At 39.9% G+C, this 132,732-nt stretch overlaps 3 protein-coding genes and 1 long non-coding RNA gene across 11 annotated transcripts; 3 read left to right on the plus strand and 1 right to left on the minus strand.

Moving 5' to 3' along the window:
• Positions 1 to 39,022: 39,022 nt before the first annotated feature.
• On the plus strand, positions 39,023 to 41,250 carry LOC110903116 (glycine-rich domain-containing protein 1-like). The gene is made up of 4 exons (XM_022149279.2): positions 39,023 to 39,199; positions 39,284 to 39,404; positions 39,494 to 39,751; positions 40,090 to 41,250. Exons 1-4 carry the CDS (start codon positions 39,042 to 39,044, stop codon positions 41,119 to 41,121), a joined length of 1,569 nt encoding a protein of 522 aa, XP_022004971.1. The 5' UTR covers positions 39,023 to 39,041; the 3' UTR covers positions 41,122 to 41,250.
• Positions 41,251 to 63,241: 21,991 nt separating this feature from the next.
• Positions 63,242 to 81,212, plus strand: LOC110899002 (E3 ubiquitin-protein ligase UPL1). Its single transcript, XM_022145863.2, has 17 exons — positions 63,242 to 63,626; positions 65,297 to 65,392; positions 65,473 to 65,679; positions 67,229 to 74,155; positions 74,263 to 74,775; positions 75,377 to 75,694; positions 76,426 to 76,627; positions 76,699 to 76,982; positions 77,069 to 77,364; positions 77,436 to 78,540; positions 78,627 to 78,773; positions 79,207 to 79,287; positions 79,380 to 79,605; positions 79,689 to 79,828; positions 80,376 to 80,482; positions 80,576 to 80,746; positions 80,866 to 81,212. Exons 1-16 carry the CDS (start codon positions 63,594 to 63,596, stop codon positions 80,676 to 80,678), a joined length of 10,785 nt encoding a protein of 3,594 aa, XP_022001555.1. The 5' UTR covers positions 63,242 to 63,593; the 3' UTR covers positions 80,679 to 80,746; positions 80,866 to 81,212.
• A 1,015-nt stretch (positions 81,213 to 82,227) lies between these two features.
• Positions 82,228 to 84,744, minus strand: LOC110899001. Its single transcript, XM_022145862.2, has 2 exons — positions 83,001 to 84,744; positions 82,228 to 82,329 (listed from the first exon to the last, which is right to left on the minus strand). The coding sequence occupies exons 1-2, from the start codon at positions 84,669 to 84,671 to the stop codon at positions 82,228 to 82,230; spliced, it is 1,773 nt and encodes a 590-aa protein (XP_022001554.2). The 5' UTR covers positions 84,672 to 84,744.
• A 22,928-nt stretch (positions 84,745 to 107,672) lies between these two features.
• LOC110903115 lies at positions 107,673 to 110,786 on the plus strand. 8 transcript variants are annotated; one of them, XR_004875902.1, is made up of 7 exons: positions 107,673 to 108,013; positions 108,116 to 108,151; positions 108,248 to 108,334; positions 108,434 to 108,778; positions 108,970 to 109,053; positions 109,659 to 109,971; positions 110,628 to 110,786. It is a non-coding gene; the product is annotated as an uncharacterized LOC110903115 (long non-coding RNA). The 8 variants fall into 8 exon arrangements; XR_004875899.1 differs by having other exon boundaries at positions 107,674 to 108,013; positions 109,659 to 110,105; XR_004875897.1 differs by lacking the exon at positions 110,628 to 110,786 and having other exon boundaries at positions 107,675 to 108,013; positions 109,659 to 109,797; positions 109,874 to 110,586.
• The last annotated feature ends 21,946 nt before the right edge of the window (positions 110,787 to 132,732 follow it).

The following is a 132,732-nucleotide window of genomic DNA, read 5'->3' on the forward strand; positions in this document are numbered from 1 at the left end:
TTAACCATACATATCTATCATCGATTTTCAAATGTTTTATAAAAGCAAACACTTAAACTGGATTCATGACAAGTTTTTGGTTAAACATTTTCTTAAACCTAAGTCATGGATCCTATTTTTCATAAAACCTATGTACTCGTCGGCATTTTTATGCTGACGTATTTTCACATGTGTTTCAGGTACAATAGTTGATGATATTTGATGATGATATTGATGCATGCTCACATAGGATTGGACGAGACTTTAGTGACATTAAAAGATGCAAGACTAGTTAATTTTTGTTATGTTTCTTTATTGTTAAGACATTGTAACTCATTTAATTCAATAAAACGAAATTTGTTTAATCCATGGTTGTGAAACAATGATTCTGTTACAACACTCCCCGACGTTTCCGCCACGTTTTGTTGTTTTACGTGGTCGGGGTGTGACAAAAAGTTAGTGTTTGTGTGTGATTTTGATGGAGAAGATGATATAGAAGTGATTAGAGACAAAGGTTGTATAAGGTTTGAGGAGAAATACTTACGAAATAGCCTTGAATCATGAGTAAAAGTGACTGAGAGCGACTTGAGTGTGTGTGATCAGATGGAGGTGTCAAATCGGTGAAAGGGAGGTGTACGTGTAGTATTTATAGGGTGAGAGGGGGAGTTAAGTCGGTGCGCGATGTGGAGTTCGGTCAGATGATGTCCGGTCGGATGGCCATCTGATCGGATGGTCATCCGGACGGATGTCCATCCGATCGGATGTCCATTCCAACAGCCGCGTTGTGCGAGCTAGTTTTCCAACTTTTGTTTCGTGTGTTAAGCATTACGTTGCGTTTAATCGAGTTGTGAGTGAGCGTTGAGCGTGTAAGTGTTGCGTTGACCACATAACATTAAACAGGTAATCACACAAATAGCACACATAAATGCATAAAGTAAATCTGCGTTTCGAGTTTGCGTTGAGTTTGCGTTGCGATAGCGTTTAGTCTAAACAAGTGATGTAACATGTGATAAAATGCGTTTAAATAGTAAGCGTTATAATAGTGTTTTAAATGCGATAACTGTGTTGTAATATGCGTCGTAATAAGCGTTTAAAATGCGTTTGAAAACATAGTTTAAAATAGTTAACCCACAGCGATAATCGAAATATCAGGAGTAAAAGCGATTACGAAAGAAGGACGTCGACAAGTAACGATCCGAAAAGTCGGGTTGTTATAGCCTCCCCTACTTTAAGGAATTTCGTCCCGAAATTAAGGCGCAGGCATAACAAAGAGTTGCGGATATTTAGCTTTCATATCACTTTCGAGTTCCCAAGTGAACTCGGCACTGCATTTGTCTTCCCAGCGAACCTTCACTATAGGAATGCGAGAGCGTCGAAGTTTCTTGGTCTCTCTATCCATGATTTCTACTGGCTTTTCCACAAAGTGCAGAGTCTCGTTTACTTGTAAATCTTCAAGTGGAACATGAAGATTTTCTTCAGCTAGACACTTCTTGAGGTTCGAGACGTGGAAAGTCGGATGTACATTGTTGAGTTCCTCCGGTAATTCGAGTCGGTAGGCCACTTTACCAATTCTTTGCAGAATCTTAAAGGGTCCCATGTATGGTGATGCTAGCTTTCCTTTCTTGCCGAATCGGATCACCCCCTTCCAAGGTGAAACATCACCAACTTCAAACTCAATGGGCTTGCGGCGTTTATCGGCGTAACTCTTTTGACGACTCCGAGCTTTCAGGAGATTGTCTCGTATTTGGAGGATCTTTTCAGTCATTTCTTGTAATAACTCAGACAAGTGATTTGAGTCTCTCCGATCTCGTGCCATACAATAGGCGATCGACGTTTTCTACCATATAATGCCTCAAAGGGTGCCATTTGTATACTAGTGTGATAACTGTTGTTGTACGAGAATTCTACTAAAGGTAAATGCGAGTCCCAATTACCACCAAAATCTATAACGCACGAACGAAGCATGTCTTCAAGGGTGCGAATCGTGCATTCAGTCTGACCGTCGGTCTGGGGATGGAATGTGGTACTGAGATTAAGAGTAGTACCGAGAGCGGATTGGAATGTCTCCCAGAGATGTGAGGTCAATCGACCATCGCGGCCAGAGATGATATCACGCGGTGTCCCATGTCGACAAATGACTTCGTCGGTATAGATTCATGCTAATCGTTTAACTTTAAAGTCTTCTCGTATCGGTAAGAAGTGAGCGGATTTCATAAGACGATTAACGATAACCCAAATGCTATCGTGACCTGATGGGGTGCGAGGGAGTTTTGTAATGAAATCCATAGCTATACTCTCCCATTTCCACATCGGGATCTCGAGTTGTTCGAGTAAGCCAGAGGGTCGTTGATGTTCAGCCTTAACTTTCGAGAAAGTTAGGCATTTTGAAACATAGAGAGTGATATCCTTCTTCATTCCTGGCCACCAGTACCTGGAACGAAAGTCCTGGTACATTTTGTCGGCACCGGGATGATTGGAATATCGGGATTTGTGGCCTTCAGTCAACAAAATCTCTCAGAGATTATTGCGACTGGGTATCCAAATTCGATCGAGATAGTGAAAAATACCATTAGGTTTATTCACTAGTTGATTTTCGGTTCCAAGTATTATTTCTTCCTTCAAAGTGTTCTCGAGAAAACAGGCATGTTGAGCGTCGCAAATAAGGGCTTCGAGGTCGTGTTGGGCTTGAACGTTACGAACACTATGTAAATAACTTCGTCGGCTAAGAGCATCAGCGACGACGTTTGCTTTGCCCGGGTGGTAGCGTATTTCACAGTCATAGTCATTGAGAAGTTCAACCCATCTGTGTTGGCGCATGTTCAGTTCTTTCTGGTTCAAGATGTGTTGTAGGCTCTTATGGTCGGTGAAGATCGTACACTTGGTACCATAAAGGTAGTGTCGCCAAATCTTAAACGCGAAAACAACTGCACCGAGTTCAAGATCGTGGGTTGTGTAGTTCTTCTCGTGGACTTTGAGCCGACGAGACGCGTACGCGATAACCTTGTCTCGTTGCATAAGAACACAACCAAGACCTAGGTTAGAGGCATCGCAATAAACAACAAAGTCATCGTTTCCATCGGGTAGCGCGAGTATGGGAGCGTTGCAAAGCATACGCTTGAGAGTTTGAAAGGCTTCCTCTTGTTCGGTTCCCCAAACAAAAGGCTTGTCTTTACGCGTTAGAGAGGTGAGAGGAACGACAATTGTAGAGAAATCGGCGATAAGTTGACGGTAATAACCCGCCAATCCGAGAAAGGAACGAACTTCGGACGGGGTTTTTGGTGTAATCCAACTCTTAACTTCTTCAATCTTCGCGGGATTGACGTGAATACCTTGACTATTGACGATGTGACCGAGGAATTGAACCTCCTCGAGCTAAAATTCACACTTGGAGAACTTGGCGTAGAGGCGATTCCATTGGAGAAGCTCGAGAACTAAACGGAGATGTTGCGCGTATTCGGCTCTCCACTTCGAATAGATAAGGATATCATCGATAAACACGATTATGAAGCAATCAAGAAAGGGTTTACACACATGGTTCATCAAATCCATGAAGAACGTGGGTGCGTTTGTAAGACCAAAAGGCATGACCACGAATTCATAATGGCCGTAGTTGGTACGAAAAGCGGTTTTAGGGATATCTGCTCCTGAATTCGCAGTTGATGATAACCAGAACATAAATCGATCTTAGAAAAACAAGTAGCGCCTTGAAGTTGATCAAATAAATCGTCGATTTGTGGTAGAGGGTAGCGATTCTTGATAGTAAGCTTAGTGAGTTCCCTATAATCGATGCACATTCGGAACGATCCATCCTTCTTTTTCACGAAAAGGACAGGTGCGCCCCAAGGCGATGCGCTAGGGCGTATGAAGCCTTTATCAAGTAATTCCTGGAGTTGGCTGGAAAGTTCACGCATTTCGGACGGTGCAAGGCGATAAGGGGCTTTAGCGACAGGGTTAGCTCCAGGAATAAGGTCGATACGAAAGTCAATATCACGAGTCGGGGGTAGACTGGGTAAATCATCAGGAAAGACATTAGGAAAATCACGAACCACAAGTACCTTTTCCATCGGCTTCTTTTCATTCTCTGCTACTACGATGTGAGCTAAGAAAGCCAAGTATTCCTTGCAGAGATACTTGCTTGCTTGAATGCACGACATAAGTTTTAGTTCTTTCGAGGATACTTCTCCATAAACATAGAGTTGGTCGCCATTAGAAAGAGAGAACCGAATCATCTTTTCGAAACAAACAACTTCACCACGATTTTCATGAAGAAAATCCATGCGTACTATGACATCGAAACTACCAAGTTGCATCGGAATGAGATCGATCGGGAAGACATGATTGTTGAGTTCGAGAGTACAATCACGGAGAACAGAACTAACGGTGACGGTTCTTCCGGTGGCAACTTCTACGTCGAAGGTCGTTGGGAGGTTAGCACATTTATGTTTTAGGAGATTTTCGAATTCAAACGACACAAAACAGTTATCGGCTCCAGTATCAAACAAACACGAAGCATAAATACCGTTAACAAGGAACGTACCATTGACAATGTTGTTGTCAGTCTGAGCCTGGCGGACGTTGTTATTGAAGGTTCTTCCGCGGGCTGCTTGTTGTGGTTGTTGTTGATGCTGCTACGGCTGCTGCTGTTGTTGCGTTTGCTGCTGCGGTGGTTGCTGCGGTTCTTGTTTCACCACACGCAGTGGGCAGACATTGGCAAAATGATTCGGGTCTCCATAAGAGTAGCAGGCTCGTGCATGAACAGCGGGTGTAGGAGTTGCTGGTTGACCTGAGGGGAGGGGAGTGGAGCTGGCGGTGCGGTAGCTGGAGCAGCTTGTTGACCTGGGCCTGAATGGCAGTGGGCGGTAAAGTGCCCGTAGATATTGCAGTTCACACAGAAATGACAATTCACCCCTCCAGGGTGATGGTAGGTGCAAGTTGGGAACTGAGGATGAACACCAGTATACGCACGCTTAGCATGCGATGCGTTGGTGACAGGTGCTTGGCGGTTCTGGTTGTTGGGTTGTACGGGGACAGCGTTGAGAGGAGCGATGGTAGTAGTGTAGTTCTTGTTGTTTTGTTACCCTTTCGCTTGCGTCCTTGGCGTGAAGACTTTGAAACTTGTGATGCTGCAGTTTCGGTAGCGGGAGTAGCGGTTGCTTGATTGAGGCTCTTGGTTGAGGTTTTGAAATACCCAGCTAAGGCTCGCTTGTTGTTGATCTCAGCTACGAGTTGGTAAATCTCCTCAATAGTAGTAGGTTTAGCTGCCTGAACAAAGTCAGCTACACAGTCGGGGAGAGTGCGGATGTACTTCTTGATTGTCATATCAGGCGTTGCCACCTAACTAGGACAAATGATACTGAGCTGCTTGAAGCGAGCGATGAGACCAGCGTTGTCACCTCCATCTTGTTTGATATGCCAGAATTCATTCTCCAACTTTTGAACTTCATGAGGAGGACAGAACTCCTTCATCATAAGCTCTCTGAGTTCCTCCCAAGATAGGCTATAAGCTAAATTATTCACACGCCTGTTGCACTCAGCAGTCCACCAGTCCAGAGCCCTGGACTGAAAAACTCTAGTAGCATTAACAATACGCAGATTTTCTGGGCATCCACTTTGCCTGAAGGTGACTTCGATAGAGTCAAACCACTGGAACATAGCACTGGGTCCATCTTCACCAGTGAAGTTTGCGGGACCGCAGGCCTTGAATTGCTTAAAGCTGAATGGCGTTCTAGGTGCATCGCTCTTTGACTCGACGACGATTTATTGCTGACCTCATTGATCTCGCTGACGATGAGGTATGACTTTAGCCATTTCCTTGGCTACCAGTGAAGCGATGCGCTTGTCAGCATGGTTGCGTCGAGCGGCGGTTTGAGTGTGGAAACCAAATGACGACATTGTCTGCAGCAGGCAGCGTCATATGATTTAGACGAGATTCGATTATATCGCGTTTCGAAAAGTTTAGCGTTCGTAAAACATCCTTTATTATTATTATTATTATGTAAAGCACAGGAACACGTCGGCACATAAACACGTAGGCACATAGTCACGTAAACCACATAAGCACGTATACACGTAAGCACATAAGCACGTAGGAGCACATAATCCACGTATTCACCTACATAGTTTGCATGTATTCACCTATCTTTCAAGTCCACGGATCGCGTTCGAGAGGCGCGAGAGGTAGCGACTAGCGTAGCGTGTGAGAGTTGCCTAAGATAGCGAGTAGCGTACCAGAGTGCTTAGTTTGTTCGCGATTGGTTATGTTTTAGATTAAGAGGCGGTGCGTGTTGTGCGCGTTATTGAAGCGATGAGCGGAAAAATTGAGAGTGGTATAAAAATTGTAGCGTGCATGGTCTAGAGACTTTACGCTTTCCGCTAAATGAATGAAATCACAATCGTAAAATGTAGTCACAATAAAATCAATGACGCGTGAAATCAGCGAATGTGGGCACATAATCAAATTGGTCTAATAGATTGTGCTCTCGCCGAAACACGGCGAATAACACGCAACCTTCCAGTTACTTCGTGACTCGAATCGTTAGAACAATCGAGACTTTAGTGAGAGTTTTGTAAAATCAAAGTAGAGGGTGGAATAGGTCATTAAGATGCGGGTTTCACCCCTAACTTAGCAACTTGCCCCAAGACGCTCCTTTACCAAAGGGATGTGAGAGTTCCAATAGATAGAGGGAGAGGGAGATTTCTGTTGAGATGCGGATGTCACTCCTAACTCAACGAAAGTTCTCGTGTTGATAGTAAAATATGCGTAGAGTGAGTGATCTTATCGAGAGTTCCTGGTTTTCACACCTAATCTCGACACAATCACTCATTTGTGTTATGCGAGTGTTTTCGAAAATGTATGCATTGTGTTAGCCTTAGGAAAGGCAAGTAATGTTGAAACCTTAGGAAAGGTTTCCTTCGTGCGAAGCTGTAGTATGCGGTATTCGCACAAAGATGTTTTCGCGAGTTCGAACGAGAGTATCAAAAGTGGGCTCGTGCAAAACCCCTACTGGATTCGCACAGAGCTGGTCTGTTGGTACTTAGACTATAGACTAGGTCAATCCTAAGACCTGACCTAATTCCCTATAGTTATGGCTCTAATACCAATATGTCACACCACAACCGATGGCGGAATCATCGGGGCGTGGCACTGAGTGAAACAGATTGTTCATGAGAATCCACAACAACTATTAAATGACAATATATTTAACGTTAATATCCCATACTACTAACATATAAAGCAATAAAATTCGTTACAGATATCAAGTCTCATAAACAAATCCATTCCGACAACTCAGATTTATTTAGCGGGTTTCTAGACTTCCTAGCTTGTTTCATCATAGCATAGCATCCTATCAACCTGTCGCATACGTTAAAATAAAGTCAATACATAAAATGTAAAGGTGAGTACACAAGTTTGTATATCGTATAGTATAAAAAGCGTTTACGCATAACCAGCATGTATCACATAACGGGCGAAGCAAGTAACTACCACACAATGATTACAGCTTAACCACGAGACTGCGTTGTAGAGTATGCGCGACACATGTTCAGCGAACACGTGAAGTAAAGTGATGTGATCCCTAGCAACCCATGTCCACAACAGGTGCTGAGTCCAAACTATAGTACTATCGTTGCTAGAGGCGATATAGTGTAACACTGTATAAGCATAGTACAAGCATTCATATATCACGTATAGCATGTGGGGGCGGTTAGCGTTGTAAAGTGTTTATTTTGGGTGTTGTGTTTTAATATAGAATGTATGTAACACCCAAAAGTGCATTAAAAGAAAATGGGTTCGAGTGTACTCACAATGAGTTCATAGCTACTAAACACACACTGTATTGGATTGAAGGGAGCACTTTTGAGTTAGCCTGTGAACAGTAGCGTAAGTCATTGAACAGTACGTAAACAGAAAGTCGAATGGCAAAGTGTTCAAATGGTGATCCGAACAGATGAGTATAGTCCATTCGAGCGGATGGTTATCCGGACGGATGGTCATCCGAGCAAATGGCCATTCGAATGAGTGTGCTTGTTTGGAAAATCATTAAAGTTTAAAGTTTTGTCAAATCGTTTAATCATTGGAAATTATAAAGGGACAGATCACTTGGTCGGATGGTCATCCAATCGGATGGCCTTTTGAGTGCGTGATCTGTTATTTGAAAATTTGTAAAACTTTCTAAGTAAAAGTTTTGAGTTTAGCGGAGACAACGTGACGACGTGTCAAACAACGGGAGTACACCAAGTCTAGCTCATTCGATCGAGTGGTCTCAGCCCATTCAATCAAACTTACTGATCTTGATAAAGTTCCGTGTTCAACCCGTTAATTGGTCATCTCTCCGGTGGAAATCCGTTTTCAAGCCGGCTCCCAACTGCAGAATGAGTAGAGAGTCTGAATGAGCCTAGATACCAGCGGTTTTGTGTGAAAGTTGAAGAGAAATTGAAGAAAAGTTGAAAACATTCGAAGAGTGTTGAAATCTTGTTGGGATTAAGTTAAAAAGTGTGGAAATCCTTTCGATCTAGGCCAATCCCGATTGAATGGAGCTCCATAACAGCTTGCCTAAGCAAACCAGGAGGAAAACCATCTTCAAGAGGTCCAAATCAGTGATTACAGGGAAAAAGTTAGTGTCTGTGTGTGATTTTGATTGAGAAAATGATGTAGAAGTGATTAGAGACGAAGGTTGTACAAGATTTGAGGAGAAATAGTTACGAAATAGCCTTGAATCGCGAGTAAAAGTGACTGAGAGTGACTTGAGTGCGTGTGGTCGGATGGAGGTGTCAAATCAGTGAAAGGGAGGTGTACGGGTAGTATTTATAGGGTGAGAGAGGGAGTTAAGTCGGTGCGCGATGTGGCGTTCGATCGGATGGCGTCCGGTTGGATGGTCATCCGGACGGATGTCCATTCGATCGGATGTCCATTCGGACAGCCGCGTTGTGCGAGCTAGTTTTCCAACTTTCGTTTCGTGTGTTAAGCGTTGCATTGCGTTTAACCGAGTTGTGAGTGAGCGTTGAGCGTGTAAGCGTTACGTTGAGATAACCACATAACATTAAACAAGTAATCACACAAATAGCACACATAAATGCATAAAGTAAATCCGCGTTTCGAGTTTGCGTTGCGATAGTGTTTAGTCTAAATAAGCGAATGCGATAAAATGCGTTTAAATAGTAAGCGTTATAATAGTGTTTTAAATGCGATAATTGCGTTGTAATATGAATCGTAAGAAGCGTTTAAATGCGTTTGAAAACATAGTTTAAAATAGTTAACCCACAGCAATAATCGAAATCTCGGGAGTACAAGCGATTACGAAAGAAGGGCATCGACAAGTAACGATCCAAAAAGTCGGGTAGTTACATATGTGTTCGGGGTTTTGATTACGTGTTTATTCGGGACATTTGAATTTTATTAACCTGAAGACTAGGGATGTTACACAAGTAATAGTTGATTCTCCCTTTTTCTTTACTTGAATTTAGTCTTTTGAAAAAAGACAAGTAGTGCAAACAAAATAAGCATGATGTCACACCCCGATTTCCACGTGTTTCACCGGTGGGGGATTACCGTGACGTAGTTGGCAACAATATAGTCAAACCACAATATTTAAATGCACAGCGGAAGCATAAAGATAGATATATTCCAACCATTAAATGTAATATCCAGGTATCACAAATAGTTGAATATAATCCACAGGGGATCAAAATAAAAATATAAATATTGTTCAACAGATATGGCATCCCAAGCTTGCGAGACTCTAACGATGCTTAAGCAGTGGCAAGCCTATTTTGTAGAGAACCTGCATTTAATCTTTTGGGGAAAATACGTCAGTTTACACTGGTAAATACATTCAACCGACACTTTGTAAAATGTTTAATAAAAATTGATTTGAATGCACAAGGCACAAACTCTTTATAACTTGGGATAATTTATCAATCAAATCTTGTAAAAGAATTACATGTTCACTATGCGTTCGGACGACCGGGTCGTGCCGGGTTTAAGGTTAATAGACACGCCACAAAGCATAAAGCCGTGGCGGGAAAACCAACGGTTACACCTTTATAATTATAGACACATTGTCGGGTGTACGCCTACACCCGCGTGTCGGGGTCGTGGCCATTTCGTAAAATGATGCCAAGGATATCCGGGACATGGTCATTAAGCTCCCAAAGGCGTAAAGCCAACAAAACCAATTTTTAAACGGGTCACATTGATAATACCCAACTACTAATGAGTTGGGGTCAATTGCCCGACCAAGCGGTATTTAAATACCGTAACCCAAGCTCGTATAACGGAAAATAAGTTAAAAGTATTTACCTGAGCAAGTATTAAACCTCAATCAAACAAATGCGAGTATCTTTTACTGGTCTCCTATTCTGGAACGAAGGTTTATAACAACCTATTAGAATCCTAACGGGTCTTTAATCTAGCCTTAGCTTAGACTGGTCAGTTTCAAAGGATAATTACGGTTAAATCGCGTGAAAGGCGAAAACCGGGAATGGAATGTGGTTTGGACCCAATAAGTTTGAAGACTTGTTTTATATGGGTATAATAACCACACTCTGGATTTTGAGGTATAAACGATAAGGTTTGACCCGTTTCGGCTAGTTTATGTAAACAAGTTACATAAACCGAATCGTGCGCGCAAAAAGGCGTAACGGGTAACCGTAAGAGTCCTACACAGGTTTCCTAAGTTAATATGCTCTAAAGAGGTTGTGGTATCAGTAGGATACCTTCCATAATGCCCGTAATGAGTTTAAATCCAATAAATGCCCCGTAGGGGTATTTCGGTCACTTTAAAGATTATAAAAGAGGTTTCTGAGTTCTACAGGAAATCTGAGTTTTCCGAATAGTTTATAAATTCCAAAATACTCTATTTAATATTTAAAATCAGTAGCCACTGGAATCGGGTCAAAATACCTTGTAGAACTCAAGTTATGTCCCAAAAGGGTATATTCGGTATTTAACGAACCGATGCCATAACCACAGGTTATGAGCAGGTTAAAAATGATTAAAAATCTTTAAAAATCTCAAAATATTATTTTACATCAGTGTGTAGAAGGTTTGGTGTTGAAATTTGGGTTTAGATAGGCTTTATGCTAAATGCGCCATTTAATTACTAAAGTTTCCGTAATTGCGCTATTTAGCATAACTCCTATTCTAGACCTCGGATTGACGTGAAATTTTAGGGACATGCTTAGAAATCAATAACTAAGGTTATTGTCCCTTCACATGTCCAAAATTCTCGTTTTAAAGTTAAAAGGGTGTTATGATCAACTTTTAGGCGTTTAACGGAAATGTGCTAAAGACTCGGACAAACAATGTACCGGTCACAGAGGGTTATACCATCATGTAACCTGGTCCTAAGAGAGTCCTAAGGCATATCTAAATCATACCATAACGGGTCAGAACTGAAGTCAAAGCAAAAGTCAAAGTTTTGCGACTTTCGGTTCCGAACCGGGTCAAAACAGTAAATGGTCGGATCAAACAAGCTTAGACTAGTTAATATACTTATTATCATGTTATATGAGTGTTAAAATAGGTTACACGCCATCTACATTACTGATTATGCATAAAATCGCAAAATAGCATTCTGTTGACTTTTTCTAAGCAAGTTTGACTCGACATTCGGACTAGTTAGAGTGGGAATCAGAGGGTGCCCTTTTAGGGGTTTAATGCCCACATGATTACCAACATGTAACTATCTTTGATTCGGCAAATCACTGGACCATTTGTGATTTATCGTAAAGTCAATCGTTAATTACGACGGATTGACTTTTGGGCTAAAACTAAGCAAAACTTAACCAAGAAAGGGTGGAGCATACTTACAAGAGTCCTATGCACGACCAGGGATGAGCAAAGAAGGAACTTGAGCTCCAGAAATGATCAGAAGAGTTGATTGAAGGTGTGAAGAACTTGTGGTTTCAAGGTGGCCTTTTATAGTGTTCATTAGCCTTTAGATCCTTGACAACAAGTGCTATAAGTGCTCTTGGATCATCAACATGTGTCCCTGAGTGCTAGGGGACGTTTAGGGGGCGCCCATGCTCTCATAATGGCATTCTAAGTCGGTTAAAACACCCAACAGTGAACCTGTCCGCATTATTTGCAACTGGGGGGCTGACGCGGCCCGCGTTAGAGATACATCAACTCTTACGCGGGTCGCCTGAATCCTAATGTCAGAGCCCGCATCTACACTACCCACGCGGCCCGCGTAAGCTCATTAGTTTCTTCGACGCGGCCCGCCTGAGGCCTGTTTTTCAAGATTTTCAAATCTTTTGTAATTATTGCCTTGCCCTTTCGGTTTCGAAGGGGTAACTTTGCGTTTTGGGCCTCGTTTATTTACGAATAAGGGCCTCAGAACTTTTACCCAACTTATTAACCCTTGGTTAATTTATTAATACCCGAAAAAGTCTTAACCTTCAAAGTTTGACGCTTTTAACCCTTATTAACGAATTCGATCATAACTTTCTCGTTTTGAATCGGAACTTCGCGAAATTTATATCGCGCATTCTAGTGAGTATAGTTTACCATTACAAAGCCTCGGGTATGCCCAAAGGTCACTCAGAGGTATAACTTAAACATGTTGACACATTTGGCCCCTGAAGTTTGTAATTCCTCACTTTCTTCCACAATTCGTTCCGTACGATCCATGATTCATTCTTTTGAAGGTACGAGCATCATTTAGGGTTACTGTACAGTATATTTACCCCTTGTTGACATTGTTAACCCTCGAATTTACATACTTCCAATGTTTGTCAACTTTAGTCCTTTAATTAGTATTTAATACCACGTGTAAACTCATGACACATGTCAATACATTATTGGACACAAAATTTCGAGGTGTTACATCCTCACCCCCTTAAAAGAAATCTCGACCTCGAGATTTATTGAAATAAATGAGGGTACTTCTCCTTCATCGTGGACTCTACCTCCCACGTGTACTCGGGACCTCTACGGGCATCCCATTTTACCTTCACTATTGGTATATACTTCCTGCGAAGCTTCTTAACCTGTCGATCCTTGATCGACACAGGTTTTTCAATGAACTTTAAGCTCTCGTCGATGTGTACATCTGTATGCGGTATAACCAGTGATTCGTCAGCGAAACACTTCTTCAGGTTACAGATGTGGAACACATTATGGATACCACTGAGCTCTTCCGGTAAGTTTAATTTGTAGGCAACCGATCCGACAAGTTCGATTACCTCGAAAGGTCCAATATATCTCGGGCTTAACTTGCCTTTCTTACCGAATCGCATCACCCCCTTCCAGGGTGATACCTTAAGTAATACCTTGTCGCCTACTTCGAAATTGAAAGGCTTACGCTTCAAATCTGAGTAGCTCTTCTGCCTGTCTCGGGCAGCTTTCAATCGATCGCGAATTTGGACAATCTTGTCCGTTGTTTCAAATATTATATCAGGTCCTGTCATCTGGACATCTCCAACTTCTGCCCAACAAACGTGCGTTCTACACTTTCTACCATTTAAGGCTTCAAAAGGTACAGCCTTAATGCTGGTATGGTAGCTGTTGTTATAGGAGAACTCGACCAACGGTAGGTGGTTATCCCAGCTACCACCTAAGTCGATCGCACATGCACGGAGCATGTCTTCCAACATTTGGATTGTACGCTCACTCTGTCCATCTGTCTGAGGGTGGTAAGCCGTACTGAAGTTCAAACGTGTACCCAAAGATTGCTGGAAGCTTTTCCAAAAGTGTGACATGTACCTGGTATCTCTATCAGAGATAATAGACACAGCCACGCCATGAAGGGCTACAATCTTGTCTACAAACAACTAGGCTAATATATCGGAGCTATGAGTCTCCTTTATGGGTAGGAAATGTGCTGACTTAGTCAGTCTATCAACTGTTACCCATATTGTATCGTTTCCCTTCTTTGTCTTTGGTAACTTGGTGATGAAATCCATCGTCACCATTTTCCATTTCCACTCGGGAAGTTCAGGCTGTTGTAGCAAGCCTGACGGTTTTTGATGTTCAGCCTTTACTTGCGCACAAGTCAAGCACTTTGCTACATAGGTGGCTATAGAATTCTTCAAGCCTATCCACCAGAAATTTGCCTTCAAGTCCTGGTACATCTTATCAGCACCAGGATGAATGGAATATCGGGAACTGTGGGCTTCCTGAAGGATAACGTCACGAAGACCTCCATAAACAGGAACCCATATCCTTCCATTCAATCTCAGAATTCCGTCTTTGCCATAGGATAATTGTTCTTCAGTTACTCCTAGCTTCTCGTGAGGATAGTTAGCTTCTGTCACAGCTTCCTTTTGTGCAGCTAACAATCTCTCATTCAGACTGTTCTTGATTTCAATGCTCTTGGCATTGATCCTAATTGGTTTCACTCTCTCTTTTCTGCTCAAGGCATCTGCGACTACGTTGGCCTTTCCTAGATGGTATCTTATTTCACAATCATAGTCGTTCAGAGTTTCCATCCAACGTCGCTGTCTCATATTCAAATCTTTCTGATTGAACAGATGCTGAAGGCTTTTGTGATCAGAATAGATCACAAATTTAATGCCATAAAGGTAATGCCTCCAAAGCTTTAGTGCAAATACAATGGCACCCAACTCCAAGTCATGGGTGGTGTAGTTCTTTTCGTGCACTTTCAATTGTCGCGAAGCATAGGCAATCACCTTGCCCCTCTGCATAAGCACACAACCCATACTGGTGTGCGATGCATCACAATATACGACAAATTCTTCCATTCCTTCCGGCAATGTCAACACTGGAGCATTTCTCAGCTTTTGTTTGAGGATATCAAAAGCTTCTTGCTGCTTAGGGCCCCAATTGAACTTTATACTCTTTCTAGTTAAAGAAGTTAGGGGTGCAGAAATTCTTGAGAAATTTTCGATGAAGCGTCTGTAGTATCCTGCTAGACCTAGGAAACTGCGAATCTCTGTAGGTGTCTTCGGCTCCTGCCAATTCATGACGGCTTCAACTTTAGCGGGATCCACTTGGATACCACGCTCGCTGACTACATGTCCAAGGAATTGGACTTCTCGTAGCCAAAATTCACATTTAGAGAATTTTGCATAAAGCTTTTCTTGATGGAGCAATTTAAGAATACATCGAAGATGTTTCTCGTGGTCAGCTTGACTCTTGGAGTAGATGAGGATGTCATCGATGAAGACAATGACAAATTTATCCAAATAGGGCTTACAAACGCGATTCATGAGATCCATGAATGCGGCAGGTGCATTTGTGAGCCCAAAAGGCATCACTAGGAACTCGAAATGACCATAACGAGTCCTAAACGCAGTTTTATGCACATCTTCGTCCTTGACCTTCAATTGATGGTACCCTGACCTTAGGTCAATCTTGGAAAAGTAGCTCGCTCCTTGCAACTGGTCGAACAGGTCGTCGATCCTGGGCAAAGGATACCTATTCTTGATTGTAACTTAATTCAGCTCACGGTAATCGATGCATAGACGCATCGAACCATCTTTCTTCTTGACGAACAGGATTGGTGCTCCCCAAGGAGATGAACTTGGTCTAACAAAACCCTTAGCTAGCAGATCATCTAGCTGCGTCCTCAATTCTTTCATTTCCGTTGGCGCCAATCTATAAGGTGCTCTCGCAATAGGCGCGGCTCCTGGAATGATGTCGATACTGAATTCCACTTGCCTATCTGGTGGCAAACCAGGCAGTTCTTCCGGGAAAACTACAGGATAGTCAGAGATGACTGGGATGTCTTCAATTTTGGGTTTCTCCTCACCGATAGTCACCTGTGCCATATAAATGACACATCCTTTCTTCAAACATCTGGATGCCTTTAGCATAGATACATGTGCAGGCAATCCATGTCGAGTATCTCCCTGGATGGTAAGTGGTTCTCCAGACGGAGTTTTGATTACCACTTGTTTCTGGTTTCACACGATTTGGGCTTGGTTATGCGATAACCAATCCATACCCAACACTACGTCGAAACCAGCGAGTTTAAAGGGTAACAGGGATAAAGGAAATGAGTGATTCCTAATGGATATAACACATCCATCTAAAACAGTTGAGACTGTCCCCATAGTCCCATCAGCTAGTTCTACTTCATATTTCACATTCAAGGTTTTAACAGGCAATTTCAACAATTCACAGAACTTATCATCCACAAAGGATTTATCTGCTCCAGAATCAAACAAGACTCTTGCGAATACATCATTGATAAGGAACGTACCGGTTATGACATTGTCGTTCTGGATAGCCTCTTTAACACCCATCTGAAAGACCCTCGCATTGGTCTTTTTCCCTTCATCAGTCTTCTTCACTATCTTCGGGCAGTTAGTCTTGATGTGCCCTTTCTCGTTGCAACTATAGCAAGTTGCATCCTTGAGTTTCTTGCACTCAAGGGTCCTATGCTCAGAGGACTTGCATATCCCACACGCCTTCGGCTGGGATTTCTTTTCAAACCTGCACCTTCCGAAATGGTGCTTCTGACAGACCTTGCACATGGGCTTATCGCCCGACTGTCGATCATTCTTCTTGTTCTCTGACCCCTTCTTGTGGTCACGATTGCCCCGGTGCTTCTTGTTAGATCTACGTGAATCATCATCTTCACGTTTCCTCTTCTCACTATCCGCATTCCTCAACGATCTCTGTCTCACTGCATCCAGTGTGAGAGACAGAGATATATCTGCCACGGATCTGAAGGTAGCAGGCCTAGAAGCCTTCACGCTAGCTTTTATCTCTGGGGCTAAACCCCCAATGAAACGCGCGATCCGTTTGGGTTCCGGTGTAACAAGGTACAGAACCAATCTCGACAGAGTGTTGAAAGTTGTGAGATAAGCCTGGCAATCCAGGTTCTTCATGACCAACGATAGGAAATCAGATTCTATCTTCTCAACCTCGTGCTGAGGGCAGTAGTTTTCTTTGATGAGAGCAATAAATTCCTCCCATGTCATGCTATACAAAACAGCCTTCCTAGAGGCTTGAACCAAAGATCTCCACCATGCTAGGGCTTCACCCTTAAACGACTGGGATACAAACTTCACCACGTCTCTCTCAGCACAACCACTGATGTCCACGACAGTGTCCATTTCGTCTAACCAGGTCATACAATCCACCGCGCCCTTCTCCCCAGTAAAATCTCTGGGCTTGCAGGAGACAAAGTACTTATACGTGCAACCCTTGGCGCGAGGTGCGTCATCGACCACTTTCTTCTTAGGGTGGACGCTATTCTCATTGGATGAGTGCCTATCGTCGTCCTTCTTAGGCTTAGACGGAGTCGAGGGTGGTTTGCTGTGAGATTTAGAGTGGGTTTTTGGCTTTGAGTGTGGTGTAGATAAGGTCCTGCTTCGAGACTCGCTGTACTCTTCATATTGACGATCTAAGGCCGTCTTCACAGCGTTGTCTACCAAAGCTTTCAATTTAGCGCCCGTTATATGAATTTGGGTGTTATCATTTTCATCTTCCTTTGATTGACTATTAACTCCACTTGGGTCAGCCATCGAGATCTTGATCTGCTACAAGGAACATGACAGAATTTTATTTAGGAGTTTATTAAGGAATTGTCTTTTATGGAAATTCATTAACCATGGTAAACATAGACCATATTTGGTTAATTTGTTACTCACGTTTATTTAGAATTTGGATATAGCTTATCCTATTTACAAATAATATTGTTAGTGGCACAAAAGCCTAGTCACAAGGACGTTTTTATAATATAAGCCGGGATCACAGAGAATCAAGGCATGAAGGTTTGAACCGTAGTCCTTTTACCTTTTCTGACAGGGAGTCATAGACTACAACTGCCTTTTGTCTTATATGACAATAAGTATGGCCCGTAAGCACTACATCTCTGATGGATGTTTAATAATTGATCATCTTTATTGACGATTTAACCCTTGATTTACAAATCATTAATTTAGGTTTTGGAATCCTTTGAAGGATTCTTATATAAGAATGACGCATGCGATTTTAACGAATCACATCTGCCAAGAACGTTAACATGTTTACAGAGGTTAACAGGAATCTGAATCTTTTAATCAGGTCTTACCATCTTGGCCGGGTCTTATAATGACACCAGGCTAGGTTTCACCATTAAGATTCTTTATTTAGTAGGCAGATTAATTTAAAAGGAATGATTTTTTTTTTATTTATTTCATATAAGAATGTATCTAATCACAAAAATGAAATTTATAACTTAACATTCCATTAATCATAATAATGATTACACACTGCCCTAAACGAGACTTTTAAATAGACAAAATACCTACGCAGAGGTTTACAGAAAACAAGTCCACGCAGGGACCAAATATAAGGATAGATGTCCACACAGGGACTAAAAGACAAGCCCACGCAGGAACTGAAAGCAATTGTCCACGCAGGGACTAAACACGATAAATGTCCACGCAGGGACTAAAATACTCAAAACAAATGTCCTCGCAGGGACTTGATTGTAATAGTAAATACTATAGTACATAAAGAGACTAATGATCTCGTTTCTTCCTCCCTTTTAGTAGGTTTGCTAGGCCTTTGAGGAATCCACGATTACTTTTACGTTCTTGCTCAAAGTCTCGTTCCACTCGGTTTAGACGGTGGAGGATTTCTTCTTGCTCCGGTGGAGGAAAACGTGGCTGCTGCGACGGCTGCTGAACCGGAGGTCTAGGAGGTGCTGGATACCCATGAGCTGAGTATCCTAGTCCCCAAGGATTTCCGTAAGGCCCTTCAGGATGAAGAGCATTGTAATTAGCCGCTACCACGTATGGGTCGACATCATAATTATAGTTGTAGTGCGTGTGAGTCGGCTGCTCAAACGGGTTGTACGCGGTGGAACCGGCGTACGCTGGTATCGGATTGTCATAGCCGAATGGTGGCGGAGGTGGTGCAACTGGTGCAGAATTCACCTCTGCAGGGTGACCTGAAGGTTCCCCTAACTGTGGTTCTTCAGGCACTGGCGGAAAGTGACTTGCACTCGAGTGGCGAGGGGTACTAAAGTGGAATTCCCTTCCTCGGGTAGACATCCGCGCGCCTGATCTCCTATGCCTTGGCGGATCAGGAGGTGCTGGTTGAACTGGTGGCGGTGGAGGCGGTGGCGTAACTGCCACGAAGCGCGAATCCTCGGAGGGATCCTGCTGCTGCTGCTGCTCATGAGGCGAGAAGTGGTGAGAAGGTGTGAAGTACCAATCACACTGGTTAAACCTCGCCTGGTAACTGTCGGGACTTTGATAGGGTGTTCCATGAAAGGATGACCCATCAGAGATCTCGATAGGGTGGTTGGGAGTACCTCGTGCAGGTTCTATGGGATCCGTGTCTTCATCCATATCTACCGCATTATCTTCGGAGAAATGGTCTTCTGGTCCTAGCGGGTTAAAACCTATTGGTTCTTGGACATAATCAGCCGGGTTGAACTGGCCTTGGAAGAAAGGAGTAGGATCGCCATAGGAACGGTGCGAAGCAGATCACTGGAGAGGTATAAACGAAGGTTGAGGGTTACTGGGATCGTTCTCTGAATTTGGTCCAAAAGAGTGATGGTATGAAGGTGTCGAACTGTGTGAGGTAGACCGTCTTGCTGGCTCAAAGAGGTTTCTTCTACGTCTCTGAGGTTCTTCACTCCTCGTGTTGGAAGGAGCTCGCATGTTCGAAGGTCCGGCCTCGTGATCATTATGAGTAGTGATCGGCCCTTTGCCTCTTCCTCCTCTTCTAATTGCTGGTGGCATAATTCCTGCTTAACAGATCTTTAAATCACAATAAACAATAAAAGACAAACTAGAATGACAATTCGAATTTGTCCTATGTTCTTGTCTAGACTCAAGTATGTGCAATTATGTCATTGAGATTAAACACATAACGATAGTGTTTAATTCACTCAACGTTGGCTCTGATACCAACCTGTTACACCCCGATTTCCACGTGTTTCACCGGTGGGCCCGGTGGGGGATTACCATGACGTAGTTGGCAACAATATAGTCAAACCACAATATTTAAATGCACAGCGGAAGCATAAAGATAGATATATTCCAACCATTAAATGTAATATCCAGGTATCACAAATAGTTGAATATAATCCACAGGGGATCAAAATAAAAATATAAATATTGTTCAACAGATATGGCATCCCAAGCTTGCGAGACTCTAACGATGCTTAAGGAGTGGCCAGCCTATTTTGTAGAGAACCTGCATTTAATCTTTTGGGGAAAATACGTCAGTTTACACTGGTAAATACATTCAACTGACACTTTGTAAAATGTTTAATAAAAATTGATTTGAATGCACAAGGCACAAACTCTTTATAACTTGGGATAATTTATCAATCAAATCTTGTAAAAGAATTACATGTTCACTATGCGTTCGGTCGCCCGGGTCGTGTCGGGTTTAAGGTTAATAGACATGCCACAAAGCATAAAGCCATGGCGGGAAAACCAACGGTTACACCTTTATAATTATAGACACATTGTCGGGTGTACGCCTACACCCGCGTGTCGGGGTCGTGGCCATTTCGTAAAATGATGCCAAGGATATCCGGGACATGGCCATTAAGCTCCCAAAGGCGTAAAGCCAACAAAACCAATTTTTAAACGGGTCACATTGATAATACCCAACTACTAATGAGTTGGGGTCAATTGCCCGACCAAGCGGTATTTAAATACCGTAACCCAAGCTCGTATAACGGAAAATAAGTTAAAAGTATTTACCTGAGCAAGTATTAAACCTCAATCAAACAAATGCGAGTATCTTTTACTGGTCTCCTATTCTGGAACGAAGGTTTATAACAACCTATTAGAATCCTAACGGGTCTTTAATTTAGCCTTAGCTTAGACCGGTCAGTTTCAAAGGATAATTACGGTTAAATCGCGTGAAAGGCGAAAACCGGGAATGGAATGTGGTTTGGACCCAATAAGTTTGAAGACTTGTTTTATATGGGTATAATAACCACACTCTGGATTTTGAGGTATAAACGATAAGGTTTGACCCGTTTCGGCTAGTTTATGTAAACTAGTTACATAAACCGAATCGTGCGCGCAAAAAGGCGTAACGGGTAACCGTAAGAGTCCTACACAGGTTTCCTAAGTTAATATGCTCTAAAGAGGTTGTGGTATCAGTAGGATACCTTCCATAGGGGAAGGTTCATTTGAGAAGAAAATTTAATTGAGAAGAAAAAGAACAAAGGGTAATTTTGTAAAACATTAAATAGTTTTTCAATTATCTCATTTATTATCATTTTTGAGTAACTAATTAGTCATAAAGACTATTATCCTCCACACTAACTTTTTTTTGCCTACACACATCAAAAAGTTGTCCTACATATTTCGAAATTCATCTTACACGTTGAAATTTATCTTGCACAACTCGTAATTTATCCTACACAACTTCTAATTTATCCTACACTTTAAATTATTTTATTTTATTTTTTTGAAAAAATATATATTTTGAAGATAAGTTACAAAAAATTTAATGTATTAGCTATTAAAGAGGAAGACTACAAATTAATGACCTATGTAGATTTACCAATGTACCCTTATAGTAACATTAAATACTTATATTAAATGAAGTAAAATAAAGCATTCTTATTGGTTGAAATTTGTTCTTTTTTCTTCTTACAAAAAAATTCTTCTCATTTGAACTCTCCACACCTTCCATAATGCCCGTAATGAGTTTAAATCCAATAAATGCCCCGTAGGGGTATTTCGGTCACTTTAAAGATTATAAAAGAGGTTTCTGAGTTCTACAAGAAATCTGAGTTTTCCGAACAGTTTATAAATTCCAAAATACTCTATTTAATATTTAAAATCAGTAGCAACTGGAATCGGGTCAAAATACCTTGTAGAACTCAAGTTATGTCCAAAAAGGGTATATTCGGTATTTACCGAACCGATGCCATAACCGCAGGTTATGAGCAGGTTAAAAATGATTAAAAATCATTAAAAATCTCAAAATATTATTTTACATCAGTGTGTAGAAGGTTTGGTGTTGAAATTTGGGTTTAGATAGGCTTTATGCTAAATGCGCCGTTTAATTACTAAAGTTTCCGTAATTACGCTATTTAGCATAACTCCTATTCTAGACCTCGGATTGACGTGAAATTTTAGGGACATGCTTAGAAATCAGTAACTAAGGTTATTGTACCTTCACATGTCGAAAATTCTCGTTTTAAAGTTAAAAGGGCGTTATGGTCAACTTTTAGTCGTTTAACGGAAATGTGCTAAAGACTCGGACAAACAATGAACCGGTCACAGAGGGTTATACCATCATGTAACCTGGTCCTAAGAGAGTCCTAAGGCATATCTAAATCATACCATAACGGGTCAGAATTGAAGTCAAAGCAAAAGTCAATGTTTTGCGACTTTCGGTTCCGAACCGGGACAAAACAGTAAATGGTCGGATCAAACAGGCTTAGACTAGTTAATATACTTATTATCATGTTATATGAGTGTTAAAACAGGTTACACGCCATCTACATTACTGATTATGCATAAAATCGCAAAATAGCATTCTGTTGACTTTTTCTAAGCAAGTTTGACTCGACATTCGGACTAGTTAGAGTGGGAATCAGAGGGTGCCCTTTTAGGGGTTTAATGCCCACATGATTACCAACATGTAACTATCTTTGATTCGGCAAATCACTGGACCATTTGTGATTTATCGTAAAGTCAATCGTTAATTACGACGGATTGACTTTTGGGCTAAACTAAGCAAAACTTAACCAAGAAAGGGTGGAGCATACTTACAAGAGTCCTATGCACGACTAGGGATGACCAAAGAAGGAACTTGAGCTCCAGAAATGATCAGAAGAGTTGATTGAAGGTGTGAAGAACTTGTGGTTACAAGGTGGCCTTTTATAGTGTTCATTAGCCTTTAGATCCTTGACAACAAGTGCTATAAGTGCTCTTGGATCATCAACATGTGTCCCTGAGTGCTAGGGGACGTTTAGGGGGCGCCCATGCTCTCATAATGGCATTCTAAGTCGGTTAAAACAGCCAACAGCGAACCTGTCCGCATTATTTGCAACTGGGGGGCTGACGCGGCCCGCGTTAGAGATACATCAAATCTTACGCGGGTCGCCTAAATCCTAATGTCAGAGCCCGCATCTGCACTGCCTGCGCGGCCCGCATAAGCTCATTAGTTTCTTCTACGCGGCCCGCCTGAGGCCTGTTTTTCAAGATTTTCAAATCTTTTGTAATTATTGCCCTGCCCTTTTGGTTTCGAAGGGGTAACTTTGCGTTTGGGCCTCGTTTATTTACGAATAAGGGCCTCGGAACTTTTACCCAACTTATTAACCCTTGGTTAATTTATTAATACCCGAAAAAGTCTTAACCTTCAAAGTTTGACGCTTTTAACCCTTATTAACGAATTCGATCATAACTTTCTCGTTTTGAATCGGAACTTCGCGAAATTTATATCGCCCATTCTAGTGAGTATAATTTACCATTACAAAGCCTCGGGTATGCCCAAAGGTCACTCAGAGGTATAACTTAAACATGTTGACACATTTGGCCCCTGAAGTTTGCAATTCCTCACTTTCTTCCACAATTCGTTCCATACGATCCATGATTCATTCGTTTGAAGGTACGAGAATCATTTAGGGTTACTTGTCACACCCCGATTTCCACGTGTCTCACCGGTGGGCCCGGTGGGGGATTACCGTGACGATGTTGGCAACAATATAGTCAAACCACACAATTATATAATGCACAGCGGAAGCATGATTTAAATATATAATTTCAACCTCTGATTATAATATCAATGTATTACAGAGTTGAATATCCACAGTGGATCGTAAATAAAGGTAAAGTATTGTTCCATTAGATACTGCAATCAAGCTTGCGAGGCTTATCCTGACGCTAGGGAGCTAATACCAGCCAATTACGTTTAGGTACCTGCACTTAATCTTTTTGGGGAAAATACGTCAGTTTACACTGGTAAATACATTCAACTGACACATTTGAAAATGTTTATCAAAATTGATTTGAATGCACAAGGCACAAACTCTTTTATAACTTGGGAAAATTCATAATGATCTTGTGAACGTTTTACATGTTCTTTTATGCGTTCAGTAGCCCGGGTCGTGCCGGGTTAAAGATTTATAGACACACCACGTTTGCGTAAAACCGTAGTACAGAAACCAACGGCTACGTCTTTTAGTTTTTAATGTCGACACTTTATACCGGGTGTACGCCTACACCGGGATGTCGATGGTCGTGGCCATTTCGTAAAATGATGCCGAGGATATCCGGGACAACGGTCATTAAACCCCCCAAAGGCTTATAAGCAACAAAACTGTTTAAATAAGCCAATCATATTTAATCAATTAACCATCTAAGCGATGGAAGTATATAATGCTCAATCAAGCGGTATTAATATACCGTAACCCAAGCCCATATAGGGGAAATAAGTCAAAAGTATTTACCTTTGCAAGTATTAATCCTTAATTTAGATCAAGTCACCGATAGCTTTTACTGGGGCTCCTAATCTGGAACGAAGGTTTTAATTAACCTCTTAGAATCCTAACGGTCCTTGTATTAGCCGTAGCTTAAACCGGTTGATTCCGATATATAGATATGGTTAATTCGCACGGAAAGGCGAAAACCGAGAATGGAGTATGATTTGGACCCAACAAGTTCAGAGACTTGTTTCATATGGGTTTATAGTTCATACTCTGGATTTTGGGGTTCAAATAATATATTTTGACCCGTATCGGCTAATGTATGAAAACTAGTTTCATAGGCCGAACCGCGCGCGCAATAGGCGAAACGGTTAACCATGAGAGTCGTACGCTTATTTCCTAAGTCAATATGCCTTAAAAGTATTTTGGTATCAGTAGGATACCTTCCGTAATGCCCGTAACGAGTTTAAGTTTATATTATGCCCCGTAGGGGCTTTTCGGTCATTTTAAAGACTTAAAAAGGGTTTGTCGGGTTCTACAGGGAATCTGAGTTTCCCAAACAGCTTATAAAGCTTAAAATACTTTATTTATTATTTAAAACCAGTGGCAATTGGAATCGGGTCAAAAGACCTTGTAGAACTCCCGTTTTGGCCAAAAAGGGCATATTCGGTATTTACCGAACCGTAGCCATAACCGCAGGTTATGAGCAAGGTAATAATTATTAAAAATCTTTAAAATTCCCAAAATATTATTTTACCACAGTGGGTAAAAGTTTTGGTGCCGAAAACTTGGGTTAGATGAGCGTTATGCTAATTGCGCCGTTAATTACAAAACTTTCTTAAAAGTGCGCCTTTTAGCATAACTCTCATTCTAGACCTCGGATTGACGTGAAACTTTTAGGGACATGCTTATAATTTAACAAGCAAGGTTTTGGTCCGTTCACGTGTCCGAAATACTTGTTTTAATTTTAAAAGGCCGTTACGGTCAATTTTTAGGCGAATGACGGAAATGCGCTAAAGACTCGGATAACTCATGAACCGACCACAGAGGCTTATACCAACATGTGACCTGGTCCTAAGAGAGTCCTAAGGTATATTTATACCTCACTAAAACGGGTCAGAACTGAAGTCAAAGCAAAAGTCAAACTTTTGCGACTTTCGGCTCCGAACCGGTTCTATATAGTAAATGATCGATTCAAACGAGCGCAAACAAGTTTATATGCTTATTATCATATTTTATGATTGTCAAAACAGGTTCCATAACGTATACATTACAGATTATGCTTGAATCGCTAAAATAGCTTTCTGTTGACTTTTTAACCGCACGTTTGACTCGATAATTGACATAGTTAGAGTGGTGATCAGGGGGAACCATTTTAGAGGTTTAATACCCACATAAATACCAACTCATAACCATTTTTGATTCGTCATAAGACTGAACCATTTGCAAGATATTGCAATGACAACCGTTAGTTACGACGGTTGCGTTTATGAGCTATAACCATGGAAATGTGAAACCAAAATGGTTATGAACGACTTACAGAAGTGTGTTCTTGATTATAGAGCAGAAGAGAATGCTTGGGAGTACTTAGAATGATCAGTAGTTGTGTGTTTTGATGTTGTGAATGATATGAGCCAATGTAGCTTATTTATAGTGCTTAAGAGCCTTCAAGATCATTACACAACAAGCTACAATTGATCATGGATCATGGGCAGGTGTCCCTAAGTGGTATGGGTCGTGTAGGGGGCACCCATGCTCAATTAAATGGTTGTTTGATCGTTCAAAAGCTCCAAAAGCCAAGTAGTTACAACCATTCTGCATCTGGGCACTTTACGCGACCCGCATGGACATTCCATGCAACTTTTACGCGGGTCGCTTGGGTTTAGAAGTTCAGACGCGTTATTGAGGAGGCTCGCGGCCCGCCTCAACTTATCCTTAAACTTCACGCGGGTCGCCTAAGGTTAAGATTTCAGGATTTTTAAATCTTTTTGTAATTATTACAGAATCTGGCCATTAATAACGAAATCTTTCGTAATGATTCGCCTGACCTTTCGGTTTTGAAGGGGTAACTTTGCGGTTTGGCCCTCGGTTATTTACCGATAGGGGCCTCGTGTTAATCACCCGCATTATTAAGTCCCCGGTTTATTTATTAATTATATTGGAAAGCCTTAACTTTCACTGTTGACGCTTTTAACCCTTCTTCTACGAATTCGATCGTAACTTTCTTGTTTCATATCGAAACTTCGCGAAATTCATATATATTATTTTAGTGAGGGTATAATACCGTTACAAAGTCTTTGGAACGTTAAAGGGTCACTCAGAGGTATTATTAAACATGTTGACACAGTTAACCCCTGTAGTTTGTAATCTCTCACTTTCTTCCGCGTTTTAGTTTTGTACGATCTATAATTTATTCGTTTGAAGGTTTACGCATTATTTAGGGATACTATACAGTATATTTACCCTTGTTGACATTTATAACCCTCGAATTTATATACTTTCAAGGTTTGTCAAAATTAGTCCTTTATTTATTATAGATGCCACGTGTAAACAAATGACACGTGTTAACACATCATTGGACACAAAAATTCGAGGTGTTACATCCTCACCCCCTTAAAATAAATCTCGACCCGAGATTTACTCAAATAAATAGGGGTATTTTTCTTTCATTGTAGCTTCGACTTCCCACGTATATTCAGGACCTCTACGAGCATCCCATTTGACTTTAACAATCGGTACGTGCTTTCTGCGAAGCTTCTTCACCTGTCGATCTTCAATCGACAAAGGTTTTTCTATGAATTTTAAGCTCTCATCTATAAGCACATCTGTGTGTGGTATCACCAGCGATTCGTCGGCGAAGCACTTTTTGAGATTGCAGATGTGGAACACATTGTGAATTCCATTGAGCTCTTCAGGCAAGTTTAGTTTATAGGCAACTGATCCGACTCGTTCAATGACCTCAAAAGGTCCTATGTATCTCGGACTCAGCTTGCCCTTCTTGCCGAAACGCATCACCCCCTTCCAGGGTGACACCTTAAGTAATACCTTTTCACCCACTTCGAAGTGAAAATCCTTACGCTTTGGATCAGCGTAGCTCTTCTGCCTATCGCGGGCAGCCTTGAGACGTTCCCGGATCTGGACAATCTTGTCCGTTGTCTGGAAAACAATCTCTGGTCCCGACAATTGGACCTCTCCTACTTCCGCCCAACAAACAGGCGATCTGCATTTCCTACCATATAATGCCTCGAAAGGCGCAGCCTTTATGCTGGTGTGGTAGCTATTATTGTAGGAGAATTCGATCAGGGGTAGGTTTTTATCCCAATTACCACCTAGATCGATCGCACATGCACGAAGCATGTCTTCTAGCGTTTGGATAGTACGCTCACTTTGACCGTCCGTCTGTGGATGGTAAGCCGTACTAAAGTTTAAACGCGTGCCCAAAGATTGCTGGAAACTTTTCCAGAAGTGAGATGTGTATCTAGTATCCCTGTCGGAGATAATAGACACAGGTATGCCGTGTAAGGCTACAATCTTATCAACATAAAGTTGGGCTAACATATCGGAGCTGTATGTCTCCTTGATGGGTAGAAAATGAGCTGATTTAGTCAGCCTATCGACTATGACCCATATTGTATCGTTTCCTTTCCTGGTTTTGGGTAACTTGGTTATGAAGTCCATAGTTACGCATTCCCACTTCCACTCGGGAAGCTCAGGCTGTTGTAGCAAGCCAGACGGCTTTTGGTGCTCGGCTTTGACTTGAGCACAAGTCAAGCACTTTGCTACATGGGCGGCAACAGACTTTTTCAAGCCTATCCACCAATAATTTGCCTTTAAGTCTTGGTACATTTTATCAGCACCAGGATGGACTGAGTATTTGGAACTATGGGCTTCCTGGAGAACAACATCTCGTAGTCCCCCATAAATCGGAACCCATATACGTCCATTCAGCCTAAGAATTCCATCCTTGCTAAGAGTCAACTGCTCCTCAGTTACTCCCAGCTTTTCATTAGGATAATTAGCTTCCAACACAGCCTCTCGCTGTGCAGCCAAAATCCTTTCAATCAAATTATTTTTAACCTCAATGCTCTTGGCATTGATTCGAATGGGTTTTACCCTTTCTTTCCTGCTCAAGGCATCGGCGACTACATTCGCCTTGCCGGGATGGTACCTGATTTCACAGTCATAATCATTCAGGGTTTCCATCCAACGGCGCTGTCTCATGTTCAACTCCTTCTGGTTGAACAGGTGCTGAAGGCTTTTGTGATCTGAATAAATCACAAATTTAATACCATAAAGGTAGTGCCTCCACAGCTTAAGTGCAAATACAACGGCACCCAACTCCAAATCATGGGTGGTGTAATTCTTTTCATGCACCTTTAATTGTCTTGAAGCATAGGCAATCACCTTGCCCTTCTGCATAAGAACACACCCCATGCCTGTGTGTGATGCATCGCAGTAAACTACGAATTCATCTGTACCCTCAGGTAAGGTCAACACAGGTGCGTTGCTTAGCTTCTGCTTCAGTATTTCAAAGGACTCTTGCTGCTTCGGGCCCCAAATGTACTTTTCTTTCTTCTTGGTCAAGGAAGTCAAGGGCGCAGCAATCCTTGAAAAATTTTCAATAAATCTCCGGTAGTATCCTGCTAATCCCAGGAAGCTACGGATTTCGGTAGGCGTCTTTGGCTCTTGCCAGTTCATGACTGCCTCTACCTTAGCGGGATCCACTTGGATACCACGCTCACTCACAACGTGTCCTAAAAATTGAACTTCTCGTAGCCAGAATTCACATTTCGAGAATTTGGCGTAGAGTTTCTCACGCTGTAGTAATTCGAGAATGCAACGGAGATGCTTCTCGTGGTCATCTTGGCTTTTAGAATAGATCAGGATATCGTCAATGAAGACTATGACGAATTTGTCCAAGTACGGCTTGCAAACGCGATTCATGAGATCCATGAACGCAGCCGGTGCATTCGTGAGCCCAAAAGGCATCACTAGGAACTCGTAATGACCATAGCGAGTCCTAAATGCAGTCTTGTGTACATCTTCATCTCTGACCCTTAGTTGATGATATCCCGACCTTAAGTCGATCTTTGAGAAGTAGCTTGCTCCTTGCAGCTGATCGAACAGATCATCGATCCTTGGTAAAGGATATCTGTTCTTTATGGTAACTTTATTCAGCTCTCTATAGTCGATGCACAACCGCATCGATCCGTCCTTCTTTTTTACAAATAGGACAGGAGCTCCCCAGGGAGATGAACTAGGTCTGATAAAACCTTTCGCCAACAGTTCATCCAACTGGGTCCTCAGTTCTTTCATTTCCGTTGGCGCTAATCTGTAAGGTGCTCTTGCTATCGGAGCTGCTCCAGGAATGATGTCAATTCTGAACTCCACTTGTCTATCCGGTGGCAAACCAGGTAGTTCTTCAGGAAAAACCTCGGGGTATTCAGAAATGACAGGAAGATCCTCGATCTTCGGCCTTGGTTCTTCTATTATCACTTGAGCCATGTAAATTACACAGCCTCTATTCAAACACCTTGAAGCTTTTAGCATAGATACGTCTTCGGGCAATCCGTAGTGCGTATCTCCTCGAATGGTAAGAGATTCACCACTCGGAGTCTTTAAAACTATCTGCCTCTTGCCGCAGATGATCTGGGCCTGATTATGAGATAACCAGTCCATGCCTAGAACGATGTCAAAACCCGCAAGTTTGAAAGGAAGTAGAGATAAAGGAAAAGAATGGTTCCTAATGGATATTTCACATCCTTCTAGAACGGTAGAGACGGTTTCTATCGTGCCGTCTGCCAACTCTACTTCGTATTTTACGTCTAGGGTTTTGATTGGCATATTTAGTAGTTGGCAAAATTTCTGGTCTACAAAGGACTTGTCAGCGCCAGAATCGAACAGTACTCTTGCAAATATATTATTTACGAGAAAAGTACCTGTAAGCACATTGTCGTCCTTGACCGCTTCCTTTGCATCCAAGCGAAAAACTCTCGCATTTGTCTTTTTAGTCTCTTCTGCCTTCTTGGCGTACTTCGGGCAATTACTCTTTATGTGCCCCTTTTCATTGCAATTAAAGCAGGTTGCGTCCTTTATCTTTTTGCACTCCACTGTCTTATGATCCTTGGACTTGCATAGCCCACAGGGTGGAGTCCTTTGTTGCGACTGCGAACCAGACGCAAACCTACACTTCCCGGAGTGAGGTTTCTTGCAGACCTTGCAGTAAGGTCTTCCATCAGCTTGCCCCTCCTTCTTTGCCTCCGACCCTCTCTTGCCCTCACCGTTTCCACGGTGCTTTTTCCCAGATTTTCGTGAGGTATCATCCTCACGCTTTCGCTTTTCAGCCTCCTTGCTCCTTTGTGCTCTCAGACGGACAGCATCAAGTGTAAGAGACAAGGAGAGGTCAGTAACTGACCTGAAGGTCGTTGGCCTAGAGGCTTTTACGCTGGCCTTGATCGCCGGCTCTAAGCCCCCAATGAATCGGGCAATCCTTCTAGGTTCTGGTGTCACAAGATATGGCACCAGGCGTGACATAGTGTTAAAGCTTGTCAGATAAGCTTGACAATCCAGGTTTGTCATCACCAGTGAGACAAAATCTGCCTCAATCTTTTCAACCTCGTGCTGAGGGCAGTAGTTTTCTTTTATGAGGGTAATAAACTCCCCCCATGACATTTTGTACAAGGCAGACTTACCTGAAGCCTGCACCAGAGCTCTCCACCACGCCAGGGCCTCGCCCTTGAAAGACTGGGACACAAACTTAACCACGTCCCTCTCAGCGCACCCGCTGATGTCCACAATTGTGTCCATCTCGTCCAGCCAGGTGATACAATCAACCGCACCTTTTTCCCCTGTAAATTCACGGGGCTTGCATGATACAAAGTATTTATAGGTGCAACCCTTAGCACTGGACGCATCAGTATATTCTCTATCGCGGTGAACGCTGTGCTCAGTAGACGAATGCTTGTCGTCATCTTTCTTGGGTTCAGAGGGTGGTTTGGAGTGTGTCTTTGGTTTAGAGGGTGGTTTTGACACAGTTCTGCCTTGAGACTCGGTATGTTGACGATCAATAGCTGCCTGGACAGCATTGTTGATCAGAGCCTTCAGTTGCGCGCCTGTCAAATGTACCGACGCATTGTCATAGTCATCTTCATTCGCGTGGCTGTTCTCTCCATTGGGATCCGCCATTGTAACTTGAATCTGTTACAGAAGATAACAAAATTTTACTTTAGGAGATTATTATATAATTGTCTTTTATGACAATTTGTCAACCATGGTGCAGAGACCATATTTGGTTAACTTTTTATTTCATTAAATATTAGGATTTGAATATATCCTATTTTAACTATATAAGTAGTATTGGCGGCATAAAGCCTAATCACGATGATGTTTTATAATATTAGCCGATATTCCAGAGAATCAAAGGCATAGAGAGTTGAACCATAGTTCTTTTATCTCTTTCTGACAGAGAGTCATAGACTACCACTGCCTTTTGTCTTATAAGACAATTATTATGGCCCATAGGCACTACACCTCTAATGGATGTTTTGATAATATTGGCCCGTAGGCACTACATCACAAATGGATGTTTTAATAATTCTGGCCCGTAGGCACTGCATCACTAATGGATGTTTTAATAATACTGGCCCGTAGGCACTGCATCACTAATGGATGTTTTTATAATATTGACCCGTAGGCACTGCATCACTAATGGATGTCTTTATAATACTGGCCCGTAGGCATTGCATCACTAAATGGATGTCTTTATAATACTGGCCCGTAGGCATTGCATCACTAAATGGATGTCTTTATAGTACTGGCCCGTAGGCATTGCATCACTAAATGGATGTCTTTATAATATTGATCACCTTCATTGGTGATTTAACCCACGATCTATATATCATTTAGTTGGGTTTTGAAATCCTCAAAGGATTATTGTATAAGAATGACGTGCGTGATTATAACGAATCACATCTGCCATGAATGTTAACATGCGTACAGAGGTTAACAGGGAATCAGAATCTTTTCAGCTAGGTCGTACCATCTTGACTGATCTTAAAAGACCCCAAGCTAGGTTTCACCCCCTTAAGATTCTTTGTTAGGCAGATCAATATAAAAGGAATAGTTTTGATTTATTTTTATATATATTAAAACAAAACTCATAACATACATTCCAAAATCTCAAATACAATTACATATTGCCCTAAACGGGTCTTTCAAATAGTACATACCTCCAGAGAGGTTTAAAATAAGTGACAAGTCCACGCAGGGACTAATATAAGATAGGTGTCCATGCAAGGACTAAAGATAAGTCCACGTAGGGACTGAAATACGATAAGTTGTCCATGCAGGGACTTATTTCAAAGTAGAAATTACAGTAGTACTACTATTAAGGGCTAATGGTCACGTTTCTTCTTTTTGCCCTTTAGTAGGTTCGCCAAGCCTTTGAGAAATCCTCGGTGGCTTTTCTTTTCTTCCTCGAACTCTCTCTCCACACGATCTAGTCGATGGAGTATTTCTTCCTGTTCAGGAGGAGAAAAACGTGGTTGTTGCGCTTGATGCGGAACGGGAGGTCTGGGAGGTATTGGATACCCATGAGCTGAGTAATCCGGTGGTCCCATGTTTCCATGTGCTCCGTCAGGGTAGCGCGCATTATATCTAGCCGACACCACATATGGGTCGCGCTCATAGCCGTAGTTGTATTGTGCTTGCGACGGTTCAAACGGGTTGTAAGCCGTTGGACCTGTGTAAGCTGGTATGGGTTGGTCATACCCAAATGGTGGCGAATTTCGTGCGGTAGGTGCGGAGTTCGCCTCCTGTATAGGACTTGAAGGTCCTTCTTCATGTAGTGGCGGATAGTGGCTACTACTAGAATGTCGAGGAGTGCTGAAGTGGTTACCCCCTCCTCCTCGTGTAGACATACGAGCATTGGTCCTCCTACGCCTCGGCGGATCAGGTATTACTGGTTGTGCCGGTGGCGGAGGTGGTGGCGTAACTGCCTCAAAGCGTGAATCCTCAGATGGATCCTGTGGATGTCTTGGTTGCGATGTCTGATGAGATGGTGTGTTGTACCACTCATGTCGGTCAAACAAGGCCATAAAGCTGTCTGGGCCTTGATACTGCGGTCCATGATATGAAGATCCATCAGATACTTCTATCGGATGCGTGGGCGTACCACGAGCTGGTTCAGTTGGATCCTCATCTTCCTCCATAGGATCTTCAGAAAAATGGTCGTGTGGCCCTAGTGGAACAAAACCTGAAGGTTCCTGTATGTAGTCAGCCGGATTAAACTGAGCTACGTAGTATGGACTAGGGTCGTCGTAGTTTCGGTGCGATACCGAACGTTGTAGAGGTATGAAGGAAGGTTGTGGGTTATTGGGATCATTTTCTGAATTTGGCCCAAAGGAGTGCCGGTAGGATGGCGTCGAGCTGTGCGAAGTGGAATGCCTCGCTGGTTCGTAAAGATCTCTTCGTCTCTGTGGCTCTTCGCTTCTTGTCATCGAAGGATGTCTTGTACCAGATGGTCCAGCTTCTTGGTCGTGATGTGTCACGATTTCTCCTCGGCCTCTACGTCCCCTTCCTCTTCCTCGGAATATAACGGGTGGCATTTTCCTGCTCCAAAACTTATTAAAAATCAATCGAAATAAAGACAAAAAGGAGTAATAATCCGAATTTGTCCTAAGTTCTTGTCTAGACTCAAGTATGTGCAATTGTGTCACTGAGATTAAACACAATAGGATAGTGTTTAATTCACTCAATGTTGGCTCTGATACCAACCTGTCACACCCCGATTTCCACGTGTCTCACCGGTGGGCCCGGTGGGGGATTACCGTGACGATGTTGGCAACAATATAGTCAAACCACACAATTATATAATGCACAGCGGAAGCATGATTTAAATATATAATTTCAACCTCTGATTATAATATCAATGTATTACAGAGTTGAATATCCACAGTGGATCGTAAATAAAGGTAAAGTATTGTTCCATTAGATACTGCAATCAAGCTTGCGAGGCTTATCCTGACGCTAGGGAGCTAATACCAGCCAATTACGTTTAGGTACCTGCACTTAATCTTTTTGGGGAAAATACGTCAGTTTACACTGGTAAATACATTCAACTGACACATTTGAAAATGTTTATCAAAATTGATTTGAATGCACAAGGCACAAACTCTTTTATAACTTGGGAAAATTCATAATGATCTTGTGAACGTTTTACATGTTCTTTTATGCGTTCAGTAGCCCGGGTCGTGCCGGGTTAAAGATTTATAGACACACCACGTTTGCGTAAAACCGTAGTACAGAAACCAACGGCTACGTCTTTTAGTTTTTAATGTCGACACTTTATACCGGGTGTACGCCTACACCGGGATGTCGATGGTCGTGGCCATTTCGTAAAATGATGCCGAGGATATCCGGGACAACGGTCATTAAACCCCCCAAAGGCTTATAAGCAACAAAACTGTTTAAATGAGCCAATCATATTTAATCAATTAACCATCTAAGCGATGGAAGTATATAATGCTCAATCAAGCGGTATTAATATACCGTAACCCAAGCCCATATAGGGGAAATAAGTCAAAAGTATTTACCTTTGCAAGTATTAATCCTTAATTTAGATCAAGTCACCGATAGCTTTTACTGGGGCTCCTAATCTGGAACGAAGGTTTTAATTAACCTCTTAGAATCCTAACGGTCCTTGTATTAGCCGTAGCTTAAACCGGTTGATTCCGATATATAGATATGGTTAATTCGCACGGAAAGGCAAAAACCGAGAATGGAGTATGATTTGGACCCAACAAGTTCAGAGACTTGTTTCATATGGGTTTATAGTTCATACTCTGGATTTTGGGGTTCAAATAATATATTTTGACCCGTATCGGCTAATGTATGAAAACTAGTTTCATAGGCCGAACCGCGCGCGCAATAGGCGAAACGGTTAACCATGAGAGTCGTACGCTTATTTCCTAAGTCAATATGCCTTAAAAGTATTTTGGTATCAGTAGGATACCTTCCGTAATGCCCGTAACGAGTTTAAGTTTATATTATGCCCCGTAGGGGCTTTTCGGTCATTTTAAAGACTTAAAAAGGGTTTGTCGGGTTCTACAGGGAATCTGAGTTTCCCGAACAGCTTATAAAGCTTAAAATACTTTATTTATTATTTAAAACCAGTGGCAATTGGAATCGGGTCAAAAGACCTTGTAGAACTCCCGTTTTGGCCAAAAAGGGCATATTCGGTATTTACCGAACCGTAGCCATAACCGCAGGTTATGAGCAAGGTAATAATTATTAAAAATCTTTAAAATTCCCAAAATATTATTTTACCACAGTGGGTAAAAGTTTTGGTGCCGAAAACTTGGGTTAGATGAGCGTTATGCTAATTGCGCCGTTAATTACAAAACTTTCTTAAAAGTGCGCCTTTTAGCATAACTCTCATTCTAGACCTCGGATTGACGTGAAACTTTTAGGGACATGCTTATAATTTAACAAGCAAGGTTTTGGTCCGTTCACGTGTCCGAAATACTTGTTTTAATTTTAAAAGGCCGTTACGGTCAATTTTTAGGCGAATGACGGAAATGCGCTAAAGACTCGGATAACTCATGAACCGACCACAGAGGCTTATACCAACATGTGACCTGGTCCTAAGAGAGTCCTAAGGTATATTTATACCTCACTAAAACGGGTCAGAACTGAAGTCAAAGCAAAAGTCAAACTTTTGCGACTTTCGGCTCCGAACCGGTTCTATATAGTAAATGATCGATTCAAACGAGCGCAAACAAGTTTATATGCTTATTATCATATTTTATGATTGTCAAAACAGGTTCCATAACGTATACATTACAGATTATGCTTGAATCGCTAAAATAGCTTTCTGTTGACTTTTTAACCGCACGTTTGACTCGATAATTGACATAGTTAGAGTGGTGATCAGGGGGAACCATTTTAGAGGTTTAATACCCACATAAATACCAACTCATAACCATTTTTGATTCGTCATAAGACTGAACCATTTGCAAGATATTGCAATGACAACCGTTAGTTACGACGGTTGCGTTTATGAGCTATAACCATGGAAATGTGAAACCAAAATGGTTATGAACGACTTACAGAAGTGTGTTCTTGATTATAGAGCAGAAGAGAATGCTTGGGAGTACTTAGAATGATCAGTAGTTGTGTGTTTTGATGTTGTGAATGATATGAGCCAATGTAGCTTATTTATAGTGCTTAAGAGCCTTCAAGATCATTACACAACAAGCTACAATTGATCATGGATCATGGGCAGGTGTCCCTAAGTGGTATGGGTCGTGTAGGGGGCACCCATGCTCAATTAAATGGTTGTTTGATCGTTCAAAAGCTCCAAAAGCCAAGTAGTTACAACCATTCTGCATCTGGGCACTTTACGCGACCCGCATGGACATTCCATGCAACTTTTACGCGGGTCGCTTGGGTTTAGAAGTTCAGACGCGTTATTGAGGAGGCTCGCGGCCCGCCTCAACTTATCCTTAAACTTCACGCGGGTCGCCTAAGGTTAAGATTTCAGGATTTTTAAATCTTTTTGTAATTATTACAGAATCTGGCCATTAATAACGAAATCTTTCGTAATGATTCGCCTGACCTTTCGGTTTTGAAGGGGTAACTTTGCGGTTTGGCCCTCGGTTATTTACCGATAGGGGCCTCGTGTTAATCACCCGCATTATTAAGTCCCCGGTTTATTTATTAATTATATTGGAAAGCCTTAACTTTCACTGTTGACGCTTTTAACCCTTCTTCTACGAATTCGATCGTAACTTTCTTGTTTCATATCGAAACTTCGCGAAATTCATATATATTATTTTAGTGAGGGTATAATACCGTTACAAAGTCTTTGGAACGTTAAAGGGTCACTCAGAGGTATTATTAAACATGTTGACACAGTTAACCCCTGTAGTTTGTAATCTCTCACTTTCTTCCGCGTTTTAGTTTTGTACGATCTATAATTTATTCGTTTGAAGGTTTACGCATTATTTAGGGATACTATACAGTATATTTACCCTTGTTGACATTTATAACCCTCGAATTTATATACTTTCAAGGTTTGTCAAAATTAGTCCTTTATTTATTATAGATGCCACGTGTAAACAAATGACACGTGTTAACACATCATTGGACACAAAAATTCGAGGTGTTACATTACTGTACAGTATATTTACCCCTTGTTGACATTTTTAACCCTCGAATTTACATACTTCCAATGGTTGTCAACTTTAGTCTTTTAATTAGTATTTAGTACCACGTGTAAACTTATGACACGTGTCAATACATTTTTGGACGCAAAATTTCGAGGTGTTACACATGAGTAATGGAGCATGATCATGAAACACTTAAGCATTAGAGAGAATAAAACTCTCTAGTTCTAGTTATCTTTTTTTTCTTTACATGAAATTAGACTTTTGGTAAAAAGACAAGTCGTGTAAATAAATAAGCATGAAGTATGCATGGTAACTAGAGGGTCATGAATAACCTAAGCCATAGATAAAAAAAATCTTTACCATAGTTATTATATATTTTCCTTGAATTTAGTAATTTAGGAAGACATTTGTGAAAAAAAAAGAGAAGTTTAGAGGGTGGACCATGACTAGAGGGGTCATGAAAAATATTAAGTAGTATTCAAATCTTTAGTCATGGACTCATAATATATATTCTCTTTTTCTTTACTTATATTTAGTTTCTTGTGAAGAAGACAAATGGTTCAAACAAAATAAGCATGTGATGAGGGTGGAGTTATGAAAAACATAAGCCTTATTTTTTGAGGATAAAAATCTTTGTTATAGTTTATTCTATTTATTTAATTTGGTATTTTAAGAAGAAGACAAGTGGTGCAAACAAAATAAGCATGAGAGGTGAGGCAAAAGTTGATAGTCAAAAAGAACGCAAGCCTTTGTAGAGGATAAAACTTTTTATTTATGATTGATTCTTATTTTTTGTTACATAAATTTAGTCTTTTGGGAAGAAGACAAATAGTAGAAACAAAATACATATGAGGGATAGAGCATCACTGATGAGTCATCATAAAAAACCTTACCGCTACACCATTTTTTACTTAGAATGACTACGATAGATGATGTGCGCACACTAAATAAAATTAAACCTGTAAATGCGTAAAATACATTTACATCCACAAACATAAATATTAAATTAAATTTATAATATACTCTTCACTTATATATAGTTAAAAAATATTTGCATGGATAAGAATCTTCTCAGCTAAAAGTATAGAAATAAATTTGTTATACTTGCTTTCTATTAATTTCTTACAATTGTTCGTGCTTATAAATGTGTGTATATAAATTTATATACGTTTGTATTTATGAGCTGTAATTTAGCAATTAATTCCCACCTATAAATGTTATATTATAAAATCTCCAACTATGAGCAAAGCAATAAAACTTTAAACAGTCTTTTAAAATAATACATAGATAACTAATTTCAAAATGATATATTGGTTGTAATGAGTTTAGTCTTATCTAGAAGGTAAGATTCATCTAAGATGACAAAAGAACCTTTGTCATTCCTAACACATGACTTAACACATGGAATCTTATCATATATTCATGGATGCAACTAAAGCATGAGAAGCAGTGGTACATGTACAAACTCTTATATCATGCATGCATCTATGTTTGTACATTATTCACCTATATAAAGAGTGTTTCAATCCAACTTCAAACAGTAAGGAAAAGAAGCTTAAGGAAGCCTGAAACATTTGCAATGCCTAACCAACAAGATCAAGAGTGGGATGAAGCACAAAAGATTGTCATAAGCACAGACCTCACTACAGCAGCTAAGAAGCACCTACAGTTCCTTGAAGTTGTTGACAAGAATGGACATCTTTATGATGGTCCAGCTCTTGAAAAGGCTATTTTTAGGTACACTAATTACCTTCACATTTCCATTTTAAGTTGGCAGTAATTAAATGACCTTACAATGTATTGATGAATATTTAAATGCAGGTATAAGTATTATTGGCTTCCTTTGCTTGCTGAATATACCAACTTTTCGCAGCTTCCAGAATGCCAGTTTGTTGTGCCACTCGATTGCGAGTGGATTTGGCATTGCCACAGGCTTAATCCAGTACGGTTCAAATGCTAAATATGATCATTTTGCGGTTGTATAACTTAAAATTCAAAGCTTCTAACACTTAATTTACTTTTGCTTTGAAGGTTCGCTACATGGTAGATTGTATAGAACTCTTTGGGAAAGTCCTTGACCCTAGCTGTGTGGTAGTCTCTTCTGTTGAAGGAGCGTGCAAAAAACAAAGTGAAGAGATATGGAGAAAAAAGTATCCACAAGAACCCTATGAACTCAATTTTGGAGATCATAGCATTAAGAATGATACTCATAGCAGACTGCCGAACGTACCTAGCACCAACTATGATCTAATTTCAGCCGTCGAAAGGCAGAGTTCATTCTATCACAAGGTAAAATGGTTTCAAGTTCATTCTTTCGTTTTTTTTTTTTTTTTTTTGTGGGAAAAGGGACTTTACCCAAATAATTTAATTAAGAACTTAAAATATAAAAGGTTACAAACTAAGCACATTCTAATATAACAGTAAGGAAACAAGATAAACTAGCCATCTAAACATCACATATAAACTAATTAAGAAAGCACAGCTACATATACTCAAAACACTAGAGAAGAATCAAATCAAGTGGTACCAGTGTCTTTAGAAAAACCTCCTTTTATCACATAATCACATTGTTTTTACTATGTTTAGAGTTATTGGTTTGAGCTTTTTTATGTTTAATTGTGAAACAGGTTTCCGGGGCTATTTATAGGGAGGATCTCTATCTTGAAGAAGCAGTTAAGAGATACAAAGGGTTTTTGCATCTAGTGAGTAGAAACATAAAGAAGAAGTTGAACAACCCTTGTGTTCCAACCTACGATATAGACTTAATGTGGCACACTCATCAGCTATATCCTCGCTCTTATTGTAAGGATACCATGGCTTTAGTAGGTCTGATGTTGCACCATGATGACACTGACACTGATCAATCAAAAGGTGGAAAGTTGGATGTTAGCATTAAAACAACCACACAACAGTGGAGTGAAATGTTTGGTTCCTTGTACTGGAGGGTAGGGTCGAGATCAAGTGACACATCTATGGACACCGAGGGAGAACATTCGACTGCGATAGCGGCAAGATGTTGGTGCCTCGCTGAGCACATGGTGAACGAGAAGTCGGCTACTAGATGCAAGTTTATCCCTGCTGAGAACTTGGTGAACGAGAAGTCGGCTGCTAGATGCAAGTGTATCCCTGCTAAGCACATGGTGAACGTGAAGTCAGCTGCTAGATGCAAGTGTGTCCCTGCTGAGCACAGGGTGAACGAGAAGGCGGCTGCTAGATGCAAGTGTATCCCTGCTGAGCACATGGTGAACGAGAAGTCGGCTGCTAGATGCTTGTGTATCCCTGCTGAGCAAATGGTGAATGAGAAGTCGGCTGCTAGATGCAAGTGTGTCCCTGCTGAGCACATAGTGAATGAGAAGTCGGTTGCTAGATGCAAGTGTGTCCCTGCTGAGCACATGGTGAATGAGAAGTCGGCTGCTAGATGCTTGTGTATCCCTGCTGAGCACATGGTGAATGAGAAGTCGGCTACTAGATGCAAGTGTATCCCTGCTGAGCACATGGTGAACGAGAAGTCGACTGCTAGATGCAAGTGTATCCCTGCCGATATGGAGGGCAAAGGGGAGTCGTCTGCTTGGACCGTAAGATGTTGGTGCCTCACTGAGCACATGGATGGGCAGAAGTTGATCATAGAATCAATTGCTTCAGGCGCCATTGAAGTATAAGAACGCTATTATTATTGATGTTGCAAATTTAAAATAAAGCATCTCGTAAGTTTAGTTGCAAGTATGTATGTTTGCTCTAAGCTTCATTGATATTGATATCCATAAATAAAACAGCACCATCATCACTTATCTTTTAAGCTTATTATGTTTTAATTTTATCATTTCGTTTTGTGATGAATTATAAACAAATAAATTAAATTGCAACGTTATAATGAAAATGACAACAAAATAATTATATTTAAAAAGTAAATAATAGTCCATAAGAAAGAGAACATAAATTCTTTTAGCTTAATATGCATTACGTATATTTAAATACAATATTACACATGTATAATGTGGATTACATTTACGTAGTACCATACTACGTATCTGTAACGTATTATAATTCATGTTTGATTATATATATTTAGTCATTTTTCGTTTACACATTGTAAATTTTTGAAGCTGTTATTTTTTTTGTGTTCATAGTTGTTGGCTCTTTTTTGTCCGAATATGTAACACCCCAAATTTTATGTGCTAATTTATAAAGTTAAATTATGAATAAGTAAGAATAGAACTTTTAGCCATGAAAATATAAACACCATTCTTGAGGGGCCAAATATGGATAAGTAGAAATCCATATGATCATTTAAAAATTTAATAAAAAAAAAACAAAGACAAAATCCATATAATCATTAAAAATAAATTTTAAAAAATGAACGTAAAGATAAATTGGGATAGTGTATAACAATCATTTATATTTATATACTGTTAGATATATTACATTATATATTAGTAATAGTAATATTAGAGATTAATCTAATATATTAATAATTTAATTTAATATATAAATGAGTTAAAAAAAGAGAATGACACATGACATTAGATGAAAATAAATGAATGAGAGAATGCCACATGACATTAGATGTATATCTTTATTAGTATTTGATGATTAGATTAGATGTATACAAGGCAATCTCTCAGAATTAAAATGTCTCGTGGCAGTAGAAAAAAGTAGGTCCCTAATCTAACACTCTGTATGTTTCTTTTTATAAAAATCACGTTAGTTAATTAGTTATTTTTATTAGTTATCAGATACAACGCTTTATATTGGGCCATATTAGTAGTTTAAATGATATATGACAATTGGGTTTAGATGTGACATAACCCAAACTAAAAATGTTAAGCTTATTGGGTTATGAAACTTTGATTAGTTTGATTAGTGTTGGCAAAAAAAAGTTAATAGGTTTAAACTTTACAATTTTTTTTTATTTAGATGTGTTTCAATTTTTTAAAATAATGATAAATTAGTCTTAATTTTGTTACTAAAATAGAAAACCTTAAAGTTTAGCATGAAAAAAATCATAAAAGATTAAAAAAGGTTACTATTCCTCACCATGCGGTTGAACTAATACCAGGAAAAAAGGTAAATTCATAATACTTGTTTATAACACCAAGTGACTCTCGCGATGTAAAGCGTAGACAATGTCGAACTTATCCCGATACGTATTACAAAGTTGGGTGGCCAAAGTCAACATTCAAAGAAGTGTGTATAATGCATTACATGTTCCGCCTAGCAACCTTCGACACAACTAATACCCATATAAGGTTTTTTTAACCTGTTACGCGACTAAGCTATTTGCCTCGGACATGTATTTTAGACCTCATGGCTAACAATCAACAAACTAATAGAATACATCATCATAGCACAAATTCATATAAAGAAACCTCAATTATATTCTTTTAGAAATTTTGTAGAACTGAGTTTGTTATTGTAAACAAATATTGATTAATAACAATAGAATTCACAAGTAGAAAGTCATCATCAATGACTGTTTTTTAATTATAACTCAAGGATTAAAATATGTTTGACAAAAGTGATTCTACAGACTCCCCCCATTGTCTAGACTATCCTTTGTTGTTGTTATCCAAATACTTGTTTGGCTAGACAGATGTTTGTTCTTCTTCACCAGAACTTTGGCTTCAACAAACTTTAAACAGATGTAGTTTTTTCTTGAACAACGGTTCCAAGGCTTGAACTAATGTTTGCTTTGTCATCAACATATTTTCTGATTTGGTGTTCAAGATTCACTATCTTTCGGGAGAGACTGGTACAATCGTTTTTTTTATTTCTTGGTCAATTGTTCATGTTTTGGCTTTTGAATATCATCTATTCTTTTGTTGGTCCAACAATCCCCCCTAGAACATATGATGCCAAAACAGATGTTTATTAGATCAATTTTTATTCCTCTTCATCATGCTTCTGATTTGGGCTTTAAATTGTTTCTCAAATCTTTTAGTAAGCATGTCATCAGTATCCCTTTCGAGTGGGAGATTCAGTAGATCTTGCAGATCTTCAATTTTTAAGCTCATCACACTGTTCATTGAAGTGTTTTTACTTCCCCATTTTCCCTGACTATTGTTAATTCATGGCTGGCTTTGTCTAAGGACCACTTTTGAATTTTAGAGGCAGATAAGGTTACCGGGAGTGATGTTATTGAAAGAGGTAATGGAATGTGCATTCCCAACACTTGCCCTAACAGTTATGTTGGGTTGGCATCAGGATGCCTAAACATTATCACATTTTTTATCCCTTCCTTTATAATACCATATTCATATCTTTTTGAATCTTTTGCTGATATATCTTTTTGTCTTTTGAAATGGCTTCTTACCATTGAAGAGACATGTTGTGCAGATGGAAGTTCAGATGTGTTGGCCTTAGAACTGATAGGTAGGTCTTCATAGTTAGGGGTTTTTGGGACTGAGTGATCTTTAGCTCTTAAAGATTCTAATTTCTTGTAGGTCTCGCTGATTGTTGCCTCATCCCACCTAGCCATCGATTTCATTGCCCATACTTTGTAGCAACCATCTCCTCCGTCATGCTTCTTAACTCAACTGCCTTTGACTAACAGGTTTACCTGCAGCTCAGCTGGGAAGAGTGGGCTTTATATTTGGATTGAGCTTTAGCATCTCAATCCTTGTTATTTCTTCTAGAAGGGCTTCTGTAGTCCTACTAGAGAATTGAGCTTTTGAAGCTCTATAAGGCTTATAGGTCAAGGTTGCTAACTGGTCCTTGAGAAGCCTTTTGGCTGACATCTTTTGCAAAGTCTTCACGTCTGTTCACTTTGGTAAGTTCTGCAGACATGATTTGCTGAGCCTCCTTATCATTTTCCCTTTGTTTTGTAAGAAGTTATCTTTTCAGCCTGTTTGACTTCTAGTTCCCGGTACTCTTGTACATTTTTACGATTTTGATATCTTTTAAGGAATGGAAAGGTAAGTTGGCTGATGTTAGTTGTGGAGTAGAAAGATTTTATCTCTTGTGATACATTTTCTAATTCCAAGGGCCGACTGAAGCTTTTCTAATAAGGGGATGATGTGGCATCCGACATTTTCAGGTTAAATCCATTAACACAATTCCATTATCTTTAACGTTATCATAAACGTTCATTCATACAGTACACTTGATTAGGGTTAAATAAGTGTGTCTATTATTACACAAACACTCATGTAACGGTAATTCGGGAACTTAAGGAATCACACAGAGTCTATACCCGAACGTTGGTGAAAATCGGAATAATATTCTTGGATAATTAAATAAATATAAATTATGTGAATTTATATGTTATGTGATTTGCATGTTTATTTTGTGAACTTTCGTGAAACCGCGTATATTTACGCGTAATAATGTATTAGTGATTTTGTAGCAAATCTGTTATAAAACGCATCTTAAGACTTATTTATTGTTATTCTAAAAAATAACGACCAACGATGAGTAAAACGTCGTCTTTGATTTAACAAGTATATAATATTTGTTTAATATATATATATATATATATATATATATATATATATATATATATATATATATATATATAGTCCGGTTAACGTACAATATTCTTTAACGTACGAGCATACACTATGAAATTACGCACGTTATAAAACTCAAAACCCTAATCACGCATGTTGAAAAGACATAATCAAGCATGTTGGAAACCATAACATGCTTCATTACATAATTATAACATGCTTCATTACCTAAGTATAACATGCGTGATTATGGTTTTTTAACATTCTGATTAGGGTTTTGAATTTTACAACGTGCGTAATGTAACAGCGTACGCTCGTACGTTAAGCAATGTTGTATTCTACACTTTCACTATATATATATTCTGAATACCCGTTTTAATAAGATTTATATAACTAGCATACTCGGTATATTTATTTTATTATTTGAGCCAACATTTTTTTAGCAAGACACGTGACATTTAAGCAGGTTCAGATATACGGTTTGCACCTAACCCATATATATAAACCCTAGCTTTATAATCATCTCTTTCCCTTTTCCCCTTCATTTCTCCAAACCCTAGCCCCCAAGCTTCCATTTCTCTCTACAACACACATCGTGCTGGTAGTCGGATGTGAAATATTGACTTAACTCAAGTACCACGTTTGTGATAGATGTGGTGGAAGGCACCAAAACACAACAGTCAGCTCCGGTTCAATTGCTTAGTAACTTGTAATAGGCAAGCTACCTAAGATATAATTAGAATGTACAGAATCTGTTACGCTTTTATTACTACTGAAATGTAACACCCTCAAATCCCAATGCGGAGTAATACCGCGAGGCGTGTTACTGCCTAGAATCCAACCACTAATTATTTCGAACCGATTAGTTATATTTACAAATAATAGTATAATTAGTGACCTAATTTAAATTTCTGAAAACATAGTTTAAGTTTTGCAGCAAAAAACATAAGTTAAAACGTTTCATAGTTTTGAAACCATAAATTAAATAATATACAAAATATGTAAAGTCTTTCAAACCACACACACTCCATCCAGTTGCAACATTCGACTGCAGCTGTACCTGTAAATCTGCAAGCATGTAGTAGTATGTCAACATAAAGTTGGTGAGTTCACAAGTTTGTCTAGTTTTAAATTCATAAACTTGTTCAAGTAGTTAAGTTACTCATTCATATCATGCCATGGGGAGCTACCCCATATGTAAGCTACTAAACTGCGTTATACCGAATCCTTGCGATCATACGTTTATGTAGTGTGCCCTGTTTGTCAATGTCTATCATCATTACGGTTTACCAGAGTCCATTAGTTCATGCCTGTCCTCAAAAGGCATGGTGTGAGGTTGGTGAGATCTAAATAGCGCTATCAACTAATAACCCGTTCGCCATGACCCGGCAACTAATCTGTATATGTAAGTGGGGACTTTCGTGATAGAGTTTCGTTTAGTACACTTGTTGCATCTAATATAAATAGTAATTAACTGTGCGTCCCACACAAGGGGAGAAAAGTATGTTTGTATCCCACACATGGAGATAACGTTGTTTATTCCGTTTACCAACCACCGGGAACGCATACTTTTAGTAAAAGTTGTGAACTCACATTTGCTTTGCTTGGTGGATAAAGCATTTGTCCTAAGTTGGTCAACCATATCCTATTATGGTTATCACTTATTAGGACTTTATACAAGTAATCACGCATAAGCTACACGTATCTAACACATATTCGTCAAGTAGTTGAACAGGTAACAATTATCGTATAACGCTTAACCATAAATAATCCATTTATAGACAATTAATCATGAAATAATAATATGGATCAGTGAGTGTGCGTCCCTTTAAAAGGTTTGGGCTTTTCTAGTGTGTGGCCCACTAGAATAAGGCCCAACGTATGTTTAATGTGCGGCCCACTTGTCAAGTGTGCAACCCACACGGGAGTGTGCGGTCCATTGACAAGTGTGTGATCATACAAGTGAGTGTGGTCAGGTCTAAGTGTGTGGTCCTAAGGTGTGCGGCCCACCTAGAGTGTGCGACTCTTTAGTGTGCGACCTATATAAGTGTGTGGTCAGACAATTTGTGCAACTTTAATTAAGTGCGCGATGAGAGTAGTGTGTGGCCCATTAAGAGTGTACGGCCCAACACCCCTTTCCGGCCTAATCGAAACTATGTAGCCCACTACCCAGTGTGCGGTCCACACAGGAGTATGTGACCGCTGGGTAGTGTGCGGTCATGCTAAAGCAGGTTATTCATTGTGCAACAAAAGTTGTATAGCAGTGAGTGTGCGATCAATTGAATTCATCAAAAATCTTGCTAATTTTAAAGCACAATACAAATATTTCAAACACCTATCTAATCAAATATTATTATTTCTTGCTAATCACTCCATTATCGGCTGATAATTCAAGTGGCAGATTTCTAATCAATATAAACTCACATTCCTAATATGGCATCCACAAAACCCCAAATCGACAAACACAAGTGTAAGTCTAATCTAGCAGTTTACCATTAATCATATGCACACTTTTATGTATACCAATTCAATATACAATCCTAGAGTCCTGATCATCAGCACAATATACAAAGAAGTTCAAGGGTAACTTTCAATAGTAGGCTTTTGCATTCTTTTAAACCACCAAGTAATTTCAATAACAATGATCATACAAACAAATTTTGTCACCATTCACATTTTACATAAACATGGCAACCCTTTACAACACACTCTTGTATGAAACCCCTGATCATCATCCTAATTTCCATGCTTATTCTCTAAAAATTATATCAACAATTAACAATAGATAAATTAATCCCAAAGGCAACAACATGTAAGAAACACAAGGATATATAGGTATACTGTAACAACAAACTTATGCATATCACCATGTTCATCAGGTTGTTTACGGTTACATAAGTCGAATACTACTGAAATCAAGAAATGAAACGGAATTACAATTCAAACCAACACAAACCTTAAGGTATGCAGAAACAACTCACCAGTTCCCTCTCGGACCCAACACCGTCGTATTGTCACCAACTCAGCTTCAATCACTGCCATTGCCTGAGCCAAACCACCGTTGCCATCGTCTTCCACCGCCATAGAAGGCGGCAATGCAGCCGCCAGCGCCACCACCAGCATCCTTCATTGTCACCAGTATTCTCGTCGTCATTCCATCATCATCAGAACAGAAAGAAGATAAATTCCAGGTCGGTTAACACTTAGAATCTGAGACAAAAATCTTAAAAGAAACGAGAGAAGTGAGATGGCTTTACCAGGATCTGTCGCCGTCGATTCTCATTACCTCATCGTTAGTAATGACAGGTCGTCATCGCTATTTCAATGGCAGCATCATCATCTTGTGTCCTTGACCACTTCAGCCCACCGCCACCACCGGCGTGAGCGGCGGCGGCGACGCCGTCAACATTAGAGAGGGACAGACGGATCGGATCGGAGAAGAGAACGATCGAAAGAAAGAGGGAAAAGGTGGGTGAGGATTTGAGAAACTCCGGTCATCGGAGCTCTGATCAAACGGGAGAGATAAGGAAAAGGGTGAGCGAATGTTTACAGGTGGTTGTGTGCGTGGCCGGAGAGTAAAGAACGCCGGAGGTCGCCGGAATCTGGCTCTGGTCGGCGGTCGGAAATGAGAGAGGGAAAAAGGGGGAGGGTAGTGTGCGGCCGAGGATGTTATTAGGGTTTTATTGTTTTAGATAAATGAAAGGGGGTGAGTGTTAAGTGTGTATAAATAGGTAGGGTTTAGGTTTAGGTTGGTTGGGTTGGTCTTGGGCTTAGCCCAAGTGTTTCAAATTAAGTGTCTAGCTAACACAAATAGGCCCAATTATTTTAACTAGATGCTTAAATAATTAGGCTGATAAATCTTTCGTCGCGTTCTATTATTATTTCAATAATAATAATAATGATAATAATAATAAATGTACGTATTACTAAAATACCCTTCTCTCGGCAACGAGAGTACGGGTTGTTACATAAAACTTGTGAACTCGCCAGCTTGTGTTGACACTTTAAGCATGTTTGTTCTCAGGTCACTAAGGTACACATTAAGAGTAGGGCGCATCATGAAGTCGCATTGGTTTCATCAAACATTTAGACTCGGCTTTAACTACATTAGTAATATTCGATTTTATAATTATTTACGCTTCCACAACTTAAATGTGTAAACAGTATTTTCTCATGAATGAGCAAACAAGGAATTTATAAACTCATATAGTGGTCGCTCAATATGACTAATGACTGTGACCCTGTGTGTCACCGCCTCGCGGTAGAACTCTTGAGGTGGAATTTGATGGTGTGACACTCTTTAACAAGGTCTTTTAGCAAGATGAAAGTGGTGCAAAAAATAAATAAGCATGAGCAGTGGGGTATGACAAGAGAGTCATGAAACACTTAAGCATTAAAGAGAATAAAACCCTCTAGTCATAGTTATTTTTTTTCTTTTCATGAATTTAAAGATAAGTAGTGTAAATAGACTAAGCATGAAAGGTGCGGAATGACTAAGGGTCATCAATAACTTAAGTTATAGATAACAAAAACTATATACTACATTTTCCTTTAATTTGCTAATTTTAGAAGACATGTGTGCAAAGAAAATAAGCTTGAAGGGTGGGCCATGACTAGAGGGCTCATGAAAAATATTAAAGAGTGTTAAAACCTTTAGTCATAGACTCATAGTATATATTCTGTTTTTCTTTACTTTTATTTAGCCTCTTGAGAAGAAGATAAATAGTTCAAACAAAATAAGCATGGGGTGAGGGTGGAGTTATGAAAAACTTAAGCCTTATTTTGAGAGGATAGTAATCTTTGTTACAGTTTATTCTATTTTTTTTATTTGGTATTTTAAGAAGAAGACAAGTGGTGCAAACAAAATAAGTATGAGAGGTGAGGTGAACCATTTAAACATATATTTCACTCTTTTGAATAGAGTTTTGTTTTTTGTGATTTTCGAACAATCTTTTAATAATTTTTGAACATTTCAAAACAACATTTTAATGTTTTATTAAGAAAAGATCTTTTTGATGAATTTTCAAAAAAATATTTTCATGCTTTTATTCATGTGATGATATGTGCTAATGAAACCTCTATTTGCAGTTTTAAATTGTCTACAGATGTTCCCTGCAGACAATGGAAATGGGTCAATTTTGTAGAGAATCCAAAGCATTTTTTGCTTTGGATTTTCTACTTTCTTCCACTGTGTCATCCTTTTGGAAATGGTCCTCTGTGATGAGTAGTTTTTTAAACCATCTCAGACAGTTGTTCCTCTGCAGGTGATTTTACACTTGGGTCAATAGTTGTATGACCATTTACAACGATCAGATCATATCCATGAGGATGCCTGTTTATTCTTGGCCTTTAGGGCATGTACACAGACTCATTATACTTATAAGGTACTCTATGACATGGTGGTTGTCCATAGCCTCTAGGATACATGTTTGATGATGGGGCATCAGTGTTTTAAACATCCATGTGAACAAGGTTTTGGTTTAATGCCTTTGTGACAGGTGTTTGAATAGACTCAAATATTTTAGGAACCGGTTGTAGTTCCCTTATGATAGGACCAGATTCCTTTTTGATATGCATGTTCCCATTGACCTAATTTTGTTAATGTTATCAAGTTTTAGGAATAAGCACTATTGAGTCACATGATTGTTTTTACAACAGATAGTGCACTCAGATTTTGATTCACAAATATTGTTTCCTCTATTGATATCAAATGTTTTTATCTAAAACAATTTTTAGTCATATGATTTGTTTTTTCACAAAATTCACAAAACATATTTGCAACCGCATCTTCCTTATCACCTTACGCTTCCTTTTTGACAATAGATGTTTGATCATTTGTTTCAGATTTAATGACAGGAATGATTTTTATCTTTGGTGCTTTGAACCATCTGGGTTTGTGAAGTCAGTGGGTTTTAAGTTTTCAAGCACATCACATTCATCAGACCTTGTTGGTTTAAACTCATATTTTTCCTTTTTAGTCTTCAGTCTGAATTGAAGTTTGTGGTTTTTCAATAGTGATCTTTTTACCACTTGGTTTTGTGATCTTAATTTCTTCACTATTTGAGTTGGTTGGTTTCACTTCAACCATTTGAGGTTCAATGTGAGTGTTTTCTGTTGAGGATGGCTCATTATCATAAACCCAACTCCAAACTTCACTTTGTTTTTTATTTGTTTTTCAAGAAGCATCTCATAACCATTACATAACTCCACCCATTTTTCACAGGTCATTGGGCAGATTACAACTCCTTATTTATGGTTGCTTCATGTTTAAGACTGTTGATTTCTTGGTCCTTTTTAGTTAATCGTGTTTTAAAATCTCTTTTTAATTAAATCAAGAATAATCTTACTAACTTGTTTTATATTTTTTTAATTATTCAACACAATATTTAAAAAAACTTTAATTTGTTAAAGTATTGTACGTAATGCTATTAAAATTATAAAAAATTAATATTAAAACACGATAAAACTTTGTTAAAACTGCAAATATTGTTAAAAATGTTAAAAAAAACATTAATACGCTGCCTATATAGCTATACGTAGCGTATAACTCCAGTCATCAAACAAGATTAGACAATATCTGATATTCTTGGATTTTTAAAAAGCTATACGATGCGTATAGAGGGTGTCAAAATAAGATTTAGGGTGTTAAAATATCAAGACCCTTAAAAAAAGGTGTGAAAGACTAACCATATGTCACATAAATATATCAGTCTTAAGCATAAGATTTCTTATTGTAACAACCTCACAAATTTCAATTTCCTATTCCTAAAAGGCACACCACGGAACCCTAATTGGAACCCCCAACTTGTACAGCGCGACTCGAAACGGAAAAACGGACGAAACCAGCAACAGGGGCCCTCGGAGAGTCATGGGGGATCCCCTAAACTTTCTGCGACTCGCAACAGGAGTTGGAGACACGTATCAATCGAACTTGACACATTTCCAGGCTATACTCGACACAAGGCTAGCCTAGGCTAGATGGACCTGCCCCACGACACGCGACAGGATCAGGAGGACCTGTCGCGACACGCGGGAGTGTTCAATTTTGGCTATAAAGCCAACGGCTTGGGACTTGATCAGATTGCATGCTTCAACGGAAAAATTCGTTTGTTCTACCACTTGTTCTTCTGTTTCTTTCAAATTACAATCAAAGTCTCGAAACTTTGCTGCGATATTAGGTAATAACTCGATCACTACTACGGTACTATATCCGATCGATTAAAACCGATCCAACGGATGTTTAAGAGCTGCCGATGCTCGGCTATACTTTTTCATTCGTTGTGAGGTTTTGAACTCATGATTATCGTAAATGCTGTATTAAGATAATACACTAATTCGTTTGCATTGTATATTTAATTAGGTTCACTAGCTATAAACGAGTAGGCGAGCTCTGTCAATCTAAACCTACAATGTGAGTCATTCTCTTTTTATCAAATTGCTCTACAAAACCCTAAATGTTTTCCAATTATACTTACGTTGATTAAGTCTTTGTAATCTAAAGTATGTGGGGTTTTGTATACACTACTTGTCAAGCGTCACTTTTGGGTGAATGGACCCAATAGTGATATGACCACAATCACAGGTCTTGCCGAGTCACAACTTGGTCAAATAATTATAAGATATAAACAAATGTGAAAACTCTTAATGCTGTAAATTATAACAATATGTCTTTTGTATAAATGGAATGCACTCGCCAGTATTTTTCGTTGATCAAATGTTTTAAAACACGTTTCAGGTGATTTATTGTGAAGAAAGGAAAAGTGCCTTGAAGCACTACAGCTTAAATAAGCGACTCAGTAAATTAGAAATGAAACGTGTTTTCTGTAATTAAAGGATTTCCCCAGTGAAATTCCTTTCCTTTAAATACGGGGTTTACCGCACGGTTGTGAAATAAAATAATTCGGTGTTTTGAAACTCTGATAATTTTTTCCTGACATCCGGTCCTGATGAAATTTCCGCTGCCAATTAATGAACACCGGTACCACTGCTGTCTGCCTCGCGGCGCCCGAACCAGGATACAGGTCGAGGGTCGTGACAGAAGGTGGTATCAGAGCCACTGGTTTAAGCTAATTAAGTATTTTGAAAATACTTAAATTGATAGTCAGGAATTTGATGCCTCTGTGAGAATTATTTGTAATACTAACATTATATTTGATTCTTGGAATTTGTGTTTCTATTATTTGTGACTAACAGTATGAGTGAGTTCGTGGAAGCCCTTCAGAACTTCTCAATAAGTCCCACCGATATAGAAACCACTGAAAATCAGGTGGGGTACCAAGCCGAACCCGATGAACCAATAGTATTCCAATCCCAGGAGAAACCAAAACCAAAGAAAAGGAGAAGAATTTTGGACTGGAAAAGGAGAAGGAAGAAGAAGCCCGTGGCCTAGAAGATCAAGAAAACTATTGAAGCTAAGGGGAAAGAGGTTTTGGGAGAGAGTTCCAACCAGGCCCCAACATTACCACCATAGGAGGAGTTAGATAGAAAGTTAGCAAATTGTGATATGTTTGGCCCAGTAGATGAAAACCTCTTGGATGCACCCATCCCATCTGAAATACCCATAAACCTGGAAACCGCCATTCCCGCACATGTCATTACACAACAACCACTCCCCAATCAAGCTGAAGAGTGGTGGACGAATGATTGAGCTTTTCAGAACTTAATGAATAACCCAAACCCATATTACCCACAATTTGAACATGCTCCTACTACCTTTCCAACCATGAATCCCGACAACGTTGATGAGCTACGCCATTATGGCGAAGAGTTGGTGGATGCAGGGAATCAGATCAAGTTAGTGGGTGAGAGCCTCGTCTGGAAATATGACGAGTGGGAGTTCCACTTCTGAAGGCGATCTAACAAAAGAATGGGTGTTTGTATAATATTTAATATGTTGTAAAACAATATCAGTAATATATATATATATATATATATCACCTAATAATAAATAAAACAATATATGTAATATGTGGTTGTATATCGAAGCATAATATATATAAAAATCTAAATGTCGCAATGATCGACAATTTTGGCTATATGTGTTGACTTAGTTATATTTGTGATTACAATGCTTTGTTTGTTTGTTATCTATGTTGTGATATTAATCTAAATATTATGTTTGCAATTCAGATGGCAAATGAAGTGAACCAATCAGGCCAGAATAATCAGGAAAATCCTTTGAATAAAGAAGATATATAAAATATAATCTCTCAGGGCATAGCTAATGTTATCCCTTTAATCATAGCAGCTGTTAAGAACCCAGTCGAACATTCCAAAGCTAAGAATAGCAAACGCACCCGTAATAACAGTTGTAGTCATAGCGTAAATGGAGGCAATGATAATATTATCAAAGCCCCATTTCCTAAATGGATGAAAGTAATGACAACTGGTTGTACTTATAAAGAATTTCTAGCTTGTAAACCAACAAAATTCGCAGGCAGTGAAGGAGCCACTGCTGCACTACGATGGCTAGAAAAGACAGAAGCCGTTATTAAAATAAGTAAATGTGCAGAAGAAGACAAAGTAATGTATGCTTCCAACCTCTTTAAAGAAGAAGCATAGAATGGTGGAACATTGTTCTACAAGCTAAAGGAAGCGACATGGCTTATGCCATGAGTTAGTAAGAGTTTAAGGAAATGATAGAAAGGAAATTATGTCCTTCCTATGAAAAGGAACAAATGGCAAATCAATTCCTAAACTATAAAATGGTGGATGTTAAGTGTCGTGAGTACACGTCAAAATTCTTCGAGTATACAAGAATAGTACCGGTTCTGGCTTCGCCAGAACCTGTACTCATTTCTCGCTATATTTGGGGATTGATTAGGGAAATCCGCGATATAGTCAAGGCTGCTAGACCTCAGACTATCGATGATGCAGTGGAATTGCCCAATACCTTGACTGACGGATTAATTCGTACGAGGGATGAAAATAGGAAGAAGGAGTTGGCTCAAAAGATTACCCAAGGTTTTTGCTCGGGTAATAACTTCAAGAAAGGAGTTGGGCAGTCTTCTGCACCACCTCTTTGCAAATTATGCAAAAGAAGGTACCCAGGAAAATGTAATAGGTACTGTAACTTCTGTAAGATACCTGGGCACAGAGAAGAAAAGTGTAGAAAGAAGTCTACTATCTGCTTTAATTGCGGGGAAGCCGGGCATTTTAAACCAAATAGCCCTTAATTAGCAAAGGCACCTGACAAAAAGGCAAAAGCGGCAGACGGAGCCAACAAGAAGAACGCGCGAGCTTTTCAGCTGACGACGCAAGAGGTAGCCATGATCCCCGACGTAATCGCCGGTACGTTCCTTATCCATGACGTTTATGTAAAAGTATTATTTGACTCTGGTGCAAACCAAAGTTTTATAAATATTGTATTTTGCTGAGCTCTTAATCAACCTTAACTAAGCTTAGTCAAGCTTGTATGGTAGAAACGGCCGAAGGAAACCCTATCGACATATGCGAAGTACTTCAAGAAGGAGAAATAGAACTATTAGGACATAAATTCTCTGCAAACCTTCAACCTATGAATCTAGCAGGATTTGACGTAGTATTAGGAATGAATTTGTTAATAGCCAACCATGCGCGAATCCTATGCGACCAAAATTCTGTGGAAATTCGTGCGCCAACAGCAGAAAGGATCCTTATCAAAGGAGATAAGTCGAGCAAGCCAATGAAGTTCATCTCAGTGATGAAAACTTTTAGCTATGTACGGAAGCAAGGCGTAGTGTATATGATTTCAGTAATCATTAACACTAAGGGCAAGGAACTTAAGGAAATTCCGGTAGTATCAGAATACCCTGATGTATTCCCAGAAGATCTACATGGATTACCACCAGATAGAGAAGTAGAATTCAGAATTCATCTGGTACCTGGAACCGCTCCAATTGTTAAAGCACCATACCGTTTAGCACCAACGGAGATGATAGAGGTAAAGAAGCAATTAGATGAATTGCTAGAAAAAGGATTCATACAACCAAGTTCATCCCCTTGGGGAGCACCTATGTTGTTTTCGAAAAAGAAGGATGGATCAATACGAATGTGTATCGATTGTAGAGAATTAAATAAGGTTATTATTAAGAATCAATACCCATTACCTAGAATTGATGATCTTTTTGATCAACTTCAAGGAGCTAGATATTTCTCTAAGATCGATTTACGCTCCGGATACCATCAACTGAAAGTACAGGAAAAGGATATTCCTAAAACTGCTTTCAGAACTAGGTATGGTCACTACGAGTTTACAATCATGCTATTTGGATTAACAAATGCTCCTACAGCGTTTATGGACATGATGAATAGGATATGTAAACCATATCTGGATAAATTTGTAATTGTCTTCATAGATGATATACTTATTTATTCCAAAAGCAATCATGAGCACTGTGAACACTTGCATGCACTTTTAAACCTCTTAAGAAAATAAAAGCTTTATGCTAAATTTTCTAAGTATGAATTTTGGTTACAAGAAGTGCAATTCCTAGGTCACATGGTCAATCATGAAGGAATTCACATAGATCCTTCAAAGATAGAAGCTATCACAAATTGGAAAGTTCCGAAATCAGCTACAGAATTCAGAAGCATTCTAGGATTAGTTGGATACTATCGATGTTTTATCCAAGACTTCTCTAAGATAGCCGTTCCATTAACTAAGTTAACGTGTAAAGCGGTTAAGTTTGAATGGGGAGCTAAGCAGGAAGAAGCCTTCACCATCTTGAAGCAAAGAATAACAAATGCACCAATCCTTGCATTACCATAAGGAACTGAAGACTTTGTAGTCTACTATGACGCTTCTAAATTAGGATTAAGATACGTATTGGTGCAACGTAAGAAAGTGATCGCTTACGCGTCAAGGCAATTGAAGAAGCACGAGGAAAATTACACCACTCATGACTTAGAATTAGGAGCAATAATTTTTGTCTTTAAGATCTGGAGAGATTATCTGTATGGTAGTAAGTTTACCATCTTTACAGATCATAAGAGTTTAAGATATATTTTTGGGCAAAAAGAATTGAACATGAGGCAAAGGAGATGGATGGAAATTTTAAGTGATTATGATTGTGATATTCAATATCACGAAGGAAAAGCAAATGTAATAGCTGATGCCTTAAGTCGTAAGTATCATGAAAAGCAAAAACGAATACGTGCACTTAGATTAAATCTGCAAATAGATTTAATGGAACAGCTGAAAAATATCCAAGAAACAGCAATCAAGATGATGCTGAAGGAATGAAAGGGATGATAAAAGAATTAGAACAAGGAACTGATGAAATTTGGAGATTCCATAAGAAAAGAATCTGGGTACCTATACAAAGAAATCTACAAGATAGAATATTAGAGGAAGCCCATAGATCTAGGTATACGATGCATCCTGGTAGCAACAAGATGTATCAAGATTTGAGGAATAACTTCTAGTGGATAGGAATGAAAAAGGACATAGCTAGTTACGTTTCTAAGTGTTTAACTTATTCACAAGTTAAAGAAGAACATCAGAAACCTTCAAGATTACTTCAACAGTTAGAAATGCCTGTATGGAAATCGGAATTAATAACAATGGATTTTGTTACTAAGCTACCTAAAACCAGAAAAGGTAACGATGCAATCTGGGTGATCGTGGATCGATTAACCAAATTAGCTCATTTCTTATCAATGAAGGAAACCTTTAGCACGACTAGCTAAGTTATATGTGGATGAGGGAGTATCGTTACATGGAGTTCCACTCTCCATTGTATCAGATAGAGATAGTCGTTTCGCTTCACATTTCTAGAAAAGTTTTCAACAAGCGACGGGGACAAGATTAAACCTAAGTACAGCATATCACCCCCAGACAATTGGACAAAGTGAAAGGACAATCCAAACCTTAGAAGACATGCTAAGGGCATGTGTTATAGATTTTGGTGGACAGTGGGACGACCAATTGCCATTAATAGAATTCTCCTATAACAACAGTTATCACACAGGCATCAATATTGCCCCATTTGAAGCACTTTATGGACGAAAGTGCCAAACTCCAGTATGTTGGGCAGAAATAGGAGAAAGCCAGTTATCTGGTCCCGAAATTGTACAAGAAACCACTGACAAAATCACTCAAATCAAGGAAATATTAAAAACGACACGAGATCGCCAAAAGAGTTATGCCGACCATCGACGTAATCCCTTAGAATTTCAAGTTGGAGACAATGTGCTATTAAAAGTTTCTCCTTGGAAAGGAGTAGTCTGATTCGGTAAGAAAGGAAAGTTAAGCCCAAGGCATGTCGGACCTTTTAAAGTTATCCAACGAATAGGACCAACGGCTTATCAGTTACAACTACCAGAAGAATTAGTCGGTATACATGATGTATTTCATGTATGTAATCGTAAGAAGTGTTTAGCTGATCAATCACTGGTAGTACCTCTTCTGGACATGAGGTAAATAAAAAATTAAAGCTTGTTGAGGAACCTCTGCAAATAGAAGATAGAAAGATTAAGAATCTTAAGCATAAGAGGTTAATTCTGGTCAAAGTAAAATGGGATTCTAAAAGAGGACCAGAATACACATGGGAACTAGAATCAGAAATGAAACGAAAGTATCCTTACTTGTTCCAGTAATCTTGAGGACGAGATTTTAAACAAGGTAGGGAGGATGTAATAACCTCACAAATTTCAAATTCCTATTCCTAAAAGGCACACCAAGGAACCCTAATTGGAACCCCCAATTTGCATGGCGCAACTCGAAACGGAAAAACAAATAAAACCAGCAACAGGGTCCCCGGAGACTCATGGGGGGGGGATCCCCTAAACATTTCGCGACTCGCGACAGGAGTTGGAAACACGTATCAATATAACTTCACACATTTCCAGGCTATACTCAACACAAGGCTAGCCTAGGCTAGATGGACCTGCCCCGCGACACGCGACAAGATCAGGAGGACCCGTCGTCCCACGCGGGAGTGTTCAATTTTGGCTATAAAGATAACGACTTGGGACTTGATCAGATTGCATGCTTCGACGTAAAAATTCGTTTGTTATACCACTCGTTCTTCTGTTTCTTTCAAATTACAATCAAAGTCTCGAAACTCTGCTGCGATATCAGGGTAATAACTCGATCACTGCTATGATACTATATCCGATCGATTAAAACTGGTCCGATGGATGTTTAAGTGTTGTCGATACTCGGCTATACTTTGTCATTCGTTGTGGGGTTTTGTCGTGATTATTGTAAATGATGTATTAAGTTAATACACTAATTCGTTTGCATTATATGTTTAATTAGGTTCACTAGCTATAAACCAGTAGGCGAGCTCTGTCAATCTAAACCTGCAATGTGAGTCATTCTTTTTTTTATCAAATTGCTCTACAAAACCCTAAATGTTTTCCAGTTATACTTACGGTGATTAAGTCTTTGTAATCTTAAATTACTGGCAGTACATGGGGTTTTGTATACACTACTTGTCAAGCATCACTTTGGGTGAACGGACCCAATAGTGATATGACCACAGTCACAGGTCTTGCCGAGTGACAACTTGGTCAGATAATTATCAGATATAAACAAATGTGAAAACTCTTAATGCTGTAAATTATAACAATGTGTCTTTTGTATAAATGGAATGCACTCGCTAGTATTTTTCGTTGATCAAATGTTTTTAAAACACGTTTCAGGTGATTTACTATGAAGAAAGGAAAAGTGCCTTGAAGCACTACAACTTAAATAAGTGGCTCAGTAAATTAGAAATAAAATGTTTTTTTCTGTAATTAAAGGATTTCCCCAGTGAAATTCCTTTCCTGTAAATACGGGGTTTACCGCAAGGTTATGAAATAAAATAATTCGGTGTTTTGAAACTCTGATAAATTTTCCTGACATCCGGTCCTGATAAAATTTCCGCTGCGAATTAATAAACACCGGTACCACTGCTGTCTACCTCGCGGCGCCCGAACCACGATACGGGTCGGGGGTCGTGACACTTAGTAACATATATGTTTGATGTGTTACGTTTACTTGAATTTAGTAATCTAGGAATCAGAAATATCAAATAACAAAGGTGATTAATAAAGGGTATAAATGCTTATACCTTATTATACAAGATAAAACGCTATAGGCATAGTTGATTCTCCACGTATTTTTACTTAAATGTCTTTTTATGAAGAAGAAGAAGACAAGTGGTGCAAACCAAATAAGCATGAGGGGTGAGCCATAGCTAGATAGTTACTAAAAGCTTACGTTAAAGAAAGGAAAAACTCTTTAGGGAGAGTTGATTAGCCATGTTGTTTCTTCTCTTTAATATAGTCTTTTGGCAAGATGAAAGCGGTGCAAAAAATACATAAGCATGAGCGGAGGGTGACAAGATAATTATGAAATACTTAAACCTTAGAGAAGATAAGTTGTAACATCCGCATCCCAGGATAAAAGCTATGGGGAGTATTACACGTCAGATATACATAACACATAGTAACAAGAGAATTCACAACTAAAGTTTCGAACTTTAATTAAACATTAAAGAGTATTATACATATGTACTATTATACAACAACATTTTCATCAGTTAAACTATACTAGAGATCTAAATCTTCAGCAACCCTCTAGACCTCTATCTCCTTATATCTCATCATCCTTGATTCCTGCAATCACATGGCACCTATGATGTGTGCCCGAAAAATATTTGGGACTCAACATAAACTGGTGAGTTCATGAACATAATTGATCTTATTCAAAAAGATATTTTTCTTGAATATATCATCAATAAGATATAATCATGGCAAATAAATAAGAACAAAGTAATATACAAACTCTACTGGCTAAATCAGATACATACAATCAGCCCTTAAGCATCCTATCAATCATTGCCAAATATACAGATGTTATAAATAGTCGATTCCATAGTTATTACCAATCAGATAGAACAACACATCCTGTTTTAGAAACGGTTCAGAGGAACTCGCCTTGCTAGCTTGTAGTTCTTGAGCCTTCAGATAATTAAGCTTCTTGTAAGTATATAGTCCTGGTTCTAAGCCTTCTGATAACTAAGCATCTAATATAACGGAGCACAATACGCATAAGTGTAAAAACCAAATCAAATTTTAACGACAATCACAAGATTAAAACCTCAACGTAGTTAACAAAGTATAGCCTTATTCAGGCAGCACTTTGGCATCCGTTGATTGGTTTCAGATCAATCGGACAGGGTGTCATTTGAGTGATCAGGGTTTAGTACACTTTCTACAGAGCAGAGTTTCGAGGGTTTAGAGTTTTTGAGTACTAGGGCTGTAAGTCGAGAGAGAAATAAAAGAAATGAACAAGTTAAATTGTCTAATTCTCGCTCAATATATAACTGCAATTCAGTCTCGTCGCGTCATGCGACCAATCTTTACCATCACCTTCGCGTAGCGCAACGAGGTAGATTAGGGCATAGGTGGCATGAGTCACCACATAGGCCTGCCACATGGTTGCCACGTGGAGGCACGTGTCTTCTAGCGAATACTGAAGCGTCACGTCACGCGACCAGCTTCCTCCTCATCGTCGCGTAGCGCGACGAGACCCAAAACTGGGTTTTCTCATTTTTCCTGCTGGTTCTCGTCATACGTGTTCGTGGGTTCGATTATGGGTTTATTCGGGACACTTGGATTTTATTGACCCGAAGACTCGGGATGTTACATTCTCCCTTCCTTAAAATGAATTTCGTCCTCGAAATTCGAAGGTTATTCAAACAGTTAAGGGTATTTGACTTTCATTTCTTCTTCCAATTCCCAAGTCTTTTCGGGTCCTTTCTGACCTTTCCACTAGATCAACATAAGTGGAATTGTCTTCTTTCTTAATTTTCGTTCTTGAAAATCAAGAACTTTTATCGGTCTTTCTGTGAAGTTCAATTTCTTGTCTACTCGCACGTCTTCTAATGGTATTGATTGGGTTGGATTTGTCAAACACTTCCTAAATTACATACATGAAATACATCATGTATACCTGTCATTTCTTCAGGTAAATTTTCCCTGATATGCTACTGGTCCACTTCATTTAATGATTTCGAATAGTCCAACAAACCTTAGACTTGATTTCTTGTCAAATCAGATCCCTTTCCATTGAGAAACTTTTATTAGCATTATTTCTCCGATTTGAAATTCTAACGGTTTGCCAATCTCATGGCCTAATAGTCCCCTTTTCTTATATTCCTGCCTAATATATTGGACGACACTTTCATCCATAAAGTGCTTCACTTGGGGCAACCCTAATACTTGTATGCTAACTATTTGTTTATTTGGAGAATTCTTATGAGTGACAAATGATCGCCCTACTTTCACCAATATCTATCACACATGCACTTAGCATGTCTTCATATGTTTGTGTAGTTCCTTCACCCTGCTCATAAGTTGTACTTAAATTCGGCCAAGTTTCCATGGCTTTTTGAAAACTTTCCCATAAATGAGAAGTGAAATTGAAATGACGATCTCAATCAGATACAATATATAACGAGATTCTATATAACGAGACTATTTCGTCCACATAATATATATCTATGTATATATATCTTTCTATACTAATAAACAAAAATCCTTTTTGGACACGTGTCATTCTCTGGTAATTTTTCACCCTTATTTTTTTTTATTTATCTCTTTTATTAAATAATAATAATAGTATTAAACATCAATTTAACTAAATCTATTTATCTCTTTTGTTTTCATAATTTGAAATTGATTTCTTTTTTAACTCTAAAGTTTCAATCTTTGGCAATTTAAGTCTAAAGTTTCAATCTTTGGTATTTTAACCACTTTGATTAATTTGATTTTTCACTTCTAATTCAAAAATTTTTCATCTTTTGCAATTTAACCCCTTTAATTTTTTTTTACTTTCAACCCAAAGCTTTCCATCTTTCGCAATTTAATCTCAACACTTTTTTTACTTTCAACTTTAGTGTCTTATATACTTTTCATCTTTCATAAGTTCTCCGTTTAACGTGCCGTTCTAAATTTCCGAGTTAACACGCCGCAACGTACGTGTGGGGTTCATCATTTTTTCATCTATTTTTTTCCTATTTGACATGTTCGTCGCAGCGCGTCTATTTTTCCCGTTTGATAGGTCTGTCGCAACGTAGATTAATTATTTTTTTCTCGGTTTTACACATAGGCTCGTGGTCATGTGAGAAACATTTGTCTTTTATCTAACGTGATATAGGACTAATGAATCACCCGTCGCATTGCGGCGGATGGTAATTCTAGTATGTATGTATAGAGAGATAGAGAAGAGAGGTGTGTAAATATTAACACCCTTTACATATTACAAAAATCTTTATTTTACATATCAATTTTTTTAGGATTTTTAGGATATATAGTTAGAATTTAACATAAACACATACACCACCATTGTGAAAAAATATAACATTAGGTCGGTGAAAAAGATATATAAATCCTACATCGTGTTCCTAGGAACCGATTCACAGTATACCTTCTTGCTTGTCTAATTCACTTTCATTCTTCATCTTCTCTCTTAATCAACAATCTTCCGCAAATCACACACACAACACACCTTTTCAATTTCAATTTCTTCATAACCGCCGTAACAGACACAAAAAACCCCAACCGAAAACCCTTGAAATCGAACCGCCGGTTGATTTCGTAATCTCGATTCGATTGTTTGTTGGTTCGATCAATCAATCGTGACGCTAATCGGTTGTATACAGTGGTTATTGATTGTACGATTAACGAATGCTTTTTGTTAGGTTTGTTTTAAGATGAAGTTGAGGAGAAGGAGGCAATCGGAAGTGGTTAGTGCGATTATCGTTTGTTTGATTCTTGTTTTGTGTGGTGGATTAGGGTTTATTTGTTGTTTTAGTTGTTTAATTGTTTGTTTGGATGCCTTAGGTTTTGATGATGATGATGATTGATGGATTAGTGTAGATAGTTAAAATGTCATGCTGATAATTGAGTGATATTTGTTTGTTCGATTGAATTCGGCTTGTTAAGTTATTATAATCGCTTGTTATTTGCTTTCGGTAGAGACAATTACATGAAAAATCTTTTAACTTCATGCAAAATCTCTTAAAAAGAGTTGGTATAATAGTATCAACATCTTTTAACTTGATTGTTAGTTTGGATGCATCGGTTTTGATGATGAATGATGAATTAGTGTAGATAGTTATAATGGCATTCTGATAATCGACTGATATTTGTTTGTTGTACTGAATTCAACTTGTTAAATTATTATAATTGCTCGATATTTGGTTCCGGTAGAAAGAATTACATGGAGAAGAGTTGGTAATTTCTGAAAAATTATTTAACTTCTTGCACATATCAACATTAATAACATGTTATACATTATGTTGAGGAAATTCTTGTGAAAATCGTTATTTCACATGAAGTTCATATAAAGCAAACTATGCAAGACTTGTAGGGTAACAACTTGCATGCTACAAGTTGGAGATATCTTCTTTGGTTCAACAAATATAGATATCTTCAAGCTTGTATAGTTGTATATATTTAGCTTAGTGGTTATTGTTGTTTTGATTATTGTTTATTGTTAAGTTGTGTGATGGAGTGTGGTTGGTTAGGGTTTATTTGTTGTTTGATTGGAGGTTGTTGTGATGGAGAGTGGTGGTTTGGTTAATTTGTTTTTTTGGATGCATTAGGTTTTGATGGTTAAATGATGAATTAGTGTAGGTAGTTAAAATGCGATGCTGATAATTGAGTTGGATCGACAGTTAGAAACTGATGAAGTGATGATTTATTTTTTTGGATATTTGTTTGTTGTATTGAATTCGGTGTGTTAAATTATTTTACTCGCACGTTATTTGGTTATGGTAGAAACAATTACATGGAAGATAGTTGGTAGTCTTTTAAAAATCTTTTAACTTCATGGACATAGTCGAATCCTTTGAAAATCAACCGTCTTTATCACTTTAGAACATTTTATGCATTGTGACGATCAATCGTTTCTCACACGTTTCGGTTTAATTTATAAAGCAACTATGCAAGACTTATAGGGTTACTTGCATGCTATCAGTTGGAGATATCTTTATTGGTTCAACATATAAACTTAGTGAATTCAAACTTTTATATTTTTAGTTTAGTGGTAGAACACTTGTGTCTTATGACTGTTCGCTCTTCTTATGGATGGATGTTTGTTATTTTGATTTTAAATTTTCTTTGTATAAGGTTATGTATGTGAAAGTCTGCATGATTAAGTATTGATTGAATGTCATGATATGAGCATTTTTAGAGGTAGGTATGGTCGCATCAGCTTGAGTTTGCTACATAGAGGTTGAGAATGATACAAGCTGGAAGCTTTGCCTGAATAATTTGATATATGTTGGCTGTCAATAAGTGTGCTTAGAAGTCATACAAATGTTCTTAGATTTCTGATTACGTACTTATTTTCTCGATATGGTTTCTGAATAATGTTAATGATACATGTATGTTTCTCTTTATTGTGTACTAGCCTCCCAAAATCAAGTCCTTTATTAATGGCGTAATCGCTGTTCCGCTTGAAAATATCGAAGAACCCTTAAAAAGCTTCTTCTGGGATTTTGACAAGGTGCGTCTAGAAATCCATTTGATTTCTTTACATAATTTTACTTATATTCGAATTGATTGTGATTATCGTCGTTAATATAGGGTGACTTCCATCACTGGGTTGATTTGTTTAACCACTTTGATACCTTTTTTGAGAAATACATTAAACCAAGGAAAGATTTGCAACTTGACGATGGTTTCTTGGAGTCTGACCCTCCGTTCCCAAGGGAGGCTGTCCTGCAGATTTTGCGTGTTGTAAGAACGATTTTGGACAACTGCACAAATAAGCACTTCTATAGTTCCTATGAGGTAAATTTCTTTTGTAACTTCTTGATTTATGTTACTTACGGTGTTCTAAAAACCATTCTTAGGACTGAGCAAGTGTCCACAATACGTTAAGTGTTTCCTAACTTTGATGAGCAATTAATTGTTGTCTTAAGCATAAAATTAATCAGAAGAGATGTGTCTTAATCATTTATTTTCGATTTGGAGAATTAAATGATTCTTAGAATCCCTTAGAACAATAGTAAATTGTTTACTATCATGTTGTGATTATAAACCACTAATATTGCAAGCTGACACACCCACCCACCTACATATTCAGAAATCCATCTTATGACATATGTAGTTAATGCGGAAAAATATCAAATATCGGTCAAGGACCGATATCTGAGATATCGGTTTTCGTGGTGGGATATCGGTAATTTTAAAATCATGCACAAATTTATATATATAGCAATTTAACACTAACAATTTAGTATACTCTCCTACCATTAACAAATTAACCTTTTGCAACTTGCAAAACACTAACAATTGTAGCAAGTAGGAACTGATTAAAACTTAAAACACAACATTATTATCTATTATCTATCTCTATTAATTCACAACATGTGAACAAATAGTGAAATTTGTCTTTTCTTTTTTTTCTTTATCTTTTTTATTGCCTTTTTAAGTTTGAAATTTACCCCTTACGCTCTACATAATATATCTTTTTCAACCAAACAGTTTTATTTATGTATATAACCTCTGTTCATTAGTTTTTCTTACAAAAACCAAATACTCGATATAATTTTTTTTTTTGAAACCGGATCGAGTTGGTGCCCACCGAAAAACATCGGTACCGTATTGGTACTATTAGAATCGTTTTTTTACTATGGTTTTCAATCGATGTAAACTATGTGTCGACATCCATATGGACTTATCATGGCTTTATTTTTCAAGTTTTTATTTTCGGTTGCTATATCGAGTGTCGATACTATACCAATATTGCTATGTCGATCATTTTCGCTATTAACTTTATTTTTACCACTGCGTCTATGATCCATGTAAAATTTATTATAAGTCGGGTCGTCTTCGCCGTGAAGCGCGGGATGTAACCCGCTCGTTTAACAGTAACAATTAAGACTTAAAACACTAATAGCAGCAATAAGAAGAAAGCCGAATGGTAGAACTAAGAGGAAAGGGGCAGATATTGGGAAAATCGGTGATATATTGATCAAATATTGATCGAATACAATATCGCTGATAATATCGGTGCCGATATTTGACACTGATATTTTACATGTGGACTGATAACCAATATATCACAGATATATCACTGATATTAACTGCATAAGTGCATAGCTTATGACTAATATTGCATGATAATTGTTGTGCTCTAAGCTTACTAGAGATATGTTTATGCTTTACCTCATTTTCATTTTTTCAGAAGTTTAGCGTTTTTCAAACTTGTCTGATTGCCATTTTAGTTCCTTACTTTCTTTTCTTCTTATGTGAATTCTACGCATCTTTTTTTTTTTCTTTTTTCGCGTCTACATTATATTGTGTATTTATTAATTCTGGATTTTTTTATCTGCAGCACCATCTATCTTCTCTACTGGCTTCCACAGATGCAGATGTGGTTGAAGCCTGTCTGCAAACGCTATCATCGTTCTTACGGAAATCAATCGGGAAACACATAGCACGTGACACGTCTCTAAGTTCAAAGCTATTTGCTTTTGCACAAGGTTGGGGCGGGAAAGACGAAGGGTTAGGGTTGGTTGCGTGTGCGTTAGAGAACGTATCCGACCCCGTAGCCCACGAGTTGGGTAGCACCCTCCATTTCGAGTTCTATGATAACTCGGCTGCGGAGAAGTCAACCCAAGGGTTACAGATAATACATTTGCCGAATATCAACACTTACGAAAAGCCCGATCTTGAACTTTTACATGAGTTAATCGAGGAGTATAAAGTACCAAGTGGTTTAAGATTTTCACTTTTGGCAAGATTGCGGTTTTCAAGAGCCTTTAGTTCCTTTACTGCTCGCCAACAGTATACATGTATTCGTTTACATGCGTTTATAGTTCTTGTTCAAGCATGTGGTGATAGTGACGATTTGGTTTCTTTCTTTAACACTGAGCCGGAGTTCATCAACGAATTGGTTGCACTTTTGAGCTATGAAGATGCAGTTCCTGAAAAAATCCGTATTTTAAGTCTTTATTCATTGGCTGCTCTTAGTCAAGATCGTTCTCGCCAGCCGACTGTGCTGACAGCTGTCACATCCGGTGGACACCGTGGCATCTTATCGAGTCTCATGCAGAAGGCTATCGACACTGTGGTTAGTAAATCGTCTAAATCGTCTGTTCTGTTTGCTGAGGCGTTACTCTCATTGGTCACAGTTTTAGTTTCGTCTTCTTCGGGGTGTTCTGCCATGCGTGAAGCAGGGTTTATACCTACCCTTTTGCCTCTTTTAAAGGACACGGATTCCCAACATTTGCATCTAGTCAGCACTGCTGTACATGTTCTAGAAGCTTTTATGGATTACAGTAATCCCGCTGCTGCTTTGTTTCGGGACCTTGGTGGGTTAGATGATACAATTTCCCGATTAAAAATAGAAGTTTCTCATGTCGAAAATGGCACTTCTGTCCAGATAGACAGTAGTAGTTCCTCATCGGAGCCTCTCTATTCTGAAGCTATGGTGTCGTACCACCGGAGGTCGTTAATGAAAGCTTTACTTCGCGCTATATCGCTTGGAACATACGCACCTGGAACCACTGCGCGTGTTTACGGCTCTGAAGAAAGCTTGTTACCGCAATGTTTACATGTGATTTTCAAAAAAGCTAAAGATTTTGGCGGTGGGATGTTTTCGCTAGCGGCAGTTGTAATGAGTGACCTGATTCATAAAGACCCGACGTGTTATTCGATTTTAGAACAAGCGGCTCTTCCGTCTGCGTTTCTCGATGCTATAATGGACGGTGTGCTTTGTTCTGCCGAAGCGATAACATGCATACCCCAGTGTTTGGATGCTTTATGTCTAAGTAACAACGGCCTTCAGGCTGTCAAAGACCGTAATGCTTTAAGGTGCTTTGTGAAAATATTTACATCGCGAAATTATCTTCGTGCTCTTATGGGTGATACTCCAAGTTCATTGTCTAGTGGTCTTGATGAGCTAATGAGACACGCTTCTTCGTTACGCGTGCATGGTGTCGATATGCTGATTGAGATTTTGAAAACCATTGAAAAGCTCGGTTCTGGAGTTAAAGATTCTTTTGTTCCAATGGAAACTGATGGTGAATCCAGCAAGACTGAAGATCCCGAGAAGCTTGTAGACTCATCTGCTGATACGTCTGTGGTGAATGTCGAGTCCTTTTTACCTGAATATGTTAACAATGCTGCTCGTTTGCTTGAAACAATTCTTCAAAATTCCGACACGTGTCGTATATTTGTCGAGAAAAAGGGAATCGAAGCTGTTCTGGAGCTATTTACTTTACCTCTAATGCCATTCTCAGTTTCTATCGGGCAGAGCACGTCAATCGCGTTTAAAAACTTCTCTCCGCATCATTCTGCGTCTCTTGCTCGAGCGTTATGTTTGTTCTTGAAAGAGCATTTGAAATCGACAAACGAGCTACTGGTTTCTCTTAATGGCATGCAGCTTGCACAGGTGGAAGATTCGAAAAGAACGAAGGTATCGAGATGTCTTTCTAGCCTTGAAGGAATTTTGTCTCTATGTAACTCGTTGTCTAAAGGGACTACTAATCTTGTGTCCGAACTCGGGACATCTGATGCTGACGTGTTGCGAGATCTCGGAGTTGCTTATCGGGAAATACTCTGGCAAGTTTCGATTGGTTGTGATTCGAAACCAGAGGAAAAACAGAGTAACGAAACAGAAACTGAACAAGTTAATGTTAATAGTACTAGTAGTACTGATACTGCCATTGTTGCAAGCGATGATGATACGAGTATGCCCGTAGTGAGGTACATGAACCCGGTTTCGGTTCGTAATAGTTCACACCCGCACTGGGGTTTGGAACGTGACTTTGTTTCAGTGGTTCGCTCTGGTGAAGGGTTCAGTCGGCGCAGCCGACACGGGTTAGCTCGTATACGAGGAGGAAGAACCAGCAGACATCTAGAAGCCTTGCACATTGATTCAGAAGCTTCCATGGGTAACCCTGAGACAAGTTCAAGTTCTTCACAAGATGTAAAGAAAAAGAGCCCGGAGTTTGTTGTTCTCGAAAGTCTTAGCAAACTTGCTTCCACTATACGTTCTTTCTTTACCACGTTAGTGAAAGGTTTTCCGTCATCTAACCGCCGAAGGGCGGAAACTGGATCATTAAGTACGGCTTCGAAAAACATTGGGACTGCGTTAGCGAAGATTTTTCTTGAGGCGCTTGGTTTCGCTGGGTACACGACGGGTTCGGGTCTTGATATGTTGTCGGTTAAGTGTCATTATCTCGGGAAAGTGGTGGATCACATGGCGGCGTTAACGTTTGATAGTAGGCGGCGGATTTGTTATACGGTAATGATAAATAACTTCTATGTTCAAGGGACTTTTAAGGAGTTACTCAACACGTTTGAAGCTACAAGTCAGTTGCTATGGACGTTGCCTTTTTCCGCTTCGACGTCTGGAAATGAAAATACTGAAGGAAATAAATTGTGTCATACTAAATGGTTACTCGATACGTTGCAGAGTTACTGTCGGCTTTTAGAGTTTTTTGTTAACTCGACTTTTCTTTTGCCATTAACCTCTACGTCTCAAGCTCAGTTGCTTGTACAACCGGTGGCCGTTGGGTTGTCAATTGGGTTATTTCCGGTTCCTCGAGATCCGGAAGTTTTTGTTCGTATGTTGCAGTCTCAAGTTCTCGATGTGATACTTCCTGTCTGGAATCACCCTATGTTTCCAAGTTGTAATCCGGGGTTCATCACAACAATAGTGACACTTGTCACTCATATATACTGTGGTGTCGGTGATGCAAAACGAGCTACTGGTGGTGGTTCTGGCGGTGGTAACCAGCGGTTCATGCCGCCACCTGATGAAGCCACTATCGCCACCATTGTGGAGATGGGGTTTACGAGGGCAAGAGCAGAGGAAGCGTTAAGAAGGGTTGAAACGAATAGTGTCGAGATGGCGATGGAGTGGTTGTTTACTCATGCTGATGATCCCGTACAGGAGGATGATGAGCTGGCACGAGCACTTGCTTTATCTTTAGGAAACTCATCCGAAACTCCCAAAGCAGATAATAACGCCGAAAAGTCAACCGATGTTCAAACAGAAGCGGTGGAAGCCGAAGCCAAGACACCAGCACCATCTATTGATGACATTCTTGCAGCGACTATGAAGTTGTTTCAAAGTAGCGATTCGTTAGCTTTTCCCTTAACTGATTTGCTTGTTACTTTCTGCAATAGAAATAAAGGCGAAGATCGCCCGAAAGTGATGTCATATCTTATCCAACAGCTAAAACTTTGCCCGCTGGAAACCGCTAAGGAAACCAGTACACTCTGTATGATATCACACACGTTGGCGTTATTTCTTACCGAAGACGTTGCCGCTAGGGAAATTGCTGTGAAAAGCGGCATCGTATCTATATCGATAGATATCTTAACGAAGTTTTTAGCAGAAACAGAGTCCCAAAACGAGCTTACGGTACCAAAATGCATCAGTGCGCTTCTTCTTATATTGGATAATTTATCGCAATCCAAACCGAAAATATCATCTGATAGCAAAGAAGTAACAGAAGATGAAGAGAAATCTGCTGATGAGGAAAATAGCAATAAGTTTGAAAAGATGTTCGGGAAATCTACTGGTTATCTTACTGTTGAAGAGGGTAGTCGTGTGGTTAACGTTGCATGTGATCTAATCAAACAACATGTGCCTGCTATGGTTATGCAAGCGGTTTTACTACTATGTGCTCGTTTGACAAAAACGCACACCCTGGCTTTACAGTTTCTTGAAAACGGGGGTATGGTTGATCTGTTTAATATACCGAAGACTTGTTTTTTCCCAGGATATGACACAGTGGCATCTGCTATCATCCGACATCTCATCGAAGATCCTCAGACGCTACAAACCGCAATGGAGTTGGAGGTAAGACAGGCGTTGAGTGGCAGCCGTCACGGCGGCCGTGTTCCTCCGCGTGTGTTTTTGACGTCTATGGCACCTCTTATTTCGCGAGATCCCGAGGTGTTCATGAAAGCGACGACAGCTGTATGCCAGCTGGACACGACAGGTGGCAGAACCGTAGTTGTGTTATCCAAAGAAAAAGAGAAAGAAAAGGATAAAGCGAAAGCTCAAGGTGTTGAAATTGGACCTGAAAATAAGTCCCAGGATACGCAAATAAAGTGTGGCAAATCCCAGAAGAAAATTCCTGCTAATCTTACGCAGGTTGTCGATCACCTGCTTGAAATTGTAATGAAATATCCTTCACCGAATCTTGTGGGAGATTCAGATTGTGCTCGATCTGATAATTCCATGGAGGTAGATGGTTCTGCTGTAAATAAGGGTAAAATGAAGGTCGATGATACACCGAAAGAATACGGCAGCCTGTCAGAAAAACAAAAACCGGCTGATGGGTTAGCTAAGGTGACTTTTGTCCTTAAGTTGTTGAGTGATATTCTTCTTATGTATGTACATGCAGTCGGAATAATTCTAAAACGCGATCTCGAAATGCACGGTGGGATAGTACATCATGTCATGCATCAACTTCTACATCCTTCGTTAGATAAGAGTAAAACATCTGGATCTGATGAATGGAGAGGGAAATTATCTGAAAAAGCCTCGTGGTTTTTGGTGGTTTTATGTGGTCGATCAAGTGAAGGGCGTAGGCGTGTGATAAACGTACTCGTTAAAGCTTTGTCTTCGTTTGCCATGTCAGCAAGCAGTTCGTCCAAGAACGTTTTGTCGCCGGATAAAAGGGTGCTTGCTTTAGTTGATCTGGTTCATTCGATTCTATCGAAAAATTCGTCGTCTAGTAATGTAGCGGGGTCTGGGTGTTCGCCCGATATAGCTAAAGGAATGATTGACGGAGGAATGATTCCGTGTTTATCCGGCATTCTTCAGGTGCTGGATTTAGATCATCCTGATGCCCCAAAAGTCGTAAACATTGTTCTGAAAGCGTTAGAAGGGTTAACGCGTGCCGCCAATGCAGTGGAGCAACTTGCGTTATCCGACTTGGTCAACAAGAAAAAGTCCGTTAGTTTGGGTACCGAATCTGATAACCAGACGGTTAATATTTCAGTCAATCAGATACCGGAGGGTGTTGAGAATGGCAGTGGTAATGAGATTGCAGCTACCGATGATGCTGAGCAACATCATGAAGGAACAAATCAGGATGAAGGCGATCATGATCATGAATCGAATTTAAACGAGTCTGCAGATCCGGAATTGAGAATTGAAATGGATGAGATGGAAGACGGTGGTGTGTTACGGGATTCGGATCAAATTGAGATGACGTTTCATGTCGAGAGTAGAGGTGGAGGCGATAATACCGGTGACGAAGATGATGAAATGGGAGATGATGGCGAGGATGAAGAGGATGACGACGATGGTGATGATGAGGATGAAGATATAGCCGAAGATGGTACTGCTTTGATGTCATTGGCTGACACGGATGTCGAAGATCACGATGAGACCGGATTAGGAGATGAGTATAACGATGAAATGGTTGATGACGAGGATGATGATTACCATGAAAACCGTGTGATTGAGGTGAGATGGCGAGAGGCTCTTGATGGTGTTCTTGGTCAACCGGGAGCCGAGAGCGGACTTATCGACATCGCTGCAGAGCCATTTGAAGGAGTCAACGTTGATGACCTTTTTGGTCTTCGAAGACCAATTGGGTTTGACCGTCGCCGCCAGCAGAGCAGAACCTCATTCGAGAGAACTGGTACAGATGGGAATAACCATAACAGTCTGCAACATCCTCTTTTATTGAGACCTCCATCACAGTCCGGTGAGTTGGGTCCAATGTGGTCATCAGGTGGCGGCAATGGTAATTCTTCTCGGGATTTGGAATCTTTATCTGGCGGGAGCTTTGACGTTTCCCATTTCTATATGTTCGATGCTCCTGTACTTCCCTTCGATCCTGTACAATCTGTACAATCTACTGTGTTTGGGGACAGATCTGGGGGTGGTGCACCACCATTGGCTGACTTTTCCGTCGGTTTGGAGTCCTTACGTGCACCTACACGAAGAGGTCCAGGTGACGGCCGGTGGACCGATGATGGTCAACCACAAGCAGGTGGTCAAGCTGCTGCTATTGCACAGGCTGTAGAAGAGCATTTCATGTCTCAGTTAAACACAACTACTTCTTTAGCCAATGATAATCAGCCGGTAGCAGATGCTGTTAACAACGATGCTCAGCAGACCGAAGTCCCACATGAAGAGAATGATCAAAATGTTAATCAGGTGGCTGAAAACGTTGAACAAACACCAGAAGGACAAGCAAGTGGGCCCAGCCCTGATGCTACAAACAACACGCCAGATAGTCATGATAACATGGAAATCGGTGAAGCAAATGTTAACGAGCAACAGGTAAACTTCGATTATTATTATTGTTAATACGTTTCTTAAATCGTATAATTTTTCGTACTTGAGATTTCTTAACGGATCATGCATGATGTGTCATCGACTCATTTCAGGAGTTGTCAACACCTGATGAAGAGGCAAGCAATAATACGCGCACTTCTGGTGAACTTAATGCCGATGTTGATATGAACAACGCTGCTGGAGGGGACCTTTTACCTCCAGTTGGGGTAACCGAGGACTCGTTATCTGAACAAAACACTCACATTGAGGATGGTCAAACTGGTCAAACCAGTCAAGCAGATGATATTGGTGCAACTAACATAGCTCAAAGCACAAACGGCATAGATCCAACTTTCTTGGAGGCACTGCCTGCAGAACTTAGGGCAGAAGTCCTAGCCTCACAGCAAGCTCAATCGGTCCCACCTCCGGTTTCCGCTCCCGCGCCTACTCCCGCTACTGCTGAGGAAATCGATCCGGAGTTTTTAGCCGCCCTTCCTCCAGATATTCAAGCCGAAGTTTTAGCTCAACAACGTGCACAACGGGTTGCACATCAAGCTGAAGGGCAGCCCGTGGATATGGATAACGCTTCGATTATCGCTACTTTTCCAGCTGATTTGCGCGAGGAGGTTTGCTTTCTTGAAAATTTATAAATTTAAAATTGGGGGTGCTAAACGGGTTGTGTTCGCGGGTTCAACCCGACTTAGAACCCGGAAATTTTAGACAAACCCAAACACGACTCGAACCCGAAAATTGTCATACATATGAACTCGAACACGACCCGGATACGACCCGTTTGACTCGAATTTTTTATTTTAATTTTTTTTTCCGCAAATTAATATATTTAAAATTAAAATTTACTAAAAAAGCCACAAATGTAGTATAATACAATAACATTTAAATTATAGAATCTTATGTCAATTTCACTTTTTAAGCTATAATTATGGCATAAAATACACACCCAATTTAATTTATGACATAAAACATATTGCAAAAAAAATATAATATACATAACGCCATAACGGGTCAGCCCTCCAACCTGAGCGGGTTGACTCGAACCTGACCCGTTTAGCTAAACGGGTTCACAGGTTCAACCTGAAACTGACCCAAACCCACGAATTTCGTGTTAGGTTCGTGCCGTGTCAGAAATTCACACCCCTACTTAAAATTGCTGGTTAACCCTGGTTTAACCATACTTAATTTTTGTTTTTCATTGTTTGTGGGTGATAGGTGCTATTGACTTCTTCAGAGGCAGTTCTTTCAGCATTACCATCTCCATTACTTGCTGAAGCACAAATGCTTCGGGATAGAGCGATGAGTCACTATCAGGCTCGTAGCTTGTTCGGAAACAGCCATAGACTCAATAATAGACGGAACGGGTTGGGATTTGATAGACAGACGGTAATCGATAGGGGAGTTGGTGTTACGGTAGGACGAAGGGCGTCATCTGCTCTTCTAGAAAGCTTGAAAGTTAAGGAAGTTGAGGGGGACCCGCTCTTGGATCCTGACGCTTTGAAAGCATTGATTAGGCTTCTACGTCTAGCACAGGTGATAATCACTCCATCTATAGATACTGATAAATTATATATATAACAAAAGAGGGTGTCTTAGGAATATACCTAAGGCTAAGACACAGCCTCTAATTTTTATTATTTTTCTTCGTCAAATTTACAACAATGCAATCCAACCCATGTTTTTTTTCTTTCCACAGACACCCCCTCAACTATCTAAAAACTTTGTAAAATGTCATCCCCCCCCCTCGAGTTTTACGTGCTTATTTTTATGTAAGTGGGTCAAATATAATACGTTTTCGTGCTTATTTTTATGTATGTTTTTGGTTGATCTACGTTTTGTTCGGAAACGAGTTGGGTCAATTATAATACGTTTTCACTAAGCGATATAAATTTGGGTTACTATTCGTTTCGATTCCGCCGCAACGAGTGGTACCATTTTTTAACGTAAAAAACACTGTTTTCTTACGTGCTTTATATTTAAGTACGTTTCTTTATAAATCCAAGTTGGTTTACATTTCAACGTAAAGTTTCTCGGTAATGAGTCAGGTCATATATAATACGTTTTCGTACTTATTTTCATGTGTTTTCAGTTGGTCTACGTTTTGACGTAAATTTGGTTCGAAAACGAGTTAGGTCAAATATTTAACTGTATAAGTTCGAGCTACTTAAAGTCTCGACGCGCCGCACGCGCGGCGGGTCAAATTACTAGTTGGATATAAAGTGTCTTTATATTTATTGTTGACCATTTTGACTTCTTGCTGTCAGCCTCTTGGGAAAGGCCTTCTACAGAGACTCTTCTTGAACTTATGTGCACATAGCTATACAAGGGCAGTTCTTGTTTTTCTTCTACTCGGCATGATAAAAATCGAAACTGAAGGCCCTTCAGGTGGATTAACAACAGTAAATTCTCAGAGGCTGTATGGGTGTCAGTCTAATGTTGTTTATGGCCGATCACAGCTTTTAGACGGTATAATTCTCTTTTAATTTAATATTCATTTTACATTTTGTTGATATTGATGATAGTCTGTTTGTTTGCAGGTCTCCCACCACTAGTACTGCGTCGGGTGTTGGAGATTTTGACGTATCTGGCTACAAATCATTCCTCTGTTGCTAGTTTGCTGTTCCATTTTGATTCTTCACTTGTTCCCGAGTCCTTGAACGTCACCTACCATGATAAAAAGAACGATAAGGGAAAAGAGAAGGTTGTTGAAGAACGAGAAATATCTCATCCTGTTGGATCTGACGGTGATATTCCTATATTATTATTAGTAAAGCTCTTGAATCAACCACTATTCCTTCGCAGTATCGCCCATCTAGAACAGGTATTTAATTTTAGACCAGGTGTATGGTTGTTTGAAGCGACACTTTTGACTTTGACTAATCTATTTGTTGTTGGGGTTGACATTAGGTTATGGGTCTACTTCAAGTGGTTGTATACAATGCTGCTTCAAAGTTAGAAAGCCAATCTACTACCGAACAAGAACAAGCAGTCGCCAGTTCCCAAGGTCCACCTGGCGATGAATCCGCTAGTAACCCACAACACGATTCTTCCTCAGCAGGAGCAGAACCGAATCATGATGATACAGCCGTCAAAGACGGATTGTCCACGTCAGACGGCCAGAAACACGTTAATATGTTCGACATCTTCATGAAGCTTCCACATTCCGATCTACAGAATCTATGCAGCCTTCTTGGCCACGAGGGGTAATCAGTAATCTTTAGTTTGCAATGATCTTTTTCGTGTTACACAACTCTAAATTGTTTTTGTTAATTAGGTTATCGGATAAAGTTTACCTGCTTGCCGGTGAAGTTCTGAAGAAACTAGCCTCGGTTGCTCCATCGCATAGAAAATTCTTTATTACCGAGCTTTCGGATCTAGCTCATAGTCTGAGTGGGTCCGCTATTCGAGAACTCGTCACGTTAAGAAACACACACATGTTGGGGTTAAGTGCGGGGTCCATGGCTGGGGCTGCTGTGTTACGGATCCTGCAAACGCTTAGCTCGCTCACTTTACCTGATACCGATGTCGGCAATTCGAAAAATGACGACAATCAAGAGCATGTTACTATGTGGAAATTGAATCATTCACTTGAGCCTTTATGGCAAGAGTTGAGTGAGTGTATAAGCGTGACGGAAACACAGCTGGCACAGGGCTCGTTTTCTTCGGTTATATCCGATTCCAGTTCAGGTGAACACGCCCCCGGTGCGGGTGCGGCATCTTTATCGTCTCTGCCACCTGGCACTCAGAGGCTTTTACCTTTCATCGAGTCGTTTTTGGTGCTATGTGAAAAGCTTCAAGCAAACAATACCAATCTACAACAAGATGACGCGTATGCAACAGCACGCGAAGGGAAGGAGGTTTCCGGAAGTTCATCGCCAAGTGGAACCGGAATAGACGGTGCTGTGACATTCGCTAAGTTTGCCGAGAAGCATCGACGGCTATTAAACGCTTTCGTGAGACAAAATCCCGGGTTGTTGGAGAAGTCGCTTTCGATGATGCTGAAGGCACCGAGGTTAATCGACTTTGACAACAAACGGTTGTATTTCCGCTCCAGAATCCGGCAGCAACACGATCAACACTTAACGGGCCCGTTACGGATAAGTGTTCGACGAGCATACGTTCTGGAAGATTCCTACAATCAGCTCCGGATGCGGCCCACCCAAGAATTAAAAGGACGTTTAAATGTTCATTTTCAAGGTGAAGAAGGTATAGATGCTGGTGGATTGACGAGAGAATGGTATCAATTACTGTCTAGAGTTATATTCGACAAAGGAGCTTTACTATTCACAACCGGAGGAAACAATGCTACTTTCCAACCGAACCCCAATTCTGTTTATCAAACCGAGCATCTTTCATACTTCAAGTTCGTGGGCCGGGTGGTAAATTTTCAAAAACTTCGTTATTTTTTAACAAAACTAACCTTTTCAGTTGTTTATGAGGTCGTGCACTCGTGTTCTTGTTATAGGTTGCGAAAGCTTTGTTTGACGGGCAACTTTTGGATGTTTACTTCACTCGGTCCTTCTATAAGCATATTCTCGGTGTGAAGGTAACATATCATGATATCGAGGCTGTTGATCCCGACTATTACAAGAACTTAAAGTGGTTGCTCGAGGTTAGTACTTTTAACATATGATTTATAGAATAGGGGGTGATATGTACTAAACACTATCTTAGACACTAAACCCACTAAATCCACTAAACCCCATTGTAAAAAATTGTTTTGTTTATAACAATTATAGGGCATGTAAAATGCATATTTTCAAGCGGCTACGTTTTTATTTTAAATATCAGTTTTTGTTAAAAAAATTAAACTCTTTAACGTAACATGTGTAACATCATATGTTAGATCATCAGATGTAACATATGTTACGTAGGTGTTACAAGCATGTGTTACATATGTTACATAGGGTTTAGTGGGTTTAGTCTCGAAGATTGAGTTTACACTATATGCTTCTCCTTATAGAATATATACTTCTGTATTATTTTGGTTTTATTGTTTCTTTATACTTGCATTATGTGTTGTTTACTCTGTTTTTTTGTATCAGAATGATGTGAGTGACATACTAGACCTGACATTTAGCATGGATGCTGATGAAGAAAAACACATCCTCTATGAGAAGACGGAGGTGCGTATCTTAAAGAGTTAAATCATACGAGGTTCTCATCCCACTAAGAAAATTAAATATTAACTTCTTTCTATTTTTGATATATGGAAAAGGTTACTGATTATGAGCTGAAACCGGGTGGAAGAAATATAAGGGTGACAGAAGAAACAAAGCATGAGTACGTGGATCTTGTTGCCGAACATATACTTACAAACGCCATACGTCCTCAAATTAATTCGTTTTTGGAGGGGTTTAATGAGTTGATACCGCGTGAACTCATTTCTATTTTTAACGATAAAGAGCTTGAGCTGCTGATAAGTGGACTTCCAGAAATAGATCGTGAGTTATCCTACTAAAGTTAATTGAAACATTTTGTAATTCATATTTCAAGATCGTTAAGCTATAACATCTTTGTTATGCAGTGGATGATTTGAAGGCCAACACCGAGTATACAGGATACACAATCGGGTCTAGTGTAGTTACGTGGTTTTGGGAGGTTGTTAATGCATTTAACAAGGAAGACCGGGCTAGATTGCTTCAGTTTGTGACCGGTACATCAAAGGTATTGTAAAGATTGATAATAATAATTTTCTTAAAGTAAGGACACACACACACACCTATACATATAGGGAATGGTTAAAATGAGAACTAACTTGAGTTGAGAACTTTTTGATCTATCAGTTTTTTGAAAAAAATTTGATGAAATTTTATATTATGCAACTTTTTCAAAAAAAATATATGTTGTTTACGACTTCTTATGTCGGTGTAAACCAAATTTTCACCACCGTAACGATCTGGGGCTGATGACGTCATCAGCCATTTACAGCAGTGTAAATCAAACTTGCATGTCGAATAAACGCTGGCTCGTCAAATTTTTAATTTTTTTAGTTAGATGTTAATCTACGTTTGTGCAAAATTTGGTTGAAAAACTCACACGGGAAGTAGGAGTTATCACGGTTTTCACAACTTGTGCAAAATTTGGTTGAAGAACTCACACGGGAAGTAGGAGTTCTCGCAGTTCTCACAACTCGGAGTTCTCATCTGAACTTAATCTTATATATATATATGTATATATTGTATTTTAACTAATAAATGCATATTTGCTTCAGGTTCCGTTGGAAGGTTTTAAGGCGTTGCAAGGTATATCAGGTCCACAGAGATTTCAAATTCACAAAGCTTATGGAGCTCCAGAGAGGCTGCCGTCAGCTCATACTTGGTTTGTGTTATTTTATTTTAATTACTAGTTTTTTTGTTTTTGTTTTTTGGTTCGTTTTATGTTTCTTTAACCCGTGTTGTTATTTCTTTGCAGCTTCAACCAACTAGATCTTCCTGAATACACTTCAAAAGAACAGCTCCAGGAGCGGTTACTACTTGCGATCCATGAAGCCAGTGAAGGTTTTGGATTCGGGTAACGATGTTGGGATGGGTGTTATGGTGTCGGCCCAGTAGCATCGCCGTTGCCCATTGCTGTTATGTAGATGTTAGTTTCTCTCCTTCGCTTTTAGTTTTCACGAATATAAAAATGCTCGACAAAACATAGATCGGTCTGACGGTCTGTTAAGATTAAATGAGTGAACTCTTTTTTTTTTTTTTTTGCAGATAAAGAATGAACATTGATTATGCATCACCATGCAATTTGAAGAACGCGAGTCCTTTGGAGAACAGGAGTCATGCATGTACCAGAAGAACATAATAAGATGATGTCCCGAGCAATTTGTAGCAAGGGAATGCGGGTTGCTTTTCGCTTCATGCAGACTAGAATAAAAAAAACATGAAAAGATCCATAGGTTTCTTGTAAATCCTAGCCCTTTTTGGTTGGTTGGTTGGTTAGTAGGTCTTGGTCAAATTTGATTTTGTGATTTATGGTATTATTATGTATTTGAAGCTTTGTGAAACCATCTTTGGTTCATTTTCTACTTTCTTAAAAGCTTCAATCATTCTTTGCAGATTACACTTGGTGTTAACCACCAGTATATTCGCCAATCGCTTTTTTTTTTATGAATTTATAAATAATTATAATATTAAATATTCTCATAGAAACTAAAGTAAACACGCTCACTCGAGTCTAGAAGCAACAAAAGAGGCGTATATAGATAAGAAATGCGTTTACAAGTTGGTGAAATCTTTGTTTTGATGTTTGACAAAACTTGAGTTAAGGTATGCAGTTGATGAAAGTAAGAAGAAAACAAATTGTTGTAGTTTGTTTTTACAAATTTGAGTATGCAGTTGATTTAAGAGTTTCGCTCATATTGTTAACTCGAGCTGTATGCAGAGGATTTTTCGGCGCATAGCATCCTATTATGCAACGAAGCAACATGTGTGGAATCCTTCATCAATATTGCACCTCACGATGATAAGCCGTTTGAACTACTAAATGCACAAGTAGCTAACGAATCGCTTTCAGATCCTAACACGGTTGTTTAGCATGTACAAGAAATGAGTTTTTGACTTAATTTGTGACTCGTGACACTACACTAACTAAACCTGTGATCGAAACATTGGTTTGTTCATACAACAATCGGTGACATACTTGGTAACCGGTGCTTCTGATTTAGTCATCAGATCATTTTGTAAATATCAATGTTCTGCCGCTAAAGACTGGTTGGGTTTGAAGTTATTTTCTGATGTCCCGAAAGATGGCTGGCATATATGCTTTATCTAGGAAACATGCAATCCTTTCAACCATTGTAATGAATCAAAACGGCGCAACCCTTTGAACCATTGCAACAGGTTTAAATAACCAACTTAAAAGTTGTTACATCAAAAAAAAAAAAAAAAAAAAAAAAAAAACCCTTGATGTCAGATTTTGATCAAAGGATAATAGACAAGTATTAGAAGTTAGGTGTATGCAACAGGTTAAAATAACTAAGTTAAAGTTGTTACATCAAAAAAAAAAAAAACAAAATTAAAAGTTATTTACATGTTCAGTATGGAAGATTGAACAAACTTACTACTAGCACCCTATTCGGTTTTGATCTCCTTTGGTTCGTTCAAAACAAATTCTACATACAAATCCTTAATCGCGATAGCAATTGTCGTTATCAGTGGCCCCATTATCGCGCCCTGCGTCATTCATATATCATTCCAAAACCGGCATTAGATATCAATTGTCATACATCTTAAATTGCATATGAAAGCCATTTAGTTTAGTTTAATTTTGAAAGGTAAACACTTTTGGTATGCTATATTTAGGGGTGCCAACTTTTGACACGCCACACGAAAATAATCAGGTTTTTGGTTGTCATATCTAACCTGTTAAATAAACAAGTCGTGTTCGAGTTGACATGTTGAGCCCATAGCCCATAATAATTAAATGGGTTGTGTTCAGGCTGACCTATTTAGCCCGTTCAAGTAAACATGTCAACTTGACAACCTGTTACGACCCCTTTATTACAACTCTCTACCCCATTATGACTTGTCTAACATGTCTACAATTGGACCACACTGGTCAATCCGTTTGATTCGTTTAGATAAATGGGTTAAAGAGGTCGTGTTCAAGTTACTCGTTCAGATAAATGGGCCATGGACACAAATAATTATATGGATCATGTCAAGGTCCCACCAACCCGACACTATTGACACCCTTTTAACTAGCTAAATGTATCAAATAATCATAAATCGCAACTTTTGAAAGATGTCTAATATATAGTTCTATGGCTAGCAAAGTTCCTTAACCAAAATACAAATAATTTGGCGAATATATTATATAAACTTCCATGAAATTTGTTATTTACCTCGAGTGCAGACGGGAAAATTGCAGCTCCACCGATGATGCTAAGGCCCGTAAGATACGGATTATGGCCTGGTATATGCTCTTCTATTTCACTATCACCATACATAATAAGGAGTGCATGAATAATGGGCAAAACTATAGACACTATATACCTCCCTTCCATCACTAACTGCAAAATGGCAGGAACCGTTGCGAAAACATACGGCAGTAACGGGAAGAACGGGCTAAAGACAGCAAGTACCGTCGACACGTACAAAAAATGGATTTTAAATAATCTAAGCAAAAGACAAGTAAGACACCCCTGAAAGAAGGCAATCTCAGCAGTGGCTAAAAGTATCCCCGAAATCGCTTTATCAAGCACTTCAACACATCTAGTTCTTGCATACTTTGAAATGGGAAGCATACACATTACTTGTTCGGTTACTCCACTCGAATCTGACGTTATAAGCGCGTATAAAACCCATGTAAAAACCATGGACTGCGAAAGAAAACTAAACAATCCAGCTGCACCTGTCACAATCGACTCGATGATCACAAACACAAGCCTCGTACTACCACCAACGATCGATTGACCACTAGCTAACACGCGTTGGATCACATCTTTCCCTTGAAAAGCAATGGCTTTCGCCTTTTCTATTATATCTTCTCTACTAATCAACACTTCTCTAAAAAGCGCGTTAACCTCAGGATAAAGCTCGGCCCATTCGCGATTCTTGACCCGCCTTCTCAAATTCAGAATCTTCTCTGCAAACGGATTCGTTTTTGTCAATGCGGTTGAAGGTGCAGAAGAGTTTGTGGATCTTGGTGCCATAATATTCTTCATTTCCTCAACTATCTCAGTCATATTATACTGCATAGCCAAATTATCAATCTGATCAAACACTGTCCCATAAAACTGCGCCGTATATTTCGCCACCATCGCGCGCACATTGTCCTCTGACATCCACTCTGCCGCGTACTCGCTCTCTTCCACACGCGATTTAATTGAATAAACCGCGTCTCTACTCTCCACTCCAATCTTATATGAAAAAAAACATGTAGCAAACAAACTACCAAAAATCATAGCCATGATCAACCCAATCGCCACAATCGTCTCCAACCGTTTCAACACCCCACGCGTCAAAAATGCCGTGTGAGGCGTCCGCTTAAAGCTATAACTCCTAAAAGAGGAAATCCTACAACCAACGTTTCGCGACGTAAACATAAACCCCAACAACAACAATGTACAAGCCCCTATCCCCCCAAACTGCTCATAAGCCATGACAAACAACCACAACGACACCAACCGCCTTAACAATATAGAAAATCCAGTCTTTCTTCGTGTTCGTGCTTGGTTAAAGTTTCTCATCCTATGACCAATTATTGTATATATCAACTCTTTGATCTCCACAATGGTACCAATAAAGGCTCTAAACATGGACATTGGAACCGCTAGAAATGTATCGGTTAGACCGGATTTCAACGGTTCGGACCAGAAGGAAACCAGGGTGTGGTGGATGCCTCTAAGAGGGATGGAACAAATAACTGCCCAAAGTAATGGGCGGAGATAGACGTCAAGTAATTTGCTCACACCGTAGAGGACGAATATGGCGAATGCAACGCCTGCGTGGGCCATGGCGATGTAGAGGGCCAGGCGGACTTGCGGGTCGTCGGTTAGAGAGGAGTTGTCCATGTCTGGGGCACGGGAAGGGCGGGTTTTCGGGTGCGGGTCCGCAGGGAAGTCCGGTTTTAAGGTGGTGGCTGGTCGGAACATGGAGACGGTTTGTTTTTTTTGGCCGGAGATGATGGAAGAGAGAATAATGTTATGGAGGATGAAGAAGAGAGAAATTGGGGGAATTGAAGGTGAAATGTATGGATGGTGTTGGTGTCATGCATGTATATATATATAGCCATGCATGGATTATTGTGAGGATGACGTCAACTATTGCATTACACTATATAGTGTGGGCGTGGATGGGCAGTCCCACGAGGGACCGACTCTAATAGTTTCAATGGTTTAGAAAGTGGTTGAAGATATATTGGAATACGAAGGGTGCTACTTAGAACCCAAGATCGAGGAGGAAATATATAATACACGATCGAATCACCGCACATGACTTATTGGTAAGTGATTGTTTTTCACCCAACCCGACTTATGACGTTACTACTTTTAGGCGTCCTTTTCGTATGAGCCGTGACTTCTTACTTAGAATATCAAACGATTTAGCAAGCGAATATGAATATTTTCAACAAAAAACGAATGTGTGTGGTAGTCCTGGATTTAGCATGTTGCAAAATGACACGACCACAATTAGACAGTTGGCTTATGGCACGTCTTCCGACATTATGGATTCAGACATTATGGATGAATATATAAAAATGTAAGTATACACCGCGAGGGAAAGCCTCCATAATTTTTGTGAGTATGTCATGGATCTATATGTAAAAAAAATATATATTAAAGAAAACCTACGTTTGCCGACATACAACAACTTTTGGATGCTCATGAAGAGCGACATGGTTTCCCTGTGATGATCGGTAGTGTAGATTGTATAAAATGGGAGTGGAAAAATTGTCCAACTGCATGGCGCGGGAAACACACAAATAGGTATCATGAAAAACCGACTATGATGCTTGAAGCGGTTGCGTCACAAGATCTTTAGATTTGGTATGCATTCTTTGATATGCCTGCTGGAAATAGCGATTTAAATGTTTTTAATGAATCAAACATTTTCAATGACTATATAAATGGTGTTGGATCGAAGGTTTCTTTTTCTTTTTTTGTAAACGGTGCGAAGTACAAATACGGATAACACCCTAACACGTTTTGACCCAAAATGACACAGCGGAAATATGAATCCTAAAATTCCTTTCGTGTTAGTCGTTCAACGTACTAGAAAACCAATTAAATTGATTTCCCTTTTAAATCATTTTAACCAAGATAACTATGTTACATATGATTGCAACAATGTGACCACATCTCCGTACAATCCTTAATCTTCAACTTGATCCCCATTGGTTAGTCCATTATGAAAATCCAACTATCTGCGGTCACCATATATAACCAACACGTTAGTAACTGATGACATCATCTATTTTAAATAAATACATAGAAATCAATAACCACATAGCCATCTATCAATGTATAAGATTCCAATAGGATGTTCTTCGAATTCGTTCCTTACACCAAGCCTCAAACCTTCGAGAGCCTGATCGGAGTGTCGCGCTCCGGTCAAAGATAAAATTTATATACCCTAATTACCCTTAACAAATAGCTAGTGGTAGTGAGGGGTCGAACCACGAAGAGTATGTGGTTTGTGTATGGATTTGATTGAATTATAAAAGTTGTCACTATTATGAAGCTTGCTAAGATATATTTTTGTATTTTTGTTCAATTGGAATATGTGAATTAGAATTACTAGAATGATTTAATGGATTAACTACTTGTGATTAACTAATTGCAAGAATTGAAAATAATTGATTGACCAATAATAAGAAAACAAGGTTCACACCCGGTTTCAACTAATGCAAGACTTAGAGTTACTGTGTATTTTAATTAGTTTTACTTGAAATAGTTCATTAACGGGTCGCAATCACAAAGCTTAGGTGTCAATCACTATCAACGTCGTAAACAACGGACCATGATACACTTCGTTACTTTGGACTAGCAAATCCTACCAAAAGACAAGGCATAAATATGTGTATTCATTTCACAAAGTCAAATTTAATCATTCACTCGACAGTTTGCAAATTCAATACCAACGTAGGACAATTGTCTAAGATTCAAATGCAATTCAAGTTGTCACAAAATAATTAGCAAAACATAATAAACCCTAAAACTTACAAAAGTCTACACCGGGGTGAAACCTCCAAGAAATTAGCCGAGCATGATCGAAGAAACTTGATCATCAGATGTTGGAAGCGTGAATTGGATCATCGTGAAACTTGAAGATGGATGGATGGATGAAGGTTAGGGTTTTGGATGAGTGATGATGGTGAATGGATGAGTGAGTTGATGGATTGGTGAATTGATGGAGCTAGGGTTTCGAATCAAGAAGATGATGGTGCTTTGTTCTTGATTCGGGTTAATGGGAATGATGGATGGTGGAATGGTAGGTGATAGATAGGTGAATATGGCTCCAAGAACAAGTTTCAAACTCCCAAGAAAGTGTAACTCCCCAATAATGTCCCCATCAACCCTCTTTGATTCGATATTTGACCTAAAACGAAATCAACCGCGCAACAACATTGACGAGCCGTCGCCGACGGCCTGATGCCCCGTCGGCGACGGTCCTTGATTATTGAGTTAACACCGACGGTGTATCTTGCTGTCTACGGACAAACCAGGCGACGAAGGTTTGTGCAAACCGTCGGCGACGGCCCATATGGGCGTCGGCGACGGTGCCCAGATGTTTGGTTTTCTGTTTCGTCCATTTCTTGAGTCCGGTTGACCCATTTCACATCCCGGTGGTTCCGTTTTCGCTCCGGTGACTCGTAAAGCTCCCGAAAAGCTCCTTAAACTCTGTTAAACCTGCAAAACACATATCTAATCAAGAGTAGGCAATTCGAAACTAAAACTTGTGTAAAAACATCAAATCAAACAATTACAAGCACCGGATTTCGACCACGTATCAGAGCCCAACACTTACATACCTACAATTCTAAATTCATTCTTAATAGTAAAACAGTTAGCAACACATATTCTCCAACGCATTGAAGACTCACATCTTTACATATGCAGATAATGTCGAACTACCTTCATTGAACTACATCATGTGTAAACACTACCATATATCCACAACTTACATACATGTTCCATACATACATCTCATAATAACGACACCTAATTCTTACACTCTACCTTTATATGCCTCCATACATACATTCAAGTCATATTCACTTATCCACATCCAATTATTGTACTTTAATCATGCATAATAATTTACCTATGCATATACTTATGAACAAGTTTCATCTTCTCATTGGTATAATACATTCTAACACATTCGTTCCCACAAGTTTAATCGTTTATAAAGTCTACACTTTTACATGAACTAGAATTCTTTAATGTACCTATTTTGATAAGGTTGGTACTTTCATATGTTTAACAAAGCTTACGGAGCCTTTCGGGAACTTTACAAAGCATCGGGACAGAAATGGGATCAACCAGATACGCGAAATAAAGAAACCAGAAAACATGGCCTTTGGTATGGCGTCGGCGATGCCCAAACTCGCGTCCCCGACGCCCCCCAGAAACTCGCGTCGGCGGAAATTGTGCGTAGGCAGCCAGTTATCGTGTCGGAGGATTTTAGGCCTTCCAGGCCGCGTCGGCGACGCCAAACCTGCAGTCCCTCGCTGTTTAACTTCTTTCCAGCCATTACAACCCCCAGTGGAGCTCTCGGGCATTCGAGAACGTAAAATATCAAGATTTCAAGCCCCTTAGTCATTCTAATACTTTTCCTCATGATGTTATGGTCAACACCTTATTTTACCACACTATCTAGACTTGACCCGTTTGATTTTTAATCAATACATACTCCATCTTCATCAACTATTTACGATCATAACCACACAAATTACTTTGATACTTTCATCAATTACATGTTCCTACATGACTCCTAACAATTACCATACAACGATTCCCTTTGATACTAAAGAGGGAGTCCGTGAAGTACTTACCTTAAGCGTCTGTATTCACATTCGCTTCCTTGCCTCCTTTTGACCCGTTAGCCTTCCATGCTTCCATCCTCCTTGACATGATCCCTATATTTTCATGTCATCGCATCCACAGTTCTTGTTAGCATACGTGATTGCACATATTAACGATTATATCAAGTTCATATCTCACATTCCATTAGTCAACTCTAACAAGCATAAGGCATGTACCCGCAATCACATCCTTTCAAACTCATATAATTCATCATATCCTCACATATAATGCGTATTAATATAACACATATCATATGCTTTGTATAACATTACAATTTGACAAAGAGTCTAGCCATACTACTTATGCAAGGTTGACTTTCAGAAGTCAACGGTCTATCGTGTGAACTTTCGACTTAATCTCATACTTCCGTGTCATCATAGTAGACTATACTAGTGACACTATATATATTTCATACTCATGATACAATACACATACAACCACATCATTCACCTAACTATATGCTCACACCAAACGTTTTCAATTACGTCCATACTAGTAATTCTCATAACTTCGTGACTTACACCTACATCATTCGAATTTATTCTTTTTCTAGGATTCTTATATGCTCCATATCCATTTCTTTAATTGCAGTTAAGAAGATCAAACAATCCACGTGTGTGCATTACATCACTCAAGAATATAACACAAATCCTAAAATATACTTCTACCCAAATGACACATTACTATATTCACACATGGATTTCATCAAGAACATATTTCTCATGATAATTTTATTATTAATTACATCGTGTTCGCATTCTATACATATTCATTCGTTGTTTACATCCAATCTCATCTAATGATCTCACTTATGCATTTCATCGAACACTTGGTGTGCGTACTACCATCTAAGCATAATGTACAAGTATCATATGCACATTCTTCTACTAATTGCTTTCTTTCATCAACTATAATCAAATATCATCCATACTCTATAATATACTCAATCCGTGTAACCAAATTCATATAATACCTTACACTACATCATGATTTGAACAAGACTTAACACCCATGTCATCTTCATCACCCAACTAGTGGGTTTTCATCTCAACATCAATTTACTTGAAATTATACACAAAATAAGTTCTATTTGATGCTTCTAGTACACAATCATGCTTAGTTTCATACCAATTTACAGATTTAATCATAACCTATTCATAAAAGATCATCAAATAAGAATCTACAACTTACCAAGTGATTATTAGGGCTAGATAATCAAGAATTCAAGTTCATGCACGAATTTTAGCTTGAATCCTCCTTCAATTTAAACAAAAGGGCTGACTTGAAGCTTCCTCCTTCTCGTTCTTGTGAGTGTCGACACACCTCCAACACACACACATACTGAACTTTCTGGTTTATATGAAACTTAAACTCAATTTCTCACTTTTAGTCCTTTTTGTTTATTATTTTGTCAGAATGGCACTAAGTTCCATTCCCTATTTACATGACTTACTATTTAACTAAGTTAATTAGCTTGGTTATTTTATTTTATGCCAATACACAAAGAAACATACTAGTAAATTAAAATTCAAGTTTTTGGGGTGTTACAAATCGACCGTCCTTATAGGAGGTTTCATCCCCGAAACCTTGTTCACTTCCACTTATAATTAACTATCTTTTCTTCTCGCCCCATCAACCTGATCACGAGCCAGTCTTGATGACGACCTTCTAACTCTAAGAACCCGACCCGGAGTTCTTATTAGTGTCGTCCTCATTGTATAATGCTAGTTTCTAGCAAAATAAACATAATTATACGCATTGCCCCTACCTTCTTAAATTTAGCAAATTACATTCATCATCACATAAAAGGTTGGAATCTATCTAGAGCTCTTATTAGTGTTGTCACACCCCAACCGATGGCGGAATCATCAGGGCGTGGCACTGAGCGAAACAGATTGTCCAGAAGTTTCCACAACAACTATTATTACAAATTCAGTTTAATGATACGTCCCATACCGTATCCCAAATAAATAAACAAGTTATCATAGAAGCAACTAGGCAAATAAATTCCGTTCAGACAACTCAGATTTAATTATTACAAACCAATTGAATAAAAGTATTGCTTGAAGTCTTTAAGACTTATCCGGACAAGATCTATAGACAGCTAATGCCATAGACCCCGGATCGGACAACTCCAACGGCTCCATGGCAATTATTTATTTGCTTCTAGAGACCCCTAGGTAGACCACGACCAACAACTATTTGTTGGGCTCTAAAGCTTTATTATTGCCTCGATTCCCTAGCAAGCTAACACCTTAAACACCTGTCACATACGTTAAAATAAAGTCAATACATAAAATGTAAAGGTGAGCACACAAGTTTAATAATAGCATATAGAGTTCGAATAGTTTACGCATAACCAGGCACGTACACAGAGGAAAACGATGCATGTTAATTATCGACATGGGACCATCGATACCAACGACTGTGGGTTGACCGTCCGAGATGGTTCGCAATACATGATTACCACTGTAATCCATGCAAGTAATTGTCCTTAACAACCCCCGTGTGAACGGGTGCTGAGTCCAAACTATAGTACTACGTTGCTAAGGCAGGTAGATAGCACTCCACGTGTAAACATAATAAACAACATTCATTTAGTCAAGTAGCACATGTAAATGGTCAGCGTTCAAATAGTTTGTGTTTGATTGTGATTTGATAGGTAACGTATGTAACACCCAAAAGTGCTAAAAGCAAAAAGGGATCGAGTATACTCACAGTGATTGATTGTGGATTGAAGGGAGCGCTGAGAGTAAGGTTAGCCTGAATACTTCGATAGCATAATGATAAGTAACGCGGAAAAGTAAACAAGTATGGATGGATCGAATGGGCTGGTCGATCGAACGAACGGCAGGTTCGATCGGACGGCCTGTTCGATCGGCTGGTATATCCGATTGGACAGTCCTGTTCGATCGGCCGGTTGGCTCGGACAGGAATCGCCCAAGTCCGGCCGGTGAACGGTTCGGAATGTCGGTTTTAGAGTTTAACCCGAAATCGGTGAACCTTGTTTATAGAATCTGAGTCTTGAACCTTTTAACTATTTGAATGATTAGTTAGCCGGTGCAAGCTCCGTTTCTATTGGTTTGAAAGCATTGAGTGTAAAAGAGTTGAAAGAAAGTTGGAAATCCTTCTTTCAATCCTTCACATCATGAAAATGTTTAGATCTATGATGGATCTTAACGTGTTTATGTGGAAATCGGTTAGATCTAAGCTATTCATGGTTGAATGATGCCAAAGTTTGAAGTTCTTCAAGAACACCATGATGACATCACCCAAGAACACTTAGATCTTGGTGATTTCACGGTTAGAATTCAAGTTTTGAAAGATAGAAAGGTGTAGAATCAAGTAATGATCAAAAACGTACAAGAATTAGAGTCAAAACTTACCGGGATTGAGAGAAATCTGAGAAAAGGTGAAGAAGATAGCTGGTTTGGTCAGAGCTTTCCAAAAATGGAAACTATGACAATGACAGCCCTATTTATAGGCTTCCAAAAGAGGAAAGTGGCAGCCGATCGGCTGGGAGCTCCGATCGAGTGGGTTGCTCGATCGGCTGGCAAGATGCTAGTCGATCGGCTGACCTGTTCGATCAGGATGCTTCCTGTTCGATCCGCCACGCACTTCGAGTATTTTGCGACGATTTTCAACGTCTCGATTTCGGTGTACGATGATACGATTACGATAGAGTTCCTAGTCAAATTACTTTTAATCCCAACCACTATATCTATCATACAATCTTCTATAAGTCACGTTTCGATGTCGGTTTCGATTGAGTTCGATTGCTTTTCGAGTTTCGATTCGATTTTCGATTGATTTGCTTGAATACCACACCAAACATAAAGTAAGCACGCACAAGTAACACATAAGGCACACACACACGTATAATAATACCACAATTCGCGTAATTCGAGTCTCGAGTTCGATTGATTGTTAGATCGGTTTGGTTGCTGATTAGGTTAACTTTATCGCATTGTTACTTCCTATCATTCACAGTCGTAGATCGGTTCGCGTTAAAACACATTCGATTACTTCGGTTCTTGCTGGTTACAACGCTTACTCCACATAATACAACTAAAACACAAAATCGACTATCTACAGTCAAAGAAAGTGAAAGTTGACTTGGACTTGGACTTTGACTTTGACATTCGAAAACACGGGGTGTTACAAGTGTCGCTTTCACTCTATAGCGCTAGTTTCTAACACACTTCATCACTAGCAATTCATTCATCACTTTATTGCTCGTACAGACCTAAGTTTACGGCTTGTTTCTTGTTGGCTCATGTGGATCCCACCAAAAGAACAGATGATTGAAAGCCAAAATAGTCTATAATCAACTGATCCATAATAACAGTGTTTGAAGTTAATCTCCTCCCAATGGCAAAGGCATCAAACAACTACTGCAACCAAAGGTCTGCTATAGCTAAAGTCTGTTGAAGAACAAAGTCTGCTGATTCACAAAGTCTGCCAAAGTGAACCACTGATGAAGACTAAAGTCTGCTGAAAGCAATGGTCTAATCACCCTTTGATTGAAGAAGACAAACTCTGATGAAGAAGGTCTGCTAAGGCTCAACAGTGGATAGGGCTCATCAGATGTTGAATCAACAGATGATGTATATCAGTGTTTTGAATGTAACAGTGTATTAGTCATAGCAGATGTTAGAGGTTATTAGAGTTGTTAGATGTCACTGTCTAGGTGACGTCAGCCTAGATTCCTCAGAGGTGTGCATTGTACAATAAATAGAACAGTGCATGTTGTCACACCCCCCAAAATCCACCTGCGGAGTATCACCGCTTGGGAGCGTGACTGACCAGGATCAAGCCACCAATCATATTGAACATGCATTTAATATTAAGTAAAGTAAATGAAAACCATCCATTCAATACAAAAGGTGTTCAAACATTCAATCGTTTCATAGTGTAGCGGAAGCATAGCAAATAAACCAGTAGTAATTTACAGTTTTAAGCGTCATAATAGTTTAATGGAAAAGCCACGATCCTTGTCCACAACGACCCGCTTCTCCAGTGCAAGCTCCAAGTACCTAGCGATCTGCAAGGCATGAAATAGAATGATCAACAAACTAGTTGAGCGAGTTCACATAAAGGAAATGCGTAATAGTAAGTTCGTTTGTAATAGGTGGCTCTACTGGGCCGTTGTATGTTCTATTGGTGGTGGTGTTCCACGTTTCCTGTGGTGGTGTTCCACGTTTCCTGTGGTGGTGTTCCACGTTTCCTGTGGTGGTGTTCCACGTTTCCTGTGGTGGTGTTCCACGTTTCCTGTGGTGGTGTTCCACGTTTCCTGTGGTGGTGTTCCACGTTTCCTGTGGTGGTGTTCCACGTTTCCTGTGGTGGTGTTCCACGTTACTTAACCACTAGACTACTCGTAACTATAGGTATCCTTCACAACCGAGGATAGTGATGTGGTAGTCTAGTCACAGTGTCAATAGAGTATCTAATCAACCTTTCAATCCCATTATCCCATTCCCAACACCCCGGGAACCCCATGCCTTGGTAAGAGTGTGAACTCACCTTGGTTTGCTCGGTATGCTAGGTTATGCACTCACAGGTAATTAATCACGTCCTATAGTATGCACGTATAACAAATCAGTTCATGTTCGCAATGATACGCATGCAATTTAATGTTCACATAACAGTTAGTTTGCATATCGGCACAACACATATTATTTAACATTGAATCATCAGTTAGTGTGCACGAATACAATTATTAACATTCCTTCCCAAGCATGGCATGCCAAATAAATCAAACATATGTTTCATTATTCAAAGCATAAACCCTATTATCTTTCGACACATTACAGATCTTTCAACAAACAGTTACACAACTATCCTTCGACTCATATATGAAACACAACTATCTTTCGACTCATATATGATCTTTCAACAAACAATTTTAACAAGTATTATGTTTCGAACTCTAAGTCATCTATCGACCATATCTATCTTTCGATTCACGTGTTAACTTTCGTCAAAGCCATCCTTCGGTTCAAGTTTATCTTTCGAGCAGCAAAGTAACAAACACAAAACACAATATTCTGGCAACCAAGTTAAGTTTCGGCCACATGTGTTCAGCCGCCCAAAACATCCAATCGGTAAACCACCAAGAACCGTCCACACTTACCAATCATATTAGTTTTATATTACCGATTTAATTATGTGGGCCATTGCACCTTAAATCCATATATATAATATTAAACTTGTCTATGCACATAATTGAAACCAACATAGCCGCCCAAACAAAAATAACCATTGGACCGATTTGAAAAGGTTAGCCGACAACTCCATATTCAGCATTCATCCATTCGTTAATATTCATTCACAGTCAATGGCATGTGGTGCATGATTAAAGATTAAAAGCTCATTGGACCATCATCTCCATTACATACACACACATATACCACATATATCTATATGACTATTAATTTCCTACCAAAAGCACGTGCACCAAAGGCCATTCAATTGAACCCCCTTGCCTTAACCGACATTTTCAACCAATGGTTTACAACAATAGTAACAATTCAATTTCTACAAAAATCACTGTAAAATAATAATAAGTTTCGCATGGCAGAATGATCATGCAATTCCTTCAAGAGCACAACCAATAACATAACCATATACATTCAGAATTTGCAATCATACGTAAGCAATTAAATCACTAACCAAACACGGAATGATCGATGTGAAGGGGATCCGATTTCGATCGAGGTGAAGGCAGCCGCTAGGTTCAAAGGAAACGAGAGAGAAGGTGTGGAGTAGTTAGGGTTTCTACTAATTATAATTTTTGAGCGTGGTTTAAAACCAAACCTTTATCAGATTGCTACTGGGCCGAAGCCCAAATGTTGTTTTCGTTGGCCATCATCAGTGTTTTCGGCTAGAGTTCATGTTTACTAATAATTATAAACTCACACAACGTACACTGGCAATATACAACTATATATCCATAAAGGCACGTATGTTGTACACAAATAAAGCATATCATTCATTACACGATTTAATATATTACAAACGTGTTCCGTTGCGAAACAATTAGTCGTGTAAACAAACAATCCAAACAATTACGTGTAATAAATGCGAAGATAGAAGTCGTGGAAATTCGAGTTGTCACATTATCCCCAACTTAGAAGAAATTTCGTCCCGAAATTTGGTACGCACTCACTGAGGAAGCTAGGTAAGTTGTATCGTTCATCGGTTTTCCTGGGGTGTCACATCATCCCCCCGTTGATTTGGAATTTCGTCCCGAAATTCTGTAGTAGTAGCTTCAGCCTCAGTAGCGGTTGCACGGTTCTCGAATAACTGGGGATACTTTTCTGTCATCTGATCCTTGTGTTCCCAGGTGTACTCTGGGCCACATCGGGAGCTCCAACGAACTCGAACAAGAGGGATTCTCTTGTGTCTGAGGACCTTACATCCCGGTCCGTGATTTCAACTGGTTCCTCGACGAACTGCAACCGTTCGTTGATAGTGAGTTCCTCAAAAGGAACTGTGAGGGTCTTATCTGACAGACACTTTTTCAGATTCGACACGTGGAATATGTTGTGAACTGCACCGAGTTCAGCTGGTAGGTTCAGTCTGTAGGCTACTGGGCCTATCCTTTCAGTGATTTTGAACGGTCCACATACCGTGGATTTAGTTTGCCTCGTTTACCAATTCGAATCACACCCTTCCAAGGTGAGACTTTTAATAAAACCCGGTCCCCGACCTGAAATTCCAAGGCTCGCTACGCTTGCCCGCGTAGGCTTTCTGACGGTCGCGTGCTGCCGTCATGCGTTGTCGTATCTGTGCAATCTTTTCTATAGCGTCCACTACAATCTCTGGACCCGTAATTCGACTATCCCCCACCTCTACCCAACAGAGAGGTGACCGGCATTTACGTCCGTACAATGCCTCGAATAGAGCGGCTTGAATGCTGGTGTGGTAACTGTTATTATATGGAAATCCCATTAAAGGGAGGTGCTTTTCCCAGCCGTTGCCGAAATCGATATCACATGCTCGAGGCATGCCTCCTAGGGTTTGAATTGTGCGCTCAGACTGCCCATCCGTCTGAGGGTGATATGTTGTGCTCATGTCTAAACGAGAACCAAACGCTTTGTGCATCGCATGCCGTAGTTCTGACGTGAATCGTGCATCCCGATCCGAAATAATGGAAATGGGCACCCCGTGCCTCGAAACAACTTCCTTGAGGTAGATATCTGCGAGAGTGGAGGACTTATCCGTTTCCTTAATCGGCAGGAAGTGTGCAGACTTGGTGAGTCGATCAACTATGACCCATATTGTATCGTTTCCCCCCAGCTGAGATCTAGGTAAGCCTGTAACAAAGTCCATGGAAATTTCTTCCCATTTCCACTGTGGTATCGTAGGCCGCTGAAGTAGACCAGCGGGCTTCTGATATTCGACCTTGACCCTCGCACAGGTCAAACACTCGTAATGTGGGCCTTCATGCTAGGCCACCCACATGTAGTCCTAATGTCGTGGTACATTTTATCCGACCCTGTATGTACCGAGTAGCGAGACTTGTGTGCTTCATCCATCACAAGTTCGCGTAGATCGCCATAGAGAGGGACCCAAATCTGGCCCGTTGCATAGTAGGCGTCGTCTTCCTTCTGTTCCATTTGTTGTCGTGAGCCGCGTAAGGCTTCAGCCTTGACGTTTTCGGGCTTCAATGCTTCTATCTGAGCATTTCGTGTCTGTGTAGGGAGACTGGACTGGATGGTAAGCTGTAGCGCCCGCACGCGCTTAGGTAGGGTGTCCTTTCGACTGAGGCGTCAGTCACAACATTGACCTTGCCTGGATGATACTGGATGGCGCATTCGTAATCGTGAAGCAGTTCGATCCATCGTCGTTGATGCATGTTCAAATCCTTTTGCTTAAGGATATGCTCGAGACTCCTGTGATCGGTGTAAATCGTGCACCTGGTACCGTACAGGTAGTGTCGCCATATCTTAAGCGCGAAAACAACAGCTCCCAGCTCTAAATCGTGCGTCGTATAATTCCGCTCCTGAATCTTTAGTTGACGAGAGGCGTAGGCAATAACTTTATCTCGCTGCATCAATACACAACCCAGACTCTGTATTGACGCGTCACAATATACCACGAAGTCATCCGTGCCCCCTGGCAATGAGAGAATAGGTGCGCTGCAAAGCCTATACTTTAGGTACTGGAAAGCAGTCTCCTGCGTATTACCCCATCTGTAAACGACACCTTTCTGTGTTAACATAGTAAGTGGCTGCGCGATCTTCGATAAGTCTTTAATGAATCGTCTGTAACACCCCGCCAAACCCAAAAATTGGCGTATCTCCGTCGGCGTGCGCGATGCAGGCCAGTTTCTGATCGAATCTACCTTGGATGGATCAACTTGAATCCCATCCCAGTTCACCACATGGCCTAAGGAGTGGACTTCACGTAGCCAGAAGTCGCAAAAGTAGGGTTGCACACCCTGTTCATAAAGTCCATAAATACGGCAGGGGCGTTCAATAATATCAAACCATCCATCACATCAAACATAAAATATAGTAGTTAAATTAATAAAACCCAATACATGTGATGTTCAAACCAAACTTTGTTCGAGTAGCGGAAACATAATATATGAAAAACCCAAAAAGAAGCCATAAGTTCAATTAGCGTTCATTGCGTCTCCTCCTCCTAACATGAAAACTCGACCTCTTGCCTCGTTGCCATTGTTATTGTTGTTTCCCCCGTTGTTGTCGTTGTTCCCGTTGCCCTGATTATTGTTGTGGTTCTGATTCTGGTTCAACTGAGGACAATCGCGTTTGTAATGATCTTCCGCCCCACACTGGAAACATCCCCGATTTCCACGCTGTGGCTGCTGCTGCTGGTTCTGTGGAGCTGGCGGTGGGAGTTGCTGGTTCTGATTTGCTGGACGAGCGCTTCTACAATCTTTAGCCTCGTGACCCATTTTGAGGCATCTTTGACAACGAACCTTATTACACTGGCCACTGTGATGTTTGTTGCAGGTGTTGCACTTTGGGAGATTTCCTCGATACCCTCCCTGTTTATGGCTGCTAGAGGAGTGCTGACTTGGACTCTGGTAGCTGTCCGTCTTTCGCTGCTGAGACTGCGCCTGCACTGAAGCTGACCCCTTGCTAGAATCCCCCTCCCATTTTCTTTTACTTTCACTGGGAGTAGCAAGTGTAGTAGAAGCAGTAGCGGTAGTGGTAGCACTGATACGCTTTGGCAGTTTGCCCTGGTCTACTGCCTGATCTGTGATGCGGTGTGCAAGGCGCTGAATTTCCTGGATGTTGTTGAGGTTAGCCGACGTCACGTGGCTCTGAATCTCTGGCGCCAAACCCTTGAGATACAACTCGATGCGCTTGTATGGAGGGTCTACCATAGTTGGGCACAACACAGCCAACTCATTCGACCTCTTGGTGTAAGCTTCAATTTCTGAACCCACCATCTTCAAATTGTACAACTCATCCTCCAACTTGTGGATGTCTTCTCTTGTGCAATATTCCCTCTTAATCAGTTCTTTGAATTCATTCCAGGGTGTGGCGTTAGCAGCTGCCAACCCTAAGATCTGTACTTGCGCATTCCACCAGGTGAGCGCAATCCCTTCAAGTGTGCCAGTGGCGAACTTCACCCTGCGAGCCTCAGGGCATTCACACATTTCGAAAACCGACTCGAGCTTTTCAAACCAGTGGAGGAGTCCAACTGCTCCTTCCGTGCCACTGAACGAGCTAGGACGACGGTCCATGAAATTCTTGAAAGTGCACCCAGGTTGTTGCTGAGCGGGTTGACCTATTGTGTACGAATAGGGCAAAGTTAAGTACAAGAATTATTGTAGGATCTAAAGATCCTAGTGTCTATACTGCAGGGTATACTACCTGCTTGTGCGGCTGCAACCGCCGCAGCAACGAGAGCCTCTAGCTGGGCTTGTGTCATGTTAATTCGTGCGGCCATTGATCTTCACATCAAAGGCAACATAAGTGAGAAAGGTTCGCGAATAGTGCGATGACAGAAGAGTGTAAGCACATAAGTATTCTCAGGCAATAACAAGTTGTGAGCAAGTAACGTAAGCATACTACGAGCAAAGTTCTATGCAATTCTAGCATGTAGGCAATAAACTTAAACCTTATTACCTAGAATGTCGAGTCTTGCACTTGGAGCGAAGCGTCGTTGTGGATCGTTGAGAGCACTGTTCTGGTTATAGTCTGGTTTTAATAAAAACGTTTTCCCATATTAAAACCAAGTTCTCTATAACCAATGGCTCTGATACCAATCTGTCACACCCCCCAAAATCCACCTGCGGAGTATCACCGCTTGGGAGCGTGACTGACCAGGATCAAGCCACCAATCATATTGAACATGCATTTAATATTAAGTAAAGTAAATGAAAACCATCCATTCAATACAAAAGGTGTTCAAACATTCAATCGTTTCATAGTGTAGCGGAAGCATAGCAAATAAACCAGTAGTAATTTACAGTTTTAAGCGTCATAATAGTTTAATGGAAAAGCCACGATCCTTGTCCACAACGACCCGCTTCTCCAGTGCAAGCTCCAAGTACCTAGCGATCTGCAAGGCATGAAATAGAATGATCAACAAACTAGTTGAGCGAGTTCACATAAAGGAAATGCGTAATAGTAAGTTCGTTTGTAATAGGTGGCTCTACTGGGCCGTTGTATGTTCTATTGGTGGTGGTGTTCCACGTTTCCTGTGGTGGTGTTCCACGTTTCCTGTGGTGGTGTTCCACGTTTCCTGTGGTGGTGTTCCACGTTTCCTGTGGTGGTGTTCCACGTTTCCTGTGGTGGTGTTCCACGTTTCCTGTGGTGGTGTTCCACGTTTCCTGTGGTGGTGTTCCACGTTTCCTGTGGTGGTGTTCCACGTTACTTAACCACTAGACTACTCGTAACTATAGGTATCCTTCACAACCGAGGATAGTGATGTGGTAGTCTAGTCACAGTGTCAATAGAGTATCTAATCAACCTTTCAATCCCATTATCCCATTCCCAACACCCCGGGAACCCCATGCCTTGGTAAGAGTGTGAACTCACCTTGGTTTGCTCGGTATGCTAGGTTATGCACTCACAGGTAATTAATCACGTCCTATAGTATGCACGTATAACAAATCAGTTCATGTTCGCAATGATACGCATGCAATTTAATGTTCACATAACAGTTAGTTTGCATATCGGCACAACACATATTATTTAACATTGAATCATCAGTTAGTGTGCACGAATACAATTATTAACATTCCTTCCCAAGCATGGCATGCCAAATAAATCAAACATATGTTTCATTATTCAAAGCATAAACCCTATTATCTTTCGACACATTACAGATCTTTCAACAAACAGTTACACAACTATCCTTCGACTCATATATGAAACACAACTATCTTTCGACTCATATATGATCTTTCAACAAACAATTTTAACAAGTATTATGTTTCGAACTCTAAGTCATCTATCGACCATATCTATCTTTCGATTCACGTGTTAACTTTCGTCAAAGCCATCCTTCGGTTCAAGTTTATCTTTCGAGCAGCAAAGTAACAAACACAAAACACAATATTCTGGCAACCAAGTTAAGTTTCGGCCACATGTGTTCAGCCGCCCAAAACATCCAATCGGTAAACCACCAAGAACCGTCCACACTTACCAATCATATTAGTTTTATATTACCGATTTAATTATGTGGGCCATTGCACCTTAAATCCATATATATAATATTAAACTTGTCTATGCACATAATTGAAACCAACATAGCCGCCCAAACAAAAATAACCATTGGACCGATTTGAAAAGGTTAGCCGACAACTCCATATTCAGCATTCATCCATTCGTTAATATTCATTCACAGTCAATGGCATGTGGTGCATGATTAAAGATTAAAAGCTCATTGGACCATCATCTCCATTACATACACACACATATACCACATATATCTATATGACTATTAATTTCCTACCAAAAGCACGTGCACCAAAGGCCATTCAATTGAACCCCCTTGCCTTAACCGACATTTTCAACCAATGGTTTACAACAATAGTAACAATTCAATTTCTACAAAAATCACTGTAAAATAATAATAAGTTTCGCATGGCAGAATGATCATGCAATTCCTTCAAGAGCACAACCAATAACATAACCATATACATTCAGAATTTGCAATCATACGTAAGCAATTAAATCACTAACCAAACACGGAATGATCGATGTGAAGGGGATCCGATTTCGATCGAGGTGAAGGCAGCCGCTAGGTTCAAAGGAAACGAGAGAGAAGGTGTGGAGTAGTTAGGGTTTCTACTAATTATAATTTTTGAGCGTGGTTTAAAACCAAACCTTTATCAGATTGCTACTGGGCCGAAGCCCAAATGTTGTTTTCGTTGGCCATCATCAGTGTTTTCGGCTAGAGTTCATGTTTACTAATAATTATAAACTCACACAACGTACACTGGCAATATACAACTATATATCCATAAAGGCACGTATGTTGTACACAAATAAAGCATATCATTCATTACACGATTTAATATATTACAAACGTGTTCCGTTGCGAAACAATTAGTCGTGTAAACAAACAATCCAAACAATTACGTGTAATAAATGCGAAGATAGAAGTCGTGGAAATTCGAGTTGTCACACATGTACTGTTCTATTGGATCACTTTATCACCTTGACATTTTGTACGAGAAAATTGAGTGATCTCAGGATGAGGGGGAGTTTGTATTCATACATATGTGAATCATTGTAATATTCAATCATTCAGTTCAAAGTATTCATGATGAAAGCAAATCTCTCATTGTTTGTGAATTAAAGTTTATCTTCATTCAGCTGCAATATTTCCATATTTTTTATCTTCTTCCATTGTTCATCTTAAACTTTCACAAACAATTCAAACTCAGATCCTAACAATTGGTATCAGAGCATTGGCCAATCAAATCTGATTTAACAATAAATTTGATATAAAAGATAAGCTCATTTCACTGATATCGTTTGCTCGTAGGGAGTTGAAAAACAGAGTTAAAAGTTTAATCACATTCAAAGTAGTTTAAACGAAACTTTGTAAAATAACCAAAATGTCTCAAAACACACAAGATCCACATAACACTGGTACCCTATATAAACCACCGATGGTTGTCAGATCTGAGAATAATATCTGGCAACGTCGGATTGGCCATGTACATTCATTGTTACATGGGATTCCAGTGTTTGTGATGGAGAATGTGATGGTTCCATGTTGGCTGCTGCTAAGGTATCACCTCAAGTCATCAAAGACTTATGTTCAGTTAAATGCATTAGTGCTTTTGCTAACATCAAGGAGGTCAATAAAAATATTAGGAACAAGATCTTATATGTTGAAGAACAGTTTGAAAAACCTTTAAAAGTTAAAATCAAAACTATTTAGAAAAAAGAAAAGAAAATCAGCAGTCTCAAGCATGAATCAAACATAACCAAGGATCAAATCCAAACAATGGTAGAAAAATACCAGAGTTGTAAAAAGGAATTTGAGTCTACCCAAATCACTTGTGAAAAACGGGTAGAATCCTGCAAAAGTTATGAGTTGATGTCAGAAAACCAGATCAAAAGTAATGTGAAATATGGCATAAGCATTTGCAAAAATGACCATGTTTCTTAGAACATTGCTGTAAATGATTCTGGATTAATTGAAATCCTTCCCTTAAAAGACCATCCAGCAAATGCTACAACATCTGTTGATGAAAGGGTTGAAAAAGGGAAGAAAAATCACAAAACTCAAAAGTGTGTTTATGTCAAAACTTTTGAAGTCAAAAGAAAAGAGTATAAATCAAAAACACTTGAGAGTCCACAGGTTAGTACTACAAAAGGAAAGCCAAAATGGACCTTCATCCCTGTTCAAACAGCTGAGTGCAACCTCTATTTCCAGAGAGGTTCAGGTAACAGATGCTTCACCAGTTAATAATTCTTCAAGAGGATATGGGCAACAAAATTTTCAAAAGGTATCACATGGTAATAAGGTCTACAAAAGACTCTCAAAGCCAAAAGGAACCGGTTCCTCCGGGTATCTTCCAAAAAAAGCTGCAAAAAAGCTGACGGAATCGATTCCTAACGGCTTTATATCCATTGGAATCGATTAATTGCCATAAAAACTTTAAAATCGGTTTCAAGTATTTATAAGCATATCACCTTCAACCAAAACTTAGTCCCACTCAAATCCGTTTCAACCTTCAAGAGTTACACCTAAAATCGGTTATGGCATGCAACGATGAAGTGGTCATGATTTTGGAAACCAAAAGAAACCCCCAAGTTTGGAAGCACTTTAATATGTGCCTGATGTCCGATAGCCATGAAATGGCACGTTGCAAAGGTTGTGGGAAGTTCATGAAGGCTACGGCGAACTCGACGCTTTAAAAACACACCGACCGTCATTGTCCGGTGACAAAGGCTACGGCGAAGAAAAGTGAAGGCGGTGAATCATACGGAACCGGTTCTTCGAAGGTTTAGTGTGTTTATGTGATGTTGGTTTGAGTGTGTTTTATGTTAATCTTATGTTTAGTTATGATGTATAGGTATGATGTTTGGTTTTATGTTAATGTTATGTTAATGTAATCGGTTTTATTTTAATGTTGCCGGTTCTTTGTGTTTACGGAGGAACCGGTTCCGGGTAGGAACCGGGTACGACCCTATTTTTTTTTTTATAAAATGTGAAACCGGGTAAGAACCTACGGGTTTTTTGAATCCGGAATCGGTTCTTCTACACAGCGGGTAGGAACTAGAACCGGTTCCTGGTCGGGTCTATCAGGTCAGGCTTGAAACCGGTATTATACCCATCTCTATGGGCATCTATAGATTTGGGCTTTATTCCCATTGTTAATGTTAATAAGTGAAAATGCAATGGACTGGTGAGTCCTAATCTTTGTGCTTTGATGTAATCCTATTTAAAAATTTCAAAATCCAAAATTCCAAATATGATTTGGTATAATTTTTATGCCTCAAAATTAAGTGTGACATGTTAGTATCGGTTGATTAAGCCTTAGTTTAAGGTAATTTTGATTATTAACATAAGATATCACTAAGTTGGGTTATATTATTTAGTTTATTCAATTGTAACTTTTATAAATAATGTATAATGTTAGCTAGTATATATAAACAAATGTGGATCAACTGCCACATCGGATTTCCACAAATACACAAAAAATACACATTTTCTTTCTAACTCTACAAACATTCTCACTAATACTTATATTTCCATACCATAACTACTATTACATTTAGTTTTGGTAATAAAGTTATGTTTATCATTAATACATTTGGTTTATTTTCGCATTATTTGTAACGAAAATTTCAAAAACTAAACATGAACTTTAAAATATATGTATATGAAACTTTTGTATTATTTTTAAATTAAAAGTAGCATTAATAAATTTGTGTCTTTATATAAAAACATTACATTTTTTTATTATTTTACGCAATTACTACATTTGAAATGAAAATTAATAATAGTGTATAAGTCAATGAAGTTTATAGTGTACCACTTATTTTTGCACATAAAAATAAAATAAAGCAAGAAAAGGGAAAAAATAAATTTGAAACTTATCTTGGGTCGCACGATATCACCAAATGCACCCTTCTTTCCCAAGTGCATTTCACTCAAATGCAAACTCATCCAATGCATTTCCCCGCAAATACTAAATTCACATAAGCCAAATGCAAGCTAAATGCTTTGCATTGGCCATGGTTAGATCCAATTGGAAGATCAAATAAACAGAAGGAAGATTACCCGATTTACAACAAGTGAGAGCAGCAAAACTAATCACTTCCTCATACGCCACTCCAACACCATATAGGTTAGACTTATGTAGGTTTAGCTTCAAGCCTGAAGCAAGATAAAAACAATTTAGCATAAGAACTAAACATAGAATGTTCTCCTCAGACCAATCCCCCAAAAAATATGCATCATCTGCATAAAAAGATGGGATAAAGAAACATTCTCCCTACCCAACTTCGCATCTTTAAATATCCCGTCACGAATAATATCTTGAAAAGCAACATAAAGACCTTCTATCACCAAAATGAATAAGGGCAATAAGGGATCTCTCTATCTTAGCCCACGGTTCAAATCAAACTCCTACCATCACCATAATAGAACCCCTTTGTATACGACAAGCAAGAAGAAATCCAACCAATCCATCGATCATTAAAGCCCTTATCAGTGGCGGACCCAGAAATCTTTTTCTAGGGGTGCGGAATTTTTTAAGGATTTTAGGCCCCTAACTATATAAAAATTATTTTCATTTTGTAGCATGTCGGGTCGGATTGGTTGGGTCATGAATTGGAGTAATGGCTAATTGGTAATTCATAAAATTTAAGTTAATTAACTATTGTTTATATTATTTTTTTAAATGTTTTTGTAAATCAATAATGTAATCTTTCTTAGGGATCAATTTAAAAGTTCTAGGAAGACGGTCAAGTGGTGGAACTAATTTTTTTATTGGAGGGTCATAATAGAAAAAAATACCAATCAAAATCTTTTAGTAATTCATTTTTTTCTTGATTTCTTTCGATACTTTATTTATTTGTATTTAACGGATTTAATTGTCTCCGTATGTTATTTGATTTTACTATTAAAGTACATCAATCGCCGTTCAAATGTATAACAGAAAATATAATATTTTTACGGATTACATTTTTTTTGAAATATAGCTATTATATTATCTCTATTATAATGTCGTTACAAAATCCTTAGCTTTTATACATAGTAATAAATCATTTGAAATTTATATATATATATATATATATATATATATATATATATATATATATATATATATATATATATATATATAACTTTAAAGAAGACATGAAAGTAGTGTAAACTATATATATTAAAAACAAATTAGTAAAAAAAGTAAAATAAAAGGTAAAATGAAACATCAATGATATAATTCACATTGCTAATGTTATGTAGTGAAATTACTGAATAATAACACAAAAAGTAAATTAATAAATCATTTTCTTGTGCTTTTAAATTGTTTAAATTAAATACAATATATGAGAAATTTACTACATTTTTCGAACTACTACAATTACTTCAATTTTCACATTACGTTTTAGGATGCGGAAGGCGTTAATTAAATTGAATTTAAAGATCATCTTTCTCTGTTTTCACTTTCAAATTTTTTTTCTTTTTCAATTTGCAGAGCTCTAATGTTACCATTCTTTCCTCAACACCCCACCGGAAAAAAAAATTCTTTGTTCTACTCTTTCTTCTTCATTCATGGGGTGCGGTGTTAATATTTCATGGGATGCGATGTCAAAATTTCATAAAGAATGCATGATGCATGTACAGTAACCGAAAAAAATCCATGGGGTGCGCCCGCCCACCCAGAGGACAACCTAGGTCCGCCCCTGGCCCTTATACTCCATAATATAAAACAAATATTCCCAACACAAAGAATCATGAGCCTTTTCAAAGTTAATTTTAGAGATTGTCATTTTAGTTGCTGAGTTTTTGTCCAAATTGTCATTTTAGTCCAAATAGTTTTTTTTTCTCCTCTGGGTCCCTGATTTTTCCTTTTTCTTGCCATTTTGATCACATTGCCTAACTTAGTCTAAAAACCAGGTTATAATCAGGGGTATTTTTGGCATTAAATTATTATAAGGTTTATAAATTATGTTGTAAACTACTTCTGGTTATCACTACACAACAATTATGCCAAAAATACCCCTGGTTATAATCAGATTTTTAGACTGAGTTAGGCAATGTGATCAAAATGGCAAGAAAATGGAAAAGTCAGGGATCCAGAGGAGAAAAAAAAACTATTTAGACTAAAATAACAATTTAGACCAAACCTCAGGGACTAAAATGACAATTTACTCTTAATTTTAGTTTGATACAAAGTTATTTATCAAACTCAAAAAAAATTATATCTCATTCAAAGCTATTTTAGTTTATCAATAATTATTATACTATAATCATTATTACTATTCTAAAATGTGCATAACTATGATTATTACACTTTCATCTAATTAACAATCAAACAGAATGAATGATGACAGGCATCTTGCCTGGCACCTTGCTTAATGTGGTGGTGAAGGTTTATTGGGCCTTTTGGAGGTGGTGGCCTCATCACCGATGACAACTAAAAAAGGTGTTATTCTCTCTCCATACCTCCAGCATCAGATGACAACCACCACTCACTTAGATCAAAATGGCGATTTCCACAATCGCCACCGTCTCAAATCAAAACGGCGATTTACATGGCCATTGGTTCCATTTTATCTCTGGCCAAGCCCCAAAGCGGCGGCGTTAGGGTTGCTTTGCGAACTGGCCGCTGGAATGCGACAACGCAAGTCATTGCCGGAGTTCAGGTGCGTTATTTTGCCTCTTTATTTTCCATCTTAGTTGTTCAAATTTCCTCTTCGATTGTTTCCCCTTGCGTAATTTTTCCCCTGTGTCCGTTATTTTAGCAGAAATATTTTGTGAAGAATATTTAGTTGTCTCTCCAGGTAACTTTGGTTTTTGAAGTTGTTTTTCATCTAATTCGAACTTACTACTGTGTTTGAATGTTGAGATGATGATTGAACATGTTTGTTCTTACTAAGGAGAAAGGATATGCCATTCACTGATAAACACAAGGCATGGCAGCAACTGAGAAGGGGTCGTTATGTGGAATTCATTAATTCAATTTGGTACACACTTTTGACATACTTATTGCTATTAACTTATTATTATTAATTATTATTTATCTTTTACTATCATGTGATTATAACCTTTTGAACAAATAAAAGGTGTATGATCGAGGAACAACATTCGGTCTTAAAACTGGAGGTTGGATTGAAAGCATTATTATCTCTTTGTCGCTGGTTGAGAGCGGCGGGTTTCTAACTTTTGGTAAGTTTTTAGATGATCTCAGCCGCTGGCTGGGGTGGATAAGGGTTTTATAACTTTTGGTAATTTATAGATGACGAGAAGGGTTTCGAAGGCTGTGTTTTGTACAATGTTATGGTGATTGTAGTGTCGGTGGTTGTTGAGATGAGGATGGCTTCTGCGATTGTTGATTGAGGTTTAATTTCTTCTATTAAAGAGTCGTAGCGGGTGGTGATGAGAGTTCTCGGTTCATTATTATGCCTCAGGTTAGGTTTTTAAATTTCTTTAGTTTTGGTATTTAAATTAAGTCTTCTCACAATTTGAAGTCTAACCGCTGTCTGTTGCATAAATTTCCAACTTAGATTTTTAGTATTTTCTCTATCTACTAAAGAATGATCAGACGGGTTTAATCCTCATTTGTGAAAAAACTTCATGGATCTTATTATTATTATGGCAGCTCCTAGAAATGATCAACGTGTGATAGCCTTGAATGCAAAGAGCAAGTTGGGAGGTTGAAGACCATATATGCTAGATCTCCAAGGTTTCTACTATAAATTAGAACGTTCTCAATTTCTCAATTCACTTTTGGCTTATCACAAATATAAAACTTTGTATGTCCCAACTCCTGGCAACAATCCAATCATAATTATTTATCGAGTTCAACGTTAATCTGATTTTAGTTACATTTTGGGGCGACACTGAGCTCTTCAATAATGATGGCCAAACTTGCCCTTTTTTTGTTTAAACCTTATATTAGGCAATAAAAAGATGGAATTAAAGTATGGGAGCACTTTTTTATAACCAAGTTATAGTGTAAACATAAAATAATTAGTTTCATCGTTAACTAAGGTAGGGTTGTTAATCATGTTGGATTGGCGTGTTGACGTGTTAAAATCGTTGAACCCAAAAACAACCTATAATTATTTGGTTTATTTATTTTCTATATTGTGTGGACATATTCTGGATCTTTTATTTTTTTGCAGATTTTGACTTATAATTATTAATCCAAAACGGACAGCGTGGCTGTGGGTTGTCCTTTATGACAACAAGTAGCACATAGGCTACAAAGGCTGGTGGTGGTTCTTAAATCTACGAAGTATGATACCCTAAAAATGTTTTTTTTTTCATTTTAATGAATTATGGCAGGTAGATGCTACATTTGGGGATCTGTAACAGGGATTGTGTCGTTGCTGTTACAATGGGGTTAGCTACTAATGTTGTTTATGTTGAGTCAGCTCATTTTGTTCCCAATGGAGGAGTAGACAAAAACAAATTTGGAGAAATGGTTCTTTATTTTTCTTTTTCTTTTGCATTTATTTATTCTGATTTAAGAAATAGTTGATAGTCATGAGTATTTGCAGGTTATTGACATGCAATGGGGCAACTTCAATACTCCACATCTTCCTATAACTCAGTTTGCATGGCCTTGAATTCGGAAAGCTCGAATCCAGGATCTCGGGTACAAAACATGTCTTCGATAACCCTTACCTATAATTCAACTTCGAATGTTCTTGACATTTCAATGCTCCACATCTTCCTATAACTCAGTTTGACATGGCCTTCGATTCGGAAAGCTCGAATCCAGGATCTCGGGTACAAAACATGTCCTCGATAACCCTTAACTATAATTCAACTTCGAATGCTCTTGACATGATTCACAATGAGAGTAATCATTTTGGGTTGTCATTCCTAGCCCGTTTAATAAACATGTGATGTTCGGGTTGACCTGTTTAGTTTAAGGGGGCGTGTTCGGATTAACCTGTCAAACAAACACGTCCACGACCCTTTAACCCTTTTAAAGCTACAGCAATAAAAAAATATATATATATTTAATAAGGCCAACCCACCAATTGTGTATTATCTAACCCGTTTAATAATTAGGTTCATAACCCCTCAACCATTTTAAAGCAAAAAAAAATAATAATAACACACATTTAATAATGTATTAGGTATCCCCAAATGTAGCACACACTAAGGTTTTGTCTGAACTAAGCGTATCATAATTATTGTTGTATGATATGTGTGTCAAGTCATTAAGTCACCTATGTACCATTATCATGGTAATAACAATCGCTTTTATATATGAGAAGTTCTAAGTTTATTGTTTGATTATAGTTAAGACATCAAAAATTAGATGGGCATGCATTGGCGCCTTGAAGACGCTTCGCGAGTGGTTAAAAGTTGTCCTTGGCCAACCATTGGAAAAGCATAACAAGGAAGTTAAATGATTTGGTCATAGGTAAGGTAGGTGGTATTTGATGGAGCTGGTAACAATTAAGAAGTTATTGTATTTGTAACTATTTAGAAGTTATGTATTTGTAACAATTTAATTTAATAGATTTGTACAATATATGTCTTTTAATTTTAAGAGTGTCCATACCACCACGACTCACAATGAACCGAATCGAACCCTGCTAATCCCTAGGCGCAACGCGCCGGGTTGAAAGCACTAGTTAATAATAATAACTAGGTTGTTTTTTCGTGCGTTGTAGCTGTCACACCCCCAAAATCCACATGTGGAACACCACCGCTTGGAGGCGTGACTGACCAGGATCCAGCCACCAATTATACTGAGCAATATAATAACATAAGTAATACTCACCAACCACAAGGCTAGCAAATATCGTAGTCAGAGTTCAAAAGTTTTAAGTTTAAATAATAGTTCAGATAAGTAGCGGAAGCATTGAAACAAAGTTCTTAGTTCATGTTTGTTAAAAACCCAACACACGGGTTAGACGACCACTACGCATCCCCAAGTAGCAAGCTCCTGAGTCATTGGGTACCTGCAAAGCATGCAGTAGAGTGTCAACAAAAATGTTGGCGAGTTCACGAGTTGTCCAGTTTTTAATTACAAAAAACTTGTTTCACCAGTTAATTTACCCGTTTATACATGCCATGGGGAGCTACCCCATAAGTAAGCGACTAAACTGTTTTCCCAATACCGAATATTTCATGTAACCGTACATTTCCGTAAAGTGCCCCGTTTGTCAATGTTCTATCATCATTGACGGATTTGCCAGAGTCTATTAGTTCACTCCCGATCCCATACACGGGCACGGTGTGAGGCTGGTAAGACCTAAATAGCGCTATCAACTAATAACCCGTTCGCCTGGCCCCGGCGACTAATCGGTATTAAGTAGTAGGGACTTAAGTGATAGAGTTTCGTTTAGTGTTGCCCGTTGCATTCCGTATAAACAGTGATTAACTAAGAGTTCCCAGTAACAAGGGAAGAAAAGTAAGTTTGTATCCCTCACAAGGGGATAGTGTTGTTTTAGTTCCGTTTCCCAATCCACCGGGAACGCATGCTTTAAGTTGTGAACTTACCTTGGGTTGCTCGGCAGATTAGCTTACTTGGTCAAACTTGTTGGTCACCACGTCCTAACATGGTTACCAGTATCGGTCAGGTTTGGGGGTACAAGTAATCACGTATATCCTACTAGAATCTAACACATAGAATGCATACAGTTACATGTTGATTTATTGGGCCTGCTCTACTATTGGATCAGTCAACAGTAACAACTCACATAGTTCAGTTAAACAGGCAGCCCAAACAAATCACGTTGTGGCCCAATAGCTAAAGTGAGCAGCCCAATCGAGACAAGGTGGTCTCGACTCGAGAACATGCGGTCTCGAGTCGCAACCAGGAGGTCTCGGCTTGTAATGGTTGGTCTCGAGTGGTGCAGGCATGACTCGCAACCTCAGAGGTTTCGAGTCCCGTCTCGAGTTGTCACGGTGTGGTCTCGAGTCGCAACCGTTGCGGTCTCGAGTTGTAGCTTCATGGTCTCGAGTCGCAACCGTTGGTCTCGACTCGTTTACCTGCTGATTCTGATGCATCTGCCCGAATTGTACTATCCTACAGAATTTGTTTCCATGATTTTTGTGTACTAACCAATGAGGGTTCACAAACATGTTTTGTTGTCTAAAACCCTAATCAAATGGATCAAACAACCAGATTTCAAACTTTATAACAACATTCAACCACATTCAACACATATTCGTCATATGTTCATCATTTTAGTGTTTCTATATTATCAAACATGTTCATCCTACATAACCATGCATTCTATGAACAAAATACCTAGATATCAAGATTACATTGCATTTAACATAATCCGGATGGTCATAAACATTCTTAAACTATCATTCTTTTGCCATTTGAACATCTTAGCAAGACATTATCATGTAGTAGTTCACACACATTATCAAACTCACAAATCATACAAAAATCATGCAAAAGACCTCTAAACTAGTCATGTTTCTTATTCATTAAACACACATAACTCTTAACACACATTTAACACTAACCGGTTGATGAAGAGGTACCGAGTCGAGGAAGAAGGTGAGGAAATGAAGTGTCCGAGTGATGATGATGAGCTTGACCGGGGTTCCTTGTTGTTGCCGGTTGAATCCGAGAGAGGGAGAAGGAGGTGAGCTTGATTGTTAGGGTTTAAGGTTTTCTAGAGAGAGAGGGAGTGAGGATGAAGTGAGAGGGAGTGTAGAGGAGAGTGTGTGTGGGTTTTAGGTATATATATAAGATGGTGCACCCTAAGTGGGTTCCGAGTGGGCTAAGGGAGTTTGTGGCCCAACCGGCCCCCAACCGTTTACTGTTCACTCGAGACTGGGTGGTCTCGAGTCGTGGTCTCGGTTCACTATTATACACATACATATATATATAATTCACATACTTAATACAAGGATCACATAACTCGTTAAGATAATTCATGAACTTTCATTTAATAATATAAGTGCACCAAAGGCTAATACAAGAAGGTTGCTCGGGAAAACCCGAAGTGTCACATTATCCCCAAGTTTTAAGAACTTTCGTCCCGAAAGTTAAGGCAGCCACTGACAAGCTAGTACGTGTGAGAGTGTTTCAACAGGGTGTCACATCATCCCCCCGTTAGTTTGGAATTTCGTCCCGAAATTCGGTTGTAGCTTCAGTGCTGGGGGTTTCGTTTGGGAAGAACTGGGGATACTTGCACTTCATCTGGTCTTCCCGCTCCCAAGTAAACTCTGGGCCACGTCGCGAGTTCCAACGAACTCGCACGAGAGGTATCTGGCTACGTTTGAGGGTTTTGATTTCTCGATCCGTGATCTCAATCGGTTCCTCAGTAAAGTGTAGCTGTTCGTCAATAGTGAGTTCCATAAAGGGGATTATGAGTGTTTCATCTGACAGACACTTCTTCAGATTAGACACGTGGAAAACATTGTGCACCGCATTCAGCTCTTCAGGCAGATTCAATCTATAAGCGACCTTACCGATCCTCTCGGTAATTTCGAATGGTCCAACATATCGCGGATTAAGCTTGCCCCGTTTACCAAAACGAACCACACCCTTCCAGGGTGAGACTTTAAGTAGAACCCGGTCCCCGACCTGGAATTCTAGCGGTTTCCTACGCTTATCAGCGTAGCTTTTCTGACGGTCACGAGCTGCCGCCATGCGTTGTCTGATCTGGGCAATCTTCTCCGTTGTGTCTACTACCAGCTCTGGGCCTGTGACCTGGCTGTCACCAACTTCCGCCCAGCAAAGAGGTGATCGGCATTTACGACCGTACAATGCCTCGAAGGGTGCTGCTTGAATGCTGGTGTGGTAGCTGTTATTGTAGGAGAATTCCACTAGCGGTAGATGCTTCTCCCAATTCTTGCCAAAATCGGTCACACATGCTCTAAGCATGTCTTCCAGGGTTTGGATGGTGCGTTCAGACTGCCCATCCGTTTGTGGGTGATAAGCGATGCTCATGTCCAAACGTGAGCCAAAGGATTTGTGCATAGCTTGCCACAACTCCGAAGTAAAACGAGCGTCTCGGTCGGAAATAATGGAAGTTGGCACCCCGTGCCTCGAAACCACTTCCTTTAAGTAAACTTCTGCCAAGGTAAAAAACTTGTGTGTTTCCTTAATGGCCAGAAAGTGTGCAGACTTGGTCAATCGATCTACTATCACCCAAATAGTGTCATTCCCGCGTTGGGATCTAGGTAGGCCAGTGATGAAATCCATGGAAATTTGCTCTCATTTCCATTTCGGGATTTCGGGTTGTTGGAGTAGGCCCGCTGGTTTCTGATACTCGGTCTTGACTCTTGCGCAGGTCAAACACCTGCTGACATACGTTGCTATGTGGGCTTTCATGCCAGGCCACCAATATGTAGTCCTTAAGTCATGGTACATCTTATCCGAACCAGGATGTACTGAGTAGCGGGACTTATGGGCTTCGTCCATCACAAGTTCACGTAGGTCTCCATAGAGTGGAACCCAAATGCGCCCTGTCACATAGTATGCACCATCTTCTTTTTGTTCTTATCGCTGCCTCGATCCTCGCAAGGACTCAGCCCTGATGTTCTCCGGTTTCAGAGTTTCAGCCTGAGCATTTCGAATCTGAGTTGGGAGGTTGGACTGGATGGTAAGTTGTAGCGCTCGCACGCGCTTGGGCGCAGTGTCTTTTCAGCTGAGGGCGTCTGCCACGACATTGGCCTTGCCCGGATGGTACTTGATTGGGCATTCATAATCATTCCAGAGTTCGACCCATCGACGTTGTCGCATGTTTAATTCCTTTTGCTTGAAGATATGCTCGAGACTCCTGTGATCGGTGTAAATAGTGCATCTGGTACCGTACAGGTAATGTCTCCATATCTTAAGAGCAAAAACCACTGCTCCCAGTTCTAAGTCGTGCGTAGTGTAGTTCCTTTCGTGAGTCTTAAGTTGTCGAGAGGCGTAGGCAATAACTTTCTCGCGTTGCATTAACACGCAACCGAGCCCGTGAATAGACGCGTCGCAGTAAACCACAAAGTCATCGGTACCTTCAGGTAACGAGAGAATAGGAGCACTACAGAGGTTATCCTTTAGCTTCTGAAATGCGGATTCCTGAGCTTCATTCCATTTGTAAGCAATACCCTTCTGAGTGAGAGTCGTGAGAGGCTGAGCAATCTTCGAGAATCCCTTGATAAATCTACGATAGTATCCTGCCAATCCCAAGAATTGACAAACTTTGGTCGGAGTCTTAGGGGTAGGCCAATTCTTTATAGAGTCGATCTTAGCTGGGTCGACGTGAATCCCGTCCTTATTGACCACGTGCCCAAGGAAATGGACTTCTCGAAGCCAGAAGTCGCATTTCGAGAACTTGGCGTACAGTTGCTCATTGCGAAGGAGTTCGAGGATAAGGCGTAGGTGCTGTTCGTGCTCTTCTTGACTTTTCGAGTAGATCAGGATGTCGTCGATAAACACAATCACGAATTTGTCGAGGTAAGGCTTGCACACTCGGTTCATGAGGTCCATGAATACCGCAGGCGCGTTGGTCATTCCAAAGGGCATGACGAGGAATTCATAATGACCATAACGGGTTCTGAAGGCAGTTTTGGAGATGTCTTTATTACGGACTCTTAGCTGATGATAGCCTGATCGTAGGTCAATCTTAGAGTAGTAGCTCGATCCCTGCAACTGATCGAATAGATCGTCGATACGCGGGAGAGGGTAGCGATTCTTGATGGTGACCTTGTTCAGCTCACGATAGTCGATGCACATTCGGAAGGTGCCATCCTTCTTCTTAACAAAGAGCACTGGTGCTCCCCAGGGCGACGAACTAGGACGGATAAATCCTTTATCCAATAGTTCCTGTAGTTGCGCAGAGAGTTCCTTCAGTTCTGCGAGGGCTAGTCGATAAGGCGCACGAGCTATGGGCGCTGCTCCGGGAGCTAGCTCGATTTGGAATTCGACCTGACGGTGGGGAGGGAGTCCAGGTAGTTCTTCAGGGAACACCTCGGGGTAGTCGCGTACCACTGGAAAATCTTCAATCCTCTTTTCCTTTTCCTGTGTGTTGGTGACAAGTGCTAAGATAGCGGTGTGCCCCTTTTGTAAGCACTTCTGGGCCTTTAAGAACGAGATGATGCCTGTGACTTCTCCGCCTTTGTCACCTTGTACGATGAGGGGTTTGCCAGAAAGCCCTTCCTCTTGCACCATTCCCGCTACGACGTTGGAACTTACCCGCTACGACGTTGGGGTCATTCCTTGCTTCTCCAGCTCCAATCACAAAAGCCCTTCCTCTTGCACCATTCCCAGCATTGTTGTTTTGATCGTTGTTTCCCGCTCCCTGGTTGTTGTTGCGGTTCTGGTTTAGTTCGGGGCAATCCCTTCGCATGTGCCCCGTTGCTCCACATTTGTAGCACCCACGGTTATTTCCTTGCTGCTGTTGTTGTTGGGGTTGTTGCTGATTCTGCCTGGCTGGGAACTGACTCCTACAATCTTTGGCTTCATGCCCCATCTTGTTGCATCGCTGACACTGACTTTTGCCACATGGCCCGTTGTGATGTCGGTTACACTTGTTACACTTGGGGTGGTTCCCTCGATAGCCACCCTGTTGCTGCGGGCCCTTGTTGTTTTCAGTTTTCCTTTGCTGAGTCGGGGCCTGAGTGGGGTTAGCATCCTTGCTTTGGTTTCCTTCCCACTTACGCTTGTTATCACCAGAAGTTCCATCAGTGGCACTGATCCTTTTGGGCAACTTGCCCTGTTCCACAGCCTGATCAGTGAGTTTGTGAGCAAGATGGACGACGGTCTGAATGGTAGTGAGGTTGGCTGAGGTCACATGGCTTCGAATTTCTGGGGCCAAACCCTTGATGTACAATTCGACCCTTCGGTACATAGGTCGAGACATGTTTGGGCAAAGAGCAGCATAGTCGTTGGACAGTTTGGTGTAGGTCTCAATCTTTGACCGAGGTTCCTTGTTGTTGCCGGTTGAATCCGAGAGAGGGAGAAGGAGGTGAGCTTGATTGTTAGGGTTTAAGGTTTTCTAGAGAGAGAGGGAGTGAGGATGAAGTGAGAGGGAGTGTAGAGGAGAGTGTGTGTGGGTTTTAGGTATATATATAAGGTGGTGCACCCTAAGTGGGTTCCGAGTGGGCTAAGGGAGTTTATGGCCCAACCGGCCCCCAACCGTTTACTGTTCACTCGAGACTGGGTGGTCTCGAGTCGTGGTCTCGGTTCACTATTATACACATACATATATATATAATTCACATACTTAATACAAGGATCACATAACTCGTTAAGATAATTCATGAACTTTCATTTAATAATATAAGTGCACCAAAGGCTAATACAAGAAGGTTGCTCGGGAAAACCCGAAATGTCACATTATCCCCAAGTTTTAAGAACTTTCGTCCCGAAAGTTAAGGCAGCCACTGACAAGCTAGTACGTGTGAGAGTGTTTCAACAGGGTGTCACATCATCCCCCCGTTAGTTTGGAATTTCGTCCCGAAATTCGGTTGTAGCTTCAGTGCTGGGGGTTTCGTTTGGGAACAACTGGGGATACTTGCACTTCATCTGGTCTTCCCGCTTGGAGGCGTGACTGACCAGGATCCAGCCACCAATTATACTGAGCAATATAATAAATAACATAAGTAATACTCACCAACCACAAGGTTAGCAAATATCGTAGTCAGAGTTCAAAAGTTTTAAGTTTAAATAATAGTTCAGATAAGTAGCGGAAGCATTGAAACAAAGTTCTTAGTTCAAGTTTGTTAAAAACCCAACACACGGGTTAGACGACCACTACGCATCCCCAAGTAGCAAGCTCCTGATGTTCTTGACATGATTCACAATGAGAGTAATCATGTTTGGGTTGTCATTCCTAGCCCGTTTAATAAACATGTGATGTTCGGGTTGACCTGTTTAGTTTAAGGGGGCGTGTTCGGATTAACCTGTCAAACAAACACGTCCACGACCCTTTAACCCTTTTAAAGCTACAGCAATAAAAAAATATATATATTTAATAAGGCCAACCCACCAATTGGGTATTATCTAACCCGTTTAATAATTAGGTTCATAACCCCTCAACCATTTTAAAGCAAAAACAAAAAAAATAACACACATTTAATAATGTATTTGGTATCCCCAAATGTAGCACACACTAAGGTTTTGTCTGAACTAAGCGTATCATAATTATTGTTGTATGATATGTGTGTCAAGTCATTAAGTCACCTATGTACCATTATCATGGTAATAACAATCGCTTTTATATATGAGAAGTTCTAAGTTTATTGTTTGATTATAGTTACGACATCAAAAATTATATGGGCATGCATTGGCGCCTTGAAGACGCTTCGCGAGTGGTTAAAAGTTATCGTTGGCCAACCATTGGAAAAGCATAACAAGGAAGTTAAATGATTTGGTCATAGGTAAGCTAGGTGGTGTTTGATGGAGCTGGTAACAATTAAGAAGTTATTGTATTTGTAACTATTTAGAAGTTATGTATTTGTTACAATTTAATTTAATAGATTTGTACAATATATGTCTTTTAATTTTAAGAGTGTCCATACCACCACGACTCACAACCGAATCGAACCCTGCTAATCCCTAGGCGCAACGCGCCGGGTTGAAAGCACTAGTTAATAATAATAACTAGGTTGTTTTTTTCGTGCGTTGTAGCTGTCACACCCCCAAAATCCACATGCGGAACACCACCGCTTGGAGGCATGACTGACCAGGATCCAGCCACCAATTATACTGAGCAATATAATAAATAACATAAGTAATACTCACCAACCACAAGGCTAGCAAATATCGTAGTCAGAGTTCAAAAGTTTTAAGTTTAAATAATAGTTCAGATAAGTAGCGGAAGCATTGAAACAAAGTTCTTAGTTCAAGTTTGTTAAAAACCCAACACACGGGTTAGACGACCACTACGCATCCCCAAGTAGCAAGCTCCTGATGTTCTTGACATGATTCACAATGAGAGTAATCATGTTTGGGTTGTCATTCCTAGCCCGTTTAATAAACATGTGATGTTCGGGTTGACCTGTTTAGTTTAAGGGGGCGTGTTCGGATTAACCTGTCAAACAAACACGTCCACGACCCTTTAACCCTTTTAAAGCTACAGCAATAAAAAAATATATATATTTAATAAGGCCAACCCACCAATTGTGTATTATCTAACCCGTTTAATAATTAGGTTCATAACCCCTCAACCATTTTAAAGCAAAAACAAAAAAATAACACACATTTAATAATGTATTAGGTATCCCCAAATGTAGCACACACTAAGGTTTTGTCTGAACTAAGCGTATCATAATTATTGTTGTATGATATGTGTGTCAAGTCATTAAGTCACCTATGTACCATTATCATGGTAATAACAATCGCTTTTATATATGAGAAGTTCTAAGTTTATTGTTTGATTATAGTTACGACATCAAAAATTATATGGGCATGCATTGGCGCCTTGAAGACGCTTCGCGAGTGGTTAAAAGTTGTCGTTGGCCAACCATTGGAAAAGCATAACAAGGAAGTTAAATGATTTGGTCATAGGTAAGGTAGGTGGTGTTTGATGGAGCTGGTAACAATTAAGAAGTTATTGTATTTGTAACTATTTAGAAGTTATGTATTTGTTACAATTTAATTTAATAGATTTGTACAATATATGTCTTTTAATTTTAAGAGTGTCCATACCACCACGACTCACAACCGAATCGAACCGTGCTAATCCCTAGGCGCAACGCGCCGGGTTGAAAGCACTAGTTAATAATAATAACTAGGTTGTTTTTTCGTGCGTTGTAGCTGTCACACCCCCAAAATCCACATGCGGAACACCACCGCTTGGAGGCGTGACTGACCAGGATCCAGCCACCAATTATACTGAGCAATATAATAAATAACATAAGTAATACTCACCAACCACAAGGCTAGCAAATATCGTAGTCAGAGTTCAAAAGTTTTAAGTTTAAATAATAGTTCAGATAAGTAGCGGAAGCATTGAAACAAAGTTCTTAGTTCAAGTTTGTTAAAAACCCAACACACGGGTTAGACGACCACTACGCATCCCCAAGTAGCAAGCTCCTGAGTCACTGGGTACCTGCAAAGCATGCAGTAGAGTGTCAACAAAAATGTTGGCGAGTTCACGAGTTGTCCAGTTTTTAATTACAAAAAACTTGTTTCACCAGTTAATTTACCGGTTTATACATGCCATGGGGAGCTACCCCATAAGTAAGCGACTAAACTGTTTTTCCAATACCGAATACTTCATGTAAACGTACGTTTCCGTAAAGTGCCCCGTTTGTCAATGTTCTATCATCATTGACGGATTTGCCAGAGTCTATTAGTTCACTCCCGATCCCATACACGGGCACGGTGTGAGGCTGGTAAGACCTAAATAGCGCTATCAACTAATAACCCGTTCGCCTGGCCCGGCGACTAATCGGTATTAAGTAGTAGGGACTTAAGTGATAGAGTTTCGTTTAGTGTTGCCCGTTGCATTCCGTATAAACAGTGATTAACTAAGAGTTCCCAGTAACAAGGGAAGAAAAGTAAGTTTGTATCCCTCACAAGGGGATAGTGTTGTTTTAGTTCCGTTTCCCAATCCACCGGGAACGCATGCTTTAAGTTGTGAACTTACCTTGGGTTGCTCGGCAGATTAGCTTACTTGGTCAAACTTGTTGGTCACCACGTCCTAACATGGTTACCAGTATCGGTCAGGTTTGGGGATACAGGTAATCACGTATATCCTACTAGAATCTAACACATAGAATGCATACAGTTACATGTTGAGTTATTGGGCCTGCTCTACTATTGGATCAGTCAACAGTAACAACTCACATAGTTCAGTTAAACAGGCAGCCCAAACAAATCACGTTGTGGCCCAATAGCTAAAGTGAGCAGCCCAGTCGAGACAAGGTGGTCTCGACTCGAGAACATGCGGTCTCGAGTCGCAACCAGGAGGTCTCGGCTTGTAATGGTTGGTCTCGAGTGGTGCAGGCATGACTCGCAACCTCAGAGGTTTCGAGTCCCGTCTCGAGTTGTCACGGTGTGGTCTCGAGTCGCAACCGTTGCGGTCTCGAGTTGTAGCTTCATGGTCTCCAGTCGCAACCGTTGGTCTCGACTCGTTTACCTGCTGATTCTGATGCATCTGCCCAAATTGTACTATCCTACAGAATTTGTTTCCATGATTTTTGTGTACTAACCAATGAGGGTTCACAAACATGTTTTGTTGTCTAAAACCCTAATCAAATGGATCAAACAACCAGATTTCAAACTTTATAACAACATTCAACCACATTCAACACATATTCATCATATGTTCATCATTTTAGTGTTTCTATATTATCAAACATGTTCAACCTACATAACCATGCATTCTATGAACAAAATCACCTAGATATCAAGATTACCTTGCATTTAACATAATCCGAATGGTCATAAGCATTCTTAAACTATCATTCTTTTGCCATTTGAACATCTTAGCAAGAAATTATCATGTAGTAGTTCACACACATTATCAAACTCACAAATCATACAAAAATCATGCAAAAGACCTCTAAACTAGTCATGTTTCTTATTCATTAAACACACATAACTCTTAACACACATTTAACACTAACCGGTTGATGAAGAGGTACCGAGTCGAGGAAGAAGGTGAGGAAATGAAGTGTCCGAGTGATGATGATGAGCTTGACCAGGGTTCCTTGTTGTTGCCGGTTGAATCCGAGAGAGGGAGAAGGAGGTGAGCTTGATTGTTAGGGTTTAAGGTTTTCTAGAGAGAGAGGGAGTGAGGATGAAGTGAGAGGGAGTGTAGAGGAGAGTGTGTGTGGGTTTTAGGTATATATATAAGGTGGTGCACCCTAAGTGGGTTCCGAGTGGGCTAAGGGAGTTTGTGGCCCAACCGGCCCCCAACCGTTTACTGTTCACTCGAGACTGGGTGGTCTCGAGTCGTGGTCTCGGTTCACTATTATACACATACATATATATATAATTCACATACTTAATACAAGGATCACATAACTCGTTAAGATAATTCATGAACTTTCATTTAATAATATAAGTGCACCAAAGGCTAATACAAGAAGGTTGCTCGGGAAAACCCGAAGTGTCACATTATCCCCAAGTTTTAAGAACTTTCGTCCCGAAAGTTAAGGCAGCCACTGACAAGCTAGTACGTGTGAGAGTGTTTCAACAGGGTGTCACATCATCCCCCGTTAGTTTGGAATTTCGTCCCGATATTCGGTTGTAGCTTCAGTGCTGGGGGTTTCGTTTGGGAACAACTGGGGATACTTGCACTTCATCTGGTCTTCCCGTTTGGAGGCGTGACTGACCACGATCCAGCCACCAATTATACTGAGCAATATAATAAATAACATAAGTAATACTCACCAACCACAAGGTTAGCAAATATCGCAGTCAGAGTTCAAAAGTTTTAAGTTTAAATAATAGTTCAGATAAGTAGCGGAAGCATTGAAACAAAGTTCTTAGTTCAAGTTTGTTAAAAACCCAACACACGGGTTAGACGACCACTACGCATCCCCAAGTAGCAAGCTCCTGATGTTCTTGACATGATTCACAATGAGAGTAATCATGTTTGGGTTGTCATTCCTAGCCCGTTTAATAAACATGTGATGTTCGGGTTGACCTGTTTAGTTTAAGGGGGTGTGTTCAGATTAACCTGTCAAACAAACACGTCCACGACCCTTTAACCCTTTTAAAGCTACAGCAATAAAAAAATATATATATTTAATAAGGCCAACCCACCAATTGTGTATTATCTAACCCGTTTAATAATTAGGTTCATAACCCCTCAACCATTTTAAAGCAAAAACAAAAAAATAACACACATTTAATAATGTATTAGGTATCCCCAAATGTAGCACACACTAAGGTTTTGTCTGAACTAAGCGTATCATAATTATTGTTGTATGATATGTGTGTCAAGTCATTAAGTCACCTATGTACCATTATCATGGTAATAACAATCGCTTTTATATATGAGAAGTTCTAAGTTTATTGTTTGATTATAGTTACGACATCAAAAATTATATGGGCATGCATTGGCGCCTTGAAGACGCTTCGCGAGTGGTTAAAAGTTGTCGTTGGCCAACCATTGGAAAAGCATAACAAGGAAGTTAAATGATTTGGTCATAGGTAAGGTAGGTGGTGTTTGATGGAGCTGGTAACAATTAAGAAGTTATTGTATTTGTAACTATTTAGAAGTTATGTATTTGTTACAATTTAATTTAATAGATTTGTACAATATATGTCTTTTAATTTTAAGAGTGTCCATACCACCACGACTCACAACCGAATCGAACCCTGCTAATCCCTAGGCGCAACGCGCCGGGTTGAAAGCACTAGTTAATAATAATAACTAGGTTGTTTTTTCGTGCGTTGTAGCTGTCACACCCCCAAAATCCACATGCGGAACACCACCGCTTGGAGGCGTGACTGACCAGGATCCAGCCACCAATTATACTGAGCAATATAATAAATAACATAAGTAATACTCACCAACCACAAGGCTAGCAAATATCGTAGTCAGAGTTCAAAAGTTTTAAGTTTAAATAATAGTTCAGATAAGTAGCGGAAGCATTGAAACAAAGTTCTTAGTTCAAGTTTGTTAAAAACCCAACACACGGGTTAGACGACCACTACGCATCCCCAAGTAGCAAGCTCCTGAGTCACTGGGTACCTGCAAAGCATGCAGTAGAGTGTCAACAAAAATGTTGGCGAGTTCACGAGTTGTCCAGTTTTTAATTACAAAAAACTTGTTTCACCAGTTAATTTACCGGTTTATACATGCCATGGGGAGCTACCCCCAGTTGTCACGGTGTGGTCTCGAGTCGCAACCGTTGCGGTCTCGAGTTGTAGCTTCATGGTCTCGAGTCGCAACCGTTGGTCTCGACTCGTTTACCTGCTGATTCTGATGCATCTGCCCGAATTGTACTATCCTACAGAATTTGTTTCCATGATTTTTGTGTACTAACCAATGAGGGTTCACAAACATGTTTTGTTGTCTAAAACCCTAATCAAATGGATCATACAACCAGATTTCAAACTTTATAACAACATTCAACACATATTCATCATATGTTCATCATTTTAGTGTTTCTATATTATCAAACATGTTCATCCTACATAACCATGCATTCTATGAACAAAATCACCTAGATATCAAGATTACCTTGCATTTAACATAATCCGGATGGTCATAAACATTCTTAAACTATCATTCTTTTGCCATTTGAACATCTTAGCAAGACATTATCATGTAGTAGTTCACACACATTATCAACCTCACAAATCATACAAAAATCATGCAAAAGACCTCTAAACTAGTCATGTTTCTTATTCATTAAACACAAATAACTCTTAACACACATTTAACACTAACCGGTTGATGAAGAGGTACCGAGTCGAGGAAGAAGGTGAGGAAATGAAGTGTCCGAGTGATGATGATGAGCTTGACCGGGGTTCCTTGTTGTTGCCGGTTGAATCCGAGAGAGGGAGAAGGAGGTTAGCTTGATTGTTAGGGTTTAAGGTTTTCTAGAGAGAGAGGGAGTGAGGATGAAGTGAGAGGGAGTATAGAGGAGAGTGTGTGTGGGTTTTAGGTATATATATAAGGTGGTGCACCCTAAGTGGGTTCCGAGTGGGCTAAGGGAGTTTGTGGCCCAACCAGCCCCCAACCGTTTACTGTTCACTCGAGACTGGGTGGTCTCGAGTCGTGGTCTCGGTTCACTATTATACACATACATATATATATAATTCACATACTTAATACAAGGATCACATAACTCGTTAAGATAATTCATGAACTTTCATTTAATAATATAAGTGCACCAAAGGCTAATACAAGAAGGTTGCTCGGGAAAACCCGAAGTGTCACATTATCCCCAAGTTTTAAGAACTTTCGTCCCGAAAGTTAAGGCAGCCACTGACAAGCTAGTACGTGTGAGAGTGTTTCAACAGGGTGTCACATCATCCCCCCGTTAGTTTGGAATTTCGTCCCGAAATTCGGTTGTAGCTTTAGTGCTGGGGGTTTCGTTTGGGAAGAACTGGGGATACTTGCACTTCATCTGGTCTTCCTGCTCCCAAGTAAACTCTGGGCCACGTCGCGAGTTCCAACGAACTCGCACGAGAGGTATCTGGCTACGTTTGAGGGTTTTGATTTCTCGATCCGTGATCTCAATCGGTTCCTCAGTAAAGTGTAGCTGTTCGTCAATAGTGAGTTCCATAAAGGGGATTATGAGTGTTTCATCTGACAGACACTTCTTCAGATTAGACACGTGGAAAACATTGTGCACCGCATTCAGCTCTTCAGGCAGATTCAATCTATAAGCGACCTTACCGATCCTCTCGGTAATTTCGAATGGTCCAACATATCGCGGATTAAGCTTGCCCCGTTTACCAAAACGAACCACACCCTTCCAGGGTGAGACTTTAAGTAGAACCCGGTCCCCGACCTGGAATTCTAGCGGTTTCCTACGCTTATCAGCGTAGCTTTTCTGACGGTCACGAGTTGCCGCCATGCGTTGTCTGATCTGGGCAATCTTCTCCGTTGTGTCTACTACCAGCTCTGGGCCTGTGACCTGGCTGTCACCAACTTCCGCCCAGCAAAGAGGTGATCGGCATTTACGACCGTACAATGCCTCGAAGGGTGCTGCTTGAATGCTGGTGTGGTAGCTGTTATTGTAGGAGAATTCCACTAGCGGTAGATGCTTCTCCCAATTCTTGCCAAAATCGGTCACACATGCTCTAAGCATGTCTTCCAGGGTTTGGATGGTGCGTTCAGACTGCCCATCCGTTTGTGGGTGATAAGCGATGCTCATGTCCAAACGTGAGCCAAAGGATTTGTGCATAGCTTGCCACAACTCCGAAGTAAAACGAGCGTCTCGGTCGGAAATAATGGAAGTTGGCACCCCGTGCCTCGAAACCACTTCCTTTAAGTAAACTTCTGCCAAGGTAGAAAACTTGTCTGTTTCCTTAATGGCCAGAAAGTGTGCAGACTTGGTCAATCGATCTACTATCACCCAAATAGTGTCATTCCCGCGTTGGGATCTAGGTAGGCCAGTGACGAAATCCATGGAAATTTGCTCTCATTTCCATTTCGGGATTTCGGGTTGTTGGAGTAGGCCCGCTGGTTTCTGATACCCGGTCTTGACTCTTGCGCAGGTCAAACACCTGCTGACATACGTTGCTATGTGGGCTTTCATGCCAGGCCACCAATACGTAGTCCTTAAGTCATGGTACATCTTATCCGAACCAGGATGTACTGAGTAGCGGGACTTATGGGCTTCGTCCATCACAAGTTCACGTAGGTCTCCATAGAGTGGAACCCAAATGCGCCCTGTCACATAGTATGCGCCATCTTCTTTTTGTTCTTATCGCTGCCTCGATCCTCGCAAGGACTCAGCCCTGATGTTCTCCGGTTTCAGAGTTTCAGCCTGAGCATTTCGAATCTGAGTTGGGAGGTTGGACTGGATGGTAAGTTGTAGCGCTCGCACGCGCTTGGGCGCAGTGTCTTTTCGGCTAAGGGCGTCTGCCACGGCATTGGCCTTGCCCGGATGATACTTGATTGGGCATTCATAATCATTCAAGAGTTCGACCCATCGACGTTGTCGCATGTTTAATTCCTTTTGCTTGAAGATATGCTCGAGACTCCTGTGATCGGTGTAAATAGTGCATCTGGTACCGTACAGGTAATGTCTCCATATCATAAGAGCAAAAACCACTGCTCCCAGTTCTAATTCGTGCGTAGTGTAGTTCCTTTCGTGAGTCTTAAGTTGTCAAGAGGCGTAGGCAATAACTTTCTCGCGTTGCATTAACACGCAACCGAGCCCGTGAATAGACGCGTCGTAGTAAACCACAAAGTCGTCGGTACCTTCAGGTAACGAGAGAATAGGAGCACTACAGAGGTTATCCTTTAGCTTCTGAAATGCGGATTCCTGAGCTTCATTCCATTTGTAAGCAATACCCTTCTGAGTAAGAGTCGTGAGAGGCTGAGCAATCTTCGAGAATCCCTTGATAAATCTACGATAGTATCCTGCCAATCCCAAGAATTGACGAACTTCGGTCGGAGTCTTAGGGGTAGGCCAATTCTTTATAGAGTCGATCTTAGCTGGGTCGACGTGAATCCCGTCCTTATTGACCATGTGCCCAAGGAAATGGACTTCTCGAAGCCAGAAGTCGCATTTCGAGAACTTGGCGTACAGTTGCTCATTGCGCAGGAGTTCGAGGATAAGGAGTAGGTGCTGTTCGTGCTCTTCTTGACTTTTCGAGTAGATCAGGATGTCGTCGATAAACACAATCACGAATTTGTCGAGGTAAGGCTTGCACACTCGGTTCATGAGGTCCATGAATACCGCAGGCGCGTTGGTCATTCCAAAGGGCATGACGAGGAATTCTTAATGACCATAACGGGTTCTGAAGGCAGTTTTGGAGATGTCTTTATTACGGACTCTTAGCTGATGATAGCCTGATCGTAGGTCAATCTTAGAGTAGTAGCTCGATCCCTGCAACTGATCGAATAGATCGTCGATACGCGGGAGAGGGTAGCGATTCTTGATGGTGACCTTGTTCAGCTCACGATAGTCGATGCACATTCGGAAGGTGCCATCCTTCTTCTTAACAAAGAGCACTGGTGCTCCCCAGGGCGACGAACTAGGACGGATAAATCCTTTATCCAATAGTTCCTGTAGTTGCGTAGAGAGTTCCTTCAGTTCTGCGGGGGCTAGTCGATAAGGCGCACGAGCTATGGGCGCTGCTCCGGGAGCTAGCTCGATTTGGAATTCGACCTGACGGTGGGGAGGGAGTCCAGGTAGTTCTTCAGGGAACACCTCGGGGTAGTCGCGTACCACTGGAAAATCTTCAATCCTCTTTTCCTTTTCCTGTGTGTTGGTGACAAGTGCTAAGATAGCGGTGTGCCCCTTTTGTAAGCACTTCTGGGCCTTTAAGAACGAGATGATGCCTGTGACTTCTCCGCCTTTGTCACCTTGTACGATGAGGGGTTTGCCAGAACGGCGGGGAATGCGAACCATTTTCTCTTGACAGAGGATTTCCGCGTGATGTTTGGATAACCAATCCATACCGATGACGACGTCGAAGCTTCCAAGAGCAATAGGGAAGAGATCGATGCTAAACGTCTGACCAGACAATACTAGCTTGCAGTCGTGGATCACATGTGAGGCCTCGATGTTTCTACCATTAGCTAACTCGACGATGTGTTTAGAACTTAGTAACGAAGGCGGGTGCTTAAGCTTCTTTACTAATATGCAGGGATACATAACTAGCATCGGCTCCGAAATCAAATAATACAGAAACATAACGATCATCGAGTAGGAACTTACCCGCTACGACGTTGGGGTCATTACTTGCTTCTCCAGCTCCAATCACAAAAGCCCTTCCTCTTGCACCATTCCCAGCATTGTTGTTTTGATCGTTGTTTCCCGCTCCCTGGTTGTTGTTGCGGTTCTGGTTTAGTTCGGGGCAATCCCTTCGCATGTGCCCCGTTGCTCCACATTTGTAGCACCCACGGTTATTTCCTTGCTGCTGTTGTTGTTGGGGTTGTTGCTGATTCTGCCTGGCTGGGAATTGACTCCTACAATCTTTGGCTTCATGCCCCATCTTGTTGCATCGCTGACACTGACTTTTGCCACATGGCCCGTTGTGATGTCGGTTACACTTGTTACACTTGGGGTGGTTCCCTCGATAGCCACCCTGTTGCTGCGGGCCCTTGTTGTTTTCAGTTTTCCTTTGCTGAGTCGGGGCCTGAGTGGGGTTAGCATCCTTGCTTTGGTTTCCTTCCCACTTACGCTTGTTATCACCAGAAGTTCCATCAGTGGCACTGATCCTTTTGGGCAACTTGCCCTGTTCCACAGCCTGATCAGTGAGTTTGTGAGCAAGATGGACGACGGTCTGAATGGTAGTGAGGTTGGCTGAGGTCACATGGCTTCGAATTTCTGGGGCCAAACCCTTGATGTAGAATTCGACCCTTCGGTACATAGGTCGAGACATGTTTGGGCAAAGAGCAGCATAGTCGTTGGATAGTTTGGTGTAGGTCTCAATCTTTGACCTAGGTTCCTTGTTGTTGCCGGTTGAATCCGAGAGAGGGAGAAGGAGGTGAGCTTGATTGTTAGGGTTTAAGGTTTTCTAGAGAGAGAGGGAGTGAGGATGAAGTGAGAGGGAGTGTAGAGGAGAGTGTGTGTGGGTTTTAGGTATATATATAAGGTGGTGCACCCTAAGTGGGTTCCGAGTGGGCTAAGGGAGTTTGTGGCCCAACCGGCCCCCAACCGTTTACTGTTCACTCGAGACTGGGTGGTCTCGAGTCGTGGTCTCGGTTCACTATTATACACATACATATATATATAATTCACATACTTAATACAAAGATCACATAACTCGTTAAGATAATTCATGAACTTTCATTTAATAATATAAGTGCACCAAAGGCTAATACAAGAAGGTTGCTCGGGAAAACCCGAAGTGTCACATTATCTCCAAGTTTTAAGAACTTTCGTCCCGAAAGTTAAGGCAGCCACTGACAAGCTAGTACGTGTGAGAGTGTTTCAACAGGGTGTCACATCATCCCCCCGTTAGTTTGGAATTTCGTCCCGAAATTCGGTTGTAGCTTCAGTGCTGGGGGTTTCGTTTGGAAACAACCGGGGATACTTGCACTTCATCTGGTCTTCCCGCTTGGAGGCGTGACTGACCAGGATCCAGCCACCAATTATACTGAGCAATATAATAAATAACATAAGTAATACTCACCAACCACAAGGTTAGCAAATATCGTAGTCAGAGTTCAAAAGTTTTAAGTTTAAATAATAGTTCAGATAAGTAGCGGAAGCATTGAAACAAAGTTCTTAGTTCAAGTTTGTTAAAAACCCAACACACGGGTTAGACGACCACTACGCATCCCCAAGTAGCAAGCTCCTGATGTTCTTGACATGATTCACAATGAGAGTAATCATGTTTGGGTTGTCATTCCTAGCCCGTTTAATAAACATGTGATGTTCGGGTTGACCTGTTTAGTTTAAGGGGGCGTGTTCGGATTAACCTGTCAAACAAACACGTCCACGACCCTTTAACCCTTTTAAAGCTACAGCAATAAAAAAATATATATATTTAATAAGGCCAACCCACCAATTGTGTATTATCTAACCCGTTTAATAATTAGGTTCATAACCCCTCAACCATTTTAAAGCAAAAACAAAAAAAATAACACACATTTAATAATGTATTAGGTATCCCCAAATGTAGCACACACTAAGGTTTTGTCTGAACTAAGCGTATCATAATTATTGTTGTATGATATATGTGTCAAGTCATTAAGTCACCTATGTACCATTATCATGGTAATAACAATCGCTTTTATATATGAGAAGTTCTAAGTTTATTGTTTGATTATAGTTACGACATCAAAAATTATATGGGCATGCATTGGCGCCTTGAAAACGCTTCGCGAGTGGTTAAAAGTTGTCGTTGCAACCATTGGAAAAGCATAACAAGGAAGTTAAATGATTTGGTCATAGGTAAGGTAGGTGGTGTTTGATGGAGCTGGTAACAATTAAGAAGTTATTGTATTTGTAACTATTTAGAAGTTATGTATTTGTTACAATTTAATTTAATAGATTTGTACAATATATGTCTTTTAATTTTAAGAGTGTCCATACCACCACGACTCATAACCGAATCGAACCCTGCTAATCCCTAGGCGCAACGCGCCGGGTTGAAAGCACTAGTTAATAATAATAACTAGGTTGCTTTTTCGTGCATTGTAGCTGTCACACCCCCAAAATCCACATGCGAACACCACCGCTTGGAGGCGTGACTGACCAGGATCCAGCCACCAATTATACTGAGCAATATAATAAATAACATAAGTAATACTCACCAACCACAAGGCTAGCAAATATCGTAGTCAGAGTTCAAAAGTTTTAAGTTTAAATAATAGTTCAGATAAGTAGCGGAAGCATTGAAACAAAGTTCTTAGTTCAAGTTTGTTAAAAACCCAACACACGGGTTAGACGACCACTACGCATCCCCAAGTAGCAAGCTCCTGAGTCACTGGGTACCTGCAAAGCATGCAGTAGAGTGTCAACAAAAATGTTGGCGAGTTCACGAGTTGTCCAGTTTTTAATTACAAAAAACTTGTTTCACCAGTTAATTTACCGGTTTATACATGCCATGGGGAGCTACCCCATAAGTAAGCGACTAAACTGTTTTTCCAATACCGAATACTTCATGTAACCGTACGTTTCCGTAAAGTGCCCCGTTTGTCAATGTTCTATCATCATTGACGGATTTTCCAGAGTCTATTAGTTCACTCCCGATCCCATACACGGGCACGGTGTGAGGCTGGTAAGACCTAAATAGCGCTATCAACTAATAACCCGTTCGCCTGGCCCCGGCGACTAATCGGTATTAAGTAGTAGGGACTTAAGTGATAGAGTTTCGTTTAGTGTTGCCCGTTGCATTCCGTATAAACAGTGATTAACTAAGAGTTCCCAGTAACAAGGGAAGAAAAGTAAGTTTGTATCCCTCACAAGGGGATGGTGTTGTTTTAGTTCCGTTTCCCAATCCACCGGGAACGCGTGCTTTAAGTTGTGAACTTACCTTGGGTTGCTCGGCAGATTAGCTTACTTGGTCAAACTTGTTGGTCACCGCGTCCTAACATGGTTACCAGTATCGGTCAGGTTTGGGGGTACAAGTAATCACGTATATCCTACTAGAATCTAACACATAGAATGCATACAGTTACATGTTGAGTTATTGGGCCTGCTCTACTATTGGATCAGTCAACAGTAACAACTCACATAGTTCAGTTAAACAGGCAGCCCAAACAAATCACGTTGTGGCCCAATAGCTAAAGTGAGCAGCCTAGTCGAGACAAGGTGGTCTCGACTCGAGAACATGTGGTCTCGAGTCGCAACAAGGAGGTCTCGGCTTGTAATGGTTGGTCTCGAGTGGCGCAGGCATGACTCGCAACCTCAGAGGTTTCGAGTCCCGTCTCGAGTTGTCACGGTGTGGTCTCGAGTCGCAACCGTTGCGGTCTCGAGTTGTAGCTTCATGGTCTCGAGTCGCAACCGTTGGTCTCGACTCGTTTACCTACTGATTCTGATGCATCTGCCCGAATTGTACTATCCTACAGAATTTGTTTCCATGATTTTTGTGTACTAACCAATGAGGGTTCACAAACATGTTTTGTTGTCTAAAACCCTAATCAAATGGATCATACAACCAGATTTCAAACTTTATAACAACATTCAACACATATTCATCATATGTTCATCATTTTAGTGTTTCTATATTATCAAACATGTTCATCCTACATAACCATGCATTCTATGAACAAAATCACCTAGATATCAAGATTACCTTGCATTTAACATAATCCGGATGGTCATAAACATTCTTAAACTATCATTCTTTTGCCATTTGAACATCTTAGCAAGACATTATCATGTAGTAGTTCACACACAT

This window comes from Helianthus annuus, chromosome 13 (assembly GCF_002127325.2).
Source record: "Helianthus annuus cultivar XRQ/B chromosome 13, HanXRQr2.0-SUNRISE, whole genome shotgun sequence".
In the NCBI taxonomy this organism is placed as follows: domain Eukaryota; kingdom Viridiplantae; phylum Streptophyta; class Magnoliopsida; order Asterales; family Asteraceae; genus Helianthus; species Helianthus annuus.

Excerpts from the sequence above, each read along its gene's own strand:
- LOC110899002 (XM_022145863.2), top strand. The coding sequence starts at position 63,594 with ATGAAGTTGAGGAGAAGGAGGCAATCGGAAGTG. Across the intron at positions 75,695-76,425 it reads GGCTTCTACGTCTAGCACAG|CCTCTTGGGAAAGGCCTTCT; the intron begins GTGATAATCACT and ends TCTTGCTGTCAG. Across the intron at positions 76,983-77,068 it reads GTATCGCCCATCTAGAACAG|GTTATGGGTCTACTTCAAGT; the intron begins GTATTTAATTTT and ends GGTTGACATTAG.
- LOC110903116 (XM_022149279.2), top strand. The coding sequence starts at position 39,042 with ATGCCTAACCAACAAGATCAAGAGTGGGATGAAGCACAAAAGATTGTC. Across the intron at positions 39,200-39,283 it reads CTTGAAAAGGCTATTTTTAG|GTATAAGTATTATTGGCTTC; the intron begins GTACACTAATTA and ends ATTTAAATGCAG. Across the intron at positions 39,405-39,493 it reads ATTGCCACAGGCTTAATCCA|GTTCGCTACATGGTAGATTG; the intron begins GTACGGTTCAAA and ends TTTGCTTTGAAG.
- LOC110899001 (XM_022145862.2), bottom strand. The coding sequence starts at position 84,671 with ATGGACAACTCCTCTCTAACCGACGACCCGCAAGTCCGCCTGGCCCTC. Across the intron at positions 82,330-83,000 it reads TTTTCCCGTCTGCACTCGAG|GGCGCGATAATGGGGCCACT; the intron begins GTAAATAACAAA and ends TGAATGACGCAG.